Source organism: Scomber japonicus, chromosome 12 (assembly GCF_027409825.1).
Source record: "Scomber japonicus isolate fScoJap1 chromosome 12, fScoJap1.pri, whole genome shotgun sequence".
Taxonomy (NCBI): Eukaryota; Metazoa; Chordata; class Actinopteri; order Scombriformes; family Scombridae; genus Scomber; species Scomber japonicus.
The window spans coordinates 21649959-21794137 of record NC_070589.1 but is presented as its reverse complement, the minus strand read 5'-3'; the positions used below and the strand labels follow the sequence as shown (position 1 = coordinate 21794137).

The window sequence follows — 144179 nt, the reverse complement described above, 5'->3', positions numbered from 1 at the left end:
GCGGGACTATTTGTGACTGACATTAATTGAAACCAATCAGAGGTGTGCTCACTCAGATATGACGATAGTAGCCAATGATAAGGCCTGACTGAGATAAAGTGGGCGTATCTCTCCTGAACAGCTGGTGGGGGCTTGTGTGAGGGGCTCGAGACGAGCGGTTGGTTGATGGAGGAAACAACAACAAGCTAGGCATCATGAGGGTCTTTGAAACACTGCTCTGGGCCGCTTTTCTCATCCACAAGGTGAGAGAGACCGTGTGTATTTCCTCGAAAACGGTTCCTCTTTGCGTTTATGTCGCATACGGACACGTGGTTGACAAAAACAGATGCGGTGTTTTTCCTCAGCCGTGTTCCGGGATTTGTTTTAGCTCGGATGCTACCAGCGTTAGCTTGCGGAGATCACCGTGGGCCCTGGAAACACACACATCACTCACCTCTCCGCGGAGACTAACACTAACCAAGCGGCTTTTAAACCAGCACACGGTTCACGGGAGAAGACAATGGCAGAGACCAAGTTAAAATCGTTAAACGTTTGCTAGAGAGCCTGAAAGACTTGAGAGGAAAATATTTCACATATGATTTTACTGCCAAATATATTAAATCCAGCTGTGTTAAAGAAGAGCTAGACCTGAACGTATCCTCTTCTATGTCCGTATGGAAAATGTAATAGGTAACAGATTAATAGTTACACTATTTAAAATGAAATAAGTAATGTAACTATTTCAATTACTTCATCAAAGTAATGTAACTTATTACATTTGATTACTTTTCTAATGAATGTTTCAATTGTTAAGTGTACCTAAATCTACCACCTAATCTACACCAAAATCTAAGTTCAGGTGTTTTTCATGGATACTGACATGATGTATAAGGGAGATTATTTCTTATAAAGTGAGATTTATCTCTCATTTGAAGATGTATTCATTAGTTTGTGTAGATTTTGGAATATAAAATAAAGAAAAAAAAAGTCAAAAGTCTGGTATGGGTTTATAATTGGCACTGTGACACTATTTAAGCCCACATCATGATTTATTTAGAAAATTAAAAAAATATATGTATTGATTGATGTATGATAAAAATCCTCCTCATTACACAGTTTTGCAACTAGTTCCTCCCCAACATGGCGCATGACACTAACCATTAGAAATGTCTTCACTTTAAAAATAGATAACACAAAACAGGCTTTTAAAACCAGGTTTTGATCTAACATGAGGCATTGTAGTATTATTTTTATTAATTGCACAGTTCATATACAGTTAACGCTAGGAACATTTGCACATTCTTAGTTAATATATTGTATATTTCATTTTACCATCTTCAATCTAACATTAAACGTCTGACTCTCTCGGCTCTCCTGACTGTGTGTTACATGAAATCACTGAGTCTGTCATCTATAAACATTTCATGGATGTTCGCAGGTGGTGGGAGAGTATGGCATGGCCCACTTCAGTGACAAGGACAAAAGCAAAGGAAAGGATTACTGCATCTTCTTCAACTCGCAGTGGGCACGTCTACCTCAGGACCTCAACAAGGCTGTAAGTCACAAGAGGGGTAACCAATGCAATGCTGCTTGTCTCTAAAAATCAAGTCCAGATTCAAGTCTAAGAGTCTCAGATAAAGGTTTAGGTTTCAGTCCAGTCACCAATTTAACGATGATCTTAATAATCTTCAGACCATGTGACCAGAACTAACAAGATATTAATGCTTATCTTCCCTCACGTTTAAGTCGCTTCGGATAAAAACAAACTACATTTTCACAGTGATGGTTTTACCGCACTTGATTTTGGACAGCACTGGAATATCAACTCGCAACAGAAAGATTATCCACTTTTTCTCAGCATTTTGATAAAAACACTTAAAAAAAAAAGATTCAAAGTGCAAAGAACAACGTGGCTAAACTACTCAGCAGGTAGTGATATGTTAATGATCAATAAAATCCTTGTCAGGAAGTCTTGTACAGGAGGCTGAAATTTGATCTCCTGTTAGTTCCTTCTTGCTTTCTGGGCCGACTGCAAACATTAAAGACCTTTATGACCGATCAGAATATTATGAGTCGCAGTAATCTGCTCATGAGGAAAAACATGCAGGGTTTACATTTTCCTAATTGTTAGCAGATAAAAAATTTTTTTTGGATGTAATTAATCATTAGAGACATATTTCACCACATTAGAGGCACATTTCAGCATAGGGAAGACATCATGTCATACGTCTGTTATCAAGAGCCAAACAGCATCACCTATGACTCCAGTCTTTTAGTGGTGAGAGGATCTTTATGACAGAGATGGTCTAGACCATTTCCTCTGGCTTGAAAAAATAATACTATCCAGTCTATTAAGAATAAAGCACCAAGTAACAGCTGTCATTTGTATATTTATTTCGTATTTACACATTGTATGTATCATCATTTCCTCCTCCTCTGGTTAACATGGCAACAAAACTTTGTGTGTGTCTTGCAGTCACGTCTGCAGATTTACGACCTCACAACATCGGTCTTATGCTCACCCTCTGATGTCCCAGAGGGAGGCTTCCCAAATCGTATCCCCATGGTAATGAGGGGCAACTGCACTTTCTATGAAAAGGTCCGACTGGCCCAGATTAATGGTGCCAAAGGCCTGCTCATTGTCAGCAAGGACAGACTGGTAAGCCTGGTAAACTTTATAGTGTATCAAGATTAGATTCATTTTGACACCTCACCAAACAGAGCACATGTTTATGTTTATGTTTTGTTTTTTAATTACAGACGCCACCAGCAGGAAACAAGACTCAGTATGAGGAGATCGACATCCCCGTAGCTCTGCTCAGCTACTCTGACATGCTGGACATTAGCAAGGTGAAATCCACCAGACAAACTTGTAGGGTCTATCAGTTTAATCCTCCTTTTCACAGCAGCTAGTAAAGCAGACAAACAAAAAAGTGCTAAACGTTAACAGTGATATATGTTTGATTTGGTTTTACAAATAGTTTTCTAGTTTACCCAGACCTCAGCTGATACTGTTTGAAACTTTTCCAGACCTTTGGTAAAGGAAGACTGGTTGCCATGTATGCACCCAATGAGCCAGTGTTGGACTACAACATGGTGATCATCTTCTTGATGGCAGTGGGAACAGTCGCCATTGGAGGTTACTGGGCCGGCAGCAGAGACAGTAAGAAGTAAGTGGATAACGGAGAGATGGAGTTGGAAACGGGTATCCAATGTGGGAAAGGACTACATAGTTTTGAATGCTCATATCTCTTTGAGTGTAACTTTATATAGAGAAATAACTTAAGATAAAGTCATGGTAAGTGCTCGTCATTGATGATGCAGGTTGTAGCTTACAGACTTTGTACTTTCCACTACATCACATAATTACAGAATAAAGTTTCCATCTACCATGCCTTTAGTCTCGACTGCTAAATTTAAATCAAAGTTAATTTATCAGAGGAGTCATCTCTGGGGGAAGATTTGTCCCAGTGTTCTTGGCAGAGAAGTCCAGTGTATGATTGCTCAGTTTTTCTCTTGGATGAGCATGTATGCTTCTCTTTTTCAAACTAAGCAGTGTTCATTGTAGCGCCGCAACTGCACTAAAGGGCAGTGTTGTTTATTTGAGGCTGTATAAGTGACTCACTGGCTTAAGCCAATCCAAGCCCCTCTTCTGATAGAGTTGCCAAGGTGACTAAGGACAACATCAGACGGGGTCTCTGACGCACAGGACCGCAGGGAAAAAACTGACTGCATTTCTCAAGAATATTTAGTTTAATAAGCTTGACACAAGCAGATCAGAGTCAGAAAACTTGTCTGTTATCAGGCAATGGATGAGTGTGCAGAGGTGCTGATCCATAGTCTGTCGAGTTATGAACGTGATCCCAAGTGATGCAAATAAGACTCGTCATGTTAGCGGGACCTTCTGACTGTCCTTTCTCCTCCTGCAGGCGCTACATGAAGCACAAGAGGGACGACGGTGCAGAGAAGCAGGATGAGGAGACCGTAGATGTCACACCCATCATGATCTGTGTGTTCGTGGTCATGTGCTGCAGCATGCTGGTGCTACTCTACTTTTTCTACGACCGTCTGGGTACGACAGATACACGAGTTCACGTCACTGCTCTGAACAAACACAATTATGATAAGTTTTGGGGAAAAGGCTCTTCGGTCAGATCTGGTGTGACCAAGAGATTAATAGTACTTTCAATCCTGTTTGCTCACTGTTTATTGCTGCTATGGAGATGGTTACCCTCAAAAGCCAGGGTTAAACTTCTTCTGTCTCTCGTTGCAGTCTGGTTTGACTCAACAAGCTTTTGCTCAGATAAGATGTAATTTCAGAAAACAACTGACAAAGTATTCATTGACTGAAACATTGGCACAAAACTGGATTGGATGACTGGACTGCTCTTAAGGCTGAAATTTTTCTTTGATTTTAAAGAATTTTCAAAATGAGATTAACATAGTGGCTGTTTTGGAAACATCACCAACTTTTCTCCCAACACATTCTCTGATATTGGTTTCTAAATAAAGAGAAAGAGAGAAGAAACACAGCTGCAGAATTGACCTTAATTTCATATGTACAACACCTCTGTAAAATGATTGTTGACAAGACTTTGGAGTCTTTTGGAGGTGGTATGTCATGTAACACTGCCCACAGTATGTGTCATGTGCGCTCAAGCTGTTGGGAATCAGGATTTAGGATCAGAGGACTGTTGATTAAAAGCCCACACAGGCTGAGCAAATCCTGGTTAACAAAGTGAGTTAAAATACCTCCATCTTCCTCCTCTGTAATCTCAATATTGCTCGAAGCTACAGTAGAAACTTGATCCTCATTTCCTGCTCAGCGTCTAGTATTACAAGGCTTTAGATGCATGTTGCAGATGGGAATGTGCGAAGCAAAACAAAGCTGAAAAAGAGCTCTGATAACATTTCACTGATAAATAGATTAAGACACCGATAGCTGCTTTTAGACTGTTGAACATCTCTGAGAAACAGCTGTAAATTCACTCCAACACCCCATACTAGACAATGTTATAATAATGTGATTACATGTAACAATATTCACTAATTTCCTGCCTGTTTCTGCTGTTCCTTCACATTTTAGCAATTTGGGTCATATTCATCTTCTGCCTAGCCTCCTCTGTCGGCCTCTACAGCTGTCTGTGGCCTTTTGTCAGGAGACTCCCGTTCTGCAAGTGCAGGTACGAGACCGTTGACATCAGTGAGGTATCATAATGCATGCTGCCAAGATGTCAGTTGTCACCATGCAACTCTCCATGTAGCTGCATACGTTTTGAAAGCTTAATCTACAAATGTACTCAGTCCTACACCTAATAAACTGCTGTTCTTTTTATATATACATACCGTATATGTAGACCACTTTCGGACCCTACTGTGTATATATATATACCAGTTGTAGCCTTTTTTATTGAATGAAAATGTCTTCATTGTCCATCTTGTGACCACAGGATCCCGGAGAATAACCTGCCATACTTGCACAAGCGGCCGCAGATCCGCATGTTGCTCCTGTCGGCCCTCTGCATCGGTGTAAGCATCACTTGGATGGTGTTTCGCAACGAAGACCAGTGAGTGTGAAGATAAAACTTGTGTCCGATCCACATACATGTACACATACACAGTTCAGCTGGAGATCTTTGTTCAGGAAGTGTTGTTTACATGTAAATGACTACTTCTAAATTGCACTAACTAATCCAGTTTTTGCTCTTATTCCGAAAAAGATCATTATTCCTACTAATGAAAAGTAATATAAGACTAATATTTCAGGGTTTCTCTCTGCCCCAGTGGGAACCAGAATCACAAGATCTCAGCAGGCAGTAAAGTAAACTGGCAAAAAATGAGTGAGCTGCTGATATCAATATGACTGATCGTATAGATTTATAGTTACAGGCACACATCCAATACCAAGGTTGTCCTACGATGTTTACTTCACTTCTGAATGTTTTTGGTGCATCACACCGTGTCGTCACCATTGGTCCATGGTTCCATGGCTCCATGTCAGGATAGTAACCAATCCCCTTTGTCACAGTTGTAGAGAAGGCATGCTCTGTTTTTCCAGCCCGCCCTGAACAGCTCTCCACTTTCCTCTGTCTTCCTTCCCGCTCCAGCATATGTCATTTTGCCTGCGCAGGGGTGCGTTACACAACCAGCCCGTCATGCATCTCTGTGCCAGCCCTGCAAACCATTGGCTAGTTGATTTGTTTGCAATGCACAGAGTTGATCGTAGAGAGGCAAGAAGCCGTGTGTCGCACTGTATACTGCATACAAATAATATCAGCTATATCCCACACACCTTAACTGGATAATGTGGTTTATATGACCCGTATCAAATTTGAAATATTGCTATATTGGAATAATAGGGTAAAATTAGTGTGCATGAAAAAGTAGTCAGTTAGTAGTAGTGTGTGAGTTAATAGATTCTTGTTGTCACACAGAAGCGATCCCGCCATCCTTTTTGTCTGAGTAACTGTGTTGTCACAATACATGATTATATAATAGAAAGGAACAAAATGTTGATCTGATAATAACAATATGTTGAGAGTACAGGAATCATTTTATAGTGAGAGTTAATCCTGTATCAACGGCAAACTTTTCTGTCTAATGTCCTGGAATATATTTATTATCATTGAGGTTTCATGTGCAAAAGTCCTGAAAATATTAAAAATGTGAAACTAGAAATTTTCTGCATTTAAAATGATTAATAACAGATGAAGCGACATAATGGTGACATTGTTCCCTTGGTGTGTGATAACATGTCAGAGGTTCAGTATGTGATGATGGTGGTGCTGAGTCTGTGTGTGTCTGTGTGTGTGTGTCTGTGTGTGTGTCTGTGTCTGTGTGTGGGCTGACTAACACTCTTGTTACGTGTTCTCCAGGTGGGCGTGGGTGTTACAGGACGCCCTGGGGATCGCCTTCTGTCTCTACATGCTCAAAACAGTCAGACTGCCCACATTTAAGGTGGGTTGTGACTCTCATAGATTTGAACTATAATAAAGTGGAGAATATTTTTTTTTATAGGTTTTAATTGTGTTTTTTCTCTTTTCAGGCTTGCACTTTACTGCTGGTGGTCCTTTTTGTCTATGATGTTTTCTTTGTATTTATTACACCCTTCTTTACAAAGGTACGTTCAAAGGGCTTGGCGTGATAGTTTTGGATCCCTTAGTTAGGCCAGCTGAAACTTCCACACATCTTCTACTACGTTTAATTTATCAAATATTAGAAGTTCAAAGAGTCAAAAAGAGTGACACTGACAGAGTTCAATGCTAATATAGATTTACTTTGTATAAAACCATATATAAGCAAACTGAGGCTGGTCCATGGAGCAGGCACTAAAGTTAAAGTCCAAAATAAATTTTTACATGCTTTTATACCTTTTCCTTCATCCCACTAAGCTGGGACTTTATCCTTGGGTGCTTTCTTATTTCCATATATCTGGAAATTTTGACCCTTAATTATCATTCACCCAAAACTGCCTAGACTGACCACTAATGTGCCAGTGGGACATTCTTTGTTGTTGGACACCATTATTTACAAGCTAATCCTTAAGGTAACTAATGAAATGATGGAGCATAGTGGAGAGCTTTGATTTTCAACTTCATGCTCAGTGATCCACAGATTATATTCATCTGATTACATCTATCACAAATGGTTGCCCTTTCCTGTTGGTCTGCTTCCAGCAGACATAGAAGTGATTTAGAAATACTCCCTACATCTCTTTGATGTTGGGAGTTATGGTCATCAGGGTTTCATCAGATTTCTGTGTGGATGTTTTATTTTCTGCAGCAAATACTTAGTAAGTATAAAGCATCACGTAGTGTTTCCTTCCTGCTCTTACAGTGACCTCTGACTTATAATGTGCAGAAATACTCGTGTAATTATTACTTACTGTCATATTTGCTTACAGAGTACTTTGAGTGATTACTAAAAATCCTCCCACAGACTTCTGTTTGACTCAGATTAGCAGTCTCAGTTTATGTTACTCATGGCCTTTTCTTCACAGAGTGGGGAAAGTATAATGGTGGAGGTAGCGGCTGGTCCCTCTGACTCCTCCACACATGAAAAGGTCAGTTTGTTTCCATATTCTACAACTCCCTGTGTGTTGAGTGGAGTTTAGTCTTATCACCGAAACAACGCTCCTGTCAGTTCGGAGGAAAAGCAGCTGATAAGTAACACTGCTGTTTGTGTCCGCTTCAGCTTCCCATGGTGCTCAAAGTGCCAAGGTTAAACTCCTCTCCCCTGGCTCTGTGTGATCGGCCGTTCTCCCTCCTGGGCTTCGGCGATGTCTTAGTACCAGGTAATTAACTGTGTCATGACACCACAAGTAACTCAAACTCCTCAGAGCTCATAATGCGGTCACAACCAGAAATTATTTAACCATCATTGACCACAGTTGCAGAAAAAAATCTAAGTGGTCGCCGTGTCAGCAGAGAACTGCCCGACACTGCATATTTGCTGCTTTAAGAGAGCACATTACAAGATTTAGTTTCCACAAATTATTGCATGTCTTTTCTCACAATTCATTTTACTTTGTGAAACATTTAATTTCATTTAGCTTATCATGTGTATTAGAAAATATCCAATCTTATTATCAGTGATATTAAGTGCAGTGAAAACTATGATCTGCTACAGTGCCTGAGTGTGATGACACACAGCTGAATACAGAGTCTGTCCTTGTTGATTTGATCTTTTCTTTGTTTTCCTCCTCAGGTCTGCTAGTGGCGTACTGCCACAGATTTGACATTTTAACACAAACCTCCAGGATCTACTTTGTGGCATGTACAATCGGTACGTATGTGTGCATGGGGTCTGGGGAGGGTTATAAATGCATGAACAAGAATGACAGGCTGCATGATCTCAGACATGACTGGACTTTGACTGTCTCTTTATCCTGTCTCGTGTTTAGCTTACGGCATCGGCCTGCTCATCACGTTCGTGGCTCTGGCCATGATGCAAATGGGTCAGCCGGCACTGCTCTACCTGGTGCCTTGCACTCTGCTCACCAGCCTCGCTGTAGCGCTGTGGCGCAGGGAGTTGCCCCAGTTCTGGACTGGAAGTGGATTTGTGGTGAATACCAGTTTGATATGACTGCCTACTGCGGAAGAACAAAAAAAGACTTTAAAAAAAAATGCAACAAAAAGAAAAAAAAAATCTAATGTTAAATATCATGCAGAGTAAAGTAGAATTTCAAGTTGAGTAACCCCTTTAAATTATTCCATCCGTTGCAACTGCCTTTTTCTGTTTTACTGTCCTCCCTCCCATCGCTGCTCCTTGCCCTTTATTTTACTGTGGGTGTGCTCTAGTCTGCTGCTACGGGCTCAGCTGTCTGTGAATGTCACTGCAGGTACTCTATCAGGGCTTGCTACCTCACACTCTACCATTTAAACATCCTGATCCTACTTACGGTTCTTTTTTTGTTTGTTTTTCCCTGCACACATCAGTGATAGACTAGTGATCATGTAGTGGAGTGGGTAACTATAGTGAGAGCCGTCATTGGTGGTGTAGATTAGCTCATGTTATTGGTTAGCATGTGTTTTCTGTGTATTTGGATGAAACTCAAAGACAGTTGTGGGATTGTCTTTGGATGCTTTCCCTTCCTTTATGCATATCTAGTACTTTTCTCTTTCTGCATACAGGAATACCTCTGACAACAACATGAAGCTACTTTTAATTGGGTTAAATTGTTAAAATTGTTGAAAACACAAGCAAAGACGCCATTTAGTCCTTTTTAGCCTCAAATCTACTTGTGGACAGAGGGATGACTGTATATTTTGGTTCTGTTTGTTTTCTCTTCAGCTCTTGTTAACTTTAATGTTTGTTTTCAGTCTGATATAATTAAGTCTCATATAGTTTTTTTGTTTTTTTTTGTCCCTTGCAGCCTGCCATAGCACTTGCACCGATCAACTGTACACAAACGGCAGCACCACAGACACAAGGGCCCTCAACCAAACCGGAGCCACAAACCACAGAAGCCACCAATCAGAGCGGAGACTCGCCCCGGCGCTCACCTCAGGAAACGCCCTCAGCTGAGAAACAGGACGAGGAAAACAAATCCAACTGAAAGGACTTCTAGTACGGCATTCCCCCCCATTTCATTTCATGTTTTTATTTGTTGTAAAAAAAAAAAATTCTACATTCTGTTTCAGTCGATGGACATTTTTAATGTGCACTTGGTTGTGAAGGGAAGAGCTAAGGAGATCTGCGCTCTACATGGCTGGCTCAGCGGGGCACCGGGATCAGACTCACCAGGTTGAAGCACTGAAACTGAAAAACACACTAAAAGTATAAAACCTGCACAGAAGCCTCCAAACACTCGTCTACTAACATACAATCTGAACCGCCTGTAAAGGGAAATGAAAAGCCAAATCTGAAAACTACAAACACTAAATTCTCCCACTACTTCCAATGGGAGGCTTTTGAAAAGCCCTGAAGGCCCGATCACACCAGCATCTAAAACAACAGTAAAATAAATTCATTTAAATGGAATTGCTGTACTCAAAATTAGCTCGTGGGTGGTGAAGTAAATCTGTGCAACTTTTTTGCATCAAGTTGAACTTTGATGAACTCTGATGTGCACATATGCAGCGTTGGCCAATAGCTAGCCATCTTGACTGTGTCCTTTTGTGACCTTTAGTGAGAACAGAGTGTCAATGTGGAGGAGTTATCGTAACTCATTAGCTGTGTTGCATCATCCGTGTTTATTTAACCACTTCTGTCAGAGTATAAACTGCTCCACGGTTTATATTCCAGAGCAAGAATGGTTGACAGAAAGTTATGAAATAGATAAATATGTTTCAACTGTATGGAATATACTTTACCATTGGCTTATGTCTTATCTCAGTAACTCTTTGAGGGAAATATTCAGTCCGTACTACAAAATGTCAGAGGAGACTAAAAACAAACCAGAAACTCAGTGAGCGACTGGGTCTGACTGACATGTCAGCAGCTGGCTAACTCTTCAGCTACAGTAGTGTAGCAACTAGCTCAAGTATTTCCTTTGTCACCAAGCTTCCAAAAAAGCATATTTCACAAAGACTCACTACCTTATTTTGTTGTGCCACTTTCTGGTGTGACTGGGCCTTAAAGGTTTAAGTATGCTTGAAACAATCTTGCTTTTAAAAAATGTGTTGAACGACCATGTTTAAAGGCAAAAAATGGTTTCATGGCTGTTCTTAATGCTTGAGGAAAGAGTGAAAAGCCTGATGTCATAGTGGGGATGATACACACACACACACACACCTAGTACACTAAATTCAGATGTCTGAAAGGGATGTGTGTGGGGGGGGGTTTCAAGCGCTTTGTTTAAAGCGTACTGAGGCCTTATTTTCCAAAGCACACATACACACACGCACACTACAGAAGAAGCCATTTTATATTTTGACACTGGTGTGTTAATAAAAGTACAGCAGTGATGGTTTCATACCCTTTAAAACGCGGAGCTATCACGGTTGTTGACTGAGCCAAACCTATTACATATTTTAGTTTTTTTAAACTGAAGCATTTGTTGACATTGTCCCTGATTTTTGCTTATTTTATTTTTTTTGCATGCTATGATTTAGATTTCACCCTCATAAAAAACAGGTGTATAATCTATAGTACAGACTTTTTATTGATGGAGCAACAGTTAAAACTTGGGCCTCCTTTCAGTTATTCATATTGTCTTAAATAGTTTTGGCCTTACTGTGTTCATGTTGAGAGTCGAATGTGTCACGTATGGAATATTACAAGTACTGTACTTCAAAGATGTGCTGAAGTTTGTATGAGCCGAGTATCGACTGATAGGTGTGACCAATGTTATTAGTGTTTATGAAGCATTTGCACAATATTTTTATTTTATTTTATTTTATGGACTGACGGACGTTGTTTGGTTCATGTCTGCATATGTTAATGTTCGAGATTTAAAGACACGGAAGCCGAGGTATGAATATATCATCAAATAATCCTCCTGCTTTAGTTCTCCATTCCTGACCTGAGGGTCATCTTCAACATCACTCTGTATATCAGCATAGATATATTTCTTATTCAGTTACAATGCCTATTAACCAACTTCAGCATTTCTATGTAAGAATTGAATCAAAAAGTGAAAAAACCAACATATTTGCTAAGGAGTCAGAGGTCGAATGGGTATAGCTCAGTTATCTGGATGTGTGCCCTTGCTGATTGGACAGCACAGTGTTTTCCAGGACATGAGAGTATTCATTCACCAGTATAGTTTGATGTCACCAAGTGGTTTTTAATGCCTCTGTTGAGGACTACGTATAATAAAGAAACATTGTATTTAAGATTTGGTGTATTTCTTTCATTAAGTATCTGTTTTAAAGTACCACAGACAAGTGTGTTGTTAACCACTTCACCAAATTTGAATGATTAAAAAATCACCAAATACACAATTAGGCTTCAAAGTTGTGTAAAAATCTGCCTCTGTCTCTGCTCCCAAACGCTGTGGGCGTGCACGCCCCCTACCAAGTGTCACCTGTCAATCAAAGTCACCACCTCTACCCGAAACATGGATGCTACATCTGATAGCTTTCTGCTGCTAGCTCAGCTGCTAGCCCAGCGGCTAGCTCGTCGGCTAACTGTAGACTATAGTAGTAGTAGTGTGCTGAATGTATTTATACTGCTACAGCAGCAGGGGCAGGTTTATGCCACGCAGCAGTGATTTTCAGACCTGCCCACAAAATCCTGAACACAGAAATTTTGAAAGACAGTTTGTGAAGCCTAGCTCTACAATTCAAATCTAAATGGTTGAAATGCTTTTTACACATTTTTGAGAAATACATTTATTTATTTAAGATGCTGCCCCGTGTCAGATCTGAATGTGTCTTTTCATTGCAGTCTGACAAAGAGCCTGTTGTCACTTCGGCTCAGTCACTCGAGCTAGAGGTCTGTTTGAGTTTCTGTTTATTCTCAATCACTTATCTGATTAAGTATCACCACGTCTGGTGGCTCCGTATGCACAAAAAGCCATATAGCAGTCTAAATGTATTTTTTAAAATTTTGAAAGATATTGATTTGACTCATTTGGAAAGCAGAAACATCAAATTAGCTTTAAAAAAGACATGTTGGCACAGAGCAGATGATGTAAATGATTACAGAAAAAAACAACAACCATGTCTTATTTCTTCATTTAGGCACCTGACTGGTGTTTTAGGGCAGACATCCAACATCCAATTTTATCACAAATCTTTTCCAAAAACAACTTACAGATAAGATCATTCTTGTGCTGCTGTTTAAAACCAGACCAAGTAATGTTTGAAGAAAAGATATACTGTATAAACACTAAATGAGGCCATGTTTAAGTGAACACAGTCAGGGTTTTTTGCTGTTTCAGCCTCACCTGGTCTGTTATCATCAGCAAAGCGTGCTCGTCTTCTACGCTTATGAATATTCTTGTGTTACTGCTGTGCTACCATTAACATGTCTGTCACTTTAGCAAAGAGTCTCACTTAACCGCCATCTGTATAAAACAGGAGATACAAAGGAGAAGACCAGCAAGTAAAGCCACACAGAAGGAGAAAAACATAAACCACCCTTAAGGTTTTCTTCAGCCAAAGTGACCACAAAGGAATCTCAGAGCTGTAAAATATTTTTATTCCATAACTCATCAGCCGGAGTTTGGAAGCTCAGCAGATGTTTTACATGAAGAAACTGTTGGTTGCATTGTTACAAATGATTAAAACAGTCAGTGTACACATTAAAACAATTCTTCTGTTGAGCATTGATGTTAGCAGTCTAGAGCAAAACAGGAGGTGCTCCTTATGTGAGGAAGTCTTTACAAAGCAAACTCTAGTTTCTCCAACATAAAATACTACTGTAGGATTTGATAATAATTACAATAGCAGGTCCACAGTATAAAGTTCAGTGTTATTTGTGACAAAATGATACTTGACATTTCAGCATCTTAATTCTAAAGGCTTCCTCAAGCTGTTTATCATTCGTTAAATTATTAGAGAGAAAGCTTCAGAGTTAAGACAGAGTGCTTAACTGTTACAACCTACTTTCATTAAAAATTAAAAATGATTAAGAATCCAAAAAACTCTTTGGCAAGGCACGAGCAACAATTCTTTAAAATCTTTTATCATTTTCTCCACTGTGCAAATGGGTCCAGCTTTGTGCTTTAAAAAAAAAACAAAAAAAACATTATCATATAAAAAATGTCCATAATTTCTTTTCTTCTTTTTTTCAGTTCAGCAGATTCAGCTGGTTTCTTTCTTTCCGGTGATAAAGTTTAGTTAAAGTGAATGGCGTGTTCATGCTGGACACACACGGACAACATGAAGACAAAGTCTTCTAACAGCTCCATCAGTCTGTCCATGTGTGTGTGTCCGTGTAAGTCTTTATTCTGGACAAGGTGTTTGACTTTAAAGAAATATTACCTTCTCTTTTCCCGTTTTGAGAATTTCTTTGGGAAATGGAGGCGGTGGAGGTGGTGGAGCGTCGCTGTTGCTCCTTTTGTGTGTGCTGAAGGACTGAGACATTTTCACACTGTGGGCAGATCCTGGTGGCTTGAAGGCATCTGGAGCGGGAATGAAAAAAAAATTAAATTAAAGTGGTGCTACAGGGGAGTAAACATAATTATAGCAACTTGATGATAATAAATCATCTAAGCTGATACTGAGGTGTACTGGCAGAGGAGAAAGTTATAATGATCTTCTGAGTGTTTAAAATGTATCTACAAGTGCATTTGTACATATTAAAGCTACACATATTAGTCAATTAATCAACTGGCAGAAAATTAATTGGTAACCACATCTGCTGTAGAGTACAAACCTGTCCAGCCACCTTAAAAGTCTGCAGGTGTTACGGTGTGACACTCCTTTAAAACAAATATTTAAGGTGGAATATTGTCATTTTAATTCACATGTGATGCCTTCATGACTGACTGTTTGTACCTGACTGGTAGATTCTTTGAGGACTGGCAGTCCTTGTGGCTCGCAGACTGCCTCCTTCTTTCCCCGTCACTCGGATGGGCAGCACCTGGTTCACGTCTATAGAGGCTGGATGCAGATGGGCTTTGGTCAATATTGGGGGCTCATATTCTGTTCTAACAGCTGCCCTGCCGCTGATGAAAACTATTTACTCAAATATATATCCACGTGCACCCAAAAACTTCACCAAGAAATACAGAAGTTAGGCTGACTTTTAACCCTAACCCTAAACTGATGTATTGAAAAATGCAGATCCAGTGTTAACAGGTCTGTGTCCTGACCTGCGCTGTGTGTTCTCTGGTGTGACCCCTTTGTCTTGACTTTCTCCTTGCCCTTAGACAGAGTGGCTAGCTTTGTGGGGATCTTCTGCTGCACAGGTGCAGGTTTGTAGTCCTGGTTGGTGGTGCTGATGAGGTGGACGGGTAGCTCAGGCTTGACTGGCAGGGGGCTGATGCTCTCCTTGCGCGGTGGAACCTTTGGAGGAGTTTCTTCGGGATCAGACTGGATGCTGGGCAAGACCAGGGTCTTTGGGGTCAGAGTCCGACCTCCGTTAATGATGCTTCCCCTGAACGACTGGTAACTGGAGAGACCTGGGTACTGGAGAGACATACATACATACATACATAATAATTTAAAAACTCAAATTTTGAGCCAAAAAATGTGTATCAACAAGTTTTAGTTTCAGTGTTATATAAATTAAAATAAGTGAGTATGTTAATTCAAGAATATTTGCATCAAATTGCTCTCAATGTCTGTAGCCTGTACACGTGGATCAAACAGTATAATACTTAAAATTCAAACTCTGTTGATTCATGGAGTTAAAATAAACTAAAATATACCTGTGAAAATGAATACTGACTCTAGTGCTTGAATCTTTCAGATTAAGTATATTATGGGAGTTCTCTCTCTGTATTCTTTGATTTTCCCATATTTGTCTTAGAGTTGTTTAAAATACACTGTAAATTAAACACTATAATCCAGTTCCTCATCAAAAGATGACGTCATGATGAAATCAAGGCTGAAGACCAAGTTACTTCTGATCATCTTGTTTTGTTGCATGAAACTGTTGACAACACTCCCAGATTAGATTATAATTTATGATGAAAAACGATGTCGAAATCTAAAATAAAAACACAATAATAATGGAAATAATACTGATAAATATCTTAGCTCTTTTCTCACATGTGTGGGGTCGTCATAGTTGGCTTGTGCCTGGCTAATGTGGCTCATGTACTTCTTTATCTTCTCCTGCTGCTGTTCTAGACGGTCCTTCTCCTGAGACACCCGTTCACCTTCCTTCTCCACCAATTTTGTGGACTCCCTCAGCCGCTCCAGGTTCTGCTGGTAGGTTTCCTGCTGCCTCCCCAGCTCTGCCTTCTCCTCATTGAGCTTCTCCTCCCATTTCCTGCATTCCTCCTCCCTCTCTTTCAGTTGAGCCTCTAGGCGCTCGATCTGGATGCTCTGCCGGTCCCTCTCCTTCTCCCATCGCTGCTGCTCTTCACGGTGCTGGGCCTGCAGCTTGTGCAAGTTGGCGAGCTCCTCCTTTTGCTTCTCCAGGTTGCGCTGCTTCTCCTGTTCAAACAGCACGTTGCTGTGCGGACGGGCTGGCTTGTTTTTTAACTGGAAAGTGCGATGCAGCTCAATCTGGCTGTCCTGCTGGGCGATGATGGCCTGCAAGTTCAGAGCGAAACTAAATTATTTGACCATGACAATTATCTCAAACACACAACCATGTAAACTATTAGGAAACATACTGCTTTAATACAGATTTCAGAGCAGTTTATGCTATCTTACTTGTAAGCTGTACAGCCTCTGTGCGAGTAGTATCACCCTGTCACACACCTGCAGACAAAAATAACAATGCAAACCAAAAGAATTGCAGAGCAGATTTGTATATTTCTGTATAATTGAACACAGATGGAAAAAGCAAACAATTAATTTTAGAAGTGTTACCTCTGCCTCAGGGACATATCCAGATGTTGGATTGCAGTTTGGCATCTCTTTGTCTTCATCAGCCTTGAAGTGAAACAGCACAAGCGATATAAATACTTCATATTTTTTATTTACCACACTGAAGCGAGGTTTAGATCTTTGTCTCACTCACAGACTGCTCCTGGCTCTCAGAGTAGTGCATTTCCAGGAGCTGAGGATCATTAGTGTTGTGACCGCCATACACTGAGCTGCACTCGCTGCCACCGAGCCTCTCAGCTGCATCTCCATCTGAGGAAGTAAAATCACACACTTCAAAAATCAGTAAACACTTCCAATACGAGTGATTTTTACTGGTAATAATATTTAGAGAATCACACGGCACTGTACATGTACACACAGCAAGATGGAGATTGATTTCTGTTAGTATTTAGCAGTCTGGTTGTGCTTGTTGTGAGGAAAAGTAGCACAATTAAAATTTAAAATATAGTGCTAAAACTTTAAAAATAGAGTTTTAATGAACATTTTGTGGATGCACCTACCAAGTGGATAATGCTACACAACTAATAATAAAATGAGGGAATGTAGCAACTATGTTAGCTTCATGGCTTATAAGTAAAGAAAGAATATGATCCACTGTACTTTTCATGGTGGTTGCTGTGAAGTTATTGTCAGCGACGCCAAATGTCTCAGCTCTCCTTAGCTTCTCCCCCTGTGTCTTATTCTCATTCAGAGAAGGGTTTGGGTCTCTTATTCTTAAGAGCAGCAGGCTTTGCAGGTTTTCCACTGCAGACAAAAGGAAAAGAAAAAAACAACTACTTAATCCTACAGACATTATCAGTGTAATGTGAGTCATGACTTGGCTGGAGGGGAAAACAGAGCTGATTATATCTCACTTTTACTTGTATTTCATCAGAATCAAAATTTGACATGATAAGACTGCATTATTAATCCAAACTCATATTCAAGAAAAAATGACTGAAGCTGAAGTTGTTTTAGCTCCTACCCTCATCGATGGCTCCTTTGAGCAGTGTCGCCCCCTGCTGGAGGTCAGTGGCATCGCCTCGGAGCAGCAGCCCCCTGGGGGCTGTTTCCTGCCCTTGCCCTTCCTCATAAAGTGAAACAAAGACCTGCAGCTTCTCTGTGAGGCTCTGCTTTATCTGGTCATCCTTCTCCTTAAGAAGGTCTGTACACACAAAGACAAACAACAGGTTAGTAAACAATGTGGAAATACATAAAGAAATAATAATTTAAAAGAAGACCGACCGGATAGTTCCAGCACAGTCTCTCCGTCTTTGCAGCACTGTTTGGATAAATATGTACATTGTGGCTCCAAAACTCCAACAAATCTATGTGCTTCTGATACTTCAATAAGCTTCAAATAAACTTTTAACTTAGGGCACATTCACTGAGCATTTCCAGTGATTCCCGCTCTACATACCGGAATAAATTCATGCAGCTCATTCTTCAAAATACCGACAATGTTTCCTTTGTAATGTTTCCAAATTTTTCCACTGAAACATCTTGCACTGGCATTCATCAAAATCCACCCAATACAACATGATCAGGTTTAATCCAAACTAACATTTAGCTTTAGCCATAAAAAAATACCAAACCAGACAACAAAACTGTATAAATGATGGAAGCTTCTTTCATAAGACTTTGAGGTTCTTAAGTTTAACTCAGTATGAAACCAGCCTGCATTTCATTGTCAGTATATTCAGTATGAAACAGGTTCACAAGTGGACTGTTGACACGTTGATATAAAATGTGTGTCACTGTCATCACTTCACCACCAATATCATCTACTACATACATCTTTTAAAAAGGAAATGCCTGAACAAATTGTGACTTGATAAAACAGACCACCTGATTGTGTGCTGCTGTTTGATGCATTAGAGGCTGCAGTCTTACCTTGATACCCCTGCAGTCTGGCAGTCTGTTCGCTGTACAGCTCCTCCTCCTCTTCTGGACAGCTGAACCACAGACACAGCTTACTCAGTATTGTCTTTTGCGTAAATGATTAAAGAAATACTCTTCTTTTTAAATATCTGATCAGTCATTAAAGTTTTTATATGAAACTGAAATCTCCATATAAGAATGTTTTCTTTCTTGTGGTTTGACCCACACAGAATAATAAATATCAAAGATGTCTACACACAACATATTTCATAAGCTAACTGGCTTTGCTTCTATCAAACACTCATCGAGTCCTACTAAAGCCAAAAAATACCCAGTTGCCCAATAAATAAACTGATTTTGTTCTCTTTCTAGCAGTCTTCAGGTTACCTGTTCACTGCGTCTCGTATGAGGGCCATCAAGGAGATACATTCCTCTCTGGAGCCGGTGTGGATCTCGTACATCTCTGGCATAGTTGTGGTACACGCACAGATGAGGAACATAGCTTTGTCCTCATGGGCCACTTCCCTAACTATCAGTCTTTGAAGGGAGATCACTGGTGGTTTGTTATCCTGCATGAAACACCATAATAATAAAGCAGGCGATCATTTCGTCATATCATGCAAGACTGAGAGATAATTAACAACAAAGAAACCTTCATCTTTGGGGTATCACAGCGCATCAGGGAGCTAAAACACATCATTAAATAACTTAAAGGTAATCTTTTAAGTATTTGTTTTGGTTTTAACGTTGATTTTGTTAATGTAGAAAAACTGGACCAAAGTGTAAAACATTTTGTAGAAACATGAGTTGTTAATGTTTGGGCCGAACTCACCACAGCAGCAAACACAAGCTTCTGATCTTTCTCTTGTAACAGTAGGAGCACGTCTGACAGCAGCACAGCATGGACATCTGCAAGGGGAGATTTATGCTGCTCAGCATCACATGAACACAAGTACTTGATGTTTTTTTACTTCATCTTCAACTCATAAGTAATGACCTAAAAATATGCTGCTGTACTGGTTCTCTGAATGCTTCGGCTTTCACAAAAGCAGACTGCCCTGAAGTTGAACCTCTCATTAAAAACATAAAAGGAGACATGTACATGTTATCCCTATGATACTACTATAATCTGCTCGTCAGTATCAGACTAGTGCACGAACATTTCAATTTGACCTCTGGTGACCCCATTAGGACCTTTACAGTTACTTGAAAGGATAGATGGAGGTAATCAGAAGCTTTGTGTCATGCACAGATAGGTGACAAATGAAAGGAAAAGCTCAAATTATGCTCTGTGACATGTTAAAAAATGCCAAAAAGTTGTACATCTCAAACAAACTGAATATCAAGGAAAGATTTTGGATTGGAATGTTAGATACCAGAGCTGTTATGATCATTCATGTCAGCCCAAAACTTTTACTTTTTTTTTTATAATTCTTTGGTGAGCAAATGTAATCTTTTAAATGTAATTTGTATAAATGTATTTAATCCAAGTCCAGATATAAGATTTAAAGAATCTACATATCATAATGGCAATCTGACTAGGACGGATCAACAGTATTAACATTTCTATAAAACACATCCAACACAGCTGAAGTATGAACTGAATGTAGTCACATGAGCAGGAACGCAACAGCAGCACAGAGTTAATATGCAAACAGAGTTATTGACTGCGTACTGATCTGGCTTCTCACCCTTTAATAAAACTGTAATAAAAGTAAGTACACAAGGAGATAAAAATGTGTTTAGTCAGCAACAAAACACTATAAATCAGCCAAGCTGTGGAGGAGATTCTTTAGGTCAGATTAAAATGTGTTTTCCTGGAAGATTGTTTTTCTATGTACTGCAGGGCAAAAAAACACTAAATATGGACTTTTTGGGACACTGATCTGGTCTAATCAATGTGGTTTACAAGGGTTTTCTTTTTTATTAATGCCTGCCTCTTAAAGTATGAATATCTACCTAACCACTTTACAATGATACATACAAGTGAACTAATAGCAATCAAAATGAGGTCCTTTTTAACTATGCTGAGAATAAGGAGAAAACATCTCACCAGCTCTGAAGATGATCACAGACTAAGCCATGGATAAAATGCTTTGTTTAAAAAAAAAAAAAGACTCATCACTGGCCTTTCTGTCTAACAGACGTCTTCCAGGTGACGGTGCCTTCGAACAGCAGCGTCCTGTTGCACTGAACGAGATCCTCCCTGCGGAACTGCCGGCCATCCTTCAGCCGGCCATGAGATTTCGGGTCTAGACGCAGGCAGATCTCTCTCAGACGAGCCAATTTCTCATATTCACAGACCTGATCGTTCACCTGGGAGATGGTGTCTTTGATCAGCGCTAAACCTTGTACCAGAGACTTGTGCTCGTCTGTGTCAGCTGTAAAGAGAATGAAATATTAAATCAACTAGACAAACAAATAGATTTCAGTCATTTCAGTTTGTTAAATATCTATTAATGAGTTGAAACACCTGAAGGCTGAGCAGAAACCATAACAATTATAACAAATGATGGCAATGCAGGAATGCCAGCAGTGGTAAGATTTTACCTTCAGTGTTCTGAATGATTCGTTCCACCAAGACAGGATATTTTGTGATGCGTTGTGTCACTAACAGAAAACACTCAGGGATCCCCAACCGTCTCACAAGTGGCAGCTGACCTATTTTCTGTTGGAAAATAAAGAATAAGAAGAATTCTTGGATACTGGCACTGATATTGCTTTTATCTTTCTATTGTGTATTTTATCTTTTTATTGTGCTTCTATTGTGTTGTCTATTTATTGTGTTTTATCTTGTTGTGCAGTACTTTGTAAAACCTTGTGTTTGTTAAAATCGTGCTATATAAATAAAGTGGATTGATATCTCAGACATGCACAGCACCAACTAACTTACTGTGGTTTCTCATTTTGCTAATGACAGTGTATTTAGTGTGTGTGTGTGTGTGTGTGTGTGTGTGTGTGTGTGTGTGTGTGTGTGTGTGTGTGTGTGTGTACCTGTGCAAAACACAAGCACAGGCCTTACTGTGTCCATGTAACTGATCTATAAGTGTAGATAACTTACCCTAATGAGGCTCTGCAGCTTCTTATTGTTCTGTAGCTGCTCTTTGTAGGAGCTGATGGACTCGCTGTGATGGCTGCAGAAAACACCATACCAGTCCTTCATCCTTTCTCCCAGCCCTCCTGAAAACTGTCACAGGGAACAAAAAAAGCACAAAACCATCCAAATTATGTTTTCATAAAAGGCTACAATAGAAACAGACTTAAATTGAAGTTACAACCAACTCCTGACTTTAAATATCAACAGCATTTTTTCACAGGTTTTAGAAAACACACAAGAGCACAATCCATCACATCATGGCTTCATGATCCACATTGAAGAATTGAATTGAAATTAATTTGCATGTTACTGTAGGATCTTCTCATTATTATAGTAATTGTATCCTTATAATATTAACCAACCCCAAAAGTGGCAAGTTTGCTTTCATTTAAGGCCTCCCGTAGTTAAAACATTAGATTAAATGTGTAACTACAAGTGAACTGACATTAACTTATGGCAAAAACATGAGCACTTAATTTATGCGCTTACATTTTACCCTCCTTTAACTTAAATTTTGAGTCCTCATTCAGAGAAATTACTGACAAAAGAGGTAAAAACGCTTCTCTGGGAAAGTTATGTGTGTGACGAAGCATCATTCCTGCGCTGTTGGAGCAAACACCCATCTGTAGTCCCTTATAGTCTTCTTAAATTTCAGACATACCATCCATTCCTATGGACATCTGTACAATCACTCAGCACGTGCAGAGAGAGTGAAAACGGTGGAGAGAAGTGATGCTGATACAGAGCGAGGTGTAACTATTTTAGATAAGTTGTAATCAAAACCTGAAACTTGTTCTTGTATTTGTGTTTTCCAGTCATAATATGAACACTGTCAGTGTTGAATATTTTACTGTAGCACAAAGCAGCTGGGAGCAATTGTAGCAACATACCCGATATCTTAACTTTATACCCAGTTTGACATTCATCAAATTTTTTAATGAAATAAATAATTTGAATGAACCCAGACATGGAAATATTGTAACATACTTCTTTTCTCGACAGCTGAATTGCAGAGTTGGAGTTGTGTGCACAGTTTACACAGTTACATGTCAGACTGTTTGATGTACACGTTTGTGTAGGAATGTAAACACAGCATTTTGTAAGAGCTTTAAATACACATTCTGTAGACTGTGGACACGTGATGTGCAAGCACATGGAAGTGTATATGCTTTAGAGCCAAACAGGTTTAGTTATGATGTCTAATAATGTGAATAATGCCAGAAACAGTGTTTTTGGGAATCTTGCAAATATTTATCTTTTGGAGACCTCCTTAACTCTGTTTTCTGTTGACTGACATACAAACTTTAATGGCATCTCTACATGAAGGTGAGAAGGATGAACTTTCTTTAAAAGGGTGCACTCTGCAACTTTGCACATTTGCAGAAAACTTTTGGCTTTTTTGGGGCTCACTACCCACCATTAATCATCCACTCTGGCAGGTAATAACTTAGGAGGATCGACTTGATGTACTGATTGAATTGATTTACATGCAATCCACCTTAAAACCACTTTAAAATGTATTCCACCCTACTGTACCTGAGAGATGAGAATATCCCCCAGCTGTAAAATCTGGTAGCTGTTTGGGCTTCCTTCCTCCTGGCTTTGGTTCTGCCGTAGTTTGAGGCAGTTGAGGAAGTGCTGATGGAGAGTGAGCAGGGCATCCACTGTAGGGAAAAGCCGCTCCAGTTTGGCTTCCTCTATCAGCAGAGATTGCTTCAGCTTGTGCATGTAGACGAAGAGAAGGATTTTTAAGGTACGTACATGGTTCATCTCCGTCTGGATCAACTCTAGGAAAGTAACAAAGAGGGATTTCATGATCACTACACCTGAGGGGCACAATGTTAAAAGAACTACTGCCGATTCCAACATGCAAAGGCAAATAGAATTATGCAAGTAAATAAAACTAGTCCATCGCCCCAAGGCTTCCCACGGATACAAAAACGTATTCTCATGTGTTGTCATTAAACTGTTATAGTAGGAGGCGCGTTAACCATCAGAGGCTCTCCGAGTTAAAGAAAGCATCTATCATCACTGTAATTATAAGTACTGTCATCTCTGCTTTAACAGGGCAATTACTAAATACTCTGCTATGTGTGATCAGCTGGTGATTGAACTGAGAATCATCTGTCTCCATGTAAGCACACTACATGAGAGGATTAACCCACACTGAAAATACAATTCAATCTTGTTTGGATTTTTGGGTGGCTAAATATCCAGCTATTGCAAACTAAACATTTCAGACAGGGTGAGACACTGAAGCTTTAACTCAACTGGTTAAGCCTACCATAAATTACATCCTGTCTTTTAACAGCCTCTTTAGTCAAAGCCTTCGAGTAGTTCTGGTCCACGGCGACGCTCCAGGACTCCGCCTCCAGGTTCTGCGCGTCAGACTCTAGCTCTTCTCGCAGCTGAGCATAATGGGCATCTGGATGACACACAGACAGTCACACTACAACAATGCTTTTTGTGGCCATATGAGTATATATTTCTAATCATGTGTAGGGTTATTTTTAAATGTAGCAGTCTTACTTTTGTGGCAGAAAATGTTCTTTTACATGGCGCCAGGTTTTAGTCATGTCAAACTGATAATTGCTCAAAAAAATGATGGAAGACTTATATCAACCAGGAAGATAATTGACAGACTACTGTAGATGCTTTTAACTGTGGATGTCATTACTATAATGCATCTGAAGCTTTACACATTAAGCTTTGATACTTCCATAAAGGACACTTACGAGAACTATTGTATCTCTTAGTGGTGTTTATTTAATCATATTTTTGTCAATAACGGGCTGATTAGTTCTATTATCATTTGAGTTTTCTTTATATCATCAACAATTAATTATCATTCGATCTTTTTTTCAAGTTGTTTGGGCTGTTCTATCAAAATAATTTCTTTGTACATCATCACAATTACGACATACTTCTTGTGCAACATAAATAAACATAGACTCGGCCATCCAAGTTAAACTTCTGTACATCAAAGTTTATAGAAGCTATTTTTAATAGAGAGATCATGCTGTTGTGACAAAGGCACGGGGAGCTTTCAGCAGCTCTTCATTCCAGCTGACAGTGACTGGCTGACCTTCGAGGTTGATGGACTCAGCCAGCGACACAGAGTCCTCAGAGAAGGGCCTAAACCGCAGGCCGTCGATCTCATCCATCTGCACCGCACCGGATCTGGTTGGTATGTGATGAGATAAGACTCAACAGGTAAATTACCGAGTGATGTCAGCATGAAAACATGCATGCAAACACACAAACGCTGTTGCTAAATTCAAAAGATCTGTGCTTACATCACATTAACTGTAGATGATTGTTCTTATCTCATCTAACCAAACAAAACACAACCACATTAAAAGGAAAAAATGCCAGTAAAAATAAATAATTGTTGCATGACTCAGAATCACATGCCCAGAATGAAACATGGGAAAAAAGTGACTTGGTATTTCAGTTGTGCACTCTGGTTTGGAAAACAATCTCTGTGTCAAGCATAAGGAAATTTTTTTTTTTAATTAAACACTCTTACTTGCACTGTACAATGTGAATGTAGCCACAGGTACATACAGGTACATCACAATATGTGTTCACCAACCTGGGGCTTGTGTCGTTGGAAGAGGAGAAACCAGTCTGGGTGCTTTGTTTTTGGGGGCGACAGTCATGCCTGGACTAGAGGAGCAACCTGGAATGCCATAGGGTGGCAGAGCTGAGAGTTAAAGAGAGAAACACACAGAGAAACAAACACTGTGTCAGGTCTGATGTTGGAAACGTGTGTGGAAAAGTGATGGACACTGTGCTGGATTTGTCGGCCCTTTCACGATCGCATTACACTGAAGTAAAGCCGTAGATAAGCTTTTAAGATATAAGAGCCTTAAAGATGAGCATATTTTCTGATATCATTATAAATATATTCCAATATTTTAAATGTATGTGTGTTTTGTTCATTTTTAGGTACAATAAGTTTGGAATCATTAATTCTGACAATACGATCACTACTATTCTACTGAAAGTCAATAAATAAATTACTGCATTGAAGATTGCAGGGATTAATAGATTATCATTCATCAGGAAAAACAAATTAATGTACGTTTATATTGTTACTGAAAGCCCTTTGCTTCCACTTAGCTGAATCACCAGCTCTCAAATGGACTACCTAGGAAGGAAAAAAAATAACTATAAGAGGAGAAAACATTTCACGGTGATGAATATAAACAACATTGCTGTTGCAAAACGAATCTAGCCCTGTGGAAAGGGAACTGGTTTGTCGAAGTGCAGCAGCATAGCTCAAGTAAGACCAGCTCTGAGGCAAAAACACAACAGAAAACCTGTGCTGCAGAACACGGAGCAGCATTGCATTATTACAGTGGCACAGGTACAGTGGCAGAGGTTTGCATGAACATGGATCAACATGTCCTTTTCTACTTTAAAAAGGTGTTACTTGAGGAATGAATCTTCCTGTCCTTAGCTACTCAGCATTTTCCCCTTGACTCTCAGATACACATCTCTGTGGGGCGGGGTGTTGAAAAATGCTTTTTGTGGTTCTCAAATTAGCTCAAAAGCAAATCATTGTTGTGTCTGTGACAGGAGATGACTAACCTTGTTTGAGTATATTTCTGCTTTGTCGGTTTTCCACGTTATGTCTACCACAGTTTCCTCATGACACTAGAATAAAACACAAAAAGAACAACAACAAAAATCCTGTTAAAACAGTAGATCAAAACGAAAGAGGAAATGCAGAAAATAACTTGCAGTTAATATTCTTAGTTAATATTCTTGGGTCATTCTTAGTCTGACTGAAAATGATGCCAACTCTGACAGAAAGCAGTGTGTGTCCCAGTTTCAATGCAGTGGCCCAAAGTGACCCTGCTGGCAGTGTCTATGTGCGTCTGTACTGTATGTTTGTGTTTGTATATGCTAATGGAGCCTCGAGGGTCAATGAGAGTCCTAATTCAAATGCAGCAGTAGCAAAGCTTGTGACAGATCAGACAGAGGGAGGAAGAAACAGCTCTTTACTGAGGCGGTTACATAAATCATATTGAGCAAATACAAAGTACATTTAAACCTACAGAGACAGATGGTATAAACATCTGAACAGCTTAAAAAAAAGTCCATTTGTTTTCTAGCTACCGCCTATTCTAATTGTATCAAATATTGTTCAAAGGCAGACACACCTAAAATACACATTGCTGTTTGACTAAAAGGAGTGAAGACACAGTCATACATTAGCTCTCCTGCTAACCTCTGCCTCACTTGTTTGACACAAGCTGCTATTTTCTGCATATAGAAGAGTGAAAACCTTTTAATAACTTTCTCTATGACTAAAAACCCAGGTACACACACACACACACACACACACACACACACGGCTAGAAATGCCTAATTAATGCCTAAGATAAGAAAAACTATGTATCAGAAAAACATCTCTGCACACCTGAGGGGAAAAAAAAGTTACATCAAAGACGAAGGCCTGCAGGAGCTTTAATTTCGGTTTGAAAACAGTTGATGGATTTCATGCTTCAGTCTCCTGTTGAGAATGGCAGCCACACCTAAAATGATTCATCCACACTGGGTAGAAAGGAAACAGAGCAGCATGAAATACAGGTCATTCCCTGCTAGAGACAAAACAAGACCAGCAAGTCTGCCGAGTATCCTACAGAGGAGAGAACAACGGGGGAAACTAGAAATATCACCTGTCAAGTATATGCCTCCACCAATTAGAGAAGAGGCAGTTTACATCCATGTTTGTCCAGACTCATATGATAGTGAAGACATATTTGTAGTGAAGACTTTGAAGAAATTTAATAAATGGTATTAAGTGTATTTTCCTTGTATGTCTTCACGTTTGATTCTGATTGAGCCATGACAGTAGATGATACTTTAGATGTGAATGTTGCTGCAAAGAAGCTACACATACTAAAACGTGGACACTTCACGCACGTTCTTCAACCCCGCAGATGACCTATAAAATCACCTGTTTCATTGTGGGTGCCCAAGATTAGTGTCATCAATTCAGAATCTTACCAAAAATGTTAATGTTCACAAGCCCCCCTTTTCTTTATGAGTTGTTGAATAAAGGTCAGAAAAGTGTTTTTACAGAACGTGATGACGTCAGAGTGAAGTTGACTTTCCACCCTATATAATATAGATATAAAATGTCATCACTGCATCATTTTATCCCATTAGACATTTGTGAGAAGTCTTGTCATAATAAGCGTATGAATTCTTGAGTTATGGCAAAAAATGTGAGGTCACAGTAACCTTGTACTTTGACCTTTGACCACCAAATATCTAATCAGTTCATTCTTGTCTCTTGCTTGTGGCAAATTTCAAGACATTTTCTCAAACCATTCCTGAGATATCATATTCTGTGAGGATGGGACGGATGGACAACAAAATCCTTCTGGCCACGGCAGTCGCTGGCGTGGAGGCATAAAAACTGCTAATGACTTGTTAAAAGTAGTTTCACTTAGGCTGACATGGGGCCTTAACATTGCAACACTGTAATGACAGGACTAAAACATGTGAGAGTCACTGGAAGTCGTCTTCAGACCATCGATGGTTAACAGCCATGAAACTGTCACCGTTAGCCTGAGGAAGTTGAAACAGCTGACAAAGAACCCAGTGACCCGTGTTGCTCTTGTTCCTGATAAACCCTGCAGGCTGCAGTTTGTTTCAAATCATCACAGAGGTTTAATGTGTCAAAAGCAGAAACATCAAACAATGGTTATGCGTTCTCTCCTCACAGCAACAGGTCCACTTACACTTCCCATGATGCCTTCATACACACGGTTTACTCATTAACTGATAGATACTGGCTCCTCGCTTTACTGTACAGGTGAGTCAGGCTCTTAGCTCTCAATTTAATAGAAAGGAAACATATGTGTATGTGTAAGTGTGAGCAGTGTGAGCTCCAGCTAAGCTAAGTACTTCCTTACAATAAGAATATTAAACTATCAGGTACTAACTGGAAACATGAGTCATTTTACTGATTGGCCGGCCTGATAGTCTTTGTCTCATCTTTTGAGACCTGATCACCTACAAAGCTAAAACACACCAGCTGTGTGTTTGCAAATGTAAAATGTTTGCCTACATTTCATAAACATTTTAGGTTTTTGGTGAGAAGTTTCATATGCATGCTATGAAGTTTTATACTGTTCCAGTTAGCGATTGTTTACTTTTATTTCTGTAAAAATGGAAATATACATCTTAATTACAAAAGGCAGGGTTCACAACTCACTGTGGATGTAAATATTTGCTGTTGTTTCTTTGTCACATGATTATAAAATGAGAATCTTTGTGTTCCAAGTTGGACAAAACAAGCAATTTCTTCACTATTTTTTGACGTTTCAGCGAGCAAACTATCTATCTGTTGATCAAGAAATTGCAGATTAATCAATAAAGGATCATAATTGTTAGTTGCAGCCCTAATGAAAAATGACAAGTGATTGCTTTGAGTTTTAAGATAGAAAAAGTTATAAAAACATGTTTAAAATGTCCTACAATTGACACAAAACTTAATTTACTTAATAGTATGTCTGGTGGTGTAAATTAGATGCAGATATCAAACCTCATAATTGCAATTTATTGCTTCAGCATAATTTATCTATCTGTGACAGCAAGCAGAGATCGATGATTTTCAGTGACTATACTCCCAACTGAGATTTTAATACTTTCACTGACACATCAAACCCTACAAAAAAACTCTGACTGTTCATAAACTATTTACACAGCTGCTGTCTGTGATAACATAACATCTTCTTTCAGTTTATACAGTTGAATAAACATTTTCAGTTTAATTTCAGTTCCTGTATTTTTTACTGCCACTGCAACTTTAACTTCAATTTTTCGGCATTTCTACCATGTCAAAGTTTGAGCAGCATAGTGAGGGATTTAGTGATTTGTGAGGGCCCCATGCCATAACCAGGAACATTTATCTGTCTGGTAAATGAAGATGGTAGGGGTGGGCAATATGGCCCGAAATAATATCATGATATTTTGTGTATTTCTGTGATCATGATTTTCTTAACAATATGACAAAGTAGTCTTCACTGGACTCTTGGCTCTCCTGGTACTAACCAGGTGCTTCTGTTTGAAGTGGTGATATATGGTGAATATGTTTGTTGTATTGCCCTTTTTTGTTCTTACAGTTTTTTGCACTTCTTACATTATTACCAAAGTTTGTTGTAGATCTGACCTTTTGTATCCCAACTACCTCCACACTGTAGACACTCTTTCACTACTTTCGCTTTCAGCTATGCTTACCGTTGCTTTGCCTAACAGTATGGCATCATTACATCAACAAGTCAGATTACTGCCATTATCATGATTAGGTCCTAAATGATACTGGATTTTTGGGGCCGATGTTGATACTGATTAAAAAAATTCCAATATCACTATATCAGCCAATAATCTTATATGGAATAATATAACATAAGCCCACATCTTTTTTGAAATAATCCCTTCAATTTGGTGTTAAAACACAACACACAAATATATCTAACGGAGGCTTGATCATTTTACAGTTAAACGATAAACACTGCACTATTTAAAGAAACACAACAGAAAAAAAGGATGTGTGCATATATATTTAACTTAAATTAACAAAAAGGATCAGATATAAAAAAATGCTACCTACATAACTTTAAAAAATATTGGTGCATATCAAACGATATATCTGTGTTAAGCCGATAATGGTTGATAATATTGGCTAAATGACATATCAGTCGAGTTCTAATCACAATAAACATTTTTTTAATCATATTAAACATTATACTGATATTAAGTTAAGGCACACTCCTAAGTGGAGAAGTATACAGGTCTTTTAAGTGCTTTAGAGGCTTTTTATAAGTTATTTAGGGGTACAATGAGTTAGAATAGTAACATAAAGATGGCTGGATCTACTGTACAGGCAATCTGGGCAAGTGTCCCAGGGGCCCTTAATGGTGAGAGAGGAAAAAAACATACCTTTTCTTTTTTGGTCAGGCTCAACAGAAATACGACACAAGGCTTGACCCATTGTCATGATGTTGATAATTATAGTCACTAGAATGTCCAAAAGTCATATGGAGTTACAGTTTCAACCCAGCAGCAGCATTATCCAATCAGAATAAAATAAAAGTTGTTTGGGGTGGCATGAGCTTCAGTTCCCAGGGGCCCCTGGAGGTACTACAGCCTTGAACATAATTGAGCATTTTTCATATCTAAACATCATAATAAAACTGTAGCTTGTTAGGGGTCATTTTAATTGGGGGCCCCAGGTAAGTTGCTGACATTGCCAAATGGTGACGATTGGGGCAGAGAGTACATGTGGATTTTGAGAAATGTAATCATTTCTGGTTTTAAATATGTTTTGTCAAATATATTTTAATGTTAGTGCAGTTTTAAAGGTCCATGTTTTCATATCTCTCAATCACATGACAATAAACTGGAAGACTGCCAGGAAATTCAATAGGTTCCCTTATATTTAAAAAAAAAAAAAAGAAAGAAAAAAAAGAAGAAGTAAAATCTCAATCCTGCATACCTGCTTATTTATGACTTTAGTTTAGTTTTAGTTTGTCAAACCATTAAAACATGTTTTAAACATTTAGGTATTGTGTGTTATCCAGGTGACTGACGGGGAATGTGAGGAATGCCAAGGTGCAGGGTTTATTGACCTGGATTCATTTTCACTGAAAACAAAAGGTGTCCGATTAAATCAACAGACAGATAGACAGACAGACAGGTGTTTGGAGTTTCACTGGAGAAAACAAACAGGTGTTAAACCAAGAGCTGAGGCAGGAGTGGCTGCTGCAGGTTATTGTCTGTCAAGTTTTGCAGCTCATGTCGACTAAAAAAAGGCTTTCCGCTGGTTTTATGGGCGCGACGTGTTTCAAACTTAGCTAGCTATTTGCTCGGTTTTAAAGTCACCCAGCTAGTTAAGCTCTGTGACATTTACCTTTCCCCTATTCACGTCACCCACGGTCGTTTATCAACACGTCTGTCGCCTCTGCGCTTTCACTTAGCTACACACATGAACATTTACAGTTTAGTCTCACCTGGTGTTGACATGAAGCAGCAGCACGACGTACCGAGAGCCAGAGGTGACTTTGTTTGTTGGTTTATTCCCAGCAGCAAAAACAGAAAGAGAAAGGACAGGTAAGATTATGGCTGTCAACAACTCCCACTAAACGCAGGGACAGCGGTGATGCCTCAGGAAGAACAAGTGCACAACTGAGGGGAAAAAACAGAGCTGACAGTAGGGATGGGTGTGTTAATAAGAAACGCCAGCCTCCTCATATGAGCCCTCCTTCTTTCTCTAAGCATTGTGGGAATCATTTGGTTCACTGCAACAAGAATGACAACTCTTTACTCTGTCTCTAAATACATTCATACTGAGGGAAAGTAACACAGTATTTACTTAAGTACAATATGTATGTACTTACTAGAGTATTTTATACTTCCATTCCACTACATTTCAGAGGGAAATATTGTACTTTCTACAGTTTTTCCTTTTCAGATGAAGATTTGACACAATGGATAATATAACAAGCTTTTAAAATACAACACATTGTTAAAGATTAAACTAGTGGTTTCTAAACTTTTTGTCTTTTGCTGTGTTACAAAAAGCATTTCAGATGTCTATGAGATGTTAACAACTCCACCAAATAGTGATTTTTTTCCTAGCTACGTCTCACATGGTTTAGTTTAAATAAGATTTCACCAAAAAATCAAAGATTAGAGAAAAAGTTCAAAAACTGCAAACAGATTTGTGTATCAGAACTTAGTTTTTTCTTCTTTCCTCTCGCATTAATCATCTCACGACTCCTCAGATATATCTGGTGACCTTTTGGAGGGGTCCGACCCCTAGGTTGGGAAACACTGGACTAAACTACCTAACTGTATATAAAGCAGTTGAAACTAGCTCCACCTCCAGCAGCTACAAGAGTAACATGCTGCTTACACACTGATGCTTCAGTATTAATATTAATATGATGTCATATATAATAATATATCAGTCAGAGGGATGAATTGAGCACTTTTACATTAACACTTAAAATACATTCTGCTGCCAATGTGTATGTATGTTTACTTAAGTAGGATTTTAAAAACTTTTTTTTACTTGTATTGGAGTAATTTTTCATGGCTCAATGGCTGTATTGGTATTTTTATGTCAGTAAAGGATCTGCTTCTTCCACCACTGTTAATGCAGACATGATGACATGCTCTTTCACCAGTAGGTCCCTGCATGCTCCCTTACTGACAATCAACAATGACACTGTCCATGAAAACCAGTTGGTGTGTAAATTGAGAAGCTGTTTATTTTGGTATAAATAAACACAGGAAACATGGGTGTAGGGGCACAAAAAGTAGAAAGTAAAACGATGCAGTGACAAAAGTTTGTTCTCTGAGAAACACAACTTCTATACTGCTGCATTAATATTTTCTGACTCATTACGTGATCTCTCCCATCAGGTTTAGAACAAAGTCTGAAGTCAAAATAGAGTCCAGCACAGACAGCAAGTCCAACCGCTGTCAGTCCCAGTCCAACGAAGAGGCCGATCGTTCCAAGACTCTCTGGTTTGTGGTCTCACAGTAGGCTTCTGAGGTTTGGGCTGATCAACAGCTGCTGTAAAGGACAGAAAAAATAGTACTTCTATTCCACAAATTCTGTTATCTAAACATTTAACTCTTCTGTTTTTAAAATCTGGACTGTTAGGATTTCAACCTGCTGATGTTTATGTCCACATACACATTCTGAGTTTTATTCAATCATCTTACTGATGACCAATTGAGGAGGCATCTGTCACTACTAGACCTGAGTCTTCAGTCCTGAGTCTGGACACATGAAGTCTGATTCATCCTTCTCTGAGGGTGTCTTTGTCACACTGAACTCATCCTGCTGTACACGATACAGGACTGGGGCTTTGAGATCAGTGAACAGTTGACAGAAGATGTAAAGTGAGGTGAAGGAAATGTCAGGTTTGGTTGTAAACATCCAATTCAGTGTGATGTTCTGGTTTCCCTCTGCCTGATAGGTCTGTTTCACTTACACTACAAATGTTCCTGTTAAGGTGACAGAGAGGGAAAGTGAGGAGCAGACAAACTGAGAACTAAGGCTGCAAAACTAAAGAGTACAAAGATGCTGCAGTATAGAAAAGGTGATGCATGATATAATAAGCAATAACTGAGCACTTACCTCATATGCAATAAGGATTTTTTTTTTTACAACCTTTAATGAATTCTGTCAATACTATCACTCTCAGATTAAAGATGAAGGTCATAATATATGTTAGTGAGGCCGAAAATGTATTTTATTAATAATATCTATGGATATGACAGCAAAGGTGTAAACTAATGAGAGACACAGGATGTCAGGCTGCAGATCATCTTATCCCTGTGAGAGGAGAGAGAGGAGAGGAGTCATGAACACATGAGGTCAAAGTTCAGTCATCACAGGTGTTTTATCTGAATACATTTTACACTTAAAAATCTTCAGTTTCTCAAGCGCAGTCATGTATTCCTGTCACAAGATGGCGCCAAACGGCTTTTCAACAGTGAACGTTTGTCACAGCAGCTACAAAAATCAAATGAAACTAACAGATCTCTACAAATATGGAACTTACACCCAATTACAGTTAGTAGAAACTGCCTTCTCTCCCTCACAGTCACAGCTGGGATTCTGATAATGTTTGGGATTTGTGGCACTTCACACCAACAAATGCTTTGCCAACTTGCAGCACATTTACTGCAATGCAACAGCAATGAAATATGGTTGAATGTAGAGCTCTCTACTACTTGAGATGCTTAGTTGTGGCAGGTGCCACTGAGTGAACAAGAGGAGTGCATCAATTAGTTAGGTTCAGCCATGAAGGGCTAATTGAAAGTGTCAGAGAGCTGCTTCCCTTGTAGATCTATTTATCCACCATGAATGTAATATAATGTTAACACAGGAAAGCATTCCTCTTAAAAAAGGAAATGACTCAGAGTTTTAATATTAACAATTTTTATTTATAATTTTTAATATTTGCCACCATCACTGAGTACTTTATTTACACTATATATTTTATATTATTTAGCTTTGTAGCAAATGCAGGGATCCACACTAGTTGATGTGATAAAGTTTGGTAACAATTTATAATGTACAATTAACCTAAGCTGCATGTCTTTGGAGTGTGAGAGGAAACCTGAGAGCTCAGAGGAAACCCAAACACAAACACACAGGGAGAACATGCACACTCCACACAGACAGGAAGAGGGCCCAGATTCAAAGCCAGGATCTTCTGTTGTGAGGCCACAGTGCTAACCACTGAGCCTCTGTTCTGTCCTTGAAGATCTGTCTAGATGTCTATAGAAATTGAGGCACCAAAAACCTTTGGAAGTAAAAAAACTTTACTTCTCACCTTTCTCATCCTCTTCGACACAGGTAACCAGGAGCAAAAATTCTTCTTTATCTGAAAGAAGCAGTTCTTCTTCTTCTTCTGCTCCTTGTTTGTGGTCACGGTGTCATCTGAAAATCAAAGGACATTAAATATTTCAAATGTCCTCTGAGGTCACTGTTTCTTACCAGTTGTGGTGGGTTTCTCAGATGTCCAAGCTTTTGAGTAACTTTCAGGGACGTCCATTGAGGACTCTGACATGTTATTCAGCCCAGCCTGCAAACTAAACACACACACATTCCTGTAAGTGTCATGTAAACTTTACACACATGTAAACTTTGGTCACATTACAGCCTCCCTGAACTATTATCTCTTCTGTCTGAAACATGAGTATCATGACCCAGAAAAAGTCATCTCACCTGGTTGCACTCTCCTGATTTTCCATCTCCGGTCTGTCTTTAGCTGCTGCAGGACGAACCATGATCACAAATGACTGTGGGAGGTGGACTGTGGTGGTCTGGATGGATGTAACTGGTGTCGTCATCCTTCAGATCAGGGGCAGGAGGGTCACAGTCAGAGTCCATCCTGTGGCAGGCCAGTCCTTCATTTCTTAATGTTTTGTTCAGCAAACTAAACACACTCATGCACAGTTAGTGTGGTAATCTTGGTTATAGTCATGTAAAGTTTATACAGAGGTACACCTGTTTGCACTCTCCTGATTTTCCATCTCCAGTCTGTTTCCAGCTGCGGCAGGATGAACCATGATCATAACTGACTGTGGGATTGTGGGAGATGGACTGTGGTGGTCTGGATGGATGTGGGTTGTGTTTTGCAGGCTGGCTGTGACTCCTGCAGGCTGAGGCATGATGGGACTTAATGGCCACTGTGTGGAATTGAGGCCTCTAGTTGTTCTGCTAAATGAAAACACATGCAGTTAATCACAAAGTCAATGGGAAGCTGCCTCATTTAGTCTGTATTTTTCTCATGAAGGTCACAAATAAAGTTGGCGAGCTGCTGGTCCCATAAGTATGTGTTAGCACTGTAAATTCCCATTTCAAAGTTTGTCATTAAATAATATTTTCAATGTTCCTCAACACAGATTCTCCTGGGTCATTTACCCAAACTATAGTTTTATATCAAATCCATCCATTTGGATAATTATTGCTTTTGTCTGTTTTCCAGTTAGTTTGGTGTAGCGAATGGCTTTACACATTACAATACCTCAATACAATACCCATGAGCCTCAGTTGCAAGAGAAAAGTCAGTCAACATTAAAGTCCAACTGCAGAGCTCACTCTGCACAGAAAGTACTACTAGAAATGTGTCCTTAGTCTGATATAAAGATGTTTGTAATTAAATTAGCATTTTAACATTAGTGAGAAATGAAGAAAACAAAGTATTGCTAACACAACAGACGTTTAGGCTCAGTGTATGGATTTTCCTGAAAACATGCTTTGAAGTTGTAGTTGCTTCTTTTTTTTAATATTTTTTTTTTAAATCATAGGAACATATATTTTCTAACAGGGTTGTTTATCTTCTGTACTGATGACAACCAGGACAATTCAAGTCCTTAGAAGTTTCCCAACTATCAGCCACCTTGTCTATGCAAAAAATGAACAGGACCCTGGAGATAACTTGACTGCTCTACAATGATATCAGCAAGGGCGCGTTAACATCACTGGAGGCCCCTGGGCTACAAAACTTTATGAGGGCTTCCCCCCATTTTTGCAAATGAGCCAACATGCACTCACACACACACATGCATGCACACACACAATTACAACGCCACTTGGGTGTGAACGCTTCATTGTCACTTACTATTAAGGTTCCCACCAAATCCCATCACGTCAACACACAATGAAAATGTTGAACTTTACATAACTTACAGTAGTTGAGTAAACGTCCATAGTTATTTTCTACTTCTGGTCACAACAAAAAACGTCATGCCACGTGGTATGTGTAATTCTTTAATCACAATTTACAAACTTGTAGTTACATACATAGGCTAAGAGAGATTATTCAAATCCAAATTCAGCATTGATGACAATAACCACAGTGTTGTTACAACATAAAACATAATTAGGCTGTGTACTGCTCCTGTGGGTTGTTCTTCTGGCCACCATCAATCCTCTGGAGGGTGCTGAAAACACTGACGTAGTTAATTTTGGGATTCATTGGAAATTGAACTGATTTGTTATTCTGGTATGAGGATGTGTTGTGATAATATAATAATGAATAATGCAACAAGAGCCAGAATATTTAGTGTAAGAAAATGTCTATGTTTAAATGTGGAATAAAGGGACAAAATGGACAAAAAAAGGAAATACAAAAAAACAGAATATAAATTAGTAATGAAATTAAATATTTATTGAACATGTTGTTATAACTCCGGAAGCAATATGACATTCAACACACTGTTGCATCATGCTGATGTGTTGATATTCAGAGGTTGATTTGGGACAGGATTTTGGAGAAAAATGTACATAATTTACTTGCTGGTATGTTATCATTGTTTTCTTTGATACAAGAAGCAGACATGTTGAACAGGATGACTTTTTATAAAATAGGTGTTGGCCTACTTAATACCAAACTTGAGACCTAATAATAGATGAATAAATCAGAAGGCACTGAGTTCAAGAATGTATCTGCACTCTCCACAGGTTGTCCGGTAAGAACAGGAATGATGTTGATGGGTTAATGAATCCAGTTCACACACACTCTCAGTGAGATGCCCCTCATTTATTGCTGGATAAACTCTTCTGTTGATATTGTCTGTGTGGTTACTACAATAAAGAAATAAACACAAATGTGCATATTAATCATATGCAATATTAATAATAAACAGAAACAGACTGGCATAAATTAAACAATGCAATAATAAGGCTATGTAATGATAAACAGTAAAAAGATTAATAAATGAGAAGATATGAGTGTTTATACATTTAAGGGACTTTAAGAGACTTACAACAAAAAGCAACCTCTTAGCTCAGAAAAGCCTATTTCACTAGCATAGTGTGCACAGAGGGCGAAACAGATAAGTGTGCGATGATCCCTTAATGGATGCATCACTAGCACTACACTGCTGTGACATAACTAATAAACTCCTGAAGTCACAGTGATACACCATTAATCAACATAACAATATTATCAGGGATCATACACATCAATTGGAATATCAAATCGCCAACAATTAACCAATGCACAAAACACAGCAGTACTATAAACTAAATTTCCCAATAACACCCAGAATATAATTAAGAACAGTAACAGAATGATAACTTATTAGGGTCATTCTACAGAAACGTCCACTTTTGGGATGGCAAGATGTCTTATTTTTTCTTCTTTGTAACATTTAAACTTGGACTACATTGTTACATAAGTCATTGACTTTATCTAAAGACCACATTAACTGTTTTTTTTTGTCACTGGTGTTACCACACTTTTTTAGGCTTTTATAAATTATCATGTCTCAGTCTCTTCAGCACATGTAGTCAGAGTCAAAGAAGAATTATGACAATGCAATCAGGAGACTGTGTTTTATTACTTTATTAAGGTTTGTTAAAAGTGTGATTGAATGACTTTGATGATGGGGGGGTCAGTACTCCTGCCTGTCTTTGCCTGCATCTTTGCTGACGCTGCCTCCACGCCTTTCGTTCTGCCCTTTTTTCCCTTTCACTTAAATCAGTTATTCTCCTTCTCTTCTTTGTTTCAATGTCTCTGGCATAGCCCTGCTTCCTTTTCTCTAAATACTCTGCTCTTTGTTCAGGATCAGCATCCCTCCACTGTCTATAAAGACGCTGCTTCTCAGCTGCACTCAATTTAGCCATACCTGACCAAAGAAGGATTAACAATTAAAAGACACAAATTATAGTAATGAAATGTTTTTATTTCAGGCAAAAAAAAAAACCCTCAATAAACACCATTAAATATAGTGTATCCACACATCTGGAGTCACTGCTGTTACTGATTGTCACTGGTGTTACCCATAAGGAAGGTAACACCAGTGATGGTAACACCAGTGACAGTTTTCATGAAAAATGCATTGAGTTTAAAAATATGTTTTTCTACCATTCAAACTGAGGATGTGAAAATACTATTTGGTGAAGAATAAACATCTTTTGGAAACAGACTAGCTGAGGTTTTGATGTGCAGACTGATTGTGGAATGTAAAGGAAAACCTCATAAGATTATTTATCTTTGCACACATGACCAAAATTTTAATCAGATTAAAGGAACAGTGAAATGTGCCTAAATGTTTGATGGACGTCAGTTCATTTTGCAACACAGTCTAATTCTCCTCCACTAGCCACCACCCGCTTTCTCAAAATTAGGCCACATTTAACTGATTGCAGTCAAAACATAATAGCATGTGGTCAACATGATGTAATATTTGGGCCCTGTAGCACTCTTAATTGTAATATTCTGACTAATCACTGTTCCAACCACAATAAGCCCACTCTGCACAGCTGTACAGTGTTTTTCAAGATGACTGTGTTTAAAGCTGGGGTAGGTGATGTATTTCAGTGTTTTTTTGTTATATCTGTTGAAATTCTCCCAACAGCAATCAATAAATCAAATGCTCTGACAGTTCAAAAACAGTATATGTGGCTGTGCAGGCCTGTAATAAGTCAGTAGCTTGTCCAATCATTTCATTCAGGCTGAATGTAATGCTTGGTCAACCTACCTACCTACTTATCTGCCTATCTGTGCACAGTCAGCCTGGGCTAACTTCACATGATACAGAAGAACAAATTAACAGCTAATTGTCACAACAATCACAAAACAACTATTATAAACATGATCAAATTTCAACAAGTTTTGGGAATAGATAAAAGATGTGTGATAGGCCTGACAAAAAGCTGGATGTATAATGTCAGTTAGCTAAACTGCAACTGCCCTGAAGCTGAAGTTGCTATAGTAACTGAATATGCAATTAAAATTGTGTTAGTGGCAAAATAGCACATTATAGTTCTACTCTAGTAGATTTAACTGGAGAAATCTGAATACTTCACTTCACCTCTGCTGTTTTACTTACTGACTAACTATTTCAAGCCAGGGTGGTCAGAGGTCCTATTAGCCCCATTGCGTGAAGACCCATAGCAAGTTCAGAAATGACTGGATAATCAGTGATAAGCGTTCAGTAGGCACTATGAGGTAATGGACAATATAGCTGGGGTAGTTAGGAGGCCAGAACACACTGCTCAGCTCTCTGTAGATATCATCATGCACCTAATTATCATCAACATGTGGGATGGGAGGTTCTTTCTCTCACTGACACACTCAGCCAGCTGTCATATTTTGATCATCTGTGTGATGAATGGAGATTCCTGTTTGATTGCAGACACACTGCATAACCTGTTCTCCTCTGTGGTAGCCCTCTGCATGGTGTTAATTGATTGAGACAATTTATAGTTGATTTAACCATTTAATTTTGGGTTTTAACATTTCACCCCACAAAACAAGTTGATAACTACTCTTAATCCCCCCTCCCCCCTTAAAAACATAAATATAGTTAATTCCTAACACCTCTTCTGCTATTCATTCTATTACTGACAATTATACATATATATATATATATATATATATATATATTATATGACAAAATATAGGCCGTGCTTGAATCAATGTACAACTGTGTACCCATTTACCCATTTATATTCACAATAGAACGTTTAAGGAGATCATAATTATAACCAGTTAATGCAAATATTGAATGGCATTTATCCTGTCAGACACATAATGGATATAACATTTTGTGGTGTCATCCTAATGTCACTGTGCACTCAAAGAAATCAGTCATACTGCAGTTATACTTTACTACACAAGAGGGCAGCAGATCTCCATTGTAAAATCTATTGTGACAACCTGTTCCAGTTTTGTGTGCTGTGATGTTTTGGCCTTGACCCCAGTCACAGGGACTTGATTTAATTTGTTAATTTAAGCTCATTGTGGTCAGTGTCATTCTGTTCAGTCGCTTTAATTAAATTGTGTTTGGCTGATGTAATTCTGCAAACAAGACTACAAACTTTTGCACTTTTTATGACCAAAATGTGATTTCCCACTGTGTCCTGTTAGAGCTGTGGTATGTCAAGAAGCTTGTTGTTTATCCATAGTCTTCGAAGAGTTTTTCGCTCAACAAATGAACTGCAGTGTTTCATTTTGTTTTACACAGAAAATCCATTCAAGCTGGTGAAGAGATATCTTGGAGATTGAATGTGATGCTCATCTGTTTTCACTCTTTTATCTCCTCATTTCTTCATTCTTCCTATTTTCTCCCCAACAAACAGCATGTCATGTTCATCCCAACTGACCAGCTGCTCTCCATATTGGCTTTCTTGTGTTCCTTTGCAAACAGGCTTGGCTTGGCTTCAAAGGGAATGATTTATGGCCTTAAATGAATGAATGAAAAGCCATATCTTTCCTGTTTTCAGATTTGGTCTGTTTAGAGTTGTAACTATAGAGTGTGCTGCATTATTTCAGCTTGACACACTCATGTACTTTTGACCTCACAAATGATAATTAGGATGAATTCATTTTTTGCTCTGACCAAACGTTTAGGTTCACTTGTTTACGAAGCTAGTTAGTGTAAAACGCATTATATCTTTAACACTATTTTAAGCCTTTATTTGTCCAGGCAATTGAAATATTGGGCAGAGTGGCTGTATTTCAGACACACCCTGCTACACATTCACACAGGAGCTGCCTTCGTACAACCACAGATTTCCTCTCTTGGCTGCCGACCAACTCCACTCCAGTGGTTGGAGCTTGAGTGCCTTCCTCCACAGCACGTCAACTGAATTTATAGGGAGTGGGGTGTGTGATATTTGCAGCTCTCCAGCTTCTGGTTGTCACTGGATCCCTAAATTTCTTTCCCATTTTCTGGGATTCAAACCAACAACACTGCAATTGTAAGATTACTTCTATCATTTTAAAATTACTGAGACCTGGAGAGTACAATTATTTGGCTCATTTTGTGTAAAAATGTGTCTTTTTTATGTTATGTTAAGTTTGGTTAGTGGAACATGTGTGTTAGAGTTGGCATTATTTGAATAAAATAGACTTTTAGTGATTATTGGCACAAGTATTGTTGATTGAAACAGTAAAAACAGAAAAATGATTGATGTGCATGTCTTAATGTTTTAATATGTTCACCATTTGAAGGCTGTGAGATAGTTAAAAAGACAGAATAGGTTACAGGTTGCAGACAGACAGAGATGATCTGGTTATCTCCTCCTTATCAGTCACCAGCTACTATTAGGATGTTGCATGTGGTTCCAGGACATTACCCATTTCCTCCTCTGTATATCAAAGCCTCCACGTCCCCCTCCCTCCTTCAGCCTAATTCACTCCAGATGAGCACAATGGGACATTTGTGTCAGCCTGCCTCAAACAGCTGGCGTAGAGCTCCAGAACAACTTTTAATCATGCATTTGTTTATGTAATTAAGATTAAAAAACAGCACCAAGGACTGTGTTCTATTTTCCTCAGCTGCAGACTGATCAGATATTTCACTGTGATGTAGGTCTTGTCTTTGTTGTAGCTCACACTGCTCGCAAATGCTCATGGTTTAATGACATGCAGGTGATACAAATCATGTGCAAACTGCTGAAGGTCTTCCAAGTGTGTGTCAACACGCATGACAGCTCTCCCAGTGAATACACACTGATCAGCCACAACATTAAAACCACCTGCTTAATATTGTTTAGGACCCCCTTGTGCCGCCAAAACAGCTCTGACCCATTGAGGCATGGACTCCACAAGACCTCTGAAAGTGTCCTCTGGTATCTGGCACCAAGACGTTAGCAGCAGATCCTTTTAAGTCCTGTAAATTGTGAGGTGGGGCCTCCATGGATCTGACTTGTTTTTCCTGCACATCCCACAGATGCCTGATCAGATTGAGATCTGGGGAATTTGGAGACCAAGGCAACACCTTCACCCCTTTGACATGTTACTCAAACCATTTCTCAACAAATTTTACAGTGTAGCAGGGTGCATTATCTTGCAGGAAGAGATCACTGCCATTAGGGGAATACCGTTGCTATGAAGGGGTGTCACAGTGTATGTGGTACATGTCAAAGTAACATCCACACACTACCTTTGCTGGCTTGCTTTCTTCCCATAGTGCATCCTGGTGTCATCTCTTATCCAGGTAAATGATGCACACACACACCTGACTGTCCACATGATGTAAAAGAAAACGTAATGAATAAAACCAGACCACCTTCTTCCATTGCTCCATGATTCTGCTCTGACACTCACATGCTCATTGTAGCCATTTTTAGCAGTGGACAGTGGACAGCATGAGCACTCTGACCTGCCTGTGTCTATGCAGCCCCATATGCACTGATATAATGCTGTGACTGATAGTATATTTTTTCTGAATATGTTCCCTGTATCCCGGATACACAGGCTCAAATGACTTGTTGCAAAAAAAGTGTAGTGTGATTTTAAAACTAACATGGGTTTTCTTTTTAAAGAAGTTTAAAACAACTTGAGATGGAAAAAAAAGAAAAAAAGAAGAGGAAACATGAGCTTAAGTATGCAGAACATGTCTTATCTACTTATAGTCCCATTTCTCTTTTGCAACCATCAAGGATTTGATGCCTGAATTTGTAGCTCCTTTCCCTCTTCCTCTGGGTGAGCTCTGGGCATCAAGACATATCATATATATACACATCTGTCTAGGAATGTTGATCTGAAAACCATAAGGGCTTGTCTCTATTCAGTCTCTACTCACAACAACATAAATGCCTGCAATTTCACAACCACTCAATAATGTATTCTTACCAACAGAGGATGGTCTCAAAGTGCTCAGACAGTTGCACAAGCAGCTAATTGGGGATAGATGCACAATATCCCTTTGAAGTACTGCTTTAGTGCTAGTGCACAGAAATTTCCCCCTAGAAAACAGAGCATAACAGCCTCACTGTAGTACACAGTTTCACTTGCTGAAGGGAAGGTATTGCTGCATTTGATTAAGTGGAAGGTTAATCCATTAACAAAGCACCTAGACATCTAGATCACCTTGCCAGTCATACCTGTACAATCTATTTAAAAGAATTGTGTCATTTTCTCCTTTGACACACTGACCAATGTATTTTTTCTTTTTTTCCTGTTTTTTTCGTAGTGGGGAGGGTGGGGGGCGGGGGGTGGTGGCAGATTTTGCTCCACTTTTTTATTCATAGATAACATGATTCATACTTCATACTCACTGTGAGGGGTGAAAATATTGGCCAAGGCAGTGCACACTGCAGACTGCAGAGATACAGACACACAGTCAGTGTCTTTTCCACTGCAGCATTTCAGAGATGGCAGAGATTATAGGAGGATAACACTGCACAACATGGCCGCCCAAACCAGATCAAAGCAAAGACAATCAAAGCCAGAGTGAAAGCTACAGCAGTAAGCTCTTTTAAATGTCTGCCTCCCCCGCCCCAACTGAGCAAGTGTGTTACCCTCCTCAACTGTTTCCATCCCCAATCTTTCCACTTCTGGGACTGACATAAGCCCCTTTTTGCATGAATGCTGGACAGTGAGTAAACCGGACATAAATCCTTCAAAGCAATGCAAACAGCACAGTAAATGACCTATGATAATATTAAACCTGAGCCGTCATGCTGTAAAGTCTGCATAATGCTAGTACTGATAAGACATGACACTGGTCATAATCATTTATGGCGCTGGGTTTAGTCTATATAAGAATGACATGACAAACGACTTGTCATGACTCATGTATGGTTTTACATGAAAGGGTGTAACCGCAGGGCTTGCGCACTGCATGGTCACAGCTGAAGTTGAAGTTTCAACCCAGTTTCTCCCAGAGGTAAGACTGTGCAATATGCTGCAGGCTGTAAAAATCCAATGACACTTCACCGTACATCTCAAAAGTTAAGCCTCCTTGACTTTTGAACCTTTGACCCCCTTGACTTTTGACCATATGTTTTTAGATTGATGAATGCATTTTTTCTACCTCCCAGACAGCTACTGGTTTCAGTTCATGTGTGCATGGTATGAAAATCAACTTCAGACACTTGCTCAAGAAAGGTAATCCATCATGGACTTCTAGGCATCTTTAGTTTTGGCCAATGTTATGTTAATGGTTGCATGTCAATGCATTGATTGTTTTGAAAATGCTTTCAAGCTGGCTCCATCAATCAATGATTGCCAGAATCTTAGCTGCTGAACCACTGTTTAATGCAAGAGCCTACCATATTCATGTGATCTTCTAACAAAATAAAGATATATTTGACTCAATTTTGAAGAATAAAACCCAACTCCTCTATACAGCTTGTTTTAGTTTCCCGGCCTGCGTGTACCCCGAGACTGTATTAAAACAATACTGACGTGCTTATATGTAATTTAAAAGCATCATTGGTTTGTATAATTGCTCCCCATGTCCACACAGGCCAAAAAGAGATCCCCTCTTACAGCAATTTCAGTGTGAGAGAGTTGGGACTAAATCCTCCACCCTTGTTCTATGCGAAAATGTTTTCCCAAGTTCATCTAAGGCTTCAGTAGTCTAACTTTGGTAGACACCCTCTTGATTTATCTAACAGAAAGTCTTTTTAATATGAAATTCTCGCCTTATGTTACTATCCCTTTTGCCTTGCTTCAGCAATCATTGCCCATGGAATTACAGAGAGGGAATTTTGTATTAAAAAGACTGTAACTTTGAAAGACACCCAGTTGATTTGTGTAACTCAGAATGCGTTAGCTTCATCTCAACTATGAATGTAGACTATTTTTTTCACAGGACAAAGACTGTACATTTTGTTCCCCATCCCTTACATTACACTTCAGGAAGAGATCTCACATGAGGAACAATATTACAGTGAACAATAACTGTCAACTCGTGAGCATGTGAGTATTGTATATGAATAGACTGAAAAACATATATCCTTTTAACAGCTTTTTGCAGGACAAAAGCTCCAACAAGATGAATGTAGTTCAATAGTCTGAATTTGCTAGTAGAGAGCTGTTGTAAGCTACTGTAGCACTAGAGGGTTGAGAACCTATAAAGCTAAAAACCCAGATACATTTCTCAATGCTTAATGGACAAAGCCAGCGCTAAAATGTCAGTGAATACTAGACTTACATTGGTCAAATTACCATAAATTCATGACTATGTGGTTTTGTAGCTACTTTATTTGTTAGCCATAACAACATGATGAGCCAGTAGTATCTCAGGGCTGTATGTTTTGGAGCTAATCTGCCCTCTAGTGGTCAGAAATCACTTCCTGCAGCTTTAATCCTCTAAACTGAGGCTTTTTGAGTGTTTTTTGTCCTTTTTATTTACAGACTTGTAGCAGAGTCTCTATCTGTTTTAGCTAGGCATGATATATGTTGTTATTCTCAGGATAGACTGCAAAACAACAGTAATATGCGTGTGAGTTGTACTACAATTGTTATAAAACTATAGTTGTGACTTGCATGTATGTTCACAGGTTTTGACACATTGAAAATATCTGTATATGAATGAAGTAGAGTGTTGGTGTTCAAAGGATATAAAAAACATGTTGATAGGAAACTCTGAGCCTAAGCAATGTCAAAAAATGTACTGATAGTATACAACAACAACAAAAATGATCTACATTTCCTGTAGAGAAAACTGTCTTCTACATTTGAGTTAGTTAACTATTTAGGGCTGGTGGGCAGCCAAAGAAATAGGTCAATGGCAGAAAAAGTTTTTCAAAATGTCTGTCTTCCTGTTTTTCAATTGAATTACCACAGCATGACATTATAACTCAATAATTCATAAATCTTTTTTTTTTTTTTTTTTACTTTCTGTAATGGATAACGATCTGAAGCAGGTTTATTTTCGAATTGAACTGACATTAAGCAGCATTAAGAAGGCATGAAAAACACATTGATTAATATAAAAAGTTGCAGAATGCTTTGGGAAAAATGGCTGACAGTAGCATATATTATAAAAATCTTATAGTTAATGGGCAATGTGCAAAAACACACATGGTCGTGTAGAAATATCTACACAGAATCTGCATCAGATTCTGCTGTCTTAGATGTTTGATTTTGCTAGAAGCACAGGTTTACTTTTGGGAACGTGGATCAAATGTTTCACCTGGACCTGCAGCAGTAGGGGACAAACCTGTATCAATTAGGAGCATCGTAATGATTACGACTGAGATCAAACACCCGACCTGCCACCGCTTGTCAATTCCACAGAGAGCCGCTTTTGGAGTGCGTATAATGTCTGTGAGAGCAGGGATGAGCATGCTGAGGGGGAACTCTCATTTTGATGATGTTTCATCAATCTGTTTGAAGTTTTTTTTTTCTGTCCCTTTTTTTCTCTTTGGCTTTACTCTTGCTTGGTTTGCAAAAGCTTTCAGTCTTGGTGAGTCATAGCAATATTTCACTGTCCAAAGTGTCCTTGAACATTTCTTACCAACGAGGATAAAAGCTAGCTGACAGCTCTTCATGGTAAGACCAGGAATTCTTTGGTAGCTAAATGCACAATTCAATTAGACAGAGCTACTCTTTAAGTGGTTTGTTGGCTGTTGTGCGTAGAAGTTTCCAGAGATATAGGTCAAACTGCACATGACTATATAGGTGATAGTTCTGTTATCAGGTTAATCTTGGAAAGGTCATATTCATTAGTACATGTCTTACCATGTCAACGAAATGCTGATGGTTTCTATCTGTGCGGCTTTTTAATTAAAAGAGACTCCACACAAATGACAGTTAAGTTTATAACTTTTCTATTGTTATAGACTACTTTTCCAGTCCTTAGTTTTCTGAGTGTTGAATAAATGACTTTTTGGCAACAGCACAGCAGACTGTGGTCCTGTGTTTTGAGCAAATAAAATGACTGCTGCCTCTGCTCTAAATATTTAGCCATTGCAAACCTGCAGCTCGTGCACTGTGTCTGCTTTAATAAGATGTGACTGCGCCTGGACTTAAACTTCATTCACATTATTACAATTTTCAAATAGCTCTACATTTTCCCTTGGACAGGAGAGGCAGTTTTTGGCCATGGGTACCAGTGTACAGCAGGCAATGGGTTGTTAAATAGCTTAAAAAATCAGAGTTTAGAAGTCTGCACAGGCTTCTTACACATACTCCTCGAGACATTACAGATTCCAGGAGTTCTTTCTGATCTTTCAGCATTCAGCTTGACTCCAACTTTTCCTTTATAAATCTCGAATGGGGGAAGTGGGGTTCCCGGCTCATCTCATTTTTTTAAACTCTCCTGATAGCCCTGCTTCCTATGTTCAACATCTTTTTGTTGCCTAGGTCTGCCTGCTACGGTTGTAATTAAGACCAAGAATTATCAGACCGGAATCAGATGAAAGGCTCATAAAGCACTGCTGAATTCAGACGCATGCCAGGGGCCAGCTCAGTTACAGACTTAATTCATATTCCCTTTGTTCCTCTCCAATCTCACAGAGGGCTCGAGGCAGCTGAAGGACTGCTGGGTCTAGTGACAATATAACAGGTATTAAATAGACCATTTCCAGTGTCACCATGTGGTAACTGAAGGCTTCAAAGAGCCAACAATTTGCTATGAAATTAAACCAGGGATCAGTCTGGCCCAAATGATACTGTATATCTTCAACTGTGCATGTGAAATGTTTTGATGCAGACATTTAGCATGCCCCCAACAGAGACCCCTAAACAACATTATTTTCTTGAAGATATTAGTCAACTGTGGCAATCATGTGAAAGATTTATGTTCACTGACACTGTATATAAATCGTGATGTGTTTCCTGTGAATATAAAGTGAACTGGAGCGTGCTACATCATCCGTTTTGCTTTCCCTTTTTAGCTCAAACCCTCTAATAGGCTGTTTCAACTCTATTTCTGTAAACATGGCAGGAATTATGCCACCTAAACTTGCAAGTAAAATTATTCTGTTTGTAAAGCCTGTTTTGGTATTCTGGTCATTCCTAACCACACCATCTGGTGGCGGTCTTTGCACTTCTCCCAGCGGAACATTACTCTTAGTGATCTTATTGCCCTATCACTTGCTACCCTCATTAAAATGAGTGATGATAATAAATCCCATATAGGCCACATGCAATTAAATCATATTGATCTCCAAACATACACGCACATCCCCTGCATCATATGCATACTTATCAATCCACAAACAAGCTCCTACAGACGCATGAAGCACTCCACTATTAAAATATTTCATTTCAAATCTCTTTTCACAGTCCAACACCTTTGTAGGTGCTCAGTACATACACACTATAGGCACATCGTGAAGGCAGGGTTTTCAGAATACAGACCAGAGAGGAATGTTTAATCAGCCAAGGTCACTGTGTGTTGCCACGCATTGTTGTTGAAGGAGGTTCTGGGAGAAAAGAGGGACCATCTCTCATCTGTATTCTCTTCAGATGGCTTGCGTTAGTAGGATCATGCAGATATGGGCTTCTTTTCTGAGAATTAAAACCCAGATGTCATGCTAACAGACACACACATCCTCGCCACAGTAAAATATTATTTATGGCTCTGCAGTCAGCATAACTAATGCCTCACACTCAGCAATCATTCACTGTGAATAATGCAAAAATAGTCTTCAATTTTAACTTGTTGGCAATAATCCAGTTCCACCCATGTACCAGAATTTATCTGCCCCCTAACTCTGTTCACACTCAAATGTTAAACATTAAAGCATTTCACAGAGAAAAACAACACAACATAGTGCTGTGGCCTTGCTATTTTTTTTAGATAGTGTGAATGCCAAAATCACTGAGCGTGCTGGTATAAATATAGCAGGTTAGGCTCATTCTTTAATGGGTTATTTTTTCACCTAAATTTTTGTATAACCCTTTAATATAACCCACAGTTTGCATTTGAATGTTTCATGTAATGTTAGAGATGAAAAGTGTGATTAGTGCAGTTAATTCATTATTTCATACCAAGGTGAAAAATCCCAGCAAACATTGCTCTGACACTGATGTGTCGGATGCCAAAAACAGCAAAATGCAAATTAAACACAAATCATGAAACTCAACTGCACATGTTTAGAATACAGATATATGTAAGTGTCAATATGTCGTTCTAATGAGTATCAGATGTGGTCCAATTTCTGTTTAAAAAAAAAAAATACGGTCACCGGATGGTCATCTTTCTGCGCTCAATAAAGGTCAACCTGGTCTTGACTTCAAAGACTCTTAAAGTACTTCTCAGAGTTTGACAGCACAACACATCTATGGATGATTTGTACTTAAATTGGTTGAGAATGGATTGTTATAGAGGAACATCCTTTTAGTTTAGGAATGATGTGAGCTTTAACTGGGTTAAAAAAATGTTTATTATTGAATCACATATCTTCATACTTTCATTTTTGATATGAGCAGAACATTTCAGCCTGTCTGGTGAGAATGCTAGTAGTTCAGCATAAGAGTGGAGAGCTGAGAATGTGTTGCACTGGCTGAGTTTGAAAGGCAGGCAAACGGGGCAGAAGTAACACTTTTAAAATGTTGAAAGTTTGCTTTTATGTGCTAAAGGCTCATGTTGATGAAGAGTTGAAGAGTTCAGTAAATTTAAAGCCTCTCTTTTCCTTAGAGATGAGGACTGTCGGCAGCTGTTTACATCCTGAAGTTAGCATTAGCATTATCCTGCTGCAGCGTCTCCATGGAAACTGGAGCAAAGTGCATCAGATGGAATTAAAGGAGTGAAGAATTCAATGTGGTAGATTATCTATAAGAAGCTGTACTTTTGATTATCTTTTTATGCATTGTTTAAACTAATTACACATTAATTTTGACTCTGTGCTGCTGCAGAAATGATTAATGTCTTGTATTAACTGAGTTACTTAATGTATTTGACATGTGTTTGGTTATATATCATTTAATATCAGGATTATCTTGAAAGTGACATGTTGTTAAGATGTGTGACAGACGTCCAGGTCAGACAAGATGCCAGTTGGACTATTTTAGAAAGTAGAGCATATTAAGTCGTTAATCTGGACACATGGGATGTATAAAGCTGCAGAATGAACACTGTACACATAAACTTAAGCAGAATAGCTAAGTAAGCTGATGATGATGGTAATGACATATTTCAACATTAAAGGGATGCTCAGGAAGGATGTCCAGCCGATGACCAGGTAACATCCTGGATGTCGGCAAAACTTCCATTATGGAACTATTTTTTTACCATAATGAGACATCTTGATAGGATGTTCAAAGAATAGTCATTCAACATCTCAGTGTTTGCTGGAATAAAATCCCATATTCACAATTTATATGCAATATCAAATAACCTTTTCACAGAGCAGGAACACACACACACACACACACTCAGATAAGATAAGATAATAGGTTATATATCAAGAGCCTTTTCTCACAAAGCGATTTTTTTAATGCATTCATCCTTATTTAATGTAGTTATGATTCATATTTGCAGAGCATCCATATATCTGCAGATAAATTTGACAATATGACATGTTCATACATTTTGTTGTGGCAGAAATCCCAGATATATTCTGAAGTGGCAATTGACTGAGCTACAGATACAAAGCTGCTGAGAGCCTTGTGCTGTTTTACATAGAGAACAGAGGCTTTGATGTCCCCCAATGAATTGTGCTGCAATAACTGTGTCTCAACAGAAGAGATAATATCAACACATCACAGGTACAAGCCGTGCTACAATATGACAACCGTGTTTCATGCAATATTTGATTATGCTAATACACCAAACAAATAAGGCCAAGGCATAAATGTAGACACCAAAGAGTAGTTGATTACGTCTGATCTTTTTTTCTTGAGACAATAGAAGCAACAATAATTGCTCATTTTATTTATCTCAAAATTTAATAAGAGGACAAAACCCTTGAGATGCAACAACTCATTTTAAACAGAGTCCTCAGACACAAAAAGTAAACAAATATTTAAACAAAAAACAAATACATTATAATTATGATAATAGATTTAACAGTCCAACGACACAAAACAATCAACATGGACATACCCATGAGAGCTCTCCCACCATCCTAATTCACACCCACTATGTCTGTTACAACTGTCATCAGTACTAAAATTCAAATAGAAATAAAATAAATAATCCAACCAAATAACATTCAAAATTATACAATCAAAGACAAAAACAAGTGGATTTAAAGTAAACAAGCAAAGAAGTCATTGATTCGAATGAGTTAGGGAAATAATTCCAGTCTGATGGTGCTTTAAACTTAAAAGCATGTCTCCCAATTACTTTAAAGAGTCTAGGCACAATAAAAAAAAAGGTTGTTGAGTGTGTCTGAGTAGGACGATCTGAATGGAACTGAAAGATGTTTTAAGGATAATGGATACTTAAAGTAAATGCTTTGAAAACAAACAGAAACCAATGAAAATGTCTCCTTGAGTGAAGTAAAGTTAGTTGTACATGAAACAACGATGTATGTGGTAAGGACATGTCAAGAAAAATATACAAATATAATTGAAAACTGCATTTAAAGGCTGAAGATGTGTTTAAGAGGTGTTCTGGTTTACCACCGTAATCAATAATGGGAAATAAAAGCTGTTGGACAATTTGTTCCCCTATTTATTTAACAGTTAAATAATCTGATTGACTGTGATGAGACGAAACACACTGCTGATGGATATGGAAGTAAGAATTAAGAGAAAATAATGCCTATTGAGAGACACCAATTGTATGAATTTATCAAGAAGATAATGGTCAACCAAAGTGAAAGCCTTGGTTAAATCAATACATTTGTACCTGTAAACTGATCATTGGAAAATTTTACAAGGGCAGTAGTAGCAGAAAAATCTGAATGAAAACCAGACTGGTATGGAGATGAAATGTTGAGATCATTAATATATTATTATGATTATGATATTTAATTTAATTGATTAAAAATGAACAAATAGAAACTGGTCTATAATTTCTATAGTGAGCATCTGGTGGATCTCCTCTCTTATGAAGTGGAGTGGCTTTAGCACATTTCCAAATAGATGGAAGCTTACAAGTAGATACGGGAAGATTAAATAGGTCAGCAAGTGAGAAAATAAGCACTTGAGAATCTAAGTTTATAAACTTAGCCTCTAAACCGTCAGGTCCAGGAGCACAGCCAACATTTAGGGCAGAAATAACTTGCATAATTTGAGTAGGAAAAATGCCTCTAAAAGAAAATGAGCCACTGGGGTAGTTGAATTGCTAATTTGATGATCTAAGTAAGCCAAAACAAAAGGGTACGTGAAGATGATTGAAAACTTTCAAAATAATAACTGGGTTATGGGTAACTTCATCATTAAAACTGATGATGAAGCTTTACATTTCATCCTGAAACCCACACACTCATGAGGTCAGTTTATCAGAGAAGGCTCCCAATGTTCAGATGGATAACCCTTAAAAACCTTTTATGGTATTAATGCTGTGAAAAAACAATTGAATACATACATAGTAGATCAGATGAAAGAAGGATGAGAGCAGAAGAGAGCAACACCAGAGCACAAGACAAAATAAAACAAAACAAAAAAGATTTACCCACAAAAAACAACAAATGGAAAAGTAAATCCATCCAGGGCTCACCACAGGCCCACTGTTCATGTGATTTCTACTCTACAAGGGAGAACACAACCAAAATGTTTAGCCCACAGCACCCAAAAAAGCCTATTAAAAACCACAGATGGGATAGTACAAACTATGTAATGAATTTACTACTGTAGTATGCTCTTCAGCCATGCTTATGACCCAGAGAGTATGTAAGGCATAGTGCTGATTTAAGCTAAATGCCAACATCAGTATGCTATCATGCTCAGCTTGACAATGCTAATGTCAAGCTACTAATGTTAAGACGGTGTAATGTTTAACATGTTCACCATCGTAATTTAGTGTGTTAGCATACGTGTGATCGCTAACTAACTACGCTAACGAACTACGCTAACGAACTAATCAGAATTTTGTTGATATTGCATGTATATCTGGTCAAAATCTGAATAAGTTCCAGGAGGAGGACACACTTGTTCCAGCTACAACATTATGCTGAATCAAAGCCCAACATTTTAGCTTACACCTTCATCAGGGGCCAAAAAGAAGCAATAGTTTGAAAACCACTTTTATACATTTTAAAACATTACACAAGGCATCATATATATGTACATACACTCAAGACTTCATCTGTGTCACCTGTATTGCTACCTGTGTTTGATTTACACATTTTGGCACCATCTAGTGGTTAAATCAAACAAATCAATCCAGGCAAGAGAATTAAAAAAGAGATCAAATCCACTATAAGTTCCAACAAATTGTATCAAAGCTATAGAGCAACAGTTAAACGTAACTTGTAAGGAAACACCTGAAGTCTAGCTCTACATTCAGTCCATGTGGCAATATTGTGTTTGATATATGTTTTCAAAATGCTTCATGTTTCAAAAGCAATAGATCCAGATTGCCACCTTGCTTGCTGCAATTTACTTTCTCAGTGCCTTGAAAGCATAGACTAGAAATTGTTTTGCCACATGAGAAGTTGCTCTTAATACTTAAGTGCTTTTGCCAACTGAAATCCAAATGTTCAGTTGTCATTTTGTCTTCATGAAAATCACAGGATCACCACACATATTAGAATTTATCCCGAGGATGTCTATGCCAGACTGCATAGCAATTCACACACTAGTTGTCAAGACATTTCACTACAAAGTACAAATGACACAGCAAATCCCCAAAGGCATTACAATTTATCCTCTGGGGATCCTGAATGTCTGTCTAATAGTTGTTGAGATGTTTTGTCTGGGGCAAAGTGGTGAACTGACCAAAAGACCAACATAAAAAAGTGTATGCTCAGAGCAAAAGAGAAGAATGTCTTCATCAAGCTCATTTTTGTCCTCTTTTGGCAAAACACACTGCCCTTTGGGAACCTGCAAGAGAAACCCTTTTGAGTCTGTGCCCATATTACTGCATTCTCCGTCCTGTCATTATAATTCCACACAACGGGAAAGCACTCTGAGCCTGTGCCAGCCACCTATACTTAGAGCGGAAGACATTAAATGGAGACATACCTGAAGTGACACAAACTTGGCAGAGCCGAAATAGTTTCCAGATAGTTAATTAACCTTAGTGACTTATACAGCAGTCTTGTGTGGCTGGTCAGTCGCAACCAGTGCCGGGATAAATACAACCAGTCATGTTGACATGTCACAGTTCATACATGTCATGTGTGTACTGCCAGCCTTTACACTTTGTTTAGAGCTGAGTTCACAGGGTATTTTCGTCAAGGAGTGGAAAACAGCGCGTAGCCATAATGTTATGCAAACATACCAGAAGTCTTTCTGTCCATAATTAACTCAAGTATGGTAAAATGGTATTTATGCAGACTGGTGATACAACCCCATGTGTTCAATTCCGATCATTATAACATGAGTTGTGTAACCTATATATGTCACCTATACTTAAAGGGCCAGTGCACCCAAATTACAAAAAACAAACATAGTCATTTTTCTCTTGTGGCATTTAGACTTGTAGATATATGTGAAGGTGAAGGGAATTTTATTTGTGATGCTAACAGCACTAAAAATTACATGTAAAACATTTGAAGGCAACATGCAGTAGCTCTTTCCAGAAATATTGTTCCTGTTACTCTGAACAATCTGCACTTCTCACTGTGAAATTGTTCCTGTTACTCCAAGTAATCTGCACTTCTCACTGTGAAGTCTCACTGTGAAGTGGTAGCTAGAGGTAAGAGAGAATATGTGTATCTGAAGAGAGTGTAACCTTGTTATCTTGAGATTAGAGCTGAAGCAACCACAGTAGTTCATTAGCTGAATAGTAAACAGAGGATTATCTGCAACAATTCTGATAAATTAATCATATACTTCACCAAAATCTGGTTCCAGAGTCTCAAATGTGAATATTTGCTGGTAATCGTCTATGATAATAAACTGAACGCTTTTGGATTTTGAACAAAAAAAGATATATAAATATGTTCATTTTGGGTCAAGTAAATTGCAGAAGACATTTTCATTTCATTTTTTGAGACAATTGACGATAAAAATATTTAATAGTTTCTTACTGCCTTATATGAACTTCTTTATGTCTAGGATGGTGGTTGAGTGAATACATTATTGCATGACTCTCCTGGAGAGCAGTTTTATTGCAGATAGGTAGTGGAAATCATTTTAAAGTTTGAAGTGTTACAGTGGTTTGCTGCATGAAGTCCAGATGTCACTCTGCTGTGATTTTATGACGAGAAAACGTCGAGCTAGAAGGTCACAGCCCAAAGTAACTATTAAATCCACAGTGTGACATAAACATTTATGTGGATCACACTCCGGGTTTTGAATGTTTCCATATTATGGGCATAGCAAGATTTCAACAAGATCCTTAAAAGCAGTGTCTCTGAATTAAAACATCTCTATGAGAGGACTGAGAATGAAACATCTGGCGGGCAACACCTCACAGCTCCTGGGGAGAAAAAGTCATCACGTCTGTTGAAAGAGATTGCATGTGTCAGAAAAATGGATATAAAGTTAGTGGAATGAACCCCAAACTGAAATGAGGGAATGATGACACTTGCATGGCTGCGATTACACAAATGAATTGAAAACAGGTGGAATCGGCATGCAGCCACTAGAGACACTCAATTTTACTAGTGTTAATTTTTTGCAGGATGTGTCTTAACCGTGTGAGGAGAATTATTCTTTTGGTTGTGCACAAGATTTCACTTAAGCCTCACAGCCTCCATACAGCTTTTCCAATTGCATGCATGCCAGTTTCACACACCAGGCTCATCGTTTTATTTCAAACACTGAGAATTGAGGCCTCTCTATCTAGACTTGGAGCGGGGCCAGTTATATCAGCAGAGAGCTAAATGGAAAGTTCAGCACAGGACTCTATTTAACGCTGCAAACGGATGTCTGAAGACTTTTGTCAAGTCAAAGAAAATGACTGCAATATTTAGTAACAATTTGCTGAGCATACCCAGCCAGTTTGACAAGGTATATTAGCATGATATTGATGCCAAAAACAATCACAGCTGACACGTTGGACATCCCGAATTCTTTGCTATAAAAGCTCAATGAACATCATACCCCCACATCCATTGCCTGACTTGTCCCTGTCAAATTGCACCCTGATATTTTGTTTTAACAGAGCTGAGGTGATTTAAGAAACTCTAACAGAAGAAGACATGCGGTTTGTATTCTCATGGCTGTCTCAGCTTAAATGTCTCCAGATTCTTTATGGAAGGGATTGTAGGGGGTGATTTGCTGACGTTATTTACATGGAGAAGGTTTTGCAGCCTCCCTGTTGGCCAGAACATCGGGATTTTGGAATTTTTTGGCAGTGACCTACATCTGGATTTCTGCACTAGAGGGTGCCCCACCCCCTGACAGCCTCTTGCAGAGCCACAAGCCTGATTTTCTGTCTCTCCCTCTCTCTCTCTTGCTCTCTTTCTCTCTCTTTTTTCCCTCTGAGTAACTCTGCAACACCAACACACCGTTGCGAATGTAACCCTTCAATGTTCCCTGTCACACCTATCAGAGCATAGTCCAGTTAAGGCCTAAAACAACACCTCCTGTTGTTGCAAAGGAGGGAGAAACAGAGAGCGTCCTTCGAGTCTTATTCTTCATGCTGCGTGCGGAACAGTATGTCGAGCACCCAATCTGGTTTTCATCCTCAGTGCCCCACCCTGGCTGAAATACAATGGATTGGGAGCAGGCCTGTGACTTTTAACTCACTCTGCAGATTCTATGCTCTGCCGCCAGTCTGGCCAATCTGCAGCCCAGAAAATTCCCTTGATGTGTCGGCCAAAGCAGCTTTGAATCCAATCATAAGGCCATAGGTTTCCTTGTAATAGTACATCCATGTTCCTTCACTTAGACACAGGGGAATTGCGTTTATGGTCAGCAATGTGGAAAAAGACAGATTGATTTTAGCCATGAATCTCAGTTCCCATAGTGATGTATTGCAAGACGCAGATAGTTTAGTAAACCTTTTCAATAGTTAATCAGTGAACTCCCTGTGAATTCCCCAGAATTTTCTGGGCTGGAAAACAGTTAAATAACTTTTTTTTTGTCAGTTGTTGAAATTTTACCATCGTTTGAATATACAATCACATATATTGGTTGGCATACCGCCCAGGGTGTGCAATCAAATCTATATTTGTCTTTGTTACTTCTAGCCTGTTATTAAAGCACAGTTTTCCATAATAGAACAAGAATGGACACTTTAATTAAATAAAGCTGGGATGAAAGAGTGAATGACTCTGTCAGTCTCTGAAAGCCTGGTTCTTCATCTGTCAAACTTTGAACTGCTGTTCTACAGACTTTCCGCAGTGGGTTTTGAATGATTTTCTTGTTGTAGCCACCGTACAAACAAAGGCACCCCTGTAGATTTATGTCTCATCCCTCTCTCTCATATTGGACTCTGAGGGCTTTAAGGCTGTAATTAAATTCCAATCCCCACTCTCACTTCTCCACTGACTGTCCCCGTCTCTGTGGGAGGTTGAGAAGCTGGGTTTACCGCCTGTTGTGGTTTGTTTGAAAGATCCAGGGTTCTCTGGAAACCCCAGCCATTATGATAGAATTCACACATGTGGTGCAGAGAGAGAAAGAAAAGGCCTCTGCTCATACACAGACGCAGGGCTGGTGACATCCGGTCTGGTTGAGGAGTAGAGACATTGCACCATGTGTGCGTGTTTTACCCACAACGCCACCTCTCCATGTGAACTATGGGATTTGAACATTCTCACGTCAAAGTCAGGGAGTGAGATTCCAACATGCTGCTATTTCATGCATATGATAGCGCTTTTGGGGTGTTAAGATGCCCATATAAATAACTCCATCATTGTACCTATCAAAGCTTTTCCTTACCAGACGGCCACCCACTGCCAAAGCACAGATTACTGGCATCTGCCCATAGCAAGGCCTGTAAACTGGAATCAGCTGCAGCAGCAGGCTGTCAGTTGGGACTCTTGACAGCGATATGAGGGGCTAGACTGAGCAAGTCCAGTCCAGCGGGGACCAGCGGGAGAGGAAGGATGAGTTCTGCACCACTGATCCAGAGTGACAGTGATGGACAGGTTCAGAGAGGAGAGCTGATGGCCAAGGTTTTTCTCCTGTCTGGACAGTGTTTGAAAAGATGGACATGACGGTCGCAAGGCTTCGAAGTCCAACAGGGCATGTGTGCCTGTGTGTGTGTGTTTGTGTGTGTGTGTGTATGAGTGTCTGTTCCAGAGTGCTGATGTGGGTGTGCAAGCATGTCAAACGGTCAAGCAGAGACATAAATGTGAAAGGTGACACTGAAATCTGAGATCAAAAACTTCCTTTTATGTTACATTTTTGTCCATTTTTAGAAAGAGTGATATGTTAAATATACAGCATGTGATCTAAAAACACAATGGGGCTGTGACTAACAAGCATTCTTTATTATCTATTATCTTCCAATTAATTTCTTTATTAATCCATTAATCATTTGGTCTGTAAGATGTCAGAAAACAGGGAAATTGTGTCAAACAGTTTCTGAAAGACAAAAGTAAAATCTTCTTTTTTCCAATTCACAGTCAAAATGATGAAAATATTCAGTATCTACATGAAAGAAAGAAAAGCAATAAATCCTCATAAATAAGCTTGTACAGACAATACCTTTTTTGCTTGACAGATAGTTAATCCATTATCAAAACAACGTAGTTCCTGATTATTTTTCTGTTGATTAACTAACTCAACTGACTAATTATTTCAGCTCTAAAATACAACATCAACAGCGTTCCTCAGGGCTTAACCAACGCTGGAGCTGCACTTACATTATAAGCACCAGGAATAGAGGGACACATTTGTTCTTTATAGTGTTGGGAACCAGCTCTGTCTTGTTAAAAGCCTAAATTATTTGTCACAAAACATGTTCCTCTGCAGCTCATGCTTCATCGAGAGTCAGGGTTTCCTCTGACAAGTCATTACGTCAAAAACAAACGCTCCCAAAGGCAGCAATTAATGTTGAACTCATAACACACAATGATACCCCAGGGCTCTGGATCTAATATGAACGTTGGCACCCCTTGTTGTGCTGTTTACCCAGTTGTCTGCTTTCATGAGTCACATGCTCTCACAGTTTTTCCCATTAAGCTGCATGCTTTTGTGCACATGTTTCATTCACATGCTTTCTGTCACTCAACTCAGCACATAATATAAAATATTTCCCACATACTTTTACTTCTATAGACTGCTGTCCTACAGACAGATTATATGTGCAGTCATACCCAAGGACAAGTAGTAGAGTTCTTTTTTTTGCAAGGGAGCATAATTTTTCTAGGCACATACATTATCGAACAGTACAACTTCAGGACACAGTCTGGCTGTATATCCTCTTTATGATGAAATTAATCTTTTTGTGGTTTCTCCTTCATGATTTGCTGTTGCTCCAGGAAATGCCCAGCACATCCAGGACAGATCCTTCTCCCATGCTGTGGAAATAAGCTAAAACTGAAGCCCTGTCCTCTTACTGGATGCATTCAAGGTCTCTGCTATATTTTACACACTACACGTCCAAATTTAAATTATATTTATTACATTTCAACCATGGTCAGGAGATTCCTTCAAAATCAATACCTGATAGGCATGGTGAGAATAAATTAAATTGAAGTGACTGTTGCATCAGCCCAGTGTGGAAGATTGACGTGCAGCATTTGAGGGGCTGCTTCCTCTTTTGCGTGAGGTGGTCAGAGACAGCTCTGGGTTTGGGCTTTAGGGGCTTTGTGAGGCTGTTAAAAATGTTCCTGTTCACTTTTCCAGCTGTAGCCTTTTAACGGTGCATTAAATGACGGTTACCCCCAGAAGAGTCACCAGGGAAAACAAGAAATGCTGTTTGAAAATCAAGGCAGGGTCAAGAGCAATTCTTTTGCACCATTCAACCCCCCCCCCCCCCCTTCCCCTTTTGTGCAAATAGAAATAACAGATATACTTTTAAGGTCATGTTAGATAGGAAAATTCTCTATGTGTTCAAGAAAATCCCCTCAAAATCATCTTTTTCTTCTTTTTTTTTCTCTTTCGTCTTTTCTCAAAGCTGGCATATTTTAAGGGTAATGGTAACACTTTAAAATTTTTGGTTTGGTAAATTGTACCAGCATACTAAGAGTCTAATGTCATGCTAGCAGCTCTGTTAACTAGAAGTGAACATGCTAACATACTGATGATCAGCAGGTATACTATTTTATCTGAGTGAGAGTCTACCGTCATGCTAGCAGCACTGTGAGGTTGTACTTCTAGTGGTGCTCCATAGTCACCTACATGCTAACAAGGATGTACTGAACAAATGAAATCTCCCTTTTATTTCATTGTATTGAGCAGAAAGTCATATAGGTTTGGAAGTGAAGGATCATTTGCATTATAGACTTAAGAAAAAACAGCTCACTCTCAAGGCCATATTATTTTCCTGTAAACTGAAAGTGAAAAAAATATTGGTGTATTGTTGTAGCATAGTTCCTTTATTTCTTCTACAAGGTTTTATACATATAATGACACAATACAGAGAATTCACAATTTCAGCACTCTTAAAACAGTCAAGACCTTTCTCAGTGTAGAAGAAGCAAAGTGATAAGGAAAGGAACAGAGGGCTCACCGCACATCCCCTGAGCACAGTGAGGAATTTTCCTTTATACATTCACTGAAAAGACCCTTCTTGCCCTTTTTGCTCTGCCGAAGTGGAAAATACGAGTTACTGAAATGCAGCTTATCATTTGCAATGCACCTCTTCAATAAATTTGTTTATGGTGAAAAAAAGCACGATGTGACCGAGACGGGAACAAGTGTTGCACTGTGCTCTCCATCTAGAGCGAAATGTGAAAAATGAATGGAGGTCTGGAGATTTCTCGGGCAGCCTCAAGCTTTATAGTCTGATCTCTCACAGAACAGAGAGCACAGAGCTGCAGCTCAGAGTGACTTACCATAAAATATCATGTTTTTTTTCTTTTGACTGTTTCCAAGGTTTTTCCTTTCTTACATTACATGAATGAAAAAGGGATTGCTTTCGAACAGCACAAAGGCAGGCATTTGCGCTCCTGTTTACTATTTATTTTTGCATCATTACAAATCCTACAATTCTTTTTCTATTCAACGGGAAGTGAATGTGCATGCCCGCATTTTATCAGCACATTTACACAGTCATTCATAACCAGGAAAAAATCAGCAGTTGGAGGAAAAGGTGCCTTGCTTCAGGGCTCGCTGATGAATGGGAGGTTGAAACAGCTGAGAAACCTTCTAAAAATGTTATCCCCACATCTATAAAATTGTTGGGAATTCTTCCAGAGAGATTATTGGCATCAATGTGAAGCACATGCTATGAAGTTATATGTGTGGTGTAGACCTTTACTTAAGAAAAAAACAAAAAAACTGTGGTCTTTATTTATTTTTTCACATTGTCTGGAAGTTTAGATAGCCAGATCTTTCCAAAACAACTGTCACAATGAAACATCGTAGTTATTTTATTCTAGCTTTGTGTTTTTATGTGTTTGTGGGTGGTTTGCTGCATGTGTGTCCATCTAACTCCAAAGCCAAATATTTTGATGAAATATGAACCTTTGTTGATGTAGTCTGTAGTAAAGGTCATTAAGTGGCAACATAGCAATAATAAAACATGTCACCATGTGCAGTAGCTCATTGCATCACCGCTTCACAGTTTCAAAGAAGAAGCCAAACCTTTATTCTACTTTTTTTTTCTTTTTTTTAACCTGTCACTTTGATTTTCAAACCAATGGCGCAAGAAAACATTGCTTTGGGCATCTTTTGAATTGAACTTCAAGCATGACATTGATTATCTTAGCTTCATAATTATCTCCACATGTTACTATACCACTGTGTTTCACATTCAGGCAAGGCTTGGTACATCCTGGGTGAGTGATTATAGCAACTGTAAGTAAATTAGCTGTGAATGAAACTTTTTAAATAAAGCATCAGTCAAAGACACCCTGCAGTTTAAAATGATACATTTCCAACAGTGAAGTCAGTGGCAACAGAAAGCCACGCTGACATCCGGAAAATGACTTATGTACAATAAAACTATTAACACAGTTTTTCCTCGTACATTTCGAATTAGTATGTTACATAAAGAATCAAACCAGCCATGTTTTATTTCCAAATTTTGTCTCTTTTCTGTTTTTTTGTGATCAACTTGAAATACAAAACAGATACAGATGTGTTTGTGTAATTAATGGTGGGCTTTTTGTGTAAATAATGGCTATATGGTTTCAGAAGAAAAGATCTGTAATTACCACTCTGAAATACCACTGAATAAAACAAGAAAAAGGCGTTCTCTTGAAACATTTAGATTCCATACATGTTTCAGTGAGAAAAGAAAAATCTCATATTTATCAAAGATTTTCCTGTCCAAGCTGTTTTTGACAATACTGTCTCTGAGAATTGGCATATCAAAAGGCACTTTGAAGTGTGGGACATTCTGTTAAAATGACCGTATTTCTTTTTTTCAAGTGTATTTTTTACGTGTTTGAAGTCGTGTATGGTATGCAGTTTATTCAGATATTCACTTTTTTCCCTTCCCACTCATGCATTTTTAAAAATGACAATTGTTACATTTGGTCTTAATCAGCCAAAAGACTGTGGAACCAATTGCTTAAATATGGGAAAATGGTTCTCTTGAGCTTTTTGACTAATAGCAGCAGTATGTTATATTTGTGTCTCAGGGGAATGCATTACTATTATTTTAACAGAGACAACCCAACAAAAACACAGGCCTTCATAGAGTGTTTACTGTATAATGGGTGTGACAGGCTACCTTAGTCTAATTCTGAGGTCATAGCTGGTGTTTCCTACGAGGTATGACAGTTTTACAACTGCAGAGCTCAGACTCGGATTGTCTCTGACATGTTAGTCTGCTGCTACTATGTCTGTCTCACAGTCTCTCCTTCTTTTTCTCTTCTTCAGCCAGTTTGACTTTCTATCTGAAACACTCTTTTTTTCTTTCTCCCATTTCCTCTCTCTCTCTCTCTCTCTCTCACACACAGACACACACACACACACACACATAGCACAGGCAAGAAATGATATCAAGCCTTTCTCAGCCGGACTCAAAGAGGACTCTTGAGCATATTTTAAGCCTAAAGTCTTAATCTCTTATAATAGGCCTCTTTGTGGAAGTCGAGGAAGCCCATATTTCTTTTTTAAACAGCTCTCTGTTGCAGAGGGCATAGTTGTGGTGATATCCTAACAGGCATTAAAATAACAAACTAGAAATACCAACAGGCTAAAATTAAAAAAAATTAGTAGCACAGTTTATATTGCAATAATTCCATTGAGACATTATGCAATAGCTAAGGAAACCCGATAAAACACTAATGCTAATTTAAACAGCGCAGCAGGGTTTCCAGGTCACCACTAAACAAGGAAAAAAAACATTTTGTGGTTGCCATTTTGGTATGTGCAGCTTTTCCTCAACACACATGCTCACACATTCACATCCAGTTTCAGCTTGTAAGTACAATATATATTATGGGCTACAGCTATAAAAAAAATAAAAAAAAGAAGGTGGGAAAGCCAGATTTGGGTTTGTTTTTGCTATTTTGTTTTCACAGGCAGGAATTCTGGGTTTGTACTAGAGCTTTAAATGCACACAGAGAAGCCAACGCAGCCAAGGCAGGGCAGAGCAGAGTTGTTCAGTGGGACGGTGGCAGCAGAGCAGCAGTGATTCACATGTTCTTTATCTTCCCGCTGCAGAGTGAAATGTAGAGGAATGTAAGCTGTACATTTACAGAGGCCCCAAGGAAATATAATACTCCTTCTGCATTGTGGCTGAGTTAATGTAATTATGCATAGTTCCTGCTCTAGCTAAAGAAAAGATTGCTATCCAAGAATATAAACATTGTCTGCAAGAACGCCTTTTTATTTTAGTAATAATGTTATTATTTTTTTTCCAGCAAGACCTTGGTGGAATCAGTCAAAAAGCAGATTCTGTGAACATAATATTCACTCCAGTTTTGCGGAAAAGTTTAGGATAATTCATGAGGAAAAACAATATAGATATACACCAAAGCATGCATATATATGTATGTATAGGCTACATGCAGCCAATACATACACACACAGGCATACACACACACACACACACACACACACATACACACACACACACACACACACACACACACACACACACACACACACACACACACACACACACACACACACTTTTTGGACCAGGCTCTGTGATCTGATTTTGAATGCAGCATCTTGTTTGATGTCTTTTTGATGATGGACATGAAATAATGTCCAAATCACCAGAGGCTGAAACATCAAACAGATCCAAATGAAAACACCGTAATGTCTTTTCGGACTGAGCCTCATTGCGCCTTCATTTGCCACTGCCCAATGGAAGCCGGGCTTTGACTGTGAACAGATAAAAGACGAGTTGATAAATGAAGCACTTTCATCTCCAACAAACTTTGACAACTTTTTCATTTGCAACGCAAACACTGCATGCCTAATATGCTGCATCATAATATCATCAGATAATCACAGGTGGTAATGTCAGTGACTCAACGAGAAGTCAAAGGTGGATGGAGTATCATCACAGCAGGATAAGAAAGCCCAGGATATACTGATATGCTTTGGATCAAGACCCCCCCTCCCCCCATCACCCCCAGACTTATTGTGGAAAGGACGTGATCATCTATATATTGTTCAATTTCAGAATCCAATGTTCTTTGGGTGAGAGAGCTAATACAGAGCACAGGTGACTTAGTGATAATGAACCAATATATATGCATCATGCAAAACCGATCCTTATGCTTGGCAAAAGGGAGCTCAGCACATTCATTCATCACGATTTTGTCTGTTATGAAAACGCAGACGAGGAAACTTCCACTCCTCGCAGTGACATCACACACACCCTTAAGGGATAGTCTCATTTGAAGCCCATTTTGAGCAGCCGTGTCCATTCCCCACTGTTTATAATAAGGAAGCTTTTGCAGACAATGCCGGCCCATTCCCATCGAACCCTGGGCAGGTCATCAACTTTGCATTTAATTTGATTTATAACTGAATGAAAGCCAAGTTTCCATATAATTTACAGACCAGTTTGGTGTCTCTCAGGGCTTTTGGATGGCTCTGTGTAAACTGAGAGGTTGATATTCAAACAACAAGGCAGAGAGCCATAGTGGACTCAGAGCTTTGCCTTGGCTTCTGCATCAGTCTCCTGACAGCAAACTGGCACCCAGCTTCAACTAATAAAGCGCACCACCCAGTTTCAACAGGGACTGCATGTCCTGCGCGTGTGTGGTCAGTTGGAGCAGAATACTCCTGGAAAGCCACGGATGAAAGACATACTGATCGCTAAATCTGTTAAATCTACTGTATGATGTGAGTCTCATCCCTTCTTTCTCCTCTGTGGATGATGTGCTGCAATTTAGCACATGGAACGATTTAGACACCAAGACCGATCAAAAGTGATTATGACACATCTTGTTAAACCTGCATAATTACTGTCATAGTGGCAGTTAAAGGATAAGATGCTGGTAAATCCTATCAAAACTACTAATGAATTGATCCCACTAACAAGTATCAGCTGTGTAGCCAAAGACTTCTATCTGTTGCTTGGCGCCTCAGAGCTTCATTTCTGTCTAAAAACTATTAAAAACACATCCGTGAGCCACACTGTTACACTGGGTGACAAGTCTCTTCATCACAATCAACATGGGCACTGTAGTTGAGCTCAGGCAGTCCCGCATACACCATCAGCTCTCACTAATGCACCAAATGTGTATTAATCCACCGCTGAAAATAGATCCCTACAAAAACACTTTTTACACCTGTTTGATTTATGTTTGCTTAGAAACTACAGTGCCCTGCTGTTCAAGGAAATTATTTTGCATGTTTCAAAAAGGAAAGTAAATGAAAAATGATCCACCTCCCTGAAATGATGATGTAACCTCATATAAGGCTTGTGAAAAAAAAAGTTAAAGAGTTGGCAAATGCGCAGCAAATCCTTTGGAAGGTGCTTCTAGTAATAACAAAATCTAGACAGGACAAATTTAGAATGAAATATTTTTAGCTCTTTAAGTCACCAGTGTTTCAACAGTCTTCATCAGGGTGTGAAAAAAGGAACCTCCATATTTGAGAAATATTAGAGTGACTTTGGCAACATTTGGTAAATATGTCAAATATAGCAGCCATGTGCCTGACTCTGGGTGCAAATTTAAGATAATAATGATGAGAAATAATACATATTCAAATGTATTTGTGGAATGATTTGGCTTTATTTTATATTTTTTCTTTTTCCCATAATTAAACTAAATATATGAATTACTATTAAGACCAATATTATTATTTTTTTTATATTATTTTTAGTGGGGAAGGTAGATGGTGTACATGGGAAGGCTTTGATAGGTGTGTATAATTTTTCAAACTCTGACTCAATGCTTATTGACTGCTTTTTAACCCTTTCACACATAGTGGTCACTGCAGTGGACAGCTATTCAAAACCTGTTTTCTTAAGTATGAAAGGATTTTGATGGCACAGTTCCACTTGGACACTAATACGCCATCCCATACACTACCACTAAACCTGCAGTAATGTTTTTGGTTGTAGATCAATTGATTTATGTTATTATATTGTCATAGTATATCATTTGGTGAAAGAAAAAATGAAGTTCAAGTATTTTATTTCATGCCTAAAAAGAAATGAAAACAATAAGGAGAAAAATCCTGACTGAAGTTATCATAGTTCATGCATGAAAGGGATAAGATCATATGTGATATGTGTCTTTAAATAAAGTTAATAGTATTGTATGCCCACTTAAACATGATATCAGGTGTGTTAGCAAAACATGAAAGTATTTGTGATCAGTTTTCTGTTCCTGTTCATTATGAGGAAATTAGTTTAGGGCTGAATACCCCAAGTCAGAAAGCACAGTCAGACAAACTTAACACACTAATGGTTTCGGTCTTTTTATGAGTCTTGTTGACAAAAATATAGAATATCCCCAGCATTATTACCTTTCATTATCTTTCATGTATGGATCAAGGCAGATATTTTAATGGAAAATATGAAAGAGCAGTCAGACATCTGCGAACAAGAAAAAAATTCACATTTATTTGATATCAAACAGGAGTTGAATTAAATATCAGCTGATGATGGGCTCTTACAAAAGAAATAAAAGGAATCTAATCAGTGCTGTAACAAATTTTCACACTTTCCAACCATGTTCTTTTTTTCTCCTTTTTTCTTTGAATAGTTCGGTTAATAAATTAATTAGTGTCAAAGGATGAAACATGTCCGCAAAAACTGCAATATAGCGTTGACACGAACATAAGTATTTAAACCTGACAATTTCTTTCAAGTAAAATAAATTACACAAGTATCCAATTCACTCCAAATCTGTGCATGGCCCGGTGTTAACAAATATACTACTGGCAAAAACTCATCATTCATGAAAGCAAAAGCACTTCACAAGCAGAGACGTGAGCATATGGATTGATATCTCTTGAAACATTTTTTTTTCTCATATTCAAACATACTACAATGAGTCAAGTGTGAGAGGAAAAAGCACATTTCCACCATTTTGATTAACCTTGTCTGAAGAATCTTATTAACATTGAAAGGGCTTAACTACTGAATGGTTGCCGTTTCTTTCTTTTTTCATTTTTTTTTTTTTTTTAACATTTTTTATTTATTTACTTTTTACACTAGTGGTACAGCAAAATATATTTTCTTTAGCTGTTACTTTGACAACAGTTAAATGTGCAATAGAGAAAATATAAGGCCTGAGTCTGAATTAGTGGTTTCTTAACTTTACAGTCCTGACTGTGTAGTGGAGCCACACTAGTCCTAGTTCTGTACCTTATGACTAAAAAGACCCTGGTTCTGCAAAGTCCTCCAGCAAGCTGTCAGGAGTTTCATAGTTCTTTGCTTGGAGTATTTTTTTAATCACTTATTCTTCAACTCTTCCTTCAGTATGACCGCAATGCCAGACTTATCTCTGACACAGTGGCCCATGTGTTATTCTCTGCACCTCTTTAGTCCAACAGCAGAGCTTTCACAGTCCACATTGGTCTGGCCTCGAATAGACGTGTTTTGTGTGTTAATGAGATCTGTGTGCAAAAGTCTTCAATTCATTCCTTTTTCCCACCCAACAAGATTTCACTTCCTGTTCTAACAGGAAGGGCATGTGGAGTGGAGAGCCAGACTGGCCAGCTCGCTTGACATCAACGAAACCACCCATCAGTTAAAACCTGTGCAAACAAAGCCAGCTGGCTCAGAGGCTGGTAATGAGCTGCATTTGTCCGTCGCTGGGAGCCTCTCCTTCCTGTGCACAGCCCTCATTGCTGGGTGGGATAATGCACCCGTCGCTGGTGCCTCGGTTTATGTGGTAGTAGGACAGAGGCTGCGGCGCATCGCCGAGCTCAGGCATGCTTTTATGATACGCGTCCTCGCTCTCGCTTCGAGGTGAGGGTGAGAGCTCCTCCTCCTCCTCCGGGGGGTACGGTGAAGCTGAGGGCGAGGGTGAGTCTCTCAAATTTGGCATGCTCGTGTAAAGGGAGTCTCTATTATTGTTGGGTGAATGGGAGCCCATGTCCTCCACTGCAGTAACAGTCTCAGAGCCATGGCCACCCTGCCCCTCCAGGTGCCTGGGGGCCTTCTGGGCACTGTAGAGCAGAGAGTGAGTCCTCTGGGGCAGGAGAGGGGCCTCCAGCGCCTCCTTATGGTGGGGGTGTAGAAGCAGCTCCAGGGTGGTGTGGCCTCCTCTTCCACTTCCTCTCTGGGGGGATGAGGCCTCGGCGTGATCCGCCACAATGGCGTCATCCTCGCTGCCGCTCCCACCCCCGCCTCGGTCCACTGTCACCCTGGTCTGGGGAGGCAAGGCTCTGTCCCTCTCCCTCTGGGCGTCGCGACCTTTGGGGGCCCCACGGGGCCTTAGGTTGTTGTGGACAATCTCAGATATAATCATCTTCTCAAAGGCAGCATCGTCCAGGTTGAGGCCCCCCAAGTCACCTGGGGCTCGAACGCCCACAGCCTCATAGTCATCGTCTCGCAGGGAGTAGCTGTTGTTAAAATTGCCATTGAGGGGGAGGGTGTCCATGGCACTGATGTCCCTGCTGTTGCTCAGAGAGTGCTGTCCTGCAAAAAAAGGCAAAAACAGCAGGTGAAATATAATTTTCCGCCTTTATTTAGAACAAAAAGTCTCCAATACACCATCCACATATACTTGATACTGCTCAGGACACTTGTGCTCTTTGATCTCAGGGTTAATTTAAACATTATACAAATAGATAAAAGTTTTAAAATTCAAAGGAGAACCCAATTAGCTCTGCACCAAGTTCATACTCATTAGGCCTGAATATCATTATAGCCAATCTAAAAGATTATCCTGAACAATATTGGAGAAATGAGAAAAAAAAAAGATGACAGAAACGTAAATAATTTAATGCGGCGACACGCTATAAAGTAGCCAGGTAACAACACAGCAGCATACAAAAAGCAACAGACGGGATGAGAGTAAAATAAATAAATGTATTCAAGCTGATGAGGAGGTGTTGTGACATTAACGATGAATAAAACATTCCACCTGTTAAAAGAAGGCAAGACAAAAGAGTAATGTCAAACACAGATGGCCAGCCACCTCTCTGCACTGGGGCCCCACAAGCACAGCAACAACCCCCACACCACGACAGACAGGCACGGTGCAATGACTCACTTTGCCACCACTCACATCAAGTGTGTCTGCTCAGGCTATCTGGCCTAAGAACAGCTGATGTGCAAAAAAAGTAAAACAGATGCTTTCTTTCAATTGCAGCAGAAACAACAAAATCACTGAAATAAGACAAAAGTGGAAGCTCGTAACATCCAGCCTGGATTCAGTCGATCCGACTCAGATTGTGTCCTTGCAATTAACTATAATTTAGAGCATTTGATGCTTTGCTCAAATTGTCATAGGTGGATGGAGAATGACAGCAAAATTATGTGTTCAACAGTTTGAAAAAGCTAAAGGACAAATCAAGGACAACTGAATCCTGGACTCAGCAGGTGGAAGGGTTCAGCAGCAAGCACAGTCTGTTAAAGAAATCTACAGTAATAAAAATAACTTTTCCTGATGAAATTATTTCACTCCCTTATTTAGAATGACACATGTATTTGTTTCCTTTTTTAATGCACATTTATGTGTCATATATGTGAAAAAACACACGCATACACACGCACACAGGAGAGTGTAATTTTGTGCAGCCTTGTGACTAAGCTCTAGTAGCAGGATGAAAGGAAGGGGGCTATTTTGATACGATATGAGGATTTTTATTTACTGGGTACACTGTGAGCCTGTTAGTGAAAGGCTGACATTTTGTATGTGAGAGGACGTCATCACAGGCTGTCTTTGCCCGGCTTTGCACACAGAAAAAGGGGAAACCGTAGTTTTGGGTTTCAAATGAACATGTCAGAAAACGGATGATAGTCGAAATCTACATTTTCAAAACAACATTGACATTTCTAAAAAGAGTGAGAGGAGAGCTGGGAGCAAAAAGGCAAAAGGAAAAAGGGGGAAGAAAGACTATTTGAGACTTCTCTGAAGAGACCCCTCTCTAAATTTGCATTTGTTTATGTGCAGGCAGTGATTTTATTGGAGACAGGTATTGTCTTCTGGGAGAGGGGGAAATGATGTGAACAGAATTCAACTGGACACCGCGACAGCTGCACTCTGGGAACCGATCCAGAAGAGGTTCATCCAAGATGTTGCTTACCGATTTTACTGCATGGGATGAACATCTGCAGAGTATTACTTAGTATTAATACACGCATAACAGGAGACACGCTCATCCCTTTTGCAGGAGCTCAATGTAATGACTATAGCAGGCGAAATTTGAAAAAGCTTCTATAAACTTGACAGTCTCTCAGCGCATCTTTCATACTTGGTTGGTGATCTTCACACCAGGTTTTGACATTTGTGTGTCATTCTGTTTCCAGCTCTCCTCAAACTAGTTTCCATATGTTGAGTTTTTTCCTGTTTGTCACTGCTGCTGTTAAATGAGGCAATAAGTATGGGTAATACTTCCTCTCAGGGTGCAGTCAGTTGTTCTTGTGTTTGAACATGACAGCGTGTTCGCCTCTGGGGGGAGAAGAAGCGTTTCTACAGGTAAAGGCGATGTTTACACTGATCGCCACTTTTTATCTGGCTCCAATGTTAACATGCAATTATCCTACAATGATTAAGGAGGTAAACATTTTAGGGTAATAAAACATAAGCTGTCTGAACACACACACGGAATTCTGCATCTGAGCTGCTCGGCTGCTGCTGAGGCTACACACACACACACACACACACATTAAAAAAAAAAAAAAAAAAAAAAAAAAAAAAAAAAAACGTGGTTCACAAAATGTCTTTGATTTTCTGTGCTAACATTGTTGGTCCCAACCCTGCTTCATTATCTGCGAGTGTGAAGTGCTCTCATTGTGCTGCGAGCGAGCTTTCAGCGTGAAACAAGACCGTAATGACTGCAGTGGGTGAAAGCTATATGTTACTACATACTGTATGCTTTACTTACACACTTTCCATACTGCTGTTTTTGTATGATCCTTTTTATCATCAAATGCCTGAGAACATCTAAGGGCTATGACTCTGCCCGCATTGCGTCATGTGCTTCTGTTTTTTTTTTCTTTGATTGGGTTTCTTTGGCTCTCCAGTGAGGAACTAGGTCACCATAAACACTGACATGATTTAAATACAACTTAATTTGAAGTGATCTCAATAAAATGTAAGTAATTCAACATGTCATCATCCATGAACATAAGGGTAATGGCATAAATGATCAGGACTAACATGCAAAGCTCATATTCAACACAGAGAAATTCCCATATGGCTGCTCAGTAGACAAGATAAGATAGCATTGACGTCTCTGAGTTTATCTCCTTCTGTGTTTACAAAGGGAAACTTGAGAAGATAAGAATGACTAGAAATACAGAGAAGGAGGCAACCAAGAACAAATGATAATTTTGGAGTAATTATTCTTATTTTCAATACATGCTGTGCTAGAGCCACATCCATGAAAGTTTCTTATTTTCAGCAAATCTAACACACTTTACGTGTTAGTTTAAAATTTTGGGAAAAAAACGACAGGGAGTTGGATAAAGGATCAATACCACTCTTAAATCTGTTTAATATAAAGTTACCAGCAGCTTAGCAATACTAAGACTGCAGATAGTGGGTAAACAGCTGGTTATGTCAAATGTTACAAAACCAACCACCTCTTGAATATTTGCTCTGTAACTAACTTTTCTTCAGAAACCAAAAGGGACAAATTTATATTTTAAATTCTCTAATTTCCTGATGGTGCCCCCTAGTTTTGCATTATTTCAAATAAATTCTGTTCCATCACCTGCTTATATAGTTGAGTCCTTATATTAATACAGCAAATCAAATATTGGGCTCTTCACTGAGCCTGATAGCATCCTGCTATACAACACAAGAGTCACAGACTCTAAACAACAACCCACATTAGCTTTATTGCCATAGACTCCTTCTTATCTTATTAACTTACAAACAGGAACACTTCTTATCCTGCACCTAGCTTGTTGAATGAGCAACCAAACAAAAAAGTGCATCACAAACATTAATTAGCAGGCTAGATAGCTAATTAGCTGCTCAGATGCAGCACAATAAATAGCATGTTAATATACCAGACATGACATTTATGTGTCATTTTTACACCTTGGTTTAAATACAGATGACATAGTTAGAGTTTTAGGGCAGCTGGAACATGGATTTTGTTAACTTTGTGCAGAGCCAGGCTACATGTTCCCTCCTGTTTCAAGTCTTTATGCAAAGTTGAACTAACCATTTGCTGGCTGTGGCTTCATTTTTAATGGACAGATAAATCAATCTTCCCATCTTACTTCTCCCCAAAAAGTAAATAAGTACATTTCCCAAAATGTCAATAGTTGCTTTAAAACAAATATAAATGTATGTAAGAATAAAGATGGAGGGTAAATGTGCACCTGGAGAGTGAAAGGCCGGTGGAGAGGGGGTGTTGCACACCACCGTTTCTGCCAGCAGGTTGTTATAAGGGTTAGTGTCGTGGGTTCGGAGAAGAGGGTTAGTTAGGAGGTAGTTGCCAGTCATCCCTGAAATAACAGGAAGAGAGAAAAAGAGGGAAAGAATTCAGGAAGGACAGAGAGGAAAACACAGTTGAGGAAAAGGAGCATGAGGTATTTCAGGGTCTGTGGTAGTGCACTGTGTAGCTGTCCACATAAACAAACAATGACATTCGCTGTCCAAAGTCTGACACCACATAAGACCTGTGATCTGTCTGCCTTCTATTATGGACAGAGCAACCATAGAAACGTTGCTCAAAGCATGACGTTATCCAAACAGTTAGCTAATGTAGCTGACAAACAATATCATCACGACAAGTGTTGACCAGAGCATAGAAATAAAATCAGCTACAGTGTTTATGTGAAACAAATTAATCTAAACAAACTCATCCAGTCGAGACACTAGACAAAACATGTCTAAATAGAACTGCCATGAATAATACAGTATCCTTATCATCTGCAGCATGCTTGTGTAAATCCTCAAGAATGTAATAACTATTCACAGTCACTTAGACTGATGGCTGAGAAACTCTGCACTGGCATGTGTGTTATTTATTTAAAAAAAAAAAATCTAAACTAATGCATAACTTCAGCCAAATTTGAGCTGGCACCGTCTGGAGCCCGAGCTTCATGATGCCAGGATCTATCCCCAAAACCTGCTCTGACCTCAGCCTGACTTTGCTCACCCCCCCCCCCCCCCTCCCCCCAACTTTATCCAGACAGTCACTCTCGGGTGAAAATGAGGCTGCACATCCATGCTCTCAAGACACGATTCCTAGGATTTGATCTAAAGTCTTCATCTGTAAAATGTTATGCCAGGCTGAATATCACACCTCTTTTCTGTCCCTATTCATCTCCTTTAAGATGATCACAATGAGCAAGAGAGTGCAGGAAAATGGTGTGAACTTTGATACACAGACTGTGTTTAGCTCTCTATTTTTGATTGCATGGTTTCATCTTCCTCTTTTCCGGACTGCCACAGAGCCATGTAGGCTGCATCCATTGAAGTGTTTATTGTGAATTCCAAACTCCATCACAAAGAGAATAGCATATGCGTCTCGTCTGGTGGTGGAAGGATGCTTGCTTACCCTGGTTGAGTGTGGATGTGCTGTTTATGTCTCCTGAGATGAAGGAGGACTCTGACTGCTTTCTCACAGTGTCGTTCCACATCCGCCTGATGCGACTCTGGGAAGAGAGAAAAGGAGCCATTGATCAGGACTCAACATGGTGCTGCTGCTAGTCAAGGCTTTTCGCCCTGATGATTCAGTGGCTACGTGGGTTTGTGATTCCAACCTACACTTGTATACATGATTCAACTCACCCACTGTTTGATAATTGGTAAAACAAAGCATGCAACTATTGATCCAACTGATACCAAAAATGGATACTCTAACAATCTTACAGCTTGCAATTTGAGAGATCGGCTCTTAGCGGTTCTATTTTCTCTCGATGATAAGAGCGGAAGCCAACACCAAATTCCCAGAATAGCTCTTAAGATAGACCTAACAAATTCACCAGAGAAAAGAGTTGAAGAGATGTCACATCCAATTCAAAACTATTTGCTCATTTGTGTCAAAGGTCTCTCGGTTTCTTTCTTGTCATACCTGGTCTACCTCCTAATCGTAGTAAGGAGCATAAAAACAATACTTTTCCATAGTGAGCTCATATCTATATGGTAGAGGTGTAACATTTCCAGATCTTAAAAATGTCACTCCCATCTCTTGACAAATAAACCTGGCCATCTAATAGCCTGAAAACTAAGCTTAACGTTATAACATGAAGCCTAAAATGTGACAAAGTATCACCCTGACTTGTCTTTTTCAATGCTCAAACTGCATATTTTGTTAAATAAAAGTGGACAGTTTGCTTTATGGTGGTAAAATTCAAGATCAGAAAACTACTGATACATATCGAGTTTTGCTTTTAAGAATCCTATTTACTTCTAAATCTAAGTCTACAGCTGGCATCATTCTCTATTTTTTTATTCTCAAAACCAACTGTGTGCTATGTCTGTGAAGATCTTCATTCATGCAGGTCATGGTTATTCAAGGAGAGTTGAAGCAAGGGGCAACTGGACTTGGCTGTAGATAATTGAAAATGTGTTGCCTCTCATCAAAGGAGTTTCTTTACTGAAGAAGCCCTTTGAATATCTACGAACAGATACAGCTGCCCCATGATTCAAACATTGTTATTCAACTATTGGATAACAATGTGTTAGTTTGTATCTCAGTATCCTTCTATGCCCTGTCTGTGGTACCCAAGCACATTCAGTCCTACTAAGGAGATACATCTTAAAAAACAGGTCACAGTAGCACTGCAGTTTTTATGAAATGTTACTCCAACAACAGTAAATGGAGGATTTGTAGGGGACTGCTGTCAGCAGTGGTTTTGGTGCATTAACTAGAAATTGCACACTGAGATAGTGTATGTGGATAGATTCAAAACACACAACCGTGCTCTAATGAAGGAACATGTCACCTACTGTAGAGTGGTGCACTGATGTATTTTCAGTAGTGTATTCTATAACAACGGAAGTCTATAGCAGAGAAGAATAAACTATATCAGGCTTTGCATACCAAACAATATTTGTTAGAAGAATCACTTCATTATTATTGTTGTTCTTTTCATAGAATTTGTTGACAATAACAAAAAATAGAATATCACTAGGGTTAGTTAAAATTTTTTGATGATAGATATTTGAAAACTTTTCTGACTCATGAAAGCTTTTATTTTTGATATATTCATAAAAAATATAAACAAAAAATGCCTGGATATAGAATAAATAAAATGAATCTACATACAAACATTTTGACACGTTTTTTAAAAATTCCTGAACCCTGATGTCTGATGACCGGTGTTGATCATGTACCTGTGTAGCGGATGAGTAGCGGGCCGTGGATCGGGACGTGGCTGTCTTGGCTGAACTGTGGGAGCCCTCAGGTGGCAGCGCTCCACAGCACTGGGACTGACGGAAACATTTGCTGTACTCTTTGCGGACCTACAGAGGAGTATAAGATCAGGACAGACTGAGCACACAGACTGGCACAACACCCCCCGCCATCTTCAACATCATCAAATGCCATCGAGCTGACAGCAGTATAAATACCATATCTGTAAGGACAGGTATAATTAACATCATGATAACATGTTGAAATATTGTACAGTAGAAGCACTTTATGTGGGTGTTGCTAAAAATAAGAATACTAAAGCAAACGGTTAAAAAAAAAGAAAGGCATTCACATTCACATTTGAGAAGGTGGAACCTGGATGTGTTTCTTAATAAATGACTGAGACTATTAATCACATTACTGTTGATTAATTCTCTTTTGGATTGAGTAAGTAATCGTCACAGTCTCACAGGACAAAACTTACCTTTTTCTGAAGGAGGCAATGGAAGATGAAGATAAACATCCCCTGCAGAGTGTTGAAGATCGTGAAGAGGTAAGCCATAACGATGGAAGATTCATTGAGGAAGAACAAGCCAAAGGACCACGTCAGTCCTAAAAGACAAAGTAGGGCAAACGCTCCCAACACCCACGACCTGTGAAACAAAGAGAAGTGATATTAGCTAGTGAAACCACAGTGGATTTAATCTTTGTTGGGGATTGACATTTCTCTTCTCCTGGACAACCGCTTGTTAAAAAAGGCAAAAAATCCCCCCCATTTATTTTTTTTGCTTTAACAGCAGCGTGGTGTATAAATCCTGATGCAAACTTTTGGAATAGATGTGCGTTTAGTATTTGACACTGAATCAAAAAAAATCCTTGGAGTTGGCTGAAGATACTGCAAACACAGCAGGTTTTTCAGCTTCCAGGAAAGCCTAGAGGAAATAAGATAACTTAACAGTCAGTTTCAATGACAATAGCTGGTCGTTATTGATACACAAGAGAGAAGTAATCCACCCCAAGAGAGGTACGGTGAGCCTGGAGAGGAGAGAGGATATGGGACAGCAGCATGTCACGGAGAGACCCATACACAGGAGGAGAAAAATGAGAAGCGGTGTTAAGACTGATGGCTGGTTCTACTTGCTTTCCAGTATTGTGCAAGAATACTGTTTTGTGTCGGAAATAATCCCACCACTAGCAACCAATTTTTTCATTTTTTCACAAGTTACTACACTTGACACAGCAACTCAAATTCATGGTGGATTTGAGGTGGACCCTAATTAATGACAGTTAATGAGTTTTGACTACTTAAGATAAAGTGTGAAATCCAGCATCTACAAATGTGTGGATGCTGTGTGCTAAAAAAAAACACTCCGATTATACACCCGAAAGCCAATTTGCTGTTTTTTTTTTTGGTTTGGACAAAAATGTGAGTGGCTGCCTAAAAATCAAACACCCACATAAGATATGTTGGCCTGCCCTCAAACATATTGTTGAACAAGAATCCAGGCACAGAAACAATCAGGGACTTGTTGTTTTATCGAGCAATGCAGCCCACTGGAAGCGGAAAGATGGGGGCCCCTTTTTCCATTTTTGCCATGCTTAAATCTACAAGGCATGTGGTTGAATCTGTCTTCCGAGGAAGCCTGTAAACTTTGCCAGCACAGGAGCAAAAAGATACCAAAGGTCAGGAATGCAGTTATGAAGAAATAAAAGAGGCAATATAACCCCGAGTAGTGCAAATACTGAAATCATAAAACGATCTGAAAAGGCACCACCTACGGACAGAAATAAAATCTGAAAGGGAAAAATATTGGTCTGGTCGGGTTTAAGAGAACAGAAAATCAAATAAAGTGTAGGTCAAATGCACCTTTGAAATTTCAGGAGGAAGGCAAAAGCGAAAAGCGGTAATGGTGCATATTATTTTCCTTTTCACACACAAATGATCCCACTCAACATAGAGACACACACACACACACACACACACACAGCCTCGGACCAAGCAACCACAGGGTGGCTACTTAATCTCCCAGAGTGACACCCCTCACCTGATACCCCCCAGCCTGGACGAGTCGGGTTTCATGGAGGTGGAATGCTTCACCATCTTGTACATCGTCACCACCAGGAAGATGACATTGACCTGTCAAAACAGATGTATCAAGGAGTTAACAGACTACACTCAGAACGGCATCCAGTTCCTGTTCCTAACACCCGTAGTTGTGTTTCACATTGACTTATGGCGGCTTTAGAGTATTGCTTAATCTATGGTGGTTTAGGCTCTACAGCGAGCGCCAACACCAGCATACCTTTACCGAGAGGAATATGAAAATTTAATGCCTCAGTGCGGATCATAAAGTACACTGACTTCGAAGAGAAAAAATAACACTGAGAGGTTAACGCTTTGGTCTACTTCACACAGCTCTGGCCTTCAACATAAGCCGCGCTGAAAGTTTCTCTTCCCTCTCTCCTTGTTGACATTATACTCAATCCCAGGCCTTGAGCAAACACACAGTGAAAATCCTCATCTGTACGAATGTAAGAATCTATATCTGATTACGCCCAGACAGATCTGATGTACTGCGGACAGCAGCTCCAGAAAAATACAGAAAGGAAAGAACGGAGATGAGTGCCATACTTTAGAAACAAATTTTCTGAAGCCAGGGAAAATACTGAAGTGATTCAAGCCATACATCCAGCAAGGTTTCCATACTTACAGGATGTCTCTCTGTAAGCACCGGAGGGCCTGCCAGCCATCGAGGGAAAGGGAATGTGCTTCAATTTATGCTTCAATACCATATTATACCTTTGAAATAAATTTTCAATAAAAGATAAAAAACATATGCAGATTTTGATGCTATTAAAAACTTCCATCTCATATCGAATCCTATCATGTATTTTGAAAGCCAATCTACAGTACATGAAGGAAATAAAAAAAGCATGAGTTGGCAAAGAAAAGAAAGTATAATGATCTAGTTGTATTGTTCTTAGGTGATCAAACAATTTATTTTCGTTGCTACAATCAACTGAATTCACAAAGAAGCTGAAAGCTACATGTTATATTCCCATATGGATGTGTTCTGAAACACTACAAGGCAACGGAAAAAGGGTCCTTAAATGGAAACAAAGAGAAATGTGAGTGGAAAGCAGATGGAAACCAACAACAGCAGGGAAAGATGGAAGGAAAAAAGGAGTGGCTAACAAGACAGTAGGAGGCTTTTAGATCACAGCTTAGAGTAATGCTGAGTTTTGTCTCCCAGCCACTGGGGCCGATTTACATCCGCATGAGTCGAGTGGCTGGAGATGCATTTAACACAGCCGCAAGTGATGACACAGATCCGATGAGACAGACAGACGGACGGACAGCGAGGCGAGGAGGCACTCTGCAGAAATCTGAAGCAAACTGCATGTGGACACCCCCTCTTTCACGGTCTCCAAGGGGCTGTCCTCTACAATATTCAGGTCTCTCACTTCTCTGCCAAATACAGCGCAAAAACACATTGCTGCCAACGCAGCACTTCTCGAGGTTTTACATGTATTTACAGCCTATAGACAGATTTACATGTGTGTTACCATATATGCCTATATGGATATGCAGAGTGTGTTTGTTCAGGTCTGTGTGCATGCATTCTTACATGCACGCATGTGCATGTGTCTATGTGTGTTGAGTCATTGTGAACACCCAGTGCACCACATGAAATATTAAAAGGTGAAGATGGAGATGTCCGTGTGCTGCGATTGGCTGGGGACATGTCATGATCCTCAGCAGGGCTATGAGCTGTGGTAATGGTTGTCTGGCCCACCCACTCATTACCTCCATGTCCACCCCCCACACCACCACCACACTTGTTTTCCCACCGAGCAAATGACCTTCATGCCTGAGATGATTTCTCCTCCTGATTGCGAGAGGGGAGTATTCTCTAGATGTACAGCAAGGACCAAACAGCTTTAAGTTGTTGCCGCTCACCAATTCTGATTTCAGAGGATTTCATAGCTGAGTGGACACTGATGTCCTCGTGTCAGCTATAATGGGACCACTTTCCTTTCATGCAAATTGATCTGAGAAAGCAGAGCTAAGAGGCTGCCAACACAGAGAGAAAATCTATAAACTGTTTTCAAAGCTTTTCTTTGAAAAGAAAAAAAAATGTTATCACAAAATTAAAACTTACCACAATTATGAAGGTTACAGGTCCGATGAAGCTCCAGATGAAATGGTTATCAACTCTCAGCCAGCATCTATAGGGTGCAAAAGTTGATATTTAGTTCATTAAATCATCTCATTGCCAAGACAAAGTTGTGTCTCATCGATCAGGGCCCAGCAGAGCTGCAATGATGATAGGCCACAGCAACAGAGTAGAGACTCCTCTGACCACAGAGAAGAAAGCCCAACCTTGAGGGAGTTTTGGCCTCATGCCATGAGAGGCTGCAGTCTAAGAGGCAGTGGTTATAGGACTCATGACTTCACAGTCTGCAAATGTCTACAAATATGGGATCACTGACTGTGTGTACCTAAGACTGTATAGTAAACAATGTATTGTAGACAGTTCAAGAATGAATTGTACCTTCGTCCATTTATCATCAGGAAACAAATTAAGTGAAGCTTACAGCAATAAAATAGAGTTTGAAAAGGCAGTTTACTTAAATCCCATAAATTAGAGGATTGCAGTCTTACAAATCATAAAGCTTGCTGCTTGGATGAAGACCAGAGAAGTGCATAAACTTTTAACTGACAAGGGCAGCAATTATCCACATGCAAAGAATAAAAACCCAGCAGGCCAGTGCAGCTAGCCGGCGCATTCATTAATGTTGCTGCGGCTTTGCTCAATGCCTCTTCTTTTAGAAGTGACAGGGTGTAAATTTGCCAAGGGGCAGAGGTGGGCTGCTCTTTGTGATATTACTATCATTATTACATACATGCATGCTGTGTGGGTGTGTCTTCATGGAGAGGGGGGAAGACTAATGCTTGTGATATTTGTGCTTCTGCAAAGACGCCACACTTACGCCCGCTGCGTGCCGTAGCTTCGGTAGTCGATGGCTGCTGAGATGCCCACCACCACAGCTGGGAAGAGGTATCCAGAGACGTAGTAATATTTTCGGCGTGAGAATTCGCTCTCAAACACCTCGACTAGCATGAGGTACAGCTGCACTCCCTCCAGACACATCCAGGCGAATGCAGCCAGGAAGCAGAAGTGGAGAACCCCGGCGATGACGGAGCACACCAGCTGACAAAAAGACAAACGCAGATGTTAGACTCACAAGTATATATTTTTAAAAAGGGATATTCGTGCCACAACCACCGAATTACAAGATGTCTAAGGGACCAAAACAACAAAAATAATATAGATAAAGATAAAGATAAATATCTTCATCAGTTTTTAGTAATAGTAAAAGTAATAGGATCCTACTTAACTATTTTTCACCCTAAATCATAATCTTTGGGCATTTCCTTCACTGGTCTAAAGTGGGCAAGTCAGTGTCAGTCAAATCTGATGAAATCACACCCACACAGTACTGACAAAGCAAATGTTCGAGTCTAAACCCTTGAATAATTTATATTATTTTTTCACTTTTTGCTCATATTTAGTCACGTTCTAAAGAAATACTCCAAACACACACACATTTTTTAGAGGTAGGAAAATACACCTTTTAAACGTCTGGCTTAACTACGGTACAAAATATGAACATATTTATTTATTCATTCATTAACCGGTAACACAGAAATTAGATTACAATATTTAGAATACCAAATACAAACCATATTCAATAACTGAGCTAAACTAAGTAAACATTACTTGTTACTTATGTTTTTCTCATTCTGGGTAACTAGACAGAAATTGTACAATTTCAAAAAATCAGTTGGTCCAGTGTTAAAATGCATATTGTGCAACCAGTTTCAAAAAATAAAAATGATGTAGGAGAATTACTGCCTATAAAATTATAAAATTTGAGCTCCGTATCGCGCTTAACTCTTTAGAGTATGTAAGCCTTGCCCACTATTTAAGATGTCCAATCAGATGTGAAGGATTTTATTTCAACCCTTATTGTAACTGTACTCCGTTCAAATATTAGGTTTCAGTGGGAAATGCGTCACAGTATTGAAACTAAAGAGGCTTTAACTTCTGTTTTGCTGGGCTTTTAAGCGTTTAAAGGCTAATCATATCAGATGAAACCATTCATTAGTAGTTTGAAAGTTGAAACCATCTGCACTGTAATTTCCACGGTACCTTTGGTTCAGTCATGTTGATGCCGACGAGGAAGACTAGCTCTCCAATGAAGAGGTTGAGACAGAGGTTTTTGTGGATAGTGTTGCGGTCACTTTGCAGACCTCTGAAGAAGCAGAAGGTGAAGAGGCTAATGGCCAGGCAGACGAGAGACACGGCAATACCCATCCTGGTGATGACGGTAAGGAGAAGCTCATGGACGCTCCCCTCCCCCTATGGAGAAACAGACAGCATGAAATGACTTTCCCTCATGAACTACCCACTTGTCATAATGGTGCCATTTAAGCACATAATGGTCATTGCCATATTTGCTGGAGTGCAACACTACGACACAGCACTGACCTGATGAAAACCTCAATATATCTCTATATTTGCTATAAAAATGGAAATTTCTATGCCATCCTGTCCCCAACCTGACTGCACCTGATGACATTTTTGCTCTCAATCTGAACATGCTTGGATCACATTATGTGGTCCATGTTGCACAAAGTGATGTAAGCTGAAAAAGTGCAAGTGGCCACGAGATGTGACGTCCACATGTGGGATTTATGTTTTTGAGGTCAAATCACACCGCCTTTCTGAGTATCTAAAACTGAGCATGTTTCAAGATGGGCACCCGGCAAATATGAAAATAGCAGACCTGACCATACAAAATATCACTCAAGGACATGGTGGCCTGAAAGTGAGGCAATTCCTCCTGTGATATTTGTAATTTTATTGAGGGCAGGAGCTGCATTTGAGGTGATGTGTAGGGAATTGGTGTGAGGCTAAGCCTATCCTCAAGGCTCTGGTTTCAAGCTGTGGTTAAGGTTGCGGTTAAGACAGATGACAGGGACAGAGTTCATGAGTTGGGACATATTATTAAACGAACCACAAACTTATCCTCCACATTTATTATTGGCTAGGTCCTCACTACACATGCTATTTATCATGTAATTGGATTGTAATTGCATTTCACAACCAAATGGATCCTACACCACTTCAAGAAGAGTGGAAACATACGTTAAAGCTGAGGTTATACTGTTCCCCATCATTCTCAGCGACATATGCATGGAGAAATACTAGACACGGACCACAGGTAAAATATAATTACTTCTGATAATGGTATGGCACCTCCTATCCTGATCCACTATCATGCTCTTTTAAAGTGACAGCCTGCTTCCTTTTCTCCACCTCCTCTCCCCTCCTCCACATTCTCTCACTTTTGCCTTCTCCTCCAGCAATAATCTAATTATCTCCACTGAAATGCCAGTCTTGTTCTTGCCGTGTGTGCACAAATCTATCAGCGACACAAGAGAACAACTGACTGAGGCAGTGAAAAAAAAAAAAAAAGCTTGTGCAACCACAAAGCGAGGGCCACTTACCACATTTCCCCGATGAGCCATGAGGATGGCGAAGTTGGTCAAGTGACTGCAGGAGCAAGTGGTGTGACTCTTGTTGGTTTCCAGCAATTTACAGCCTTGAGTGGACCAGTATCCCATCATACTCCGCTCTGAGTAATTCCAGAAGGAACAGTTGGGATTGTAGTAGTGCTCCTTCTACAAAACACAAACAGAAGGAAACAGAATATGATTAAACATATATGAACAAGTACTGCAATATGCATGATTGTACACAAACTGTACAACAGACCTCGTATATTTCACATGTCTAACTGTAAGTCACTGTATTCCAACATGCATGAGATGCAGCATGTGTGCTTGTTTTGACAATTAGGATCTATGCAATGCACCCTTTCTTATGGCTTGTAGGAAGACACGGGTTGAAAAAGATCCAAATAAAGGAATAAAACAGGATGGCATATGATGGCAATATCCAAGCGCAAGGTGAAACACAACACAGACAGAGCAAAACATATTTCTTTAATGTATAATTTTATGTTTTCTCTTTACTCTGTGTTGGATTTGCCCCTCTCTGTAAAAGGCTGTGCAGCCATTTCAGTTTTTTTAAAGTCCCAGCCGTATATGGTGTTCTGGGGATGTGTCAACAGGAGACTTACATCCAGGTGCTCCAGTGTGAAGATCACGGGGTCAGCCACAAACACACGGCTGGACTCCTTGGTAATAGAGGCTGACAGGATGTGGGAGTTAACGGTGAGCGAGAGGTTGTGTTTGTTCATGTCTCCCAGTCCCCTCAGTGTGGCGTTCTCGGTGCTGAGGAATTGACCCAGGTGTTTGTAGAGCACAAATACTAGCTTGGCCACACCTGCAATAATACAATTATGAAGGTCACAATTGAGACATATTTGGTATCATATATCATTGGTAGTGTAAAGTCTTAAAAGAACACCAAGACATTTTGGGGCTTGTTTTTTTAAATGGATATATTTAGCTTACTGACATGAGAGTGTTATTGATCTTCTCATCTCACACTCAATAAGAAAATGAATAAGCATATTTTCCAAAATGCTGAACTGTTCCTTTTATTGCTGCCTCTTATGTATATAAAAAACAAACAAGGTGTCTGTTATTTGCTAAAAGCAACATTGATGTTTCTATTGATGTGTTAAGTGTATTATTACAACCAAGATCATGTAGCTCTCATCTGAGATATCATATTTTAGTAAATAAATACTTTACAGCACAGAGCTAGCAACAAAACCACAAATGTGCTGTTTTCACATTTCTATTTTTGTACAGGTTAAACAAACAACATAGGTGTTAATTAGCAAGCTGTAGAGGTGTTGGTGGGTGTATTTTTGAACGTTAGAGAGAGCCAGGCTTGCCATTCCCTTTTTCTCCAAGCTTCATGCTATGCTAAGCTAAGCTAATCGCCTCCCTGCTCTAGCTCCATAGTTAATGCATAGACATGAGAGGAGAGTGGTATCAATCTACTCATAAAACGCTTTCCCATTTCCAAAAATGTTAAACTAATCACTTAAAAATATCCTAAAACTTAAATAGGACAATCAATCTTCATGACATGGAAGACTAACATTTCAAACAGGAGGTGATTTTATTTCACTGGTGGCAATCATCCCAAAAAAAAACCCAAAAAGAGAAGCCAAAACTTAAACATCATCAAATATTTCTACAGCAGTTGTGCGTTTCTCACCATTTTTACTGTTGACTTTGACCGTGTTGGAGGAAAGTTGAAGAGATGCTCCACCCTTACTTGTCTGAGGAAACCTGAAGTCTTGCACCTGACCATCAGTGCTTAACACATACACGTCCAACACTGAGAAAAGAAGGTGATGATGGAAGAGAGAGAGAGAGAGAGAGGGAGAGAGATGTGTTACTCATATGAAATCATTTCAAAAAGTAGCATATGGTAATTGAGCTCTGACGTTAAGACCTGGCAGGGTACATGGAAAGACCTGATGTTCATTGTAACAGTAACAGAATCCAATCTTATTGGCAAGACCCCATGGAGAGTCATTTACTTAAAAAAAACATGTCGCTAAGCTGCTGGTTGGCATTGTGAAAGCCTCCGAGGCGAGAGCAAAAGAGAAAATAACAACAAGGGCAGCAATAGAGGATGAGCAAATGCAGGCACACAACCTACCGCAGCATGAATGTCAAATATTCATAGGATCAAAAATATCATTGAGCTTTTACTTTTACTTTTTCTTTCCCCTGTGGGTTTAGATAACTCTGGGCTCGACGAGCAAATCTCTGAAAATCCTCCAAATTCCTGCAGCCCCTCTCTCCGGTATGCCAGCTGCCGGGTGGTGCTCCCTTTGATGTGTGAAATTACTGAAGGGTCAGGAGGACACACGTATCAGCACACTCCCTCCCATCAGAAACGGCCTCACTTCCTCAGATAGATGGCTTCTGACAGACAGAGATGAGGAATTGTTCTCTGGTTGCTCTCCCCCTCCGTCTAGTTTTTGCTCTCCCTCCCTTTTCTCTTGCTTTGCCCTTGATGCTCGCCTGGAGGTGCCATTTGGGCTTTGACAAACTGCTAATTAGGAGCAACAATCATTTTCATCACTCTTTTTTTTCAACTCTTCAAGGGAGGTCAGGTAAGCTAGTCTCTGAGATTTAGATTGTGTTTCCTCATATTGGTGTATTTATGTTACTCCACTGGAATATTATCTCTATTGCACAGATAAGCGAGAGCTCGACAAGCTCATAAAAACAGCCTGAATGCGGTGATTAAATAGCCAATATACAGCCTATTACAAAATATATTAATCAGTGCTTTGGTAGAGACAGAGCAACTAGTCCTTATCAGCTTAGCTAACTACCACTTAATGGGAAAGGCTTGCTGAGAACAGATAGAGAGCTGTGTGAATGGAACAATGCCATTCAATTGGTTTTCTTTGTTTTGCACCTGGAGGTCTGCACAGTTCATCTTGCAGCACACATTCAATGAGGTGACTATACTATGCACGAAAAAGATTAAAAATCAATGAGGTATAAGACAAAAGGGATGAGTGGGAGACCATAACCATAGTAACATACAGTAGAGCTATGAATAGAAATAAGACAGTTCACTGCACAAAGCTGACTTAAATGAATGAGATCACGTTGCTAATAAACTGCCTGTGAGGACATATGTCTTTGTTTTTTAGCAGCCGGGAACAAATCCTTTTTTTTTCTTATGACCTCAGTAAGATGAGAAAAAAAAAACATCTTCTCCTTGAGGAATAGCTGTCCAGGTGCAAAAAAACAAACAAACAAACAAACAAAGAACAGAAAATCACCCTGAAGACAATTTTACAGCTCACTTTGAAACAGTTTGAGTGAGACAGCCAAAAAGAGGAATAACCATCAGCGTCCAAAATTGGGGCTGACAGACGTGTACATGCGGTTTTATCTTTTTTATAGCTGGCTGGATAGCAACTTACTGATATTCTCTGCAGGCACTTTTACGATCGCCGGCTCGATCAGGTTTTCTGCAAGGACAAACGCCCCTTCCTCCAGGGTATCCAGTAACATGGTAGCGGCATGCGTTTGTTCTGTGGAATTCATGTCTTTCCAGGATTTCAGAGCTTCCGGCCTCAGGAGGTTGTCAACAGTGTCCACGATTGCCTGTATCCATGGAGACAAGTGAAATGTCAGCTTGCTGATTCCTCCCATCATAACTTCAGTTTAATAACAAAGAGCAGGGGGTTGGGGAGGACGCGGACTGGGTAGCAAATGACAAGAAGGGCATGCATGGCTAACAGTGACAGCAACAACAACTGAAATATCAAGATCACACCGACTGAAGACATGAGGGTTCAAGGAAGTCAAGGGTAACTGAAATAATAATGATGATAAAAAATGCAACCTGTACTTTTATTTTAAATTCTGTTTATGAAAAATATGCTTCATCTAAGGAAGCTTTTTTTTGTTCCCCCCGTTCCTTTATTGAATAATAATGTAACGCTTGAAGGGAAAAAGAAATACAGACCAAATGTTTTTTCCCCTCTGCTGAATGCAGCCGTCTACTGCTGCATTCTCAATTCCTGGTTTTTACATTCCAAAGAACAATTATCTTCATAAACAATAGTCTTATTTCCAAAACAGGATCTACCCATAATGGCCTTGAATAGAATTCTCTTAAAGGAAAGAGGGCATTATCATGAAATCCATGTCCAGAGTGGCAGTCTGAGTCAAGATAGGGGAAAAGTTCTGCTTGTTTTCAATGGCAAATCCTTTCATTTCCTGGTTTCTGATAAGCACTAAGTAAGGAAAACATTCCACAAAACCCACACAAGTATCATATGTTGATAAAACAAAAGTTTCCTTTGACCCTGGCAGAGCAAGTTCATGACTTTTTGCCTGGCACAGCATCTCTAACTGTCTAAAATCCCACCAAAGACAGACAGTTGTACAAAGATTCAGAATGTAGAGCGGCTTTTGGTGTGATAAATCAGAGTGACAGTTTAACCGTAGGTGCCATTAACCACAACAAGGACCACTACAATAACGGTAATTAGCCACAGCAACCCCTAGCTCACTGTACCAATTAGTCACAGCTGTGATTATCCAAAACACTAATTGCACAACAAAGAGATTAGGATTATTGATCATTTATATTATTATTATTATTATTATTATTATTACTACAAGAAAATAGTTATGTAATTGCATCAGATTCAGACTACGTTTGGTATATCTTCGTCCTCAAATTTGCAGTTCCACAATGGCCAAATTTGCAAATTTATGCAATATGGCTCCTTTACACAATATGGAGAAATTACTATTAAAAAATAGAAAGATTAGCCAAAATACTAATTGACTACAGACAAGATTATCCGTTCTCCTGGAATAACAAAAACATGGCTCAACCAAAGTCGGCACCAATATGTGATTAACTGCAACATTTAATCACTGAGCTCATATTAACCACAGAGATGATGACTGTATCCAGACACGGGGCTCTCAGTCTGTCTTTATGTCTCAGACCCAAGCACAGAAATCAATCTCTGTGGCCCTGACCTTGCAGGCAACTGGAAGCTCGTGAGCTGTGACTACGATGGGAGTTAAGTGCCTGTGTGTGTGTGTGTGTAGGAGAGAGAGTAGTGGTGATTACAGGGTCGCAGCCATTACAACCAGATAGACACTAAATGGTTCTCCCCCCCGGTGAGCCATCCTCAAAGGACCCATGAAATCCAAAAGGATAAAAAAGCCTGCTGTCTCTAATTTGTGTAGCACAGAAAGAAACTGTGTTCTGATTGAATCCTCTTTAATTCTCGCCTGGGTGGAGGTCACTTTAAAATCACAGGGGTGCTACCAGGGGAGCCCCTGTAGCATGCTGGCTAGAGAACTCTATTGCGTGGTGGGAGTAACGGCGGCACACAAATTCAGTGGAAAGACACAATTGAATGACACTAAGACATGTCAGTGAATCAACTTCATAAAAGTATAGAGACTGTGTAGTGCTCTCGTAGTCGAATGGTTACAGCACATGCCATATACTGTATCTGCAACATCCCTGGTTTGAGGGACCTTTGTTGCATATCCTACTTCTCTCTCTTCACTTGTTTCCTGTCAACCTCTCTGCCGAATATTAAATGAATTAACGTATAGAGACCAGAGGAAAAATAAGAGAAAGAACCAGAGCGTCTGGTGAGTTCTCCTAACACAAACACACAGGCACACACAGTTGGTGCATCAGTTGCTAACGTAGCATCCTCTACATGCTCTGTGAGGCAGTGCTTTGATCAGTACGCTCAGCAGGTATAATGTTAACCATGTTCACCATCTTAGCTCATTATGGTAGCATGGTAACATTTGCTAATTAGCGCTGAACACAAAGTTCAGCTGAGGCTGATACATGCGTCATTACTTTTGTAAATATTTGGTGATAAAACAAAGGTTTGGACATTTTTACTAGACGCAGAACTTAAAGAAACAAAGTTATTATAATTTATCCTGCACCAGATTTCCATCCAGAAATCCATTTATAAGTTGTTGAGATACTTCACTTATGTCAAGCTCATGGTGGCAAAGGAGGAAATTAATTAAGCAATCCCCAAAGTCAGGAGGATAGCTCATCTAGGAACCATTTCAATTTAAGCCAATCCTTGTGGTAGCTCTAGAGATATTTCACCTAATAAAGGCAAAGTTTCATGCTAGCTGAAAAGTCAGAGACTCATCAAAGTCAGTAGGTTTCATCCATGAATGTCTGTACACCCATCCATCCATCCATACATCCATCCATCCACCCAACAGTCACTGAGATATTTAGTCTGGGCTATTCATAGTCATACCACTACCATGGATAAAAATCAGTGAAAGAAAATACATCGCCCTTTTCACACAGTAAAATGAGACCTCAAGTAAAAACAACACGAACTGATGGGGAGCCCCTGTGAGCCACTGAAAGACATAAAATCTGATCATTTCTTATATGCTATGCAAGGTATCACATCCTGAGCTCTTTCACCATGCCCTTGTCTTTCAGCAGAACCTATTTGAGGAAATAAATTCTCCCACAGCAGAGGAAAAGCAAAATGTCTGGGGAAGAGACCAAAAAAATCAGAATTGAACACAAAAATACTAATGGGCTCAGAAATTAATCCCACAGATAAAACACAATTACAACATGAGAGGAGATTTTTTTTTTTTTTTGCTAAGGGGACAAGGGAGACTAGAAACTGTACAATGTAAGCAAGTGAAAATTGAGCACACTGCCACTTTGATCACACTTCTGGCTGACAGGGAGGTGCAATTACGGCCGTGGGAAGGCAATTATTCACACAACATATAAAGAGTCGACAGGATAGATGGAGCGAGAAAGAGAGAGAGAAAGAGTGGGGGAGGAAGAAAATGAGAAAAAATGAGAGAAAGATGTACAAGTGATAGCACAGAGGAGTGAAGTAGGACAAAGACAAAGTGATATTGACGGAGGCATCCTCGGATGGACAGAATGACAGGAGAACAGACAGCCGAGTCAGATGAGGAAGCAGCCATATCTTGTACAAGCACACCAGGCGCATACTGTAACGAAACAATCAAGGACATGGAGACAGAGTGCGGCATGCTGCTGGTCAGGCGGTAGGGATCAGGGTAAAAAAGCAACATGGAAAGCCTATACCTTCATATATGCCCTGCATGTCTTCTCTCTTTTTTGAAGCTTTTCCACACAACAAGAGAATCGAGCACAAAAGACAAAATTGTAGAAAGAAGCAATAAGAGAAGAGCTTAATAACAGGAAGCATTAAATCATGCCACTTACCATAAAGTACAGAATCAATTAAAAAAGATAAAGTACAGGTCTATGAACTACAACCTTAAAAAACGATGCAACAGCTCTAAATGCTTTCAGGGGAACAGTGTTTGAAATCTGAATATGAATATGGATCACATAATAGTGAGGGGAAGTGATGAGAAATGCACAACAGTGAGGAGGAAAAATGCTGAGACTAGATTCTGATGCTCCCTATTAGTGGTGCTTTAAAATACATTGAGAAGATAAACAATGTGGGATGAGGTCATTTGTATTTTGTGGCATGGAGAGAATAATATGGCACAAGCTCTTTTTAAAACCCTTTGTGGCTCTCTTGGCATTAAATAAGTCGCCTTCTCTTCCTAATTGAGTCAAACCAGAGAAAATCACATTGTAGCTCGCACTCGCACTCTCTCTCTCTCTCTCTCTCTCTCTCTCACATGCACACACGCACACACACACACACACACAGAAAACAAAGAGATAAAATGTTCTTTACAACCTTTGGGTTTCAGGCACATCATAAATACCTTAAGCATAGACACAGAGGAAAATCAAAATGTTTTTTCAACTGGTTCAAGATTTCTCCCAAGGACATCACCACTTAGATCTTGATTTGTGTGAAAGGCTCTGTGTGAAACCTAAATGGCCATAATGGGGTTTTTGCAAGGTTTTAGCTCCTTAAATATCAATCAGTAATCATGACATTAATCAATATTTTTTTATCAGTGGATGTAAAGTGTAAATGGGTCTCCTGTAGAGAATGATCACTTTGTGGTTCCTGTCTGTGTTTTAGCCTCTTTCAGCTCATTGTTTTGGTTTTAAGCTCCACAGCTTTACTGTTTTGTTTCACTCTCACTGCTCTCATCAGAATTATTTACAGCTAAAGCAGGCAGCTGTTTTCTGCTAAAAGCTCTGATAAAAAAAAGTTAGTGACTAGCTGGTGAACACAGTGGAGCATTTAGCAGCTGCAGAGCCAAATGTTTCCCTCAAGAGTTGGTAGAACAAACTAAAAGGAGAGTAAATATTGACTTTATTATTAGATTTGTCAGGTGGCCAGAATCACAAGTCAAGTTAAAGCTATTGTTACTCCATGTTCACAGGATGTAAAACGATTAAATCAATATTTGTAGTAAAAGGCCAAAAAAATTACTCACTCTGTAGACTCTCACTGACCTTTTTAAATGCATGTCATTTTTTGATTTTCAGAGGTATTTGCCCTTCAAGTTTTAGACTTCTATTAGTACCATTATTTCCAATTGCATGAAAATCTATTGGCAGACTCTTGACACTTGCTCACTGTAATCTACTTCATCACAGGTAACATCCCTCTCTGCATTAATATCTGTTGAATTATTATTGCAATGCAGGAAATGTTAATCAATCTGAAGTAGTGATAATGTAACTTTGACAAAGTGATGTTTAGTGCATTGCCTTTTTTCCTCAATGGATTTTCATATTGTACAGAAATGAATGGGAACCAATCAAATAAATCAAAAGCTCTAATTAGTACTTTTGATGTGAGGTGTTTGTGATTTGTGGTAAAGAGGATAAAACATGCAAAAATCACTGGAACCTCTAACTTCTGGCAAGGTTGCTTCTCATCAGCCAGTTGCGAGTTGTTGTTGTGATGTACAAATCACAGCAACACTATCAGCGATGCAGCGAGAAAGTTGTTAGCTCTCATCCGGAAATGCATAATAGCAATGTAGCTGTCTGAACGTAAGGACACAAACAACTGGCTTCATCTTGGTGCAAATCACTTTGTTTACAGAGCAACTGCTGTCTAGAAAGTCTGAATAACAACGTCATTTTTTTTCAAACTGTCACTCATCTCTCCATGGGACTGCCAGCAGCTGAGAGATGTAGGTATACCTCGGGCCTACTCTTTTCTCGCTGAACACCTGCTGAAGCTCCAGTAGAGAGCAGTTGCACACATGAAGAGTTATTCTTTAGGTTGGTAGGGGGCTCATGGCCATTAGTTCCTTAAAGGTGGAACTACCAGGTGAGTCTGTGTTTCCAAAGCCGGTAATTACCAGGGAGCTGCAGAGGAATGAGCTTCCCCTCAGCGGTAGACCTGCCTCCCGAGCCCCCTCACCTGAGACCTTGTGTGTACCGATGATTGTGTGTGTGTGCGCACATTTAGTGGGGTGCAAATGCTGGCTTGTGTTTGTGTGTACCAGTAGGTGTCCTGCTAATGAATGTCCTGAGTCATGCTGAAACCAAGTTGGGGCAAAAGAGGGACAAAGTTTAATGAGAGGTTACAATAGGCCAGACAAGAATTTCTCACTACCTTGTTGAAGCTGCGTCCAGCTGAGTCCTTCTCACTGGGCCTGAGCTCCTGCAGCTGGGCATCCAGGATGTCCACGAGCTGCTCCATCAGGCGCACCGAGGAGCTGACATCTCCTGCAAACACCGGCCCCTGTGTATGTCGCGCCAGCTCATTGGCTAAATTAGCAGCATTTTCACCACTTCGAATCTAAAAAAAGCAACAAGGAAAACAGAGAGGTGCCAGTGAAGCATTTCTGAAGTGGATCTGAGATGATGGTTTTGCAATGTGCAGCTGAAATAATAATGTATCTCACATGCAGCACACCTCATAGTCATAATCCATTATCACACAGCTTGCTCAGAGGGAAAAATTCATTGTGTGCAGAATGAATGTAAACAAATGGATTGCATATGTAGGAGGGAATATAATAGCAAGAGAAAAAAAAGTGTTCCACGATAATGATAAGTAGTCTGTGTGTTATGTATGTTATGTTATGTATGACGCACTGATCATAGATGATTAATCTATGATCAGTGCATCCCTGCAGTTATTTTGTGTTCTAATTTTAATTCAGCGATCTTCATCCAACCTGCGCTGAATGAACTGTGACCTAATTTCTACCAATATACTCATTTTATACAGTATGTACTACATGCTAATCTGGTTTTTGCAGTAAGCATACAAGAAGTCACTGAAATTTTCCATTTTGTACTAACAGGAAATGAGTCAATACATGCACCAATGGAGAATGCCCGGCCAATTAAACTTAAAGAGAAAGCTAAATGAGAGAGAAAGCTATTCCAAAAGATTACATTACATTTTGTTTGTTTTTCAAAGATTGTTTTGAACCTGTCTCACTACCAATTTTTTTTATGTTTTGCATCCAGGAGTAGTTCCTCTATGTTGCTCATGTATTGCACTGTGACAAAATTTCAACATTCAGACATTTTGATGCCTCTTTTCAACACTCATCGACCCTGTTTGAACCTGCTGCATTCAGTAGGGTTTTTCCAGTCAACAGAATAAAAACCTCTTTCTGAAGGCCTAAACACACTGAAAGCGATAACTGACGCGCCTCATTTGACGTGCGTCAGTTGTTGCTCCTATGGTGCACTGCGGGCATCAGATTTGAAATGCCAACAACACAGAACCAACACAGCTTTGTCCTGTTGTTCTTTGTATTTACAGCTGCTTTAGTTGGATGTAATGAATGAATGAAAAGGAGAAATGCAGACGAGGAAAATGAAACTATGAGCGTCTGTTTCCACAGTAAATCATCTGTTCATTGTTTGATGGTAATTTATCTGTGCTTTAGAACGTAACCGCCGTGAAACCATCAGAAAATAACATTTTATTTTTTCTCTGTCACAGTCTTTGTTCTTTGCTACCTCTCCCTCTCCTCGCTCAACCACTGCCGTGCTGTGCCTCTCTCTTTTTCAGCTGCAGAAAAAACAGCTTGGGTCCTCATTTGATGCTCCAAAATCGAAACAAGGTCAGTGTAGTGGCGTCAAGGCAGTTTGATGTGACTCAGAACTCTTTTTGCGGTGCGTTCGGCCATTTAAAAACTATAGGTGTAAATCAAAACGCCAGCATCAGATGCTTTAGGTGCATTGGGCCTTTAAAATGCAATATGTTTTCTGTTTGTTCTGCATTATGGTCCACTTAGGCTGCTGAAACTGTTATCTGTGCATCTACGTTCGATTTCTACCTGCAAGACTTTTGAAGATCAAAGCAGACAAGTCACTGAAGAAAGAAGCTCCAGCTCTTTGATTCTGAGTAACTGACTGCAGCGGTTGGCATTTACTCTTGATGTTTTAGATAGCCTATTTTTTCCTGCTACCAAACTGCATTGTAGCTACCCTTGAAATAAGCTTAAAGGATAGGTTCAGGTTTTTTCAAGTTCTGTTCTAAGAATATAGTTTTAAAACCAGTATGTTGAGTAGACCAAGACCCATTTACATGTAAATATGAGCTTTTATTAAGACAGACTTGAAAAACCGGAACCTAACCTTTAAGTACTTTCATGTTATGTAACTTTGACTTTTCCCTTCTTTCAGCATTTGTCAAAAAATCAAGCATGCAAGCAAAGCACAAGTCAAAAATTACAACTAGACATTTAACTTTAGCAATGTATCATGTTTGTTTCCAGCTATATTTTGTGATTGAAACATTCCTGTTTTTACCTTTTGTGCCACTTGAGTCACCCAATGGGAAGTGCAGTTGCTGAGGTCTGGCCCTTTGGAGCACCAGGTCCCTGCCACAGTGCAGAGGAAGGAGGCGATGCCTGCAGTACCACAGAATAAACACAACAGTTGGAGGTAGGCCAAAACCTTGCTCGGATACAGTTTCTCCTGCTGATCTTTCATTCATGCAGGCTCTCTGCTGCAGGAAACTAACTGTTGGGCAGGAACAGCCATTTCCAAACAATGTCAGAGCCTGCCAGCTTTGTACAGCATAGATGAACAAAAAAAATGTACAAGGGAAAGTAAAACACTATGGGGTTGCTACAAAGCTTGGACAAAACTGTCAGAAAAGAACAATCCAATTTGTTTTACCTGTAAACAGATACATTTGAGAATTGTCAACATTGTATGCATGTCTAAATAAAATACAAGATTACGCCTAATGAATGCCTCTTCACTGACAACATTGGAAACACTCGAAATCGAAGATTCTTTCCCTTTTCACCCCAACAGTCAAAACATTGTCTCTTCCTTGCTTTCATCCTCCAATAGCCCGTCTTTATATTTAGACAGTTCTGTCAGTCTCTGTGATAGGGTGTTAAGGTAACTTCTGTGAGATTCCCGCATGAGTATCATTGTCAACTGAACTGGTATAACGACCATCAGCACTGTCAATGTCTCCTTATTGCTGCTTTTGATATCTGATTTCCTACACTTCCAGAAGTTGTTTTTTTTTCTTCTTTAGCTATGATGAGTAACTGTGATTTACTGATATCATCTGAATATACCTGTGCAACCAATTTCCCAGGTAATAGAATGAATATAGACGTTGGTATACTGTTGGATTTCATAACTCTGCAAATGTTGTCCATTATCTTCATTGGTTGTTCCTGTGCTCTGCGAGAGAGAGAAATAAGCTACATTTTTTTCTCTCCATGCACTCCCATTCCAAGAAGAAATGGATTTAAAACTCACACACAAACAATAGCAGTGTACATTATGTCATTATATTTAAGAAAAAAAAGTATTATTACCTATTTTCGGGAATGTGAAAGGCCTTAATCATGATGTATTACTCTTTAAATCTGACTTGCCCTAAAGCTGAAATGTCACTGACTCATTGCACTCAGTAGAAGCAAAGATGAAAATAGCACATTAAGAACTACATAAGCACAAATAAAATAACAGGGCCATTTTAATATTTAATCTGAATGTTCATTTGAATGCCATTAGTGTGATTTTGAGACTTTCTTTAGCCTGGCTTATACTTTGTAATGAAAACACTAATGACTGATCAAGTTGATTAAAAGTTGTCGTTAAACTTGGACACACATTAACACTGATATAATCTAATATTTTAGTTTTGCAACATAATAGTACTTTGGGAAAGTTTAAACAGTTCTGTTTTTGTTGACACTTTGTCAGAAAATGTTAATGCCCTGCAGTTTGTGGTCTGTTTGTACTGGATTGTGTTTCCATTTATTGTCCACTTAAAGCTAAAATTGTGTTACTGTAAAGTTGCTGTGAAAAAATCATATTATAATTATTATATATTATATTATTATAATATTTTAATATGTTGAAAATGAGAATAATGATGTAAAAAATATAATTCCCTGTAATATCACAAATCATAATTGCAACTGTCAAAATAATCACAGTTAAATATTTTTCAAAAACATTCATCTCAAAATGCTAGCATCATTTTTAGTGGGAGAAATAATACAATGAATGAAAAGTTTGGTTTACATTAAGTTATAAAGTGGATCATATGGTGAGCTTACCTCTAGTCCCTTTAGGGCAGGGCCTCTCCACAGTGGTTCCAGTGTGAGTCTGTGGCCAGTCGATGGCTCTCCTCCTGGTCGCCTCACAGAAGCGTCTGGGTGTCGGTGGCAGCTCTGGGACTGTGGGCTCCACTGTACCTAAACCTCGGCTGTCCTCAAACGGATCTCTCCCATCCCTGGGGTCTGCCCCTGGCACAGTGGTGTCACCCTGCCCCTTCATGGTGGACACAGCAGTGGTGGTAATGAGTGTGGCAGTCTTGGGGCCGGGTGACGAGACGGAGAAATCTTCCATAGTTGGCACTGGAGTGAGAGAAAGAGTGAAGCTGTTAGAGGGCGAGTCAGTAAATGTCCTTGTATTGAACGCACGTCATTTCTAGCAGCGAGAAAACTTAAGTGTTGTGAGTCCCATGGCTTGTTGGTATTGTAGAGTTATTGCTGCCCATAATTCCTGGAAATAAAAACTAGCTTTCACTTGTAACTCCACCTCTTTTTGGTTCTTCATGGAACAAACTCATGGCAAACCTGCCAACCTTACACTATCTATCACTTAAGCCTGTAAGTAAGACAAACTGGTGACAGACTGGTGGAGGGGGATCCATTGACATTGCAGTTATTTCTTCCTAACATGTCAAAAATGAAGACAAAGCCTGCCTGCATTTTACTTTTTCCTGCCTGCTTCATCTGTCTCACTCTGATAAAAAGCTGGTGTGCGGAAGTAGAACTGCACCGCTCCAAGCAAAAACCATACATCAGCAATAATGCGATTCCACTGTATTCAGTCCACGCCTAGCCCTGCGAAGCAAATCTATGTGTGAATGCGCACATGCACGTGTGCAAGTGCGCTCATGTTTGCTCCATTGCTCAGGTGTGTTTCTGCTTAAAATCACTGTGTGCGCACAGATGGATATCTGCAGCAGAGAGCCTGGAGATAACAAGGAAATGAGAGCAGAAATAGAAAATCCATCAATTTTATACAGTATGAATTGCCAATATAAATAAAACAGAAAACACAGTGTGCACGTGTATCTACATGGATATACAGGGAGACATGTCTCCTGCATGACTGATCATACATTTTCCCACAACAACCTGATTGTATTTTGAGATAAAAGCAGCTACCCACAATGAGGTCTGCAGTCCCTGTAGTGTTGTCTTTAGGTTCCCCGGGTGCTTCTGGGAAAATGCAATATCATGCTATCTGACACTCTGTCATCAGACACATATCTCCATTTCCTGAGAGAGAATGGTGACAAGGCCCACATTTCACGTTTCACACTAATCAGCCAGTCTGGGGGAGCGTCAGCCTTTTTTCATTCCAGTGAAATATCTGAGTTTATTACAAAGCTGATATCTAGTGATGTGGTCAGGAGGACACAGCAGGTGGAGAACAGTGGTCCTGTGAAGCTCACAAAAAAAAAAGAGAAAAAAAAGCCCAGACCACCCTACAGTGAGGCTGGATTGTGACATTTTACTCAATGACCTTTTTCCCCTGGCAGGAGCCCTGGCTAATTACCTTACACTCATTCAGCCATTGTGTGTCTGTCACCCACACATTTCACACGTTGGCCTGGCTGACATGGCTGCAAAACTAACAGCTGACATGTGTGGTTTGCATGATGAGTAGATGATGAAGCATTCAGTTAGCACCCTCAGCTATGAAGGTGTTCAATTACTCCAGGAAAATGAATTGACAAAAAAGACAAAAAAATAATTTGCCAAGAGGATCGAAAAAAAAAGCTAAGAGATAATGAGAAATGTAATTCTTAGTAGGAAACAGGATCACCATAGAAAGTAGTCATCCATTTCATCTTCTTTTCCTTCAGCTACAGTACACTGGAATAAATTTCATTAAAAATTGCTTTTATTTTTTCTTAAATGGACAAATAACTCTGCACAGGCTGTATCATAATAGTATAACAATGCTATGTTTAAAAGAAAGAGGGACCAGTTTCACATATAATATGTATTGCCTGTTAAGGTTTTTTTATTGACTCAGGAAAAGTGAGATGATTCATAAGCTGACTCGGTTGATTCAATATACGCATATAATGTAATACCAGGGCAAGTGTAATTGGGTTTCAGAATATTAAACCTCTCCATACCTGAGCAAACCTCGGCTTTTCCACAGGCTGATATAAGCCCTAATATGCATCTGCCTGTAACAGCATGCTAGCATCACCTGATTAACCTGCTCCTGAGACCAGGCTGCTCCAACTCAGTGGTCCAAAGCATCTACCTTCCACAAATTATCATATGGTAATTAGATATATTCCATTTGGTCTTGACATTTCTTTATAATGCGTCTTTGTCATTTTGGGGAATGTAAATCATCTACATGTAATTCTTGATACATACATGTTTGTATGTTGACAAATACATGCTGTAAATGCTGTTAACAGCATATGTTATCCCTGGTGATTCAGTCAGTTTAGAGATGCCGCAAACAACTGAGAATATTAAGTGCAAGGTGAAGAGGAACAAATATATTTATCTGCATCTACAGTACCTATCATCAATAACTGTTGATTACGGCCTCCATTAATTGATTAATCGTTTAGAGTGTAGGCTAAATGTCAGAAAATCCACTGCAATTACTCAGAGCCCGAGGTTGTGTAGTTTTGTTTTGACCAGCAATCCAAAACTCAAAATTATTGAATTAATTATAATAGATAGATAGTAAAAACAGCAAATATTCACAACTGGAACCATATTTTATTGTCATTTACATAATCATCTACGTGTAATTTGGGATACTTTCATGTTTATGATTGTTGACAAATACATACATTTCCAAATGAATATCTGGCATCTGGCCTTAAATACCAATACACAGTTAAAAAACTAATTAATGTTCCAATTAAAGCAGAAATGTTAAGTTGATTATTCAGTTAGTTAATCATTAAAAAAAAAATCAATAATCAATCTTTTTCTTTTCTTTTTTTTTTTTTTTTTTAGAAATAACCAAATATAATCACCTTGGGTTAGAATATTGTACTTGACAGTTTTCAATATTTTCTGATGTTTTATAAACTAATTAATCAAGAAATCAAGAAAATATTCAGTAGATTAATTGTAAATTTAATTTAAGTGAAGATAATCATTAGTTATCCTTGAAGTTATCCTTCATCACACATATAATCTTGTGAAAATAGGAACATAAAGACATTTGCTTCAAGTCTAGTTTACAAAATGGCAGCAAATTAGCTTTTTTGTTCCTGAATTAAAATAATATCTGGGTTGTTTAAGGCTATGAGACACTCGGTCATTGTCTCTCATGTTCAGTCTTGCAGGCAGAATCACAAAATCGTATTACTTTAATTAGGAAGGGCACTCAGATGTCGACAGTGATTTTATAAATCAAAGAAGAGATACAATCTTTGTGGATGTTTATAGGCAGCATGTAGTGGGTTTCATATCAGAGTTTGCTTGTCAGTAACATAAGAAACATCAAATATACGACACATCTATTCAATACTGCATCAAGTAATAGGCTTGTCAGATGTCGATGCATTTGTGGGCTTATTTTGATGTCTCTGCACCAAGCGCGCTACAATTTTCTTTTGATTGCGAAGAGAAAATTCCCCTCCAGTAAGAGCCCTGTGTCCTCTGATAGCACTCAACCAAGAGAGGACTGCACCAATTAGCTACCATTTCTCTCAAGAGGCAATGAAGTCACTCTTTATGGGCAATCTGACACCAAAGGCATACTGTTGCCGTATGCTGAATAATACCTCTTGTAAATAATGTAAGAGCTGGAGATTGAATACTTGAAAAATGGCTGTCACCAGACTCTAAACAGAGTGTGTAAATTAAAACAGAGCTAAAAGGAAGGAAAATCATTATGCACAATCATCAATCAAATCATCGGGGATGAACCAGTATTAGTTTTATCACTTTATAGGCCCCCAGAGTCATTTACGTATCTGCTTGGAAGATGACAAAAAATATTAAACCATAATTAGATGATCAGAGGCCTAGATATGCTGTTGGTCCTTGCTTTTGTAGCTCACACCATTTTGCTAAAAAATATTTTATCTCAAATTACACACACAGAGTTAGAGCAGTCAAGGCTATCTACCTGTCCATACAGACATCAGAATAAATGAATCATAGGCTGCTTAATACCTGCTATTAGGAAGAGCAATATCAACTTGCAGCCAAATCAAGCTGTTTTAATTTTGGAGATTAATCACTTACAAGGCTAATCCTCCTGCATAATAACAAATAGATCCATATTAAATAAACAGAGCTCAGTTTTTAAAAGAAAATCCCTGCATCAGTGGCAATCCATTGCTGAAGCTTAGAAATAGAGAGCAAACTTCTTACTGTTGACAGCTATGGCATTGTTCTTAAAAATGTTCACACATTGTCTACATGACCAAATTCAAGTACGAGAACAGGACACAGTAAAAATACAGTGTGGTATATACAGCTACAGCTAACAGCTGGTTAGCTGTAGCTTAGCAGAGGCCGAAATAACTAACGTTAGCCTGGCTTTGTCCAGCTTACAAATTAACATGTTTAATCCACACAAAAAAGTATAAAAACAATTAGCCAATTTAAACTGGGGTTATATACCTAATCATTTCCTGGCCAGGCTCATAAACTTCCTGTTTAGAGCAAAGAAATAGTCCACCATACAACACTGAATTGTTGTTTCTTGTACAGATTTAATGAACAAGATGTTATAGCTAGCTCTTTCTATCTGTTCGCAGTGTTTGCGCTTAACTAGTTGCGCTTAACATTTCCCATACTGATGTCGTGGCTCCCGTTCCCGTTCCAAAATTGTTTATTTTATGCTTTAACGAAACAATTAGGTATGTTACAATAATATGCCCAACAACAATGAGCAAGACATGTGTGCGTCTCTATACATCTCTGTGTCTTCATTCGTTGTGCAGCTTGACTCAATAACAAGGCTGTCTCCAAGGATAGGAACCGTGTAAGAGCTACAGTTGGTCTTTTTGCCTCTTTACCTGGAGCCAGTGCTGGTAATTAATGACAGAGAAACAAATCCCACGAGACATGAATTTTACATTAGGCTGTTTATATGCACTGATGCCGTTCTGCTTCATTCTAACCAATGTGATGGGAGCACACAGCTCGTATACAACAAGGTAAAGGGCCACCAGACGATTCATGTGCAGTTTCTTTCTTTCCAACATGTGTAATATGTCATTATTTCTGCAGATGAAAAGACACAAGTCATTAAGACATTGTTGCAATGCTCACTGCTTTATCAAAACTTGTTCTTGAAAGAGTAGTAAACAGAAAAAAAGTCTGCTCTGGACATATCCTGCTTATGCTTGGGGAAATTTATGAGGCCTGAAACTGTATTCTGTTGAGCAGTAGACATAGTGCGGTCACAACTAAATGGTCTCACTCAGCAGAGAGGTGGCAAAGCAGCTCACAATAAAGACACACACATGCAGAGAGGAAGATATATATGCAGACAGATATACACTCCAAAACTCTCTCTGTGGTCTCTGCCCTATACTGTCCACTTAAACAATTTTCTGCCATAATCCTGCTGGTGTTGAATAATGACAACAAGCAGAACAATTAGAGCTTTTCCAAATCTCTTGACTCCCATACCTCAGCCTCTATTTCCGTAACTGAACTTCATGCTTCGGAGGGTGGAACACAGGCTTAGTGCATGATACATCTATAAATGTCGTCCATCTCAAAGGCACACCTGGAGGCGTCGTTCAGGGATACAAAAGCAAACCAAAGTGCAGTGAGGTGCACAGCTGGGTTTAACCACAAAATGGCTGAGCAAAAACATCAGCTTTGCGATGATAGATATGTGCGGCACGCAGGATATGAAATAGTGGTTTTGCTTGACATTTCAATTCGGTGCAGAGCCCACTTGTACTCGCCGCTACCAGATTACTCAAGTGGCTAAGCCTTTTGGACAAAGCCATTCATTTTATGCCTCTCGTCTTTACGGTTCAGATCAATGCTACCTCAAAGACAAATTAATTTTCTCCTTTCTCTCCTTGTTAGTTTGAAACGCTCCCGGCGTCCATTTGACTGAAAATTCATTGGATTGAAATCAGTTAATGTCGTTGCACATCACAGAGAATACATTACTGGTCTCCCTCTAAGTTTTGTAACGGCCAGCACTTTGGTGTGCTTTTTATTGGCATGCACCTCTTTTGAGACCACCGAGGAGTACACCTTCTCCAAGTATCGATCATTGCTGTTTTGTGTTCACAATGCATTAAACCCAGCGTAGACATTTTCTTTAAATCGCGTGAATTGTTTGGAACAATAAGCGGAAAGATCAATATGCAGGAATGATCTTAGCTAATCACTTCAACCAGGACCACAATTAAGAAACCTGCAGTGTAACATTCAAAACAAGGTAAAGGAAATATCGACATGTTGCTAAGGTCAATTATTTTCTGCTTTGATCACTTTTCTAAAACTGCCTAATATAAACCCCTAATCCTGCTGGCACTTCAGTGTCTCTCTAGGATGAGCATTACAGCCAAGGTTGATGCTTCTGACAGCAAAGGACACACACTCTCATTGTGTTACATGAGTCCTACAGAAAGAAGGAGAAAAATACACTGGGTCTGGTTTTTCGTGGCAACTTCACTCTGTTGTCGATGAATCTTAATGGGCACAATTAATTTCCTTAACGCCTCAAGTGCCCCTCAGTTTTAGAGAGAGAGACATTATTTCAGCACCATTAGATTACCCTGTAGAGTAGGTTGTTTAATTCAACACCATATCATGGGCAGTAATAAATCCTAATAGCTACACGGTAAAAAAGTTAAAGGTGTAGATCTGGAAAACTCTAATAAACAAGAACCAATTATTTTTAAATGCCATTCACAAATCTCTCTCCCTCTCTCTCTCCCTCTCTCTCTCTATCACACACATCCACAGTGAAAAGTTCTGCTGAAAGGACAAATTTCTGATTGGATCCAAATAACTGAATTGTAGCAGGAAACCGGCGCTTACGATAATGAGTGAAATCAACAACTATGTTCTGCTGGGTTCCTTGATTAAATGCATTGTTCCTCCAGCAAGTGGCAACTCCAAGCATATGTGGCATTTATGTTAACCGAGGCTTTACAGTAGCTGAGAGAGCACATTAAACCCTTCATTGAAAACGCTCTATGATGGCCACTTTCCTCCTCTCCCTCCACCTCTTTTGAGACAAGGAGGGTAATTATGATAATTCAGCTGTTAATTACATTTACATATATCACGAGGTGAACAGTTGAGCAGGCAGTTTGCATGCATGGAGAACTCATTAAAGTTTGAGTATTTTTCATATCTCTTCTAACATACTCTTAATTGAGGCTTTGGTTGTTCAGTAAAACAGACACAAACTTGGAGCGGCTTGGGTGTCGAGTTATCATACTGGGCAGATTCCAGGGAATGGCAGGAAAACAAACAGACATGTTGACAAGAGGCCAGAGTTCAGGAGCACACAGCCTCCACTGAGACATCAACTCCACCCCCCTTCAACAGCTCGGGTCAAGAATCATATTTCCCGCTGGCAGCCCCTCCCGAATATCCAGAAGTTAAAAATCATAACCTAATCTGGACCAGTGCTCGGGGGCAACTTGAGCCTCTAACATAACGTGCAGTCGGGTCAAGACCGTTGTTTCCCCACTTCACGCAGCGGGCTTAGCTCGGCTCTATGGGATAAGGTGTCTGCAGTCAGGTAATTAAGCCCATTATCAGCCTGATGTAAGGTCCCTGTCTGATGACACGTATGTCGCCTCTCAGCACTTCACAGATTAATTTAAGCTCTCTACCCACCTGACAAGATTCTTCACTGTAATTGATCTCTCTTTGCAGTGTTCAGCCATTCCTCTTCCTTGATTCACCCTGTGCTACATTAGTTACGCACACTTCAGTTTGGTGGTTCCAAAGATGTTATGCCACAATAGGAAGGTGATTATCTCCTGATCTATTTCAAAAACTGGCTCCTGTGGAGTTGATCGTGTAGCCATGGCAACAAAACTTGAAATCCCAAAGGTAAGGAAGAGAGGATAACCTCTGTCACACTGTGCACGATACCTCTCAAACATATTCCGAGCATTAGAGGGAAGTTCATGGGGGCAGTGTTCATAATGGTTTTGGATAAGGACTGAGATTAAGGAATTTGATAGGGTCCAAGCTTCAGCTAGAGTGAGTGCCTCGGCTTGCCTCATGGTAATAAAAAAGCAGGGTTTGTAACGGCATAATACCACAGGGAGCTATCTCTCATTCCAAGGTGAATCTGTAATTTCTGTCTGCAAATGAGCCCTTTCCCCAAGACTACCGCAACCCTCTCTTCTTTATCACACCTGAGTTGCATCCAAAATTAAAAGGCAGCCATCTGTGACATCTCACGCTGCAAACATACAATAGAAGAATTACACAAAGACGATGATGACCTAAACAAGAATGGAGCAGCTCTCACCTTCAGCAGGATCCGGTGGCCCGAAGTCCAGGTCATAGCGCAGGATGTAAAAGTTATTCCACACGTATAGCTGGTTGTCCCTGGGGTTGTAATCCACAGCGGTGATGTACTGGTACTGGTTGGGGAAGAGAATGTCAGTGTACTCGCCCTGGCTCAGCTTGGTGTTGTAGATGTAATCGATTTGGCTCCTGCTGGCCTCACTCTCGTTCTCTTCATAGGTCGAACGCACCACATGCAGCACACCGCACACCATAAAGGCGTTAGAGGCCGAGCGCTTATCATATGCTGTTTCCCATGTGGCCTCAAAGCGCAGCGTGTACGGGTTGAGCTGGCTCACCACAATGCGCCCATTGTTCTGCTCCGTGGCGTAGATTACCCATAAGCCCCTCTCGTCTACTGCCAGGTCAATGTCCGTCTTGCCGCCCCAGCGGTATGGTGAGGTGTCGTGATAGTTGGCGTTATTGACAATAGCCTCACCACTTTTGATGCGTGTGCGCAGGTCAAACTTGACGATGTTGCGTGTGCGCTCCTTGTTAAAGAAGATGGCACCATCATAGGCTACGAAGCCTGTCCCGTCAACACGGTGCGGTAGTTTATAGGTGGTCGTCTGGCGAGCATTTTTGAAGTCCTCCAGAGAGGCGTATTCGATGAGGGTGTCAGTACGGTACGGCGTCCAGGGCATGAAAAAGACTTTGTCTCCAGCCTGTAGGGGGTCTTTGCACCATGACCCCGCTTGCTGCTCTGCCTCAAACAGGAAGGTGGCGTCTCCTACACTCTTCAGAGTCCCGGGACAAATGAAAACTAGTGACAGAGAAGAGAGTGAAAAAAAATACAGTAAGGCAAAATATTTCAAGCATACGTAGCACATCTGGCTACGACTAGCATCATTCTCGCTGCTGTACAATTCAAGTGCAGGACAAAAAGATCAGGGACTGTGAACTTGGGAGGAATATTTTAACTAGTAGTTTGCACTACCGCTAATGAATGGGGGAAAAAAAAGAAAATAAATGAAAGTGTCAGAATGAGTATTCAGAATGAGAAATGTGAGGTTAAAAGAACTTGCATCTCAAGGGTCTGCTGGTATTACCTAACAGGGACAAACAAAATAAAATGTGAAATGTGTAAAAAACCTGCAAATGAAAGACAGGGGAAATGGGGGAAGTAGAGAGAAGACAGACACCTTTTTTCTCTCCCTTTTTTCTTTAAATACCAGCCTGTCTCTGACAAATGCCACATGAACAGCTGGGTATATGGACACAGCGCATGCATACTCACATGACTGAGGTCATGAACCAAAATGATAAGGGAACAGACTTCACATCTTGTGATAAGAGTGAGTAACAGGTTGTCAATGGTGGTGGAGGCAGCAAAGCAGAGGTAAAATGAAAGTGGAGGTTGGGGAATAGGTCGGACAACACTAGTAAAGGATTTTCACTACTTCTGTGGCAAAAGACAAGAGTAACCACTGATGGATGAGGGAGGCCGTGGCAAGGTTCCCATTTAGACGTTTTTAAATTAATTGGTTCTGGATGAAGAGAAGGGTCACAGTGAATTCTTGTTTTCTTTTCAAACTTTTTTTTCAGCCTGTGCCAATCTCACTCAGCCATCACTGCTATTTCACATCACGTGCTATGGGTGCAGCAGAAGTTGGGCCAAGCAAATTAAGACTGAGCCAAATAAGAGTATATAAACAACTACTCATTCTTCATGGGTTAATACATTGCTAAGCAAGAGTCCCTGGAAAAATCGACACCCAACAGCTGGTGTTTTCTTTCACATTGAGAGAAAAAAAACTACATTCGATGACCGTTCATGTCATTTGAAATTCTGTTTTGCAATTCATTTGGACTCCATGGGTGCAAACAATCCTCCTATGGGTAAAGCATTTGACAGGAGAGGCAATCAGGGAGGGAAGGAGACGTGAGGGGAGCTGTACTCAACACCACAGAACAAGGAGCCGGAGGGGGGGGAAGGGGACCAGACCACTCATTTACCTTTTTGCTCCACTTCTATTTCAGGCATTGGAAAAGAAAGCAAAAAAGAGTGCAAAAGGGAGAGAAAGGTTATCATGAGTCAACTACCAGGTACAAGAGAAGAATTAGTTGGAGGATATGACCATGAGATGAACTGCAGGGCTGCTATGGGAAGAAGAGCTAGGGGGGAAAAAAAGCATGTTTGTTAGTGAACGGCTTCTCATCCTAGGATATAAAAACAGACAAGTTATGACTGGAGACAAGCTATGTGCCATGCTTTCCAGCGCATTAAATTTTTCATTCCTACCGCCTTTAACTGCCAACAAAATAATGCATTGGCCACTGTAAAAGCAGAATAAATCCTTCTAAAAATGCCTCTCCTAAGTGGCAAGAGAAAAAAAATCAAAATCCTGGTCATATTTAGATGGATAACATTCTTAAAGAAACAGCACGGGAGTTATTTTTGGCATGTATTGACTGAGGATGGAATTTGTTCAAACTTTACAGACACAAATCACAACTTGATTCCAAACTCGCTCGCCCACACACACGTAAAACATGACACAGTGCTAATGTTACAGGCCGAGCTCTTAAATGAGCCAAACAGAGCAACAGCACATGAGATGACTGATGAACAGTCTGCCTAATATGGAGTTTCTTTAGTGGTCTCTTGAAGCTGCGTACACTGGGTGTGGAGGGGGAGGAGGGAGAGAGGCTAGAGACAATATATGAAAAATTGGAAGTTTAAAAAAAATGAGAGCAAAGGTTAGTCGGGTAAGGGGTGGGGACGGGGACAAGAGGTGAAAGGGAGGTCTGTTTGAAAGAAAAAGAAAAAAGAAAGAATGAATATTTCTGAAAATGTTTACAATTCATCAATTTAAAAAAGTACTTTCACAGGCAGGGATAAAAGCCTCGATCTATACCTAGAAACTACTCTGAAACAACCTTTTAAGGTAGATTAACTCAAATTGGACACAGAGACAGTGTTTAAAATAGTGCCTGATTTAATAAACTCTACAGTACATTTAATTGAGCCATTTACACGACAGAGTACCAGAGTTGCTCCCTGACCAAATACAGGAATTTGGTTAATCTGAGAAAAGATGCAGAGTGATCTCACTATTCTAGGATTTTTATCCCTGACTGTGTCACGCAAAAATCCCCCCTTAATACATTTCAACAGGACATTACTGAATACATGGTACACCTATACATTTTTCTGGTTATTTCTCCTAGATTATCTAAATGAAAGGCATCAAATCTGTCAGTAAAACCATTTAAAGGGTCAGTTCACAGAAATCTAAAGAAAATGTATTTTCTCACTTATCCCCAGGGGAATCTAGTCAAGCTGATAGTTTTGGTTTTATTTGCCCGGGTCTAGAAATACATCTGCCTCAGTGTGATCTACCACCTGCCACCTCCTCCAATACAATAGAGGCAAATGCAATTTTGTTTGTGGCACTCACAGCAGTGAAATAAAAACATTTTGTAGAGGCTCCTACAGTCGAAAGTAATACCAAAAAAAGAGACTGTTCATACACAGGTTAGTGGATTATCTAGAGGACAAAAAAGATTTTCTTGCTGAGTTTCATGATGTTGCAGTTTTTCATCGCGGTCAGCACCACAGCCAAGTTCCACTTATTTCCTGTGTACCTGGGTGAAAGTAAAGACCTCTGACTGACAGGGATGTGGTTTCATGGGATTTTATGAAATCCAAATCCAGTATTGAGTCCGCGTTTCAAATCTATTAAATCTTGTTATCAGGTTTAGCTTTCAACATGTGTAAGAAAAAAACTTTAACTAACTAAAATAACTAATTTCAAAGACTCAATTTATATCTGCAATTAGCTAAAATAGCTTTTTGTTGTAGCCTAATTAGGTTCTTAACTTGTAGCTACTACCTGAAAATGTGATGAGCAGGACATGATATAAAATATTGATGAAATATGTATCATTACGTATAAATACATATTTTTTTTTACTCCAAATATTTAAAGAAAATATCTATTTGCACAAATGTTTAATTGGGAATTTCTCCTGATAATGACGCAATCAGCTGGATATTTTCTAAATTTTCTTAATAAACTTTGGTCTTATTGAACTACAAAAACACAGTTACGGAGTGATGTCCAATTTCCTTCATTGACACTCATTTACAGAGAGCAGATTAACACCAAAACAGCCAAACAGTTTAATTTGAGATGTAAATTATTATGACATTTTAATTGGCAAAAGTGAATGTTCACACTCACACATTTTCACATTGCTTTGTTGTGATTGCTAAAAAAAGAAAAAAACAAAAAGTCAAAAAGAGATTAATTTGCACTGAGCTTAATGAATCTGGGCATTTTTCCAAACATATTAGAATCCAACCCTTGAACCAGATACTGCAAAACCTGGTCAAATAAAACCAAAACAATCTGCAGGACTATACACAACGAGCGGTAAGTGAGAAAATAATTTATTCTTTGTCTTTTCATTCCCAATTTGGTTAAACCGGCCCCTTAAATTACTGCAGCACTTCATACATCAAAATAATGTATAATTAGAAATGCTAATCTGCTTCCATACACTTCCACATGAGTTGAAGTATCATCTGTAAAACAAACTTTAGTTATAGCACATCTGTCAAATCTACAGACACAATAAAAAAACATACACACACACACACACACACACAAAACAAGAGTTCAGTATGAGATTTGGATGGCGATACTTACTATAGGGAACACACTCATACTGGACCTCTAAGTACTTGTAGGTGCCAGGGCATGGATCAGGAAAGACATCAGAGCCAGTGACAACCACACACTGCGTACGGTTGTTGCACCTACAGAAAAAAAAAGATTGACCAGAGATTTCATCATGACTACCCACAGCAAGACTACTCCGCAAAGACAACATTAATAAGACAGAGGGGGGAAAAAGTTCATCGTTACAGCTACAATGAAATTGATGAAATCCCAGCCAGCACTGTCATATAGTATGTATTCTAGCTCAAACCTTGGCAAACAGAGAGAGGAATGAAAGAATTAAGGAAGAGTTAACGGATGTGAATTAATGCCATAATGAATAACAGAGCGAGAGAGCAGCTAAAGGCATGTTGGGAATTAGCGATGGCATTTCCTTTAACAGCATCCTCATACCGCTATTTAAAAAAAGGGAAGACATTCATTAAAAAACACACACGACAGGTGGCTGTGACACGCAGTGGACTGGAATGGTGGCCTCTGGTGAGCAGAGCGTCTCCTCTGCGTGTGTGCGCAACAAAACGCGACGTGGATGTGTCATTTCTATGAGAGGTTATTTGCCTTCCATTATGAAGCGGCGTCCCTCAGCGAATTAAACAGTGTGATGTGTGAATGGTAAAGTGTGTGTGTTTTGCAGATGTTTCTGGGTGCTAAAAAAAAAAAAAAAAAAAAAAAAGTTGTGGTGAAGAGAGGGGGGAGACGGGAGGGAAAAAAAGAAGAGCATAGGACTGAGTTTGTGTAAATACTGTATAGGGGGGGAAATTGGCTCCACTTCAATCAAGCTCTCTTGAGGCAGAGGGATTGAGAGTAATGTCAGCAATAACAGAGGCAAACAGGGGAAAAAAATTGGCACCAAAATAGGACATTCAACAATTTGCAAGCTTGAGATAAATATTTCAGAAGGTCAGTAGCAGTCATGCAAGTTGGACATACATTTCAACAGTGGACATGACTTTCAAAGAACCATTAGTAATTGAAGAGGCTTTCTGTTACTGCAAAATGGGACCGTGCTGTACAACAAGCACACACAAAGCCCGTGACTGTGCACTTTTAACTACGACCATGATGATAATTTAATGAATAAAAAGGTAAATGTGTGAACAGTAAGTAGAAAGAGACTTCACCTCCAAAGCTGCACTCTGAATCCAGCTATGCATTTTCATAATAAAAAACCTTCCTCTTGAAGCTAATGGATTATTAAATATTATATATGAATAAAAAGGCTCCATTATGAAGTTAACAAATAGTACCGGCATCATCAATGACACTTTGAACATCACTGACAATATGGTGCCAGCTGCACTTAAGGGATCCACTTTTATGACTTGACTGCAGTTGAATGCTCAAGAGAGCTGCTGCGAGGGAGAAGGGTCACTGCATCAAAATGTGAAAAGACTGACAGCAGACGAGGGCAACAGCGTCACTTCAACTGCACCCAGAGATATTCTATTTAATTCCACGTATAGAGTTTATAAGTCTGACTGACATTGGTTCCCAGCGGTGGAAAGTAATGAAATACACTTTATACTCAAGTGCTCGAATAACCTACAGTGTTTAAGGGCTTGTACTTAATTGGAGTATTTTCATTCCAATGCCATTTTGTTATTCTTCTCCATTCAATTTTAGAGAGAAATTAAAACGCTACATTTATTTGACAATTATAGTTAACAGTAATAATTGAATATTAGGGTTTTAACTATAAAAACTTCTTTCAAGCTATTATTTAGATTTAAATACCAGTAATAACAGTATATCAAGTAGTTACAATGAATCATGTGTTGATTGAGTGATAATAATCCAATTCTTTTTTTTAACCCAACCTTAGCATCTTTAATTTTGATTTGAAGTTTTGCTCTTACTTGTTTGTTAGTTTTTAAAAAAATCAAAGCTGCTCTAACCAATACTTTTATATGAATAATGGATCAAATAAAAATGTATAATGCAAAAGTCTCAATGCTCATATCGCTGTCATTTTCAGACACTGCAGACAGCAAAATAAATAAATCAAAATGCCAGAAAGGAGAAGTTAGTGACTAGCAGGTGAATATAGAGGAGCAGTTCTGACTAAGATGTTTAATATAATACTTTTACGAATAATAATTTTTTACATTATGGCATTTTTACTGATGTTTAGGGATCTGAATACTCTCTCCATCACTGTCATCTCCTTTCAAGTTATAACAATTCACTCTGGCATTTATTCTCCTGTAATTTTCACATGCTCCTGCTTTTGGATTAAAGTGGGGTGGTAGAGCTAGTGGTGTTGCTGCTAAGCATTCACTTTTAAACTCCCACTGAAATTACTCCATGTAAACTTTATCGCACCGAGCACACACTCATGCTCACTGTAGAGAGTCCTGCTTGCTTTCTCTGTAAGTGCTGCACCTCTGACCAGGTAAAAGATTTATTCTGTTAGTTTTTCTGGGTCAGAGAATTGGTGGCCATTGAAATAGGGCAGTGCAAGTCAGCAATACAATGTTATTTGGATTATCTTCTCGTGTGTGGATAGTTTTTTTAGTACCTATACTACAGCGAAAACAGAGAGGTGGAAGGAAGAAGGCAGGTAAAGAAAGAGGTTGAACATTGTGTGCATTTACAATACATGATCACCTGAATATTAACCAGGCCCAGTATCCTGAGTTTCCATCAGTTCCTTCATACATATTTCATCCAGTCACTTTTTTTTTTTTGGTCAACAACCAAACAATTGACTTGACAAAACACTATGATGTAGATGTTGTTGAGAATCACGCCGTCTGATTCCTGTCTAGTTGTTCTTCTTGAGAAAAATGGGCTGTTGATGAATACTTTTCTATCGCAATTTCCAAACCAACAAAACAGCCACTCGGCGCAGCAGACTTCCCACTGTTTTCCTCTCCTCTATCTCATTTAATATGTTTGCTTATCTATCTGTGTTGCGACTGCCTTTTGTTAATCTTGATTCAGAACAAAAGAACACTTGGCACATCTATTTCATGAGGGACGAACGGATCAAAACTTTACAGACTTTTGTCATTTTCAAATATTGGCAGTGCTTTATGTCTTAATGTCATGCAGTTAAAGAGTCCTCCTTGTTTTAGATTGCTGCAGACTGGAGGATGACTGATCAAGGTCTCTCAAATCTTTGTGACTGCTCGAACATCCCTAGTTATCGCATCAACCTTAATTATGGTCAGGAGCCTTTTTCCTCTGATCTGAATCATTAGAATAATTCTGGTTAAGGGCTTGTGTTGCAGAGCCTTCTCAAAGTTTTTTCTTTGCACAACGCCTCCAGGGAATTTTCAGTGGAAATGAATTTGAAGTGCAGCTTCAGCAAGCAAGAGTTTAACTTGCCAACAGATGTGTTGTGCAATGTAGCTCCTGTATGTATGTTATTGTATATTATGAACACTCGACTCAAGACAGAGCAAGACAGAAGGATTTCATCTATTCCTGAGCTATTCTGCAGGGCTGCATCTCTTGCCAGTAAATAAAGAAGCGAATGAAGCCGGGGGGAAACCCCAGAGGTATAAGATGGTGGGCGATGATGTTCAGAAGCTCGCTTTAGCAGTGGGCCAGGTTAGGACAGAGCAGTGCATTAGAAGATGAACTGCGCTGGGTACTATTTATGAATAGTTCATCTACTGCCCTTTAAAAATACACACACCTCTAGGGGTAGCAGCAGTCGAGCTCAAGTGTTACTGCACTGTCGTTTGACGGCAAAGCAGCATCCTGTGAGAGGGTAACCAGGATAAAAGGAATGATGATGGGCACTGCTCACTACCTAAGGCAAAGCCACTTCAATGCAGTACAAGTGTTTGAACAAAGCAAGCCCAGTGTTCCAGATAGGGAATTAAGAGGGTGTTCATGTGATGCAGACTCACTGAGCTACGCTGATTATGACTCAAACAGCAGCAGAAATGCGCAGCTGGTGTGAACAGCTCTGGCACATGGATGTCAATTCCTGCCTGTCAAGAACTAATCTGCGCCCCAGTTTTCTAAATTTCAAAATGCCACCTACATAATCTGGTCAACGCAGGAAAAAAAAAAAAGATAATAATGTGTGTGACGTTGATTAATTGTCCGGAATGTAGGTGGATGCACAAGCAGGATGATAATGTTATAAAAATGTTTCTTTTGTGTGCAGAAATATTAAGCCCCGAGAGAGAAAAACAAACCTAGCCCCCCCCATGAGGTTCATACTTCACCTCCCCAGCTCCTGGTTATGTTTGTGAAATAAGATCCCTCCTCTCTCAAGCATTTTACCTTTGTGATATAATCTTGTAGGCATCAGGGAGGTAGCAGTTGACATTCTCCATCTGGAATGGGTCAGCGTCACAGATCTTGTCGTCAGTCCGACCGTAGTTGGCCGTCTCGATCATAATGACATCACTCCCCGGGCAGCGGAGATCAATTGCATATCCCTCACAGGAGAGCTCCCTCCTGACCAGCCCAAAAGGCAAGGCAGCCCGGCTGAACCCTGACAAAAAGGCGAGACACAGACAGGAAAACTTTAAGCAAATAAAAAAAAAATTAATGAGTTAAAAGGATCACTGCATCAATACAATGAGAGCCACACATCATGCGGTAAAAATCCACTGGCATAAAATAAATAGGCAACAGCAGCAGTCCAATGTTTACGGCGGTTTTAAACAGACGGGCCATTACACGCGATACAGAAAAGGGGAAAGACGAAACAATTCATCTCTCCATCTCTCTGTGGTCTTGGATGTTGGCTAAGACATCAAATCTAAATCATTGGAGACCAATGCTAACCTCATAAATTCTTGAGCAAACACAAAGGCTACAGTGCATCGCGAAGGCCTCCACCTAGAGAACATCCACCGCAAAGCTGAACCTATCTGGACTGAGAATAGTTTGTTTTACAGTCATACAAGTCTGCTCATTTGTTTCTTTTGCTTTACTTGCTCTGTAGAGCTAGATACAGAAAAAAGGCAGAATCCCGGCAGAATGGAGTGTAATATAATCCATTTTACAGTGTGGGCGATCGAAGAGGGGACTGTCTGGAGTCCACACAGGAGGAAAAATCTATACATGGAACACAGCAGATGGGAAGCTCGCCAAATAGCTCTACTTTGGGGGAAAATTAACTATTTCACTCAAATCTGTCCCCATCTTTCAGCAAATTACGATGAAATTGGTTATTTCTTAGTATTTCCCTTTTATCATTTATAAAATGTCATGTCACAAATAGGTCAGATATGGGGATATGCAGGGAGAGAAGCAAGTGACATAAAAAAAAAGCTTTAAGAAAAGAAAAGAAATCCATTATCTGAGGTTAAAGTGATCCAAAGTGTACAAAAAAGTAACTGTCTGCAATTCTAAAAAAAAAACAATTAGGTAAAATCTAAGTGGAACATGCAAATGTGTTCCATTTAAGAAGTGCAAGTGGAACCCTGCATGAACTGTCAATAATCGCTGTTTGCAGCAATAGTGGGTCCCTGAGGGGGCAGATACCATTTTTATTTTCTGCACTGCTCTCTCCTAATTAGCCCTTCTTTCAGTCTGTTACCTTTTCCATGCTCCCATTGGCTCCAAAGCATTGTCATGTACTAACACTTACCACCCGGAGTTCATTTTGCCCTCTCACTCTAATTATCCTCACACTTTTGACAGTCAGGACCTGACGCAATTAGCATTGTTTGAACTGCTCAAAGTTGAAGTGATTCCGGCTTGAAATTCCTACCCTGAAACCCCGACCCACATGCCTGCTAGTCATTTCAGCCTGCTGTGCTTGACTCAGTTATAATGATATTCTATGTCAGTCGGCACATGTCACACTGGCAAACAGAAAAAAAAAGGCAGAAAGGAAACTAACAGACATCTGTGAAACATACACTGTTGAAAATATAATGTTGAAGTCACTGGATATTAACAGAAACGTCTGTACACACTAGTAGTGGTAGCAGTATAACAAAATATGAAACTAATGGTATAAATTCTCTGGCATTCGGCCACTAGACATTTCATTATAATACCATGATCTATCTAATGGCCAGTAGATTCTGCTTAGCTGGACTGTTTATCACCTCATTAGGGACGTCAGTGTAGCTGAACCATAAGTGGAGGGCTGTGGGGTCACTCCATCTATTCCAATAATCACTACAATTACCCGAACCTTTCAGAAAACCTGTCCAGAATAGCAGATGATAAAACACAGAGTGAAGTCGCCGGCTTTACTGCGGAGACTAATGATCGTCCCGCCTGCCATTCCTCATGGAAGGAGTGACGGGTTTATCACAGCAGCTACAGAGCACAGACAGAAAGAATGCATTTCACAGGGTTTTAAAATTCTGAAGGGAGACACCGTCCTTTTGCTGAAAAACCCTCGTGGACGCAGAGGCACACGCCATCTGCCTTTGTAACCTCCTTTCTGTGGTTGTCCACTGGCGACTCTGCCCATATATCAGACCCCTTAGGCATGATGGCATGCTGCTGTCAACAGGAGTCTAGCGATTGATTAGGCTTGTACTTTGCCGTCCTCCTCCTCCCTCGCCTGTATAGATCTCTCTGGTCATAGGCTAACACTACATCAATTAGGGGGAGTATCTAGACTGTACTGGCGGCCTAAAGAACAAATTGCTTCTCCTCCAAACTGCAGATAGTCTCTGTCTCATTAATGACTGTCTTGTCAACCTGTAATTGGGCAAGTAATGACAAATCTGTCTAAAAAGTTAAAATATATATGTAAAGGTGATTTTTTTTTGCCCTGTATAAGGAAGAAGGAGAGGAGTTTAATTCAAAGGACTATATTCTTGGTCGACTTAACTATATGTTGCTCGAGCTCTTAGGATTTAAGAACAGCTAAGGTGGAAAAACCTTGTGACAACAAAGGTTTCTGGATGTGGACTGTCTCCTATGTTGATCTCTCTGGTTTAAACAAGTTTTGCAAGATTTTAGAGTGAGGAGAGATTGTTTGTGTGCACAAATGTCAACGTCTTAGGGAGGTATAAAAAGCTTTTCATCTTGCGTTCTGTGCTTTGTTTGACTGCTTAACTTTGCAGCAGTTGAAGACTGCGACAGAAGGGCACCAGCTGCAGAGAAAACTGCAGGAAAAAATCCATAACACGATCCCTGTGTGTCCAAAAAAAAAAAAAAAAAAGAAAGAGAAAATGGGTTCTCTTTATCTGTACCTCCGATTAACATTAAATTACACAATCAGAGAGGGAATTGAATAATGCTTTATATAGAACATTTAGTCAAATTGCCATGGTAACCACTTGGACTTAGCTATAATTGGCTGTGATCCCTATTCCTGGCCTTGTTGACACGAAGCCTTATCATGCATTCTGGTCAGTGAGTGACTGTGAGGAAAGTAGCTTTTCAGATTCCTCCCCCTGACCTGCCTGCTAAGCCTTCTATTGAGCTCAAGAGAGCAAAGCAAGGGCCGGGAAGGCTTCTCAATATGTTGTGTACTGGGAGTTTTTCTTCTTCTCCAGTTGACAGCATATAATTCACTGGTGACAATCCCCCCTCATAATACATATTTTGTTTTCTATCAACACCCTTGAAATTGGAAGTGGCACTGTGGCTCAGACGGGTGCATCTGAAACTATCCACAGAGCTACACTCTGCGGCTTTTAAAACCCTGGAGATGAGACGGAAAGATAATGGAGGTTTGGTGTCGAGATATTGCCATTTGGCGACTGCAAGCGCCAGACCATAACACACATGTTTGTTGCTGTTCTGTGTGTTGGTTCTCAAGAGCACAGTCGTGACCAACCTTTTAACCCTACAAACTCTGCTGCCTCAGGACATCAGACAGCGGGAGAAAAAAACTGGTGGAATGTTTGATCAGTTTTTTTTTTTTAAGAATTTAAAAGAACTGGGGCATTTTTGGAGGGTAGACAGAGTGGCGAGGGCTGGCACAGACAGAGAGCAAAGGCGTTGGTTGACGCTTGTCAACCTCCATTAAGGTTCCTTTGATTGGCCTTTGTGGGCCTGGAAACGGCAAACAGCTGCATGCAAATGGCCCTGTTTCCCCGAGGCTGGCCCCCATTGTTCTGGGCTTGGGTTTGACAGGGGCGCTTTCTCTGCAGCATAAAGGAGGGTGTAGCCTTTAGTCAAATAAGAGTGCCCCCACCGTGGTCACAGCAGGAGTACTTCAAGATTGTTTGTCTTTTAATGTTGTTTTATTCCCAATATTACTGGTAGCCAACATCTTTGGAAGAAAGAGCAGATCTCAGAGTCAAGCTTTGCTTCCAACAGCAGGGGATGCCTCTATAATCCAATATCCGGAGTGACAGAGTGGTCATACAGCATGTTTTGCTCTGGTGGAGTTAAGATTTTCAATGGGAATTCATAAAGTAGGACAAAAAAACTAGAAAAAAACACATTTGAATTCGTAATAATAGAGAACAAAGCGTCATCAGCGTTTCGCCTCTTTTTTCCATGCTCTTTGTTCTTTACTGCTGCATTGCTAATCTGTTCAGTGGAACTTTCTGATAGTTTGCCAAGGAATAAAATTAGCTTAAAAAATAATATTCAAGAGACCACTACGGTAAACCTTTTATGTGTTCAATTAAACACAAGTACACGTTACTGTCAATGCTCATGCCTCAATACTGGCAAACTAAATACTACAAATGCAGCTTATACTGTAAGAAGACAGCACTCAAAATGTCCATTTCCAGATCCTCAAATTTGTAAAGGCAGCCAGGGTTGCTGCCTAAAATGTGCGATTCAAGTTCACAAATGCAGTACATGACCGCCCATCAGATGTGAGAGACACACAGGAGCAAGGTGGGAGATGAGAAAGGAGATTTGGGATTCACAAAACAACACCTGCTTTTCAAATACAGAAAACACCCAGGAGAACTCTTTACTATACCACGACGGCTCATATTTCATTTCAACTGTCGAAATGCGGTGAAACACTGAAAATCTAGTTGGACATATGGCACCATTTCCCATGACACTTTAGTCCCCGCTCTGGTCCACCTTGCTGGGAATTGTTTCTAAAGGCAGTGTCAGACAAGACCATAAACCTCGGGGCTACACCCGCCTTTCCCAGACTACTGCTATCAGACACTCTTGATTCCGATATAAATATTCCAAAATAGAAACTGGCAATATAGAACCGAGTCCATTTGTGGTTAGACAAAGCGCTCTGAGTCATATCCCTTTTCTCTTTCTGGTGATACATGAATTCTGCGTTACCACTTAAAATTCCAAAACGATCATTTGTATGCATGACCATGGCCTTTTCTCTAATTCCTCCCCTGAATGTTGTCTTGACTTAAAAAAAAAAAAAGAGAGACAGTGAGGGGGAGGAGAGAACCTCATGCTCCATGTTGCCACATGTCTTGTTGAAGAGGTTTAAGGGGAAGGATTTGTCATATTGCCGAGGCTAAGGACGCATTCAGACCACCTCCGCAGGGTTTTGCAGAGGTGCACAATGGGGGTGGGGGTGGGGGTGGGAGTGTGTTTAGTTGTAACTGTCACGAAACGATAGGAAGGTAACATTTTATTTCTCAATTACCTGCTTTCTCACTACCACTGCTAACGCTCTTCATTCAATCTCTAGCTCACTCGAGCACAACTGCTGTCTTTCTCTCTCTGTTTTTCTCCTGTTTTTCAGCCACTTTTTACTTTCAACATTATCAAATGAAGAGAAATGTCCTCCCCTCTGCCTAGTAATGTCTTAGTCCTCCCTCATGGCAGGATTGTGCCGCCCTGATCAGTTTGATCGCTGGCTGTTATCGGCCACTGCAGCGTGATATTGGGTTGTGCTTCCCCAAAAGTTGATTCTGGTTCAACTTTCTCGCCGTCTCCTGCTGTGGCATCCCCTGCAGCCCCCACCCCCGCAGCCTAAACGCACAAAACCCATTCAAATGAATGGGAGTAGAGTAGTAGTGCCGCAACGCCTGATTTGGTGTGAATTCAGCTGAAGCATAATACACCCTGATGCTGCCTCCTAGCTCCTCAGGTGGGTCCATTTGGAGGATGCTGGACGCTATTACACCAGATGCAGGCGTGTAATATGTTCTATATTAGGTGAGCAGCACACATTTAAAGAGAAAATATAGCATTTTTTGACTGTTCACCAAAATCCTCTGAAAAGCCACTAGCCAATCACTGCAGGTCTGTGAAGCTTTGTGTGTGTGGAAATGGTGCATGGAGCTCTAATGAGAGCATTTTAAGTGTAGTTTATTGTGGTTTTTAGTCTTTTCTTTTTTTTTTAAGAGCAAGAACTGTTTAAAATGTATTTTTTACAACCTGTAGCTTTAGCTTCTTTCTTTGGTCAGTTAGCTAAATGAAAGCACATGTAAGGATACCTGCAAGACGGTGCTGCATGTTGCACATCCGCCGGTGCGATTTTTATTTTGCTTTTTATCTTTTTAGCTACAATAGTTTAATCCAGGGGGATACTTTCGGTGTTTCACTCAAACAGTAGAACAAGTGTGTGTTCTTATGTTTCCCGAATATGTACAGTGGAGGTGGTGAGTGCAAAGTTAGCACAGCCCATTAGCAGGTGTTCAAGCCGAGTACAATCTCTCGATATCAAGCAAGGAATCTGTCAGTCTGTCTGTTTGTCCTTTGGGTATCTTGACAACTGTTGATCCACTTCATAGCAGTGTTGAGTTAGACGTTGTTTAGATGGGCTGCTCTTGAGAAATATATAAAAACTAGGCTACCTGACATAAATGATGATTTTCTTCTTCTTATAACTGTGGAGTCCACAAATGGAGACATATACGGACAGTGCCAATTTTCCATTGCAACCCACATTGTGGACAGAGGGGGGATTACACCTGTAGCGTTGACTTGACTTGAAAAAGTAGATTTAAACTACTATTGAACTGTGTATTGTGAATAGAACTTGGCATGTATGTTCAAGATGGACAGTACAGTTCATCTAACTAAAAAGCAAGGAATGTCTGTCTGTCTGTGTGTCTGTTTATGCTTTGCATATCTCTTAAATCGTTCATCCGATCGACTTCACACTCTGCGGGTATATTGATGGGGACCCATGGTCGTGTAGTGTCGAATTTGGTACAATTTGGACACGCGACACATTTAATATTAATAAGCTTTCAATAAACAAGTGAACAGCGAGCTGCTCAGCTCCGTGTCTTAGTGCAGCGGAGGCTATTTGAAACACCGGCACATAACAGCGGGACGGGGCTTCTGGGCTCAGACTCGACTTCACACTTGGCGGGTGTACTGCTGAGGACCCAAGAAAGTGTACTGTCGAGTGTGAAGTTGTTTGGACACGCGACACGTTTAATAAACTTTGCATAAACAAGCTAACAGCTAGCCACTCAGCTCCGTGTCTGAGTGCAGCGGGGGCTGTTTGATATAAACACCATCATATCACAGCGGGGTGGGGCTTCTGGGCTCTGACTTGCTGAGACGGACAAGGGCATGTGGCCCCCTCAGTTAAAACTGCTGAAGTGAGATCGGGCATACACAGTAGGAGCGCAGACACGGTAGGCAGCAGATTCAACCAATGGAAGTCCGTAAACTGCTTCTATGGTGGCATTGGTGAAGTTTAATTTATTGATTTCTTATCATTTTAATTGATTTGTTTGTCAACTGATACATACATATGTGGTTCTTGAGAAATAATGAGCAATTGGCCTGTTCGGAAAAGGCACGATTTGAATGGGCACTACGCTATTGTGCTGAAATAATACAATGGTCTGTGACAGTGGGGTTGCTGTGCTGCAGGTACTTGTAAAACATAAGATACGATCCAGGAAGTCCAGTTTCAATAAAAGATCCATGAGTGTGAAGACAACAGGTAGCAAAATATTGCAAACTGGTATATAGTACCATGGACTTTACAGCAAGTTATCATGACAAGAATTATTTCAACTTTAGTAGTGACAATCTTAAGGTTAACAATAGAAATACTGTGTTCTTGTTCTTGAAACATACAGTGCACTTGTGTCGAATGTATGCGATTGGTCTGGCAAAAGTCGAGCATGGTTACACGTTTTTTGACGGACTGATCTGAACAGACTTAATGAAGGAGGTCCGTTTTCACATAAGCTAAAGTCAATCCAAACACAACCTTTGTCAGAATGGCCACAACTGAGAGGTTTATAACACCAGAGTATTCCTTTAAACATGCAAACCTCTTTTTAACACATCTAGAAGTTGCACAATGTACACAACATATTTGAAATGCACAGACTGTTCTGTTTTGATGTTGCAGAAATCACTGTCTGGGATTTCACAACGCAGAGGAAATGTTTAAGTTTTGCCACAACTGATGCACAGTCGACACGGTGGATTATTTTGGTTCTGCAAAACAGCAAGCTCAGCTGCAGAAGACTTCAGATGAAGAATTTCTCCCAGGGGAGTTAGAACTGAAGAAAAAAGCCTGAAAGTGGAGGTTATAATGACTGTGTCTTGATTTGGCTGCGAGAATCAAGGTTTTCTCCTCTGTCGATTTGTTGGATGATCCTTGACCCTGTGGTACACATCAAAGAATACCAGTGAGCAAAGAGGGGAGCATCATTACATTACTAATACATATAATCCTCTAAATGCAAAGCGGGTCACTGCTTAATATAATTCATGACAGGAATAATTCAGCTGAACAGACATTACCAGATCTAATGTCTTCTTATGTTCAGTCTTTCGGCACATCACACGGATTAAAGCAAAATATAATTCGACACCTTGTATAGTCTACTGAGAAAACAACTATTTCTTACAGATACAAATAACTGTCACAGAGGCTAAACATTTGAAAAATAAAGGTGTTCGACTTGGAAGATGAAAAAAAACCTATATGCTCCCAGGAGAGTGCCATTTTGACAGAATTAGTTCATTGCTCGTTCAATATCTAACATATTGTTGCATCTCTTTTTTTTTCCAAGGAGAGTTGATGCAACATGCAGAAAGAGGTGATTTGAAGAGACTTTCCCAAGTGTAGCAGGGTATAGTTTCACAGGTTTGATCCACCCTGAGTGATTCTTAACTCCCCTTAAAGCCCATATTTTACCCCTGCACTTAAACCCCAGCTGGATTTTCCGATCAAGAAAATGTCTCTGAATAAGTCAGGTGCCTCCCTCAGGGTGGGGATGGAGGGGAAAGAGGGTGGAGGGAAGGGTGGGGGGGTGGAGGAGGAGGAGGATGTGGGTTTGTCTCCATCACATGCTTGTGTTTTTGTTCTTGTTTGGTGAGGCAGAGTCTCCCCAGTTCACCCACCAAATCAACCCCCCGCCCACCCTCCACCCAGCCCTGCCTGTACACGGCGTAGCCCAGCAGGCTTACACAGTATGTCACATAGACAGGGTGTCAGGAGAGGCTGCAACTGGAGCACGGATTACATGAATAATGAGCCAGAGAGTACGAGGATGACGAGGAACAGAGATCAGGGCATTGAGTTGATAATGAACAGACAATTCTGATAAGAGTCACAGGCTTTATTTTCATGCAGACACAGAGCCAGCAGTTTCCTTAACACAGCCACGCTACCACTTTCATTGTCCATTTCGGTACTTTCATGTCTCCAAACGAACCCACTCATGCTGAAATGGGTGGAGTGGTGTACTCAAGGTTGTGTTCATGCAGATGAGGCGGTGCAGTGTAATTTTGGCACATGTCTAAGCATGAAATTGTGTTTTGGTCTTTCATCGTAAAATACAAGCAATTTTTGTGGCTTTAGTTGGGGCACGTTAAAAAATAGAAAATAAACCTTTTATGTAGGTTTTCCTTGCCTTTTTCATTTGACATACGTTTTTCATCAAGCATATATTTCATTTCACATTAAAATACAATTTTTAATGCAATTAAGGCAGCGTCTGTGCTGGCTTCGATTAATGGCTGATACTTATCAGTAATGTCTTCAGGACACATCCTGAGATCCTGCTACCAATGTTCATCCTGCTTTAGCCCCTTTTCCAGATTGTATAAACTGTACCAGGACTGGACCTCACATCTGGTCATCAACATTTCAGATATGTGCTAGTCACATCCATACGCGGTTGCAGTCTGAGTCTGCACTTGCACACTGTTTTAAAGAAAAGAGCAAATAAAAGTATACAGAAATGCAGCTACACAATTAGTATTCATATCATGCTGGCACTTGTTCATCCAGTCCTCCAAATGACATAGTATTTTGTCCAAAAACACATTTGTGTTCTAGAGGTTGCAAACACCACTAACCAAACCTCAACACCATCACGGAAATTACTTGGTTAGGGTTATGGAAAGGTAATTGTTTGGGTTAAAATAATTAGGGCAGTGGTTCCAGACCTGGGAAACCACCACTGGAAATTAATCTAGTAGGTGGCAAGATGATTACCCAGGTATTTTCCAATATTTTCTTTTTCTTACAAAATACTGTTACTTTACCTCCTCAGCTTGAAGTATCTAAATGAAAAAATCTGAGTGACAATCCCTCCTCAATTGCACTACTCACATCCTGAAGTCATGCAGGTTGGCATGATGAGGGGGTCAAAAGGAGACATTGCTTTATATTAAAAAGGTCACAAGCCAAAAGGTTGGGGACCACTGGGTTAGGGAACAATTGCAGTCAAAGTTAAAATAAACCAACGTTGATTGTCAGTAGGAAACAGAAAATGAACAGGCCCATGTCAAACTCCAACTTTTTTAACCCATCCAACAACCCGGACCTCCTCCCTCCGCAGACTTTGTGGCTCTATAATAATAATTCCTGCAATCTTTAAAAGTCTTTATCACATGAACATAAACAGATGCTGTTTCGGGGCATTTTCTTCCACGACTGGTGCTGATATTGTTTTTAGGATGGCGGTTTGTGTACAGCGCAACAAGGAGAGCCTATGTGGGCTTCACTACAGGTCTGTTTGGAGTCTCTCTGAGATTTGTCAGGAAAGTCAGTGGAAAAAAATCTAGGCACATTCTTTGGCAATAACCCCCTGCTATCTCTGGAACATCGACCACTTTGATTGACTTGAGCGTGATGACCTTGCCTCATTCCCTTCCACCAGCATTCCGGTCAATGCGAGCAGAAAACAGGAGTGCTGATAAGAGATGCACAGATGGGGAGATCTTGATGACAGACAGTTTCCTGCCCCTCATCGTCGATGAGGCCATTGTGCTTTGCACAGTCAATGGGGATACATGCTACATAAGGGGGTCAATATCGATAGCGTAAGGCAAACAAAAACGTTCTTTGTGCTTCACTGTTTCTGTGACTTTCTTCTTGCTGCGTACTTATTCAATTTCCTGCACGGCGGGAGAGGGCTTGCTTATCTTAGACTGTTTATACCTGCAAATCGGCTGGTGGCCTTTTGTTTGCAGGTGACCCACCCTGAGGTGACATTTAATTCCTGGACAAAAAATGTGTGGTCATGCTCTATGGCACAGGCTCTCAGCCTGAGGAGATTACTAATACAGTGAATACAACAGAGATGCATTCATGGCCTGTAGTGAGAGGTATCCGGCAGACATAGAGAGAGACCCAACACACATCATTACACTGATCTGAATCATATATGACCATTCACAGCACAAAAGTCAGTAAAATTAACAAAAAACAATTGGAGGGACAGCCAAAGTGAAATCAGTTTCATCTTATATTTACACATCAGTCTCTCTCTGACTGTTTTTCTCCTCCTCCGACTAAAGACCAAACACGGCTGAAAATCTGTGCACACACTAAAACACACACTCGAATCACAGAAAGCATACAAAACCACATTTACTGAATCCATCATCATTTCTTTTATTGATTGCTGTCCTTTCCCCACTGTCAACATTAGTTTTAACACCAGCATTTACTGTGTAAATTATAACCAGCAGTAACAAAACGGAAGGATCTGGTATAAAATGAGGAAGACCGGTAAAGGCAAATGACAATTTTACAATTTTAGCCTCTTCTTTTTCTTTTACTAACAGTATGGGGAGTTTTGTTCAAATGGCTTTTGGGGTTGTTGTTTTTTTTACACGTCTTCAAAATCTACCTCCTTATAACACAGTCATGCTTAAAATGTATGTCATGATTAAGGATAAAACAGCTGGAGCGGCTGTGCTACAAAACATTGACTGCCGCAGGTATTTAGTCAGAGGAACAATCTGCTTTGATTGCCTTACCACAGTGTCCCTTTGGTGTTAAATGTTACATGCCTGCTTTTGCTTTTGTGTGTTTACTTAGCTCTTGTGATTTTTGTGCAAATTAAATTAGTTCTGACATGCCTACAAGCTACTTAAAAAGTATTAAGTGAACATTGATCCGCACCAAAATCCGTCAGGTTCTTGTTGCCTTCCGAAATACTTTTGTCTCTGCTTCAAACCTGATTCATATTGTTGGAAAACACCTCCCCGAACACAAAGGAAGGAAAAAAGTCTACAGCATTCTATAGTGTAGACTTGATTTTATTAGAAACCCCTCTGCTTCCTCTCAAGATTAAATGTGTTTCTTTGTTATGACAGCTGAACCCTCCTGTGAAGCAGTGACTTACATGGAGCGCATCCAAAAGTTTAGATTCTGAGGCAAACTACTTTGTGCTTGTAAGCTGGACTCATCTATTATTTGAATTAAGCTGCCTGGAGAATAAAAACAAGTGCAGACAGCATTTAAGAGTGAGGTAAGCATCTGGTCGAATGTTTATACTACTTGTTACCATAAGGGGTGTGAATTGAACGGCTTCGGAGATGCTGCAAGCAAGTGAGATTTAAGGCATGCTTAAAAAATGAAATCAAACTGTCAGAAACTGTAGTTCCTTGCCCATTAAAGTAAGTGTTTGCTCATCAGCTGGCCATATAACAGCAGTTTTTACAATCATGTCTAAACTCCCAGCAAAGCACAAGGAAAAGAGGCTTGCTCTCACTTTTCGCATATTGGATGGAAACATTCTTGCTGCTTTTTGCTTTACCAAAAAACGCACTCAGGAAATCGCTGTTGCAATAAATCTAGGATGACCCTATCAAGGGTGATATTGTATTTCATTTCCTCTGAGTGAAATACTGATCCTGGCGATTCATGTGACTCTGGCTCATTTTAATTTCATGTTCTCTTATGATTCAAAACTTTCCAGGTTCCCTGCTATTCTTAAAACAGCACATTGTTACGCAATGATATACAGAAATATGTCTAGTGCACTGAAAAAGAGCTGCATGAGGGATTGAGGCAAAATGCTGACAAAACTAGATTAGTATATAAAAATATGAAAAGTAAGAAATATGATGATTTATCTCTCTCAATATGGCTCCCAATCTGCAGAAAGGCCCATTCAATCCAGATAATGAACCCCTGCCTTATTTCTTGAAATGTTTCCAGTTGGGCTGAATTTCCATGCTAGACTGATATATCAGGTTTTTTTCCCTGTGTGCTTGTTCTCACCACACAGATTGACCAGTCATCTGTGAATCTCCCATGGTTTAGCTGATAATTCATGATCGCCCTGCCATGGACCCACAGTATTCAATATGAATTATAAAATGGCAAGCCAAGCATATCAATGGATGACAGACTGGATGTGTATGGCCCGGGGCCAGAGAGGAGTTAGAGCACAATAGCTTTCCCATTCAGTCAACCCCAGGACTGGAAATACCAGTGTGGCACAAGGGAGGGTCTTCCATCAGCACAATGTATGGCACTGCTTGAGACAAATGTTGTGCTGAGACATATTGTTAACCTCTACAACCTTTTAGGGAGAAACACAAGCGTGCTGGTATGTTCAATCAAGAAATATTTCACAATCAAGTAAATATCCATTCAAGAGAAAAATAAACTGTATTCAAAACTAAGAAAAACAGAATCAGGAATCTTTTGCTCATTTTTTCATTTTCTTTGTAGATCAGACTTGCTTCTACTGAGGCTAATTCAAAAAACATGTAAATGCATATATATGCTGCTTATTCACACGGTCTGCCTGTGCTAGCACACATGCTAATACTTAAACAAACATTTCCTTTTCATTCTGATCTCCATCTCTGCAGATATGACACAGCCCTCCAACAAAAACCACTTAATCTTTTACATTTCCCTTTTGTGCAATATTTAGATATGAAGGCCGAGGTGCCCGTTTCTCCTTTTGGCATTTAAACACAACAGCCAACTAAAAGTATTGACACTGACTGCACGACATAATCCCTCCTAAATCTGCCTTTCTTTACTTTAAAGACTCAGATAACAGCTTTTGTTCAGTCACAGCAGGTATGTGCCGGCGCACTTGCCCCACCTTTGTGGTTGCTTCCTTTGAATCTGGTCGTCTTCTTTCATATCTGCAGACTGGGCGGTCTGAATCACCTAAAACAAATCTGATACCTGCATGACCTAGTTTACTCTAGCAACAGCGTCATTTTATATATCTGTTATATAATGGCATAAGGATGTGGAGGAAATGGAGTACAAATAATGAGAGCAAGGAATAGCATATTGGGAGACTTAAGAGCAGTGTCAAGTGCAGAGAACACAGTGTGATGTTTCCTCTGCTTCTTTAAATCCAATTAAATACACTAAAAAATACAAAAATGACATAATTTGTCATCCATAATATTTTCATGAAACCTAATTTTTGAAACTATTTACAATCAGAATTTCTTTCTGCAATATCCATTTCATATATTTATATTCAGTACCATTGTTGTGAGTTCTTCACTCTGTACTGTATTAACAGCTTCCCTATGCATGCCAGACTCACAGGAAATGATGCACTATATAATCTGGCATTACTGTTTTTCATTTTATCTCACTGATATCAATGACATGTCTACTCATCTACAGTCCTTTCAGAGCTGTTTTATGTCAGCCGGTGAAACACGGGGTGGCTTGTATTGTAAAGAAGTCACAGGAAGATATTTGTCATCCAGATTATTGCTAAATAATGATCATTATTAAAAAAAGCCTACTACAATTTATCATTTTAATTATCCTTTACTACATGCATTTACTATACTATCCTTGGTTCCATTTGATTTTGCACAAATTGTTTCTCAAAACAGACACCGGACTGCTGATCCTTCCTTTCCGCCGTACCAGGAGAGAGAAAAATCACTTTCTTTTCAGCTATGTCAATGAACATTTCAAAGCGTGAGGAATGTTTTGGATGAAAACGATAACCTGATTATACTCTCTCCTGGTGAGGGACAGGAGGCAATTATCAACTGGAGTTTTTCATTGCAGGGACTCTGATGGAAATGTAGATCATAAGCGCAGGGATGCCGGCCCTCGGGGGTGGACGGGCTGAAGGTGAGTGGCATGTGGATAGAATCAGAGATTGTTTTCAGAGACTCAGACACACACCCACACACACTCACACACTCACACACACACACACACACACACACACACACACACACACACACACACACACACACACACACACTCTCTCTCTCACACACACACACACACATTCCTTTATTGATGGATGGGTAAATATGCATTCTTAGTGCTGAGAGCCCTCACATCAACTGAAACCCAAAACCTGGACTTTCTGCATACCAAAGCAGTATTCTTCTTTAAGAAATTCAACAGGACTATTCAACTCATTTTCTAAGCCGGGACAAATCAGAGGTCTATTCTTCAAAAGCCTCAGTAACATTTCTCAGTAAGACTATTCCATATTATCTTTAATTGCTAATCTACAAAACAAAAAAATGCATTTCTGCTTGAAAGATTGCGAGGATTGCATGCTCCATAGCAATCTCTCTTTGTTAACAAATTGCACACTGCAACCAGACCTAAAATAAAATTGGAAAGAAAAATCTATCACAGAACAAAACAGCAAGAGCAATAAAGAAAGGCAAAATCCAAATTGAAAAGGAATCCCCTGAAATAATGTAATTCGACATCTATCTGTAATCAATTCTTGGCACACGAGCATGTGATTTTGGGTTACTTTGTTTCTCGGTACAATGGGACTGAGAGGGGTAAAAAGATGTAATGATCATCATTAAGTAGACAGACCAACACCAGTGGTTTTGATGGGCATTTAACAGACAGGAGTGTTTTGTGACAATACTTGTAATTACAGCCAAATGTACTAATCAAAAGTAAGGGAAAGAACCAAAAAAATTGCTTTTGGGATGTCAATGCACATAATTAAAAACACTGAAACGCTGGCACCGAGTCGTGTGCCCTGCTTTTGATGGTGCCTGATACACTGGCTGCTCAGAACAGCCTGATTTAGGTGCGAATAAAAAATGTATTTCCTCTCCAAGGCTCTGGTGCCTCAAAGAACACTGACACAATCTGTTAAGAAGCTCATCATGCAGAAAAGGTGCAGTTATGAATCTTTAGGGGAAGGACTCTGTCTGACTGTTTGAGTGTTGTTCTGGAAGTGAAGAAATGTGTCACTGAAAGCGTCCATGGGTTGCTAGGAATATTCAATGAGTTCAGTATGAAGTGTTTGAAATACCTTCTTTTTTTTTTTCAAACTCCAAGGGTAAAGCCACTGAAGACAAACTCAGCAACCTTGCTACATAACAGCTCTTCAGTTCTTTTATGTGGCCACAACAATGCGCACTAATAAATTCAACACATTCATAAGCTGAATAATAAGTGGCTTCTTAAAAGGTTGAACACAATGACATTAAGACTACATTCCTCCATGCAACTCACCTTGTGAACAGTGCAAGCAGAAGAGAAGGAGCAAGAAGCAGCGAAATACTGAACACCTCCACAGTGCAGAGGCCATTGTGTGTTGTATGCAAAACGATCCGGGGAGCTCGATGGCCGATAATACTGGTTCAATGTGTTCAACGGTGGTATAGCGATGTCAACGATCAGTTGTTCTCAAAGAAGCATCACCAGTCATCTTCTCATCTGGAAAAAAGGAAGGAAAGACACCATAAAAATGGAGGAAATGGATGGTCGTCATTATTATCATCACAGCCTTGGATTTTCCTGTGGGTGGTGTGAGTTTTTATCTAGTTTCAACATGTGTGTGCATTGTCATAAAAGAAGTCATGTGTGAGCTGCTTGTGACACATAGTCAAACACAAATCTGAGCACTGGGAAAACTAAAATTCCTGACTGCTGTTTGATTGAGACAAACACATTTTTTCCCCCACAGAAATATTAAAACTTTGTTCTCAGATGCACATGCCTAACTGAGAGGGCACCAACATGAAAACAAAGCAGATAGCGTGCCTGGTGCTCAGCATTTATTTGGCACTCGGCAGCGTGTTACAACTGAATGTTTACAGGACCTTATTCTCCCACTCTTACCCGTCCCACCTTCCCCATTTACTCCCCAGATCCCCTCGAGAAAAAGCTTGTCGCTCCAGCAACACGTTCACACAGGACGCCATTAGAGACACGACTGCTTTGTGAGCTACTTTTGTCTCTTTCCTTATCAAGGGGTGGCAAAAACAGTCTTTTGTCTGCAAAAGCAGCAAAAGGTTAGAGTCTGAGACAGACGAACACACCAGACAGATAAGCTGCTTACCAAAGTCAAACACCGATGTGGGATCTGTTGTGTCATATGTGAAATGTCACACACACACACACACACACACACACACACACACACACATTAACTGACTCACATATGCATGCCTGCACAAACATATAGCTAGGGACATGCACTCTTGCCAGCATGGACATAGAAAAATAGCCTACGCACCAGCACCCACACATATCTATTCTATCTTGTTTATTCCTTTGTGGTTGCCATCCAGCATCTCCCTAATGCACACACACATTATCTGCAAGCCAGCCAGCCAACACACACACACACACACACACACACACATACACACATAGAGGATCGGTCACTTGGTAGCTGTCACTATGCAGAGGAGAGTGAACATTTCCAGTTACTGAATGTGCTCCTCCACAGCCACCCGTCAACTACTCTGATTACTTTATAATGAACCTAAATTTGAGCAGCAGAGCAGTCGGCTCTGATCGCTCTCCGGGTCTCACTAATGCGCTTGGATATTTTTGGCAACACAAAAACCCACAAAACATGGGAAGCTTTTACATTAGCATACTGAGTAATAATTTAAGTCACTATTGGATTCATTCTTTACATGACCGATGCCTGGTCGGGGGATAACAGTTGAATAAAAGCCCACTGGATCTCCACCTCGCCTGACACAGCTCCAGAGTATTTATTTTCATTTGAGGTCACCCTGGTCGAGCAGTTGTGCAGCACAGTCTGTGCCAAGGAAACACACGTACAGCTAGCTTATAATTTATCAGTTAAACTTGGGTGGTTTATAGGAATTGCGGTTTTATTTGTCTTCCAGTTGTTTATCTGCCAGTGGCGCCGCACCAGATCAGATAAGACCAAACTGCAGGGTGCGATCTCCCCTGCACGGGAAGTCTCACACTATGTCTACTGTAGCTGCTCAGGATCTGAAGACTGCCACCAGTTCAATACTGGGCACAGCACCAAATCTCCAGAGAGGCACGTGACTTCTTCCTCTCTTTGCACTCAGCCATTTATCATCCCCAAATATGTGGCCTGGGCTCATGGGGGTAACGATAATGGTGGTTGACAGGAGGAGATTGGAAACTGTTGGGGGGGACGTCCCCCTGCCCTTCTGGCCTGCTGGGCCTGCTGAGCAACTCAACCCCTCCAGACATCGGGGGGCGAGAGCCTGCCAGGCTCCGCGGACGCAGGCTTGCCCTCTCCACCCCGGGGTTCTTTCTCCTGATTAGCCCCCGCCAGCTCTGTCGTCCTGCTGAGTAACATGTCTCCTTTCTCCCTTAAGCTGGTGGAGGATACAGCCATGCTCATCTTCCTAAAAAACACTGTTTTGTTTGGTGGGATTTCTGCACTGAACTGGTCCAGCCTTGAGATAAAAGGATTAGGCGATTAACATTAAGATGCTTTACACAAGTACTGACAGACGTATCATAATTTCACATCAGGGGACAGGGAGGGGGGGGGTTGTGGGGGGCTAAGATGTTCTCAAGCAGAAAATGATTTTAAGAGGTAAGTGAGGCATCGTTAACCCCTCAGAGATTGCGCGGAGGAATTATCTACAACAAGCCCCCCTCCACCCATCTACCCGAGGCTGGGAAGTGAGGTTACATGATACTCGGCCAGCAATTTTCGCATAATGATCGTCATGTTCCACTGAGACAGATTTATACAAAAAAAGGCACACAGTTATGACTAACTGTCACCACCTACACTAAATCTAATGATCTCAAACATAGAGTATACACCAGAAGACCACTGACTACATAAAAGTTATTCGTTTTCATTTTCTGCGCCTTCAGCTCCTCTTCCTAAAAAAACACAGGTATGTGGTTTTCTCTTTCTATTAACAGTGTATCTTTCTGGAAACGAGACAAAAAAAAGTCCACAAATGAAATGAATAATGATACACAAACATTCGTGACATCTGTTTTTCTTTTGTCTCCTATACATACACGGTGGAAACTCAAGGAGAGAAATCTATCATCAGTTAAGATAATGGAGAAAATCACAGTCCACAGCAAATTTTTCACATCAGCCTGATAGAAATAATAAGCAAGCATTTAAAAGAGGACGGCAGGCAATTAAAACATAATTAAAATAAATGGATAGAAGGAGACAGCCCACATGTCTTAACATGAAATACAAGGCTGTGTGCAACAGCCGGCTGAATGAATGTGAGGCTCCTTTGACAAAGCTTGTGTCTGCCTCACTCAAGCTGGAGAGGCGTCCAGAGAAAGAGAGAGTGAGAGAAGGGGGGAGTTTGGGAGTTTCTAAGCCGGGAGGGACTAAATGGATGGGAGAGGGAGAGCAGAGGAGGAGAAGAATGGAAGGGGGAGAAAGAAAGGGGCGGTAGGGTCACAGCAGAGGATTGACAGCCTGTGAGTATGGTCTGACCTCCTGGGTTCGCCTCCAAGTTTTCTCCACAGGCTTAGAGAAGACAAAAATAAAGCCCAGGAATGTTAATTTATTTTCAATTGTCAACGCCGAGAAGAGAGAGATAAAGAGTGCATACATACATATCAAGTAAGACTGGAACAAAACTAATGTGCAAGTCCAAGTGTAAGCTGAAAACCTACAAGTGAAATAGAGATGTGGCTCTGTTGAGCTGGATCTTGCCAGCACAATGATTCGTCTTCCACTCTTTGAATAACTACTAATTTGGAGAACTTTCTGCCCCGCCCCCATGCCCTACATTCAGGACCAGGGGGAAAAAAAGACACACATGTGAGAGGGGAATTTCAAACATCAGAAAATGGTTGATGGGCTAGAAGAGGGAGACGAGGTAAAACAGGAACTAAGAAAACACAGCCTCCAGACACTTTTTTTTTCTGTCCTTGGTGCACTCTGATGTTCTCAAGGAACTCTTTTGTCATGACAGTCCTGTCAGGGCTGCGCTTTCAACCCCTGCAGGGACATGATGTCATTTCCTTGGCTCCACCAGTGATGTCGAGAACTTGCCATCAACTGCCAGAAACAGAGATGGGCCAACATCGAGCAGAGTGTATGGAGTGCGATAAGATATGAGGAGTAGGATGATCAGGTTGAAAACGGCCAGAAATAGTGATGGGCCAACATGATTTAGAGCTGCAGACACTGAAACTAAAATTTAAAGTGTCTTGAACAGAGCTCAGACAATTAATCAATTAGTCAGCCGACAGAATCAATTAATCATTGAAGTCATTTTCTGAGGAAAAACTGTAACACTTAACTGGTTCCAGCTTCACAAACGTGATTATTTGCAGATTCTTTTGTCTTCTATGATAGCAAAAATAATAACTTACGTTTTTGGACTTTAGTTGCACAAAAAAAAGACATCTAAATGTATAAACTGGGGGTGTCTGGAAAATTGGGCTTGACGTTTTTTAACTATTTTTGGACATCTTACAGACCAAATGATTTATCCTGACTATGTCTGAGTGTAGTTTTAAGAGCAACACCATATCTCCCTCGTAAAGAGAGGATAATGCATCCCAAGAGAGGTTAGAGGTTAATGAAACAAAAATACTAAACAAACAGTTGGAAAACGTAAAACATTATTAGATAAAACCAAAACTAGACTAAGAAATAATATTCAATTATGCTGATTTACTCCGGTTTGCATGTGTGTAATGGATGTTTTGGAGAAAGGAAATGTAGCTTTTGATTTGTTCATATCAAGTCAGTGTGTGCTGCTTATTTCATCATAATTACAGCTGGAGTTCAGTGTCTCTAAATAAATATTTAAACAAGTGGTTTTTTTTAAGATGGTTAATAGATCACTCCCAACTTCTTGCAACATCTTTTTGTTGTAAGTCTGGGTCAGTTTTTGTAACAATTCAATAAACTCTAAATCAAGGCACTCAAACTTCAGAACTTCAGCTTTTATGTCTTGTTTGCTTTTTGGATAAATGGTTCTACTTTAAAAAAGGACTTCTGAAAATGCTTTTAAGTTTCAAAAAAGCCCAAATAGCCCCCCCCACCCCGCCAAAAGAAGGTGCAATGCTTCACTATCTTATTGAGAGCGCACAACAGTTGGTGTGTTCAGCGGCTCTCGGCCAAATGATCGAGGCAGTAGATAAGATAGAGTGCCAGCGGGCAGATGGACATAGTGAAACAGAGAGGGGCGAGCAAAGAAGCTAAGAAGCTTAGAAAAGTGAAGAGAACAAAGAAGACCCGAGCTGAACAACCAGGTTAGTGTCAAGCAAAATGAAGAGAGGGTGGTGTGTAGTTTCCAAAAGAACTGTGTGGCTGAGAAGACACTTGTGAAAGAGATGTGAAAAGATGTGAAAGTGGATGTTTCTGTCAAGATTTGTGGATGAAATCAGCTGCCAACTCAAATCCTCAAACCTGCTTTAAACAATAATCATCATTATTGTCTGAGCCTGCTTAATCTGTCAACAGCAATCCTTACTTTAGGACTGACTTAATCACTTATTTAAATATCCATCAATCAATTATTTTCTCAATTAATCATTTAATCTAAATAATACAAATAAAATACAGAATATTTGCTGGTGCAGCTTCTCAAATGTGTGGATATAAAATCTTTGCGTATTGTTTATGATACTAACCTGCATTTTTTTATTGATGAGTCAAACATGAGCTCAAAAGAAATACAACCAGCTTTTTTCACTATTTTCTGATATTTTATAGGCATAACAATTAATTGATTAGTCAAAAAAATCAAAAGGTTTCAATGAAGTCATAAAAAACTGGCAAAACTGAAAACCTTCACGTTTGAGAAGCTACATTTTTCATCATTTTTACTTAAAAATGATTTAAACAATTAAATTGAAAAATGATTATTTTTCTACTTGATTAATCAACTAATTGTAACTTTATTACAAACACTGTAAAATATATTGCTTTGTTTCTGGTCAACTTGAAATACTGAAACCAACTGCTTGCTGCAGAAACATTACATATTAAAAACATCTCTTTTTAGATTCTCCAGCTGAACAAAAACTCAAATAAATGTGCGGAAAATAACTAAAACATCAAGTTTCATTCAGTAATAATCGGTTAGAGGCCACTCTGAGCTCAGTAGCTGTTTCTGCTTGGCAGTGAAATGAATAGGCTGACCTTAGAGCAGTTGGTTAAGCACTGGGGTCACCTGAGAGGAGCATAGAGCAGCTCAACACTGACATGGAAAAGAGAGATTCTCCTTTCAATCAGTCTCTTCATAAATTTACTGAAAGCCTCACTTCTCGCCTCCTCCACACATAATTTCAGCACTCCCCTGCATGCTCTTTATCCACTGCGCCTCCAGCACACACACAAACACACCCACACACACACACTGCTCAGATCCAGCTCACTCGCTCACAACGTTAAATCCATTTCTACCAGGAAAACCATAGAAAAAAACCCCACCTTTGACAACATCACCTCCACCTCAACTCACCACATGAGCAGCATACAAACAACAAATTAATTCACTCCTTCAACAACATTTCCAGATGATGTGTTGATGTTCACACCTTTTGTGGGAAAATGCATTAACACGATGTAAAAATTTTTACACACTGTAGCTCCATTCAGACCCGAGTGTTTTCAGGAAGATGAACGTAAAGTAACTGCTAACACAGAACATGTGTGACGTTAATGAATAACATGCAGGAGATCTGTGTCATCAGTCTCCAGGAATCGGGACTCCATTCATAGGTTGCCATTGCACCAGAAAATGTATTGTAATAATCAAACACAAACTCCCACCATGACATGTTTAAACAATAATGAAACAGGAAAAAAGAAATGTTGCATCTGGACCTCAGTGATCTCAGCCGGAATATTGTGCCGAGCCCCCTCCCAAAGGAAATGACACATTATTTGCAAACTATCTTTGGGTTGTCTTTTCAGATGGGACTACAGCTGAGGTTTTATCAGAGGTTATGTCTCCTGGCGCCAGAGGTCCTAGTTTTGGCTGGGTGCTAAAATCCATACAAGTTACTGACATGGCAGATTCCGATGGGACCGAAAGTTGACAGATGTGCTCCATTTTCGATTATAGCCCCCCCGCACACACACACACACACAAGTAATTCCATCCAAATGGGGCTCAAGACAAAGTGGCACAATAACAAAGTGACATGTTTGTTGCCAAAAGTGAAGCGCAGCAAGTTTTCACGAAGAAATATATGCAAATAGAACAAACACCATTAAGTCCTTGAGGGGAGCGAGTAGTTAACGGAGCAAGCGAAAAACACATTTTGAATTGTGTACGGGGGCGGATATTTGGTTGCAGACGTGTTTGTGTGTGTGTGTACGTGTGTGTGTGTGTGTGTGTGTGTGTGTGTGGGTACCAGCCTTGAGTTTACCTGCAGTCCTCTACTCAGGCTGCAACAACAACCTCCACTAATCAGAGTTCAGTATCTAACCTGACAGATGAAACCCAAGATAAATAAATTAATTCCACAAAGTCTCTGTTTTTGAGAAAATCAAAATGTCTCCCGGTAGAAGGGTTAGAAATGATGCCCTTGATTAGCATCGTCACCAAGCAGAGTCACACTAGCTCATTAATTCATTCAGTTATCTCTGAATACTTTCTATAAGTCCTCATTCGACTTAGCCTTGGATCAAATAAAACTCATTTAACACGCACTACAATTAACAAGCATCTCCCTGCTTGTGTTTCAGCCACACAGCTTTTATGTCACCAGCAGAGATGTCATGTGTCAAACAGCGAGACTTCATTTTTCATCAGGAGAACATGAACCGTTAACCAGACATTTAACATCATTCAAACAAGCTGCCGTGTCTCTCCTGACATCCTGATTTTCACGGCATGCTCTCTGTGTTTTCCTGACGATTTTAGAGGCTATTTAAAGTTCTGCGTCTCCTTTCAGCTAGAAACAATTAAATGTGGTGACTGTGTAGCCACAATGGCAACTTCATGGCTCGCTACACATACAGTGATACACTCGTTCTCTGTGTTTCAGCACGTTCTTGGAGTGGATTGACTGTAAAGTTCAAACTTTTGTTCAACTCCAGGCACATTTTTGTCCAAAACCCAATCTGCTTCACATTACCTATGCATGGTCAGCACATGTGCTGCATTTTAACTGTGGATGGTATGTGTGGTCTCTATTCATTCACTGTCTTCCCTGACTGACATGCATTGATTTGCCTTAATTCAGGTTTAAAATGTGCCCTCACATTAATGGCAATGGTATTTTTGCTTGAGCGTAACACAGAGGCATACAACTTTATACACAATGGCTCATACCATGTTGAAAAAATATTTTTCTGACACTGAGATATGCTCACAATTAAAGTTCAACACAAACTACAACATCCAAAACAACCATGTAACAGTTTCAACATTGTAACCTTCATGATTTGTTGCAGGGCCGAGGTATTAGACTATATTCATTTTAGATAATATATACAAACTTCATATAAAATAATCTGGGGCTAAATGAAATGCTCTTTAGCTTCTCTAAAGTGAGGGTTTGCTGCTCCTCTGTATCTCATATGATAATAAATTAAACATGTTTGGGTTTTGGGACAAAACGTGTGTATTTGAAGAACTCTCCATGTGCTCTGGGAAATTATAAGTGACATTTCTCATTATTTACTGACGTTTGAAAGGCCAAGCGATGAATTGACTAATTAAGAAAGTGTTCTTTAGATTAACGATAATGAAAATAATTGTTCCTGGGGCCTTTGCTAAAATCAATCACCGCTGCAACTAACAATTATTTCTATTATCAATTATTCTGTCCATTAAGTTCTTAATTAATCAGCCGTTTGGTCCATAAACTGTGAAAAAGGTTTGAAAATGGTTTCCTGAACCTAAAATGTTTTGTTTTGTCTCAAACAGCACTCCACAAACCAAAGATGTTCATTTTACTGTCACAGAAGAAGAAAGAAACCAGAAAATATTCACATTCAAGAAGCTACAACCAGAAAATTGAAGTATTTTTTTTAAAAAAGGATTGACTCATCATTCCAACCATAAAATAATAATTAGTTTTTTCATATTGTTATGTATATGTATATTATGATATGATAATTGTAAGAAAAAGTACATATGAAAATGATCAAATGGCTGTTAAATTAAATTATGTCTTACATCAAGTACAACTTCACACAACTCATAGTTTTTAATTATAACTTGACTGAAAGCATTAATTACACTTTTCTGAAACAATTGTCTGATATGAACTTATCATGATAATTAAAGGTGATAATTAAACAGTTAGTGATTCCAAACACCTTTATGGAAATGTATCAGATACAAAAATCCCTGAACATTAATGGGGGAGAGCTACAATAAAGGAGGTAAAACATATAAATATCAAGACAACAGGTATGAGCGTCTTCAAGCCCTCAAGTGTGTAATTTTCTTGAAGAAGTAAAGTATCTGGTTGTGTGAGAGCTGGAGGAGGGGAAAAATAGACTCCTCGCTCCGCTCTGCAGGATTTCCCATGATGTTAAATGTTGTTTAGATCTGATGACTGAGGAAAAACCACACCGGGAATTGGATTTAATTCATGAAACCACTGTGTTGTAGGATGCAGCTACACTACTACTGTGAAATTACCTCATATACCTTGGCCATTACACAATCGTGTGGAGTTATCGTCTGTCCTAATGAGTCCCACGAGATGGCTGCCAATACTATTATGGACCCACCACCATGTTTAACAGTCAACGGCAGACATCTTCTAGCTCTCCCTGCTGTTAAAGCCACCAGAAATGCAGGAAAAACTGAGACCTGATCAATACTTTTTTTTTTTTTGCTGTTCTCTGTCTTTTGACTCTCAGATCAGGTAACCTGCTGCATGTCTGAGGCTTGGTCTTGGATAAAAGTGCTTTCTAAAGGGCAGCTCCATTGTCAGTGCCAGCTTTATAAAAGTAATGATATGTAGCTGAGGATGTTTTACAGAGGTGTTTTTAACGTCTATTCTAACAGGTGTCTGTGTATCAGTGTGCTTTGACACATATTATATATATTTTCTCGAAGGTCTTGTTTGACTAAGGCTATGTATTGAACCACAATACTTTTTTTCCACTAATCTAAACGTGTCCTTGAGCACAGAATCAGATCAAATACCGTCTGGTACCGAATGTTACAGTTGAATGTTGATTTGTATCCTTCTTTAGCTATTGGATTTGAAGGTTAGCAGAATTGATCATTTCTTTAAGCGCTTAGGGGCAGAAGAACAAACTGTAGAAACAACAATGAAGTTTTTATCACATCGCAAAGTTGTTATAGCAAACTTTTTTACACTTTGACCTCATCTGGAGTCGTGTTTCCAACCAAATGAAGAACATAAGTTCAATATTCACTCTCCTTCAAGTTTCTGTTTTTTGTTTCCGAACTTCCTGAAGCAAACATCTGGCTTTATAGCTGCTAAATGCTCCACTGTGTTCACCAAGTAATTGCTAACTGTGTCTGTCTGGTGCATGGTGCTGAGCAGGTAGTTCACAGTGGGTTTATCAGAGCTTTTTTGGTGAAATCAGCTGCCTGCTGCGACTGTAAACGACAGCGAGACTGAACAAAAACAGTAATTTTGCAGGCTGTAAGACTAAAACGCCCCATGAAGCTGGAGGAATTGCTGGTTTGGTAATAATAATATGTGGATTAGTCACTATGAGTGATTCTCTACACGTTACATACACTATAGTCATTTGATCCATTGTTAATATAAAAAATTTGATTAGGGCAGCTTTATGTCATTATTTACGCTTTTGTTCAAAATTAAATAAAATCTGTTTATATGCTTCCACATATAGAAAAAAAGTACTGGTACTGATATTCAGGTATCATCTTGACACTACTATCAAAAATTCAAAAACAGTATCCAGCAATATATTTGACACATGTTGTCATGATTGTGTTTTTTGTGGCTAACAGTTCCACGCATCATTTCAGTTGATTAAGTGGAGATGTTCCTCTTCTGAAGCCGGCACATAAAACTATCACTAGAGAAGCAACTGTAATCCAGATGAATTTCTTTTTTGTTTTTAAAAGGACACAAGAGAATATTAGGCAAGCTTGGTGACATGTTACAAGTGGTAGCAAATGTCAGTGTGTGACAGTGTTCCCTGTTTTTTTCTGTTTATTTTTTTTATTTTTTGAAGCATTAAAATTATTCATGGATACGTGAAACAGGAAAACAGGCTTCAAAATTAACTTTTTTGTCCACCGGCCAAATGGCCAGTGAACATTCAAATCATTTTTGCCAGTTGCTAAATAGATTACCATTGTTTTTTTGGCTGGTGATTGAAGCAAATCTTCCAACCGCTTGCATATTTTACTAGCATTTGGCTCGTGGCAAATGTTTTGCCCTGCAGGAAAATAACATTAAGATCATTGATGTGCTTCATTCTGGGCTGTAATAATCACAAAAACAGTATAATCACAGACTCTGAATTTGTCTTTTAATTGTATTTGTGTAAAACATAAAACAATATTTAATAATGTTGAATGAAAACATGTTCATGTAGAGATTTGTTTTAATGGCACTTATTAAAGATGATTATTCTGAATTACTCCTCTGATTAGAAAAAAATCCTTTTATAGAGATACAGTATTTCACTAAGGCTTAAAATATCAAGCTAATATCTTCTGGCCATATTGCCTGGCTCTAACATTTTGCTGTATTGAGTTGGGAATGAGCCATGGACTTAATATGCGTACACGTGCTGTAGGCCTGGACGGGTTTCATGCTTGTTTTCAATTCAAGTCTTTTTTTCAGTATTGGTTTCTATTAATTTGTCCACCCACTCTGTCTGTTCCTCTGGAAACCGAGACACAGGCATCAATCTGCGGCACCTCCAGAGGGAAATGGGAACCGGCCGGACCTGTTTTTCTTGTCTCCATGTACATAATTACATTCTTGTTCTCTTCCTGTCCTCACTCAGACAGTTTCAAGTTATTATTTTACAGTTACTACCTCTGATTCAGCTGTTAATTACTTCACTTTCATTTCAAAACCGGTATACCAGTATAGCTTTACCAGTGAGCCTGAAATGTCTCTTCCTTCATAAGAGTCACACTCATCCATGCTGTTGAAGAACAGCTGAAAACACACTTTTCTTAAGGACTCCTTATGGATGCAACCTGAGCTTTAACAAGTCATGAGTGGACAGAAATACAACTAAATTACACAACACGGCCTCTAAACAACTAGATCAGTTTCCCAAAAGAAGAGCACAGAGTTGGAATGGAACATTGGCCAGACTTAATGTCTTACATGCAGCAAATCTGACACTTTTTACAAAAGACAGACTGCTTTCAGGGCCAAATGTAGCTATTTTTGGATGAAAAAAGATCCACATTTCCAAATAAATGTTAAAAAATAAACCAAAAATATGATTCAAATGACAACACAGCTGAATTTCTATATGCCAAATATTCCACTTTACCAGTATTTCTGTGAGTTTGCTCTGCTCGCTCCATTTGAATGTAAACTGGAGGGCCATAGGAGTGCATGGAGAATGAACTGGAACAATGATGAAAGTGCATGCTATAAAAATAAGGACAGCTGTAGGAATGTAGAGGCGTACTTTTACCGGTTAAGAAGTGATTTTACAGAAATGTAGCAATGTGTGAGAGTTAAGACAGTTATTCTGTGCCTGCAGCATGTTACACAGTCTGACA

The 144179-nt window shown here is 39.7% G+C and overlaps 3 protein-coding genes across 8 annotated transcripts; 1 reads left to right on the top strand and 2 right to left on the bottom strand.

Annotated features, from left to right (window-relative positions):
* The first annotated feature begins 153 nt into the window (after nucleotides 1-153).
* On the top strand, nucleotides 154-12257 carry sppl2 (signal peptide peptidase-like 2). Of its 2 annotated transcripts, none has more exons than XR_008322018.1 (15): nucleotides 154-242; nucleotides 1418-1534; nucleotides 2456-2638; nucleotides 2740-2829; nucleotides 3010-3149; nucleotides 3909-4051; nucleotides 5066-5162; nucleotides 5430-5546; nucleotides 6855-6936; nucleotides 7025-7099; nucleotides 7979-8041; nucleotides 8173-8272; nucleotides 8686-8763; nucleotides 8882-9166; nucleotides 9854-9989. XR_008322018.1 is itself a non-coding variant. In XM_053330598.1 (15 exons), exons 1-15 carry the CDS (start codon nucleotides 195-197, stop codon nucleotides 10034-10036), a joined length of 1677 nt encoding a protein of 558 aa, XP_053186573.1. In that variant the 5' UTR covers nucleotides 154-194; the 3' UTR covers nucleotides 10037-12257. The 2 variants fall into 2 exon arrangements, 1 of the variants encoding a protein (XP_053186573.1); XM_053330598.1 differs by having other exon boundaries at nucleotides 8882-9042; nucleotides 9854-12257.
* A 1517-nt stretch (nucleotides 12258-13774) lies between these two features.
* Nucleotides 13775-32008, bottom strand: arhgef18a (rho/rac guanine nucleotide exchange factor (GEF) 18a). 3 transcript variants are annotated; one of them, XM_053330594.1, is made up of 21 exons: nucleotides 31866-32008; nucleotides 26428-26493; nucleotides 25427-25537; nucleotides 24917-25011; nucleotides 24116-24256; nucleotides 23368-23618; nucleotides 21796-21921; nucleotides 21285-21402; nucleotides 20864-21115; nucleotides 19567-19643; nucleotides 19122-19303; nucleotides 18747-18808; nucleotides 17839-18018; nucleotides 17475-17618; nucleotides 17008-17123; nucleotides 16857-16919; nucleotides 16698-16745; nucleotides 16086-16574; nucleotides 15185-15500; nucleotides 14868-14972; nucleotides 13775-14491 (listed from the first exon to the last, which is right to left on the bottom strand). In XM_053330594.1, the coding sequence occupies exons 4-21, from the start codon at nucleotides 24993-24995 to the stop codon at nucleotides 14337-14339; spliced, it is 2904 nt and encodes a 967-aa protein (XP_053186569.1). In that variant the 5' UTR covers nucleotides 24996-25011; nucleotides 25427-25537; nucleotides 26428-26493; nucleotides 31866-32008; the 3' UTR covers nucleotides 13775-14336. The 3 variants fall into 3 exon arrangements, with proteins under 3 accessions (XP_053186569.1, XP_053186571.1, XP_053186572.1); XM_053330596.1 differs by having other exon boundaries at nucleotides 25427-25513; XM_053330597.1 differs by lacking the exon at nucleotides 26428-26493.
* A 36628-nt stretch (nucleotides 32009-68636) lies between these two features.
* LOC128369527 (adhesion G protein-coupled receptor L2-like) lies at nucleotides 68637-131848 on the bottom strand. Of its 3 annotated transcripts, XM_053330591.1 has the most exons (22): nucleotides 131773-131848; nucleotides 115512-115725; nucleotides 111237-111346; nucleotides 108538-108552; nucleotides 106544-107344; nucleotides 98116-98415; nucleotides 96332-96432; nucleotides 94170-94355; nucleotides 91745-91783; nucleotides 88065-88248; nucleotides 86327-86449; nucleotides 85272-85477; nucleotides 84637-84810; nucleotides 83276-83485; nucleotides 82053-82273; nucleotides 81221-81287; nucleotides 79103-79194; nucleotides 77542-77710; nucleotides 77039-77167; nucleotides 75258-75354; nucleotides 74074-74199; nucleotides 68637-70209 (listed from the first exon to the last, which is right to left on the bottom strand). In XM_053330591.1, exons 1-22 carry the CDS (start codon nucleotides 131846-131848, stop codon nucleotides 69347-69349), a joined length of 4503 nt encoding a protein of 1500 aa, XP_053186566.1. In that variant the 3' UTR covers nucleotides 68637-69346. The 3 variants fall into 3 exon arrangements, with proteins under 3 accessions (XP_053186566.1, XP_053186568.1, XP_053186567.1); XM_053330593.1 differs by lacking the exon at nucleotides 131773-131848 and having other exon boundaries at nucleotides 68637-70204; nucleotides 74072-74199; nucleotides 108538-108549; nucleotides 115512-115642; XM_053330592.1 differs by lacking the exons at nucleotides 108538-108552; nucleotides 131773-131848 and having other exon boundaries at nucleotides 68637-70204; nucleotides 74072-74199; nucleotides 115512-115642.
* Between the last annotated feature and the right edge of the window lie 12331 nt (nucleotides 131849-144179).

What these genes read in the sequence shown, in the direction of transcription:
- sppl2 (XM_053330598.1), top strand. Translation starts at nt 195, where the DNA reads ATGAGGGTCTTTGAAACACTGCTCTGGGCCGCTTTTCTCATCCACAAG. An exon ending in CTCCCGTTCTGCAAGTGCAG is followed by an intron (nt 5,163 to 5,429) that starts GTACGAGACCGT and finishes TTGTGACCACAG; the next exon opens with GATCCCGGAGAATAACCTGC. An exon ending in TTACACCCTTCTTTACAAAG is followed by an intron (nt 7,100 to 7,978) that starts GTACGTTCAAAG and finishes TTTTCTTCACAG; the next exon opens with AGTGGGGAAAGTATAATGGT.
- LOC128369527 (XM_053330591.1), bottom strand. Translation starts at nt 131,848, where the DNA reads ATGGCCTCTGCACTGTGGAGGTGTTCAGTATTTCGCTGCTTCTTGCTC. An exon ending in TGGCTCATCGGGGAAATGTG is followed by an intron (nt 83,486 to 84,636) that starts GTAAGTGGCCCT and finishes GTTTCTCCATAG; the next exon opens with GGGGAGGGGAGCGTCCATGA. An exon ending in GCTACTCATCCGCTACACAG is followed by an intron (nt 75,355 to 77,038) that starts GTACATGATCAA and finishes CTCTCTTCCCAG; the next exon opens with AGTCGCATCAGGCGGATGTG.
- arhgef18a (XM_053330594.1), bottom strand. Translation starts at nt 24,995, where the DNA reads ATGGATGAGATCGACGGCCTGCGGTTTAGGCCCTTCTCTGAGGACTCT. An exon ending in TGAGTCCATCAACCTCGAAG is followed by an intron (nt 24,257 to 24,916) that starts GTCAGCCAGTCA and finishes TGTGTCATCCAG; the next exon opens with ATGCCCATTATGCTCAGCTG. An exon ending in AGAGGCTGTACAGCTTACAA is followed by an intron (nt 16,575 to 16,697) that starts GTAAGATAGCAT and finishes CTGAACTTGCAG; the next exon opens with GCCATCATCGCCCAGCAGGA.